This window comes from Xyrauchen texanus, chromosome 1, assembly GCF_025860055.1.
Source record: "Xyrauchen texanus isolate HMW12.3.18 chromosome 1, RBS_HiC_50CHRs, whole genome shotgun sequence".
NCBI lineage: Eukaryota > Metazoa > Chordata > Actinopteri > Cypriniformes > Catostomidae > Xyrauchen > Xyrauchen texanus.
The window spans coordinates 8885775-9029953 of NC_068276.1; the positions used below are offsets into that span (position 1 = coordinate 8885775).

The window sequence follows — 144179 nt, forward strand, 5'->3', positions numbered from 1 at the left end:
TGAAAAAGGAAATACAAACCAACTGGATCACTTCAGACGACATGGTTTCAGAAGACACGGTTTTAACCACTGGTTAACTTTTAATAAATGTTTTTATTTTTTAATGCAGGTTTTTCCTGCATAGAGAATTATGAGGCCTCCGTCAAATTTTGTGTCACCTCCGACTGTTGACAAAACTCAGGCAGGCAGTCACAAGCACAGACAAATCTCAAGTGGTGCTCTAGCACCCGTCCTCTTTCACTAGATAAGAGCCCTTTTTGCAAGTCATTTCTTATTTTTTTATTTATATTTTAGTTTTTATTTAAATTTGGCCCTTGGCATCAATTCTCAATTAAATGTGTGCCCGACATCTGCATTTAAGTTGTAATTCTGCAAGACCACACAAGCCCCTGCCCCTCCACCTTTGACATCCTTTGTCACAGCCTCCACACAGTTAACGCACACAGAACAAGCACCCTGAGGAGCAATATCGAAGCCTACCTGACCAGCCTTCATTTGTGACAGCCTGGTAAGGACATTGTTTTCCACTGCTGTGAAATTAAACCACTATAAAAAAAAATCTCCATAGAGCCAGCAGAACTTCATTAAGATTACAAGCAAGCTAATCAGGCGTTGGCTCAAAATAATGTCGTACAGGGTCGGAAATGCCCCCAAAATTCTATATTTCAATTGCTCCTGTTTGAGTTTTTTATATATATATATATATATATATATATATATATATATATATATATATATATTGATATCATAACAAAGTCAATACTCTGTGGTCACCAGAGGCGCCGGAGCGATCACCTGACTTTTTCCCTGATAACAACAAAAAAAAAATAATCTGTCATTTTTGGTCATACAGAAAAGATTTACATTTATTTGTGTACACTCACAATAACAGCAAAACTTTGTGGTTTTGTAATATAAAGAAATCATAAAGGAAGGGCTTTCTGACGTCTCGGTCTCCGTGAAATTATGTCTGGAGCGCGTCACGAAAATGAATCGAAACTCAGCGTATATTTGCCTCGCAGACATGAGATGTCTATAGAAAAATGTAACTGTCTACTTTTAAATTAACCAATTTAAATTGAAAAACAAATATTCTCAGTGGCCTGGGTAGCTCAGTGGTAAAGATGCTGGCTAACACCCCTTCGAATCCTATGGTGTGCTGAGTAACGCAAGCCAGGTCTACTAAGCAACCAGATTGGCCCGGTTGCTAGGGAGGGTACAGTCACACAGGGTAACCTCCTCATGATGTGTTTCACTCTCTGTGGGGCGTGTGGCAAGTTATGCAGCCTTTCTAACACAAAAAGTGTCTCACAAAAGTTAATTTTGTGTGCGAATACTGGAGTCTACTAAATCCTTTATGTGTTTCATGGCCTTATTTCAGTGACTAACCGTGTATAATCTTGATTTTATAAAAAATGTAAACGTGCATCTCACGTTTGGAGGCTCTTATGTTACAACAATACTGAGAAAGTGATGCAGTTTATTTATTCATTTTGTTCATTGTTCATGCTTGACATGACGACTACAGTCATGTCAACTGTATCTGAGCAAAATGTTGTATTGTTATCTCAAAGCAAGGCATTTGGAACCAAGGTAGCCTTTTTTATCAAAAGTCAAAAAAAACTCTCCAAACAAGTGATCTGAGTGTTTATTGAACCTAAGAACTACTTACATTTGTAAATGCCAAAATAAACCAGAAACATAATTACATAGAATAGGTAACAAGTAATAAGATCCAGCACTGTTTCAGTTGTGCGGACAGTAAATCAAAACCTGTCAATCTAAGCGATCAGTCCAATCAAAGCTGTAAAACAGTGGCACATTGTCCCTTCTCACCATACCCATTCACATACATGAGATCAGAGATGATCTTATTATTATTAAGAGGTTAATCAAGTTTGCCGTTTGTTAACTATAAATGTTGTATTTAATTAATTTAATATTGAACAGGTTAGCTTTTTTAATGAAATATGCTATAAATTGATAATTGCCATTTTCTTGAATCATCTAATTATTAGAACACCTAAAATATGTTGCTTGTAAGTGTTTGCTTCAGCCAGTGGAAGGCATGGTACAAGTGTATGTGTGCACATGATCAGGATGGTACCACCTCTGCCTCATTTTGAGCCAGGAAAAACCCTGTAATGTATAACATTTATGCTGCCTTAATGTGCTTTTTCGCGAAGTGCTGCCCACCATTTACTTGCATTGTATGGACAACATAGCTGAGATATTTTTGTTTGAGTTCTGCAGACGAAAGTCATGCACATCTGGGATGAAATGAGGGTGATTAAATGATGAGAGAATTTAAATTTTTGGGTGAATCACCCTATTGAGTGCATAAGTTTACATACCTTATTTGTCTTATAAGTATATTCATCCCTTTGCAAATAAATACAAATATATGAGATAAAAGATCCTAATTTTTATTACTGCCAAGACAAAATAATAACAATTTACACATTAACCTGTTCAGATTCAGATGTTTACATACACTTGGTTCTTACTATTGTGTATTACCTTCTTGAGCATCAATTAATGTTTTGACCTTTTGTAATAGGTGTGTATTTTAGTTGCTAGGCAGTACTTAAAAAATAAAATAAATTGTTTTATGAGCCATATTTTTAGTTTTAATGATAAACATCTTGCCGATTCTTCAAGGTGGATGCAAACTTTTGTTCTCATCTGTATGCAAATGTTACTCAGGGACATGAACCCCTGAATACTGCAAGAGTAAGGAACGCTCCTTATTTTAGAAGTGGGTGTTAAACGCAATTAAATAAAAACAATTATCCACAATTTGAGTATATAAAGTTTAAAATGTTAAGTATGCAACTTTGAGATTAGTTTTGATATTATAGGGGAAAGCCGGGCTAGTTGTCACTTTTACTCCAGTGATTATTTCAGAATAGGCACATACCATAAAACCTTGGCTATGAAAAAACCTGTCACGTTCCTCTGTTGTCTGCCCTGTGTCATCATCGCTGCTATTTTGTTAAAGAACTACACTTCCCAGTATCCACATGTCATCATCACTGCCATTTTGTTCATTGTTCTCACCTGTGTCCTATTTAGTCATCACTCCCTGTGTATTTAAGCCCTGCTTCTTGTTTTCTCCTTGTCTGTCGTTGCATGTTTTTGATGCTCTGTGCCAGGTCTCCCCTGTTTGCTTGTTTCTGAGTTTTTCTTTATGTTTTTGAATAAACCGCTGCGTCTAGATCCTCATTCTCCGCCTGCTTCGTCACAGAGAAAAACTCAGAAACAAGCAAACAGATGCCTGTTCATTACATACCAATTAACGGACATGTCACCATTTGCCACTTCTGTCACTGCCATTTAAAATACATGTAACAATCATCTGATAAATGTTATGACATGAAATGCCCAAATTGACTTTCAGGAAAAAAGTCCTTTGTTCTGAGAGCACACCTGTCTTTATAATAGCGTTGATCCTTCCTTTAATGCGTGCCTGTGTAGTTTGATGTTGTTTGTTTGACAAAAATTTGATATATATATATACTTTGGAAGATACAATTAACAAAAAAAAAAATATATATATTGATTTAAGAGGATTTAGAACAAAGTGTTTGAAACCAACATTCAAAACCTTTGCTGGAGAAAACACATTTGTGCAAATGGACTTTTAACTCTTTTATTATCTTATAGTATTGAGATCTAGCCTTTGTGACAATTTAATATACCCATGGTACAACTAGCCATGGTCTCTCCTATATATAGTTATCAGTTTTCACAAAAGTTTCCTTTATGTTGTGAATAAGTGTAATGAGCAAATAAATGTGTTTTTTGTTTTTCCTTATCATAAAAGCTGATTTGACCATTTGAAGTCTGCAAATTTTAAACCGGGTTCATTACAGTTTGAAATTCAAGCACTTTTCAAGCATTTTCAAGGTACCTTAATCATCTTTTACAAGCACCTCGAAGCTTTAAATATTATCCAATTCTAAATGTTACCTGAAAAAAAATGCATAGAAAATGCAAAATGCATAGACAGCTAAGACTGGAATCCTAAGTATGATTACAACTAATGTCCAGCATTACATACAGTTGGCAACAAAATGTATCTATAAGGGTGAGTTACCATGGGGGGAAACAAATCCTGGTGACTGTAGTTGCTTATTTATTTACATGTGGAAAATGAAAAGAATATCAAATAGATTTGCTATCTTTAAAGGTGTGTGTGTGTGTGTGTGTGTGTGTGTGTGTGTGTGTGTGTGTGTGTGTGTGTGTGTGTGTTCACATCAACCGAGACAGCTTTTATAATAAAGGCTAAATGAAGACCGCTTTGAAAAATACAAGCTATTCAAGATATGAGATGCATGTGCAATCTCATTTTAAATATGCACATCTGCAGCAGAAATTAATTTAGTGTTATGGGATTGTTTTTCCCCACACATAAGACATGACTGCAATTATCAGACTGATTTGAAAAATATGATGTTATTATGAATATACAGTATGAGTGATTTCAGCTGTTTTAAAATATGTAAGGGATAATTGTACAGCCAGGCTGGGGCACACATTCAACAAGGCCTTACAATGCATATCAAACAGGGATTCTGCAAGTTTAAAATAATTAAGTCATGTTTTCTACTTAACGAGTTCATGGAACAAAAATATTAATTCATAATATTCATAAATATAAATTTGTGATAATCATATTAAAACTGGTAAATGTATCAACATATCAATACATAGCCGATGAATAAACAACATTAACCTTCAAATTATACTAAATTATTAAACGTAAAGCGACATGCAGGGCCGTCCATTTCAAAATCATATTGTAATATTTTAATGTAAGATTAAATTATTGTTATTTAATGTTAATTTTAACAGTAATATTTCTGTTATAAGCAGACAGAACACGGCCCACGCTGGTACGGTGGCGGGGCATGATGTGGGAAATGGCCTCCGTCTGTTTCTTCACCAATGAGAACTGCTGGGCGAAGTCATCAGCGGTGTCGCCGAATAGACAGAACTGGGAGACTGGGGTTGAGAGAGCGTGCTTTGTCTACATCCCGCATCTCGGCCAGGTTCAGCCACAGATGACGCTCCTGGACCACAATGGTGGCCATCGCCTGGCCGAGTGTCCTGTGACCTTCGTGGCCCTGAGGGCGAGGTCGGTCGCAGAGCGCAGTTTCTGCAACACGTCAGGGTCAGGACTACCCAAGTGCAGATTTTGAGTGACTTGGCCTGGTGAACTTGCAGGAGTGCCAAGGCATGCAGGGCGGAAGTGGCCTGTCCAGTGGCACTGTAGGCTTTGACGGTCAGTGAGGATGTCAGTGAGGACCAGGAAATCCCGCCAGTTGCGCCGTTCTCGGGACACAGGTGGATCGCAACAGCTCTGTCCACCTGGGGGACCTCCGAGTACACGTGGGCCTCCCTGCCTTCGATGGTAGTGAGAGCGGATGAGCGAGGGGGTTGGTTGCAGGCAGTGAAAGGTGCCCTCATCATCCAGTTCGGGGGCTCGAGGATGTAAACAGACTGGCCGTGAGGCGAGACGCTCACACCTCAAGCTTGGACAGAAGTCAACGAGCGTGGGGCGGGTGGTTCGTGGGGATCTACCCGGCAATCCCGTGGGAAGAAGGAGCGACACGGGGCAGCTGGAGTGGCGTTCCTCCTTAAGAAGGAAAGCCGCGACCGCAACGTTGCCATGGTGAGGTTCTAGCAGGGAGAACATGAACCAGCCACAAACGCTGTCTCAGTGTGATCACTGCCCATACACACGAGGCAGCACCTGTGACTGGCAGGAGCGGAGAGAAATCATTCTCTCCTTTTATTCCCGTATGTCTGGGGGAGGGACATGCAAATTCTGTCTGCCAATTTCTCATTGGCCTTTTCTCAAGTTCAGAGGTAACCGAGGCCTTCAAAGAAGTCCCCTAGTGTCGCTTCACTCGACACAACGTCGAAGTGAGCGACAGACGGGAAAGTGCAAATATATATTGCCATCTTTTCTTTTCTCTCTTTTTTTTTTACAAAGTTAGATGTATGATTCCCTTGTTGTTGATCGCTTCTCTGCATATATATATATTTTATTTCTCCTCTTCCAGCAAGCTATCATTGAAACAGCACTCCATCATGTTACTACTAATTAAAAAAAAAGTAGTACAGAGAATACAATCATTATTGCAACTGTGCATGCTGAATATTTTTTTTTTTTTTTGCATTAAAATATCCAGTATCACAGATCCAAACATTTAAAACATGGATTTAATACAATACGTAATACATGTCTATGACGTAATAGATGAAATCCACTACCATATCGTGCTACAATCCTCAGCGAGTACTTCTCGGGCAAGACATCACAAACACAACGATGACTGTATAATATTTATTACAAATTCAAGTTCAAGCATATTTCAAAAATTAAAAACCTACCTGTGAAAATCAAGCATTTTCCAAACTTTAAAGACTCTGTACAAACCAGTAGAGCAGGGCATATGCAGGCATATTCCATATGCTCACCTATCTTTAGGATTTTGCATATGCCTCCCTGAAATAAGTGATGATACCTATGGTCGCCAGAACAACGACTCTTTTTGACCTGGAACGGTCTTTTGACCTGGAACTCTCTCTCTCTCTCTCTCTCTCTCTCTCTCTATAAATATATAAATATATATATATATATATATTTTTTTATTTTTTATTTAAAATTTGTGTACAGAGACTCTCACAAAACACGCACTGAGCTGCGGGAGTGCAACTGATGGCACTGGCAAGATAGACAGTCCGTCTAAGCTGAGCTACCAATCAAGATGTTAATTTCAGATGCGATTGGATATTTTTCAATATTTTTTGTGTGGATGGCGCCTTTTTCTCGCGATATCGAATTATTTTAAATTCCTAAGAAAAATTATTTCACTGTACACAGAAAAGCACATAATAGTACACAAATAACCATACATTTTTATGTAGGCAATATATGGTAATACAAGGAAACTTGTTAACACGAACATTACTACACTCATATTTGCTACAATGATTAACAGTTTATTGCGTATTATGAATTAGTTTATTAGTTAGAGTAATAATAAAGTATCAACAATTTTCATAGTAGCCTAAAAAAAGGAACATTAATGACACCTATTAATTTAAATACATATTTAACATCAAGTTACCATACCATGGTTCTTAGTAGTGTACTCTAGTCTACACCATGCCAGCAATAAACATTTTGTAAGTTTATGTGGGACTACAATTACAACAGTCAATTTTTTATGAAATAAACTTGACACATTTTACATCTGTACTCTATATAAAAGTAAATACATTTTAGAGATGGGATGCATGTTTTATTTTTATGGGGGGTATTTGATAAATTCACAGTATGCCTACCTCTTCATACACTACTATACCACTGATACGATCCCTGTATTAAGTTATATAAAAAGACACTCTTCAAGCCCATATTTGATCTAATTCACCCCAATGAGCTTCAATGGCTCATGATCGTGAATAGGCAATTAATTTAATTCCAAAAAGTTAATGGAAGTGGAGCTTAGTTCTCGCGGGAAGACCAGCAGGTGTACATAATCACATCATTAGCTGGGTAACTCCTAGCCAATCGCACGTAAGCCAATGCTTTTTAAGTCCGCTCACAATCTATCACATTGCTGTTTCGGTGTGCTAACACTGCAACTAGACACGCTTCAGCGTCTACAGGCCACATATAACCAGTGCACAGCACTTCTCCGGAAGCCCGCCTTCCCTTTCCAATGACGTCGTCACTTCATCTCAACTTCTGCCAACATCAAACCCATGGGGAGTAAACAACCAGCAAATCTAGATCTTCACCCATATCTCATTCACTCAGGAGATCTCTCTGAATCGCATTGCACGACCCAGCGCGGAAGGATCGCGCACCCCGCAAATCCTGCAAAATCATCGGCTCAGGCAGCAGCCGGCTTCCATCAGAAATAAGCTAAGTCATTTTCATATCCATCAAATGCATTCAGATCTAGTCATGGGTCTAGACCTTCCGTTGCCATGCAACCTTTTCATCACAAAGTTGCAACGCTGCCTGTTCATCATTACGCATACGCATCAATATCAAAAGCCAGTATTTCATGTCAAGGGCGCATTCACTCTCATAGTATGGCAGGCAATCGCGTAATCTCATGAGGGCAAGGTTCATTTACTTGTCATTCACAGTCTGCATGCCCAAGCGTTCCCATCCATCCATCCATCCATCCATCTTCAACCGCTTATGCGAAGTCTGGTCGCGGGCACAGCTGCTCCAGCAGGGGGCCCCAAACTTCCCTATCCCGAGCCACATTAACCAGCTCTGACTGGGGGACCCCGAGGCGTTCCCAGGCCAGTTTAAAGATGTAATCTCTCCACCTAATCCTGGGTCTTCCCCGAGGCCTCCTCCCAGCTGGACGTGCCTCAACTGACTCCTTTCGACGCAAAAAAGGAGCGTTCCCCATCGGAGAATTAAGATAATTATTATATAAAAAGACACTCTTCAAGCCCATATTTGATCTAATTCTGTCTCTAGTGCTTTTGTTGTTGGTAACTCTTGGCATATCATCATGTACAGTCAACGCTTATCATACGGGCTCTCATTACTTCATTCAGTAAGATTCCCCCATTTTGCGGCCGCCTTCGCCCAAATCACGTAACGGGCACGTTCCAATCCAATTCATCATCCCTATGCCCTACTCACTAGGAAGACCAAGCCCACGAGCACAAACCATGCAAATTGCATACCCAACTTAAATGGCTGTATCTACTGGCTCCCCTGGAGTATGGACACAGTTGTAGTATCTTTTGAAAGAAGACACTTTGGGCTTCACTTCTCAAGTTTCAGAATTAATATATGTTGTTATTTTAAAGAAAAAAACTACAATCTCAAAAAAAAAAAAAAAAAAACGAGCCACGTCGCTAGAATTCTAGACATCACACACATTCTCTAACCATGCAAGCTTCCCCCCTAAAGAAACATGACAGGATCAGGTCTATTTTCACGTCGTTCCCTGGTCAGTTTGGGTCTCCTAACGCAATCTCCAGCCCCATCAGGCCACCTCAATTTTGCCATGCTTATCGTTCCTCAAGGCCACTCCACCGTTTTTCCGCCTCCTCACACTATCATTCCATAGACAGCCTCTCCTACCCACCAATCGATGATGGCTGGCGAGAATTTCCGGACGACACGGCCCTATTTCTCGGACATGGCTCCCTCCATAGGATTCAGGGGTTGCCGTTTAGGACCATGGTTCACAGGGGAATGGCCATAATTATACTTTCTTCAATATAGCTTCCTACGCACCAGACGCTCTCTTCGTAAGTAATCCCATTGCTAGATATTTCATATGTATTAAATGTATTTAACAAATGTTCTCGATCTACAATCCCAGTCTCGATGCGGGGGATTGAAAGAAATGACACCGAGACCCAAGCTTCAAATCCTTCCTCGCCATTCGTACAGCACTTCATCATACGGTCCAGCAAACAACCTTCCCCTCTACCCTCCAATGAAATGGTTCTTTACCCTATATGGGGTAAAATATATGTTTGAGTTCAGAAATAGGAAATACATTCCCAGAACCACTGCAGCCTCGTTCCGCGATGACACAGCAAGCCACATCTAAAAAAGAAGTTTAAAATAGGCCTTTCTTATTCCACACCCATCATCACGGCCAGCGTCATATGGGTTCCCTCCAGAAACTCAAACGCATCGTAGTCATGCGACAATTCCACAGTCGTTACTACAATCAATAAAGTCTGGCCCTCCTCGAACCATCATGTCCCCTATGAGACGTCTGACATGACAGAGCATTTCCTGTAACTTCCACAGACCAGTTCGACGGGCACCCTTCGAGGTATACTGGAATCTACAATGAAGATGCTCGGCCACTGCTCTCCCCAATCGTACCTGAAATAGTCAACTTGACCCAAATCATCAAACAAGCTCAACTCCCCATCAGCCATAAGTTCTCATGCATATCTGGTGGTGGTTGGTGGCTCTTCCCCAGCTCATCCTTACCTACACAATGATTCAATTCAAGCATTCGATTCAATTCAAGCTCACCGTTCGCAAGGACAGCACATAACTATGTCCCCACCTCTCCCTCGCCGGGCTTCCATAATCTCAAGCACAGTTCCTTCGCATAGGTATTGCTCAAACCAGCCGCCCTCGCCGGAAGCTGGCACCATAACAAGATGGCTTTCGACAAGGTATGGCACGACAGCATCGCCATTATCATATGGTGTTATGTATGCTGTTCACTCTGGCAAAGATAACCATCAATCAACTTTCCCTCGTCGGAGGGTTTTCATATCAAATGTTTTCTTTCAACGAAGGGATTGCACGCAACGTCACCATAACTGTATGGCTTTACGCATGTTGCTCACCTTTCGGCAAAGATACCTCAAACAACTTTTCCCTCGTCGGAGGTTTTTCATAGCAATGATGTTTTCTTTCAACGAAGGGACCACACGCAACGTCGCCATTATCGTATGGCTCTACACACGTTGCCCCCTTCAGCAAAGATACCTCAAACAACTTTCCCTCGCCGGAGGATTTTCATACCAAATGTCTTTCAACGAAGGGACTGCACGCAACGTCGCCATTATCGTATGGCTCTACACACGTTGTCCCCTTCGGCAAAGATACCTCAAACAACTTTACCTCGCCGGAGGGTTTTCATATCAAATGTTTTCTTTCAATGAAGGTATTGCACGCAACGTCGCCATAATCGTATGGCTTTACGCATGTTGCTCACCTTTCGGCAAAGATACCTCAAACAACTTTTCCCTCGTCGGAGGGTTTTCATATCAATGTTTTTTTCTTTCAACGAAGGGACCGCACGCAACGTCACCATTATCGTATGGCTCTACACACATTGCACCCTTCGGCAAAGATACCTCAAACAACTTTCCCTCACCGGAGGGTTTTCATACCAAATGTCTTTCAACGAAGGGACTGCATGCAACGTCGACACTATTGTATGGCTCTACACATGTTGTCCCCCTCGGCAAAGATGCTTCAAACAACTTTTCCCTTGCCGGAGGGTTTTCATATCAAATGTCGTTTATCTTTCAACAAAGACACTGCACAGCAATGCCGGCCTAAAGCAAAGATTCTGCTCAACCAGGGGCTCTCGACGGAGTGCCCAAAATCACACTCGAGGACAAAGAGGAAATGCACAGGGATGAAATCAATTCTGTGGGTCTGAGGGTATTTTGGGCCCTGGAGAAGTTTTGACATGCCTTGACATTTGTGCTTTTTTTCAGTTGCTTAAAAACATATTAATGGCTAAAGTCTGATTACACTGTATTCAGCACAAACTGGGCTACAATAATATGTGAGCAACATGCATGTTCAGGTTTGTATTTTTGAGAAAATAATGTTTATGCATGGTTTTTGAAAAAACTTAAATTTTAAGTCACTGCAATAAGGTCATATAACACATACTACACATTTGTCCAGAAGACTTTTGAGAACTGGATCTTGTAGCCTACAATTTTTGCTACAAAATGATGTGAAAACCATCCTGATCACTCAGTAATCACTCAGTACAATATAGTAATTTAACTTTTGTAAGACACTTTTAGTGTTGATGGGTAATATGCGAGGAGGCATGAACTATCTTGAATATGGATGTATTTCACACCTGAGGATACAAAGACCCCTCCCCTGGGCCTATCAATGAGGGATAGAGAATGAATGTGAGGAGACTTAATGATCAAAATCAAGTTTTAAATTAAAAGAAGTAATCTGACTATATATTTTATTTACATAAAGACTTTACTTAATTTTAGACCTACACTACCATTTAAAAGAAGTCTCTTCTGCTCACCAAGACTGGATTTATTTGATCAAAAATACAGAAACAACATTGATATTCTGAACTCTTTTTACAATTTAAAAGAACAGTTTTCTATTGAAATATATTGTAAAATGTAATTTGTGATCAAAGCTGAATTTTCTGCATCATTACTGCAGTCTTTAGTGTCACATGATCCTTCAGAAATCATTATAATATGATGATTTTCTAATATGGGCAATTGTAATGAGGAATTTTAAACACTAGATAATATATAATCTAAACATTCATATTATTTTTATATCATATTATAAATCATATTTATATCATATAGCATACAATTAAATGCCTGCTTTAGCCAGAACAACATTTACATGTAACTAAAACTTGCTTATTAGGACATATTTAAAATTTAAATACTCTGAATCCTGGCTGGCAAGTCTGGAAACAGTACCACTAGTAAAGTATTAACATGTTTATATAAAATAGCATGTCAGCTAATGAAAACTATTTGACTTACTCGTCTGAAATTGTATCCTTGGCTGGATCAGAGCAGAGTCCCGCTTTTCTTCGGAGGAAAATGTTAAATCTTCCATACTATCCTGGAGCTTTCTCGTCTGTGTATTGTTGCAAACGTGCAGAAAATTAATGAAAAGTGTTTACAACCTCACAGTCGGTGGGTGTGCACGTCTTCTCATTACATTAGCATATGACTGGCGCGCTCTGCTGGTGGGTGGGATCACATTACAGATAATGAGATGGACCGGTAAAAACTGTACATCGCTTTGTTTCAAACAGATTACATTGCATATTTGTTTTAAATTTGAATTGTTTTATTTAAAAGTAGACATTTTAAGCTTCCTTTAGACATATGTTTCATGTTTGTGTAATAAGTATTCGCGGAGTTTCAGTAAATTTTTGTGACGTGTTTCTGAAATATGCTTGTGAACAAAGAGACTGCTGAAAGCTCACCCTTTTTATTTTCTTTATTTTACAAAAGCACAAGATTTTGTTGTTATTGTGAGTGTACACAAATAAAAGTAGACCCTTTATAGTCTCTAATGATGTCTTACACTTATCTGTATACCCAAAAATGTATTTTAAGTTGTTTCTGCTGTAATGATGAAAATATCCAGCAGGACGCCCCGGCGCATCCGTCGACCCCAGAGGGTTAAACCTGACCTGTCACAGCAATGAGGAACTAATGAATAACTAAATCTAATTTCTTTAGGATTAGAAGATTTTCTTGATTAAATAAATGTTACACCTAAATCAATGGGTCCCATTCACTATTTCATTAGTGTCACACAGAAATCATGATATATATATATATATATATATATATATATATATATATATATATATATATAGATGTGGGTTGGCGCTGTTTTGGTGGTACAAGAGGGATCTACACAATATTAGGCAGGTGGTTTTAATGTTGTGCCTGATGGGTGTATATATGTAGATGAGCATAAAGAACATAAAGATATATATAATGTACATAATGAACAAATATATATTTCTATTTCTATATGATTACTATTACAATTCATGCAAAGATGACAAAATTGAAATGTATTAAACATAAAAAAAAGAAGAATGTGTTATCAATGTCTGTAAAATAATTAAATTAGGCAGATTTGCTTAAGTAAAGCAAAAATAAGTATACCCTTGAATAAATTCAATTAGTGTGCAATATTTTAATACTTAGAAAGTCCTTCAGGGAGTGTGGTGCCATTTGAGCTTCGGATGTGTGAACGGCGAGCTCTGCGCACTTTGCTAGTTTTAATACTTTTTGTGTCATAAACCGGTGAGATTCTATACACCCAGATTCTTAACTGTTCTAAGAAGATAATATGTCAAAGAGTTCAATATCCTCGGGCTCTGGATACATTAAAAGACATGGAGCGCATCTAGGAGAAGCTGGAGGATTTGGAGAAACATAACTGGTGGAATAACGTCCGAATTGTTGGAATTCCTGAGGACGAAGAAGGTTGGGATATGGTGAAATTCCTGGACGGGCTCTTCCTGAGTCTGCTCAACATAACAGTCCATAAACTGGAAATCGAGCGAGCTTACAGGGTTCCGGCTCGGCGATCCGCTGAAGGAGTAAGGCTCCGATCAAATCTGGCCAAATTTCTGAAATCCGATAAGGAACTCATGTTATGTGAGGTGAGAAGTAAAGGAAAGCCTTCTTGGAAGAACCGTAGCATTTTATTGTTCCCAGACTTTGTGAATTCGACAAGAGAGAAACTGATTCAAGTAATGCTAGAACCTCTTACATCAACAGAAGGTCGCTTTTGCACTGATGTTTCTGGCCAAATTGAGAATAGATGCTAAATATGACTGCAAAATATGTCCCCAGCTAGCGATGTCCTTCATAAAGTCAATGGACTGAGTAAGTTACTTTGTGGTACTCAAGTTGCAGCCAAGTGAGCTTGACTCACTGAATATTCCCTTGACCGTCCAAGGAAACTGAGCGCCTTTTTGTTTCTTTTTGTGCTGGTTCCACCTAGTACCAGGAGTTGCTTTGTGTAGTAGCACTCCTTCAGGACAGTGTTGTGGATGAATCTGCATGTTCTTTGTGCTTATGCCTCCTATTGGTTGGAGTTTGTTTTGTGCAGAATTTCTTGCAGGACACTGGAGTGATTGGGTCATTTCTTGCACTCATTTAAGAGCCAAATGGGCCGGCTCACTGAATATTCGTTTGACTGCTCGAGGAAACTGAATGGCTTTTTTTTGTGCTGGTTCCGCTGGCAGTTGGAGCTTGTTTTGTGGAGAAACACAGTTATGTGGATGAATCTACACGTACTTTGTGTTTGTTCCACCTATTGACTGGAGTTTGTTTTATAGACTATATTCTGTTGTGTAATTGTGTCTCACAAAAGTTGTATAGAAAAAAACAGACTTGCGCAATCTGATGGCAAACTTGTCGTGGGAGCTCTTGTAGGCGTACATGGACTGTTTGACTTTAAAGAGATGGACGGCAGTTGGTACTGTCGTGCACGGGGTTAATGCACACGTTTATCTTCTTTCTGTTTGTTTGGTTTGGGGGAACGTTTGGGGTTTGATTGTTGCACTAATGTTGGAATGTGGTCTTTATAATTTTATTTTTGACAAACAATCTATTTTTTCTAATATGTCAAATTTTTATGAGTGGATTGTCTCTCTCTATGTGGAATGTGAATGGGCTGGGACACCCCATAAAGAGAAGGAAGATTATTTCTCTTCTTAAACGTAAGAAATATGATATAGTGTTTCTTCAAGAAACATATCTTTCCCCGCATGAAGCTGAAATATTTGGGAAGATATGGTGGATGTGTTTTCTTTAGTGCTGGCTCAAGTAAGAGCAGGGGAGACATTACACTGATAAGTTAGCATCTACAATTCAAATGTCTCAAACAGATTAAAGATTAGTTAGGAAGAGTCATTATTGTTTTAGCAGAAATTCAGGGGCAAAGGTTGATTTTGGCTAATATTTACGTCCCTAACGCTGGGCTTTTTTAATAAATGTTGGATGTTGCAAGCCGCTGGCACCCCTCATGATATAATATTGGGAGGAGACTTTAATTTATTGATGGACTCAGTCCTTGATCATAGTGAAGCAAATGTGCGTAAGCCCCCTAGTGCAACACTGATGCTTCATAGGATGTGTAAAAATCTTGGCCTTACAGATAATTGGAGACTTTTGAACCCATCTGGTAGGGACTATAAATGTTTTCATCAGTCCATAAGATTTATTCTAGAATAGATTTTTTTTTATATCTAAGTCCCTCATTTCATCTGATGTTGATTGCTCAATCTTAGTCTCAGATCATGCCCTGGTGAGTTTACAGATGTTATCACATACGGAGAAAAATAAATCATATAGTTGTACTTTAATGTATACATTTTGCAAAATCCTGAATTCCAACAACTGTTAAAGGCTGAAATCAATATTTATATGGAGACCAACTGGTCCTCAGCATCCTCTGGGGGTGTGGCTTGGGAGGCACTTAAGGCAGTTCTTTGGTGTCGGGTTATACAGTATGCCTCATTCACCAAGAACTCGTGGAGTTGGAAGGGAATATTAAAAGTGTCGAGGCAGAGCTGAAGTGCCTAATGTCGTCTGATGGCCTCAGAGAATTTACCTGATTTAAATACAGATAGAGTACTATTTTGTCACTGTAGGAGAAGTTTTGGCTATTCAGGCCAAGACAGTCATACTCTGAGTCAGGGACAAAGCAGGGAAGCTTTTGGCTAGATATATAAAGCAGAGGGAGTCTTTTTCTACCATTCCAGTGAAATTTGCTGGTGGTAAAATATTTACCTCAGCCATTGATATTAATAATGCTTTTAAATACTTCTATCTTGACCTCTATAGTTCCCCGTCTTCATCTACTGATGAAGATATTAGAAACTTTAGAACCATTAGAATCCCCTAATCTGATGACTAAAAAATTATCTTGATTCTGAGAGAACCTTGGAGGTGCTAGGTGAAGTAATTAAGGCCTTGACTATAGGCAAGGCTCTGGGGCCAGATGACTTGGGCGCTGAATTCTTTTTTATCTTATTCTGAAGAACTGGCTCCACTTTTGCTAAAAATGTATACAGAATCATTATAGATTGGAAAGTTTCCACCAACCATGACACAATCCTGGATCAGTCTGATTCTTAAAAAGGATCCAAGCGAGTGTAAGAGTTACTGTCCAAGTTCCCTGATCTAGCTACATGTAAAAATTTTGTCAAAAACTTTGGCTAACTGATTAAGTTATGACCTCTCTTATACATATAGATCAGGTGGGGTTTATTCGGGGCCGCTTCTGATAACATTAGGCATTTTAACAATATCATGTGTGCTGTGGCGAATGATCAGTCTCCAGTCGATATGGTAGAATGGGATCATCTTTTTAAGATTTTGGAAATATACAGGTTCAGGAATACTTTTATTGGATGGATTAAGTTTACTTTATAGACACCCGGTAGCGGCGGTACAAACAAATTGATTAATTTCAGATTATTTTACCCTGGATAGGGGCACCCAGGTTGCCATCTTTCTCCATTATTGTTCTGTCTTGCCCTGGAACCATTAGCAGCATAAGAAGGGAAAATTATTTTCCAGTGGTGGCGGGAGGTATGGTGCATAAGCTTTTGCTTAACGCTGATGGCATTTTATTATTCGTCTCTGACCCCATTAGGTCATGTCTTGCCTCCACAGAATTATTCATTCATTCAGTTCTCAGGATACAGAGTCAGTTGGTCTAAATCCGAAGCTTTGGCTATGTCAGCACACTGCCCAGTAACGTCTTTTCAGCCAGGTGCCTTCCTGTGGCCCAAACAGGGCATTAAGTATTTGGGCATTTTATTCCCAGCAAATTTGTCTGATTTAGTTAGCGTTAATTTTGACCCCTTAATGAAAAATGTTCCAAGTTATGTGGGCAGGTGGGCTTCATTATATTTATCTATGATTTGGATGGTTAATGTTATTAAAATAAATTGTATTCCAAAATTTAACTACCTGCTACAATCTCTCCCTGTAGATGTCCCCTTCTCTTATTTCAAGCAATTTGATAGTATAGCGAAGTCCTTCATTTGGAATGGTAAGCATACTAGATTAAAGTTAAATAGGCCTATTGAAAAATGTGGGCTGGGTCTGCCCAAGATTTTGTTTTATTACTATGCATTTGGTCTCAGACATTTGGCTCATTGGTCATTTCCACCTGAGAGTCCCTTCCTGGTTTTGAAAAGAACAGGAAGTTATTGCCCCTATTTTGCCATTGCAAAGCCTTTCTATCAAACTAATCGAAGTTAAGTTACACCCCCTTTATCTCACATTTGCACTCTGTATGGACAAAAGTGTCCAGTGTTTTTAATTCGGACATTTGTTTAAATGTTGCCTCGAGCATATGGCTGAAACCCAAATTATGTATTAATAAGTTCCCTTTCTGCTGGTCAGAGTGGATTGTGAGGGGGGTTACTACACTTTGTGACCGAGTTGTATGTGTGACATATAGGGCACACACATTTAAAATGTATTTTTGGTGATGTGGTGGTCATCAATATGGGGGATAAACACATAAAAAATTGGGTTCTGACCAGTGTTATGATTGGCAGACAGTTTATTTTAAGGGGATGGAAGCCGGCTGGAGCGCCATCATTTCGGAGTGGTGTGCGGAGGGTGGCAGCTTTCGAGGAGCTGTCATGTAGAAGACTGGGGTTTTGGGATTTGTTTGATAGTAAATGGGGCAGTTATTTAGCCTTTTGGGGGGACTCTTGGTGACAGGCTGTGGAGAGATAAGTATAGTTTTAATTATGTATGATTATTTTCTTTTATTGTGTGTATTATTATATGTGACCACAGGGGTGTTCGTTGGGAGTCAGGGTGGGGTTGGTGACTGGGGTTGGGTAAAAGTGGGGGTTAAATGTTGATTCAATGTATATATGTTGTGTTTTTCTTTGTTATATATCTACAAATCAATAAAATAATGTAAATTGAGAGAAAGTCCTTCATAACTTTTAAATACTGCTCTTCCCCTTCTTGACATCATGTATACAAGTTCATGACATATTGTCAAGTCTGTCCTCTTCTACTCCTGGAGGATGATGACCTCCTTGAGAATTCTGATGTTTAATGGGGATTGATACTCAACTTGCACACCACAGGTGCTCAAATAGGGTTGAGGTTGGGTGACATACTATCTTGTTTATCCATAGGAAAGCAGTAGTGGCTTTGGAAAAATGTTTACGGCCAAAAGAAAAGTGCCCGACAGCCCAGGGTGGGGAGAAAGTGTTGCACCTTCTCTTTTAAAATTTCACTGAACAACTGTAAATTCACAATGCCATTGAGGAAGTAAAATTCCCCCACACCTTCAGCACTCATAAATTCCCATATAAGAACTTTACCACCACAGTACATCACTGTGGGTACCATGCACTTCCCACTGTACTCCTGTGAGACACCACACGTTTTTGAGTTCATCAGATCCAAATGAGATGTAATGAGACCAGCTTATAGATTCTCAGACATCTGCACCTTTATCAGTATGGGCCTTGGCAAAGTCTAAACAAGCTTTTTGTTATGCTTCAGCAGCAGTACCTTCATGCGTGGATGACAACCATGCATTTCACTTCTTTGCAGAGTGTCTCTTACTGTATGAGATGAAACAGTCACTCCAGTTTGGCTTCCCACAGCTTTTGCCTGTTCTGAGGCATGTGCTAGGTGATTCTTAGCAAAAAACATCACTAATCATGAGGTGAAAGCTTATATCAACAGTCTGAACATTTCAGGAATCTTGTCACAAGTCCATCCTTTTTTGAATTTCTGTACTCAATAACAGTGACTTGCTAATACTCTTGTCCTCTTTTGTGCAATGAAATCATTTTCTTCATTTACTTGACAATTCTCTCCCATGTGGTACATTTGTTGTCAGCATTAAGTCTGAGAGTGATTTAATGGGATATTTGAGTGTGATAGTTCAAAAGAATAATCTGCTGATCAGTTTTCCTCAACGTTGTTCATTCAACGTACTATGGTACACATTATAAAATCATTGTAAACAGTAATGCTGTTATGTGATAATTTATAGTGTTTCTATATTAATGTCTTTGGCCTCTTGCTAAGGTAGCATCTTTCTCTACACATTTGCATCTGGTGCAGTTTTGCTGAAAGCTCTTATATGGAGATGGTTTGGGTGTGTTTTATACAAATTACTTACTTTGGGCAAGCGCTCCTTCATTTAGAATAATCTGGATTTATTATCGTTAGAATGAGAGTAAGGACAAATTCATGTGCGTTAGCACTTGTTGTGAATCTGGCAGAACTTTTCTTGTGCATATATGTAAACAAAATCCAAGCAATTATTAGTGAATGAGACCCAATATTATTACAATGTGAAACCAAGCAGCTAGAAGTGGGAACTACAAAGTGATATGTGCATGTTTTTTAAAAGCAGAAATACATGTGGGAGCACCGCATAAAGAGTAAGGTGGCTAAAGTAGGGGCCCATGAGACAGATCATCTAAAATGTAATTTATTAAACAGGAATTTGCTACCAAGATCTTACTCTTAGGGTAGGAAAGACCCTAACAAGTAATTTCATTTATTTTAAATAAAACTTAAATTATGAATTTGCTTTAAATGTGGCCAAGGGTCAGAAGATCTATGCCATTTCTCATGATGGGCATACAGGTGTGTTTTTTTCCATGTCAGTCAAAACTGTTTTAAGAATGGTCTCCATTGGCACTATCAACATCATCCTCTCCTTCCTCCTGCTCACCCTCTTCTTCCTCATCCTCTCTTCCTCCACTCTTGATCTGCACAAATAAAAAATTAAAAGTTAAATTGCATGACATTCGATACATCTATGACATTATTCTCACTCTTCCAATTACCTCCTCCTCCTCCTCTAGCAGATCTCCCTCTTCCTCATAGTCGTTTATTTCCAGACTCTCACGATCCTTTCCGCTAGAGTTCTGTGGTGACACTTCCCCTGCTTTCACACTCTTTACATCTGTGCAATTAATAAGAGACATAGTAGCATAGAGTGAGTTTGTGATTAAGAATACGGAGTGTGAGAACTGGTACTTAAAATCTAAAGTGTATAATTTCTACTTCAATTGTTGCCCCAAACAGTAATGCAAAATGCCAGTTTTTAAACAGGTTGTTGGAGTGTATGTATGGGTTAACTAGCATGTTGCAAGAGAGAGAGAGAGGGAGAGAGAGAGAGAGAGAGAGAGAGAGAGATAAAGATCAACAGGTCATTTATCTATTTCTGACCAAACTTTCCTTCTTTCTACCTGCCCTCTCCCACACTCTTAAGGGTGTTTTACATGGAACATGGTATCAGGGCTGATACAATATCTGAAAATTCACAGCTCTCTGTGGCAATTACCAATAACAGTCAATTTAACTTTTAGTCTTAATTCTTTAAAATAAAGCTGCTAGCTAATAAAAACTAAACTACTCTTTCAAACCAGTAAGTACTACTTACTGCCAATCACTTTTGCCAATCACTTTTGGATACAGACATCACCTGTCAATCACCATGAAAATGCGCATGGACACACATTTTCAAAATTATGAGAATAAAGTTAAAAGATTTAAGTAGAAATATTTTGATAATAGATAATATATATTGATGGATACATATATATATATATATATATATATATATATATATATATATATATATATATATATATATATATATATATATGTAGGCAATAGGTCTGATGTAATATATTGTTTCATGGGTCGTTGTTCATTTCCTGTGGTGCTTAATGTGTGTGCAGAATTTGACAAAAAAAGTTTGAAATGGGGAGCTCTCACAAAAAAAGTAAAAAACTTTCCTGAACAGTGCTAAAGTTCTTCCTTATCCATCCATCCATTGTCAACCGCTTATCCTGTGTACAGGGTCGCGGGGAAGTTCTTCCTTATTATAGTTTTTAATGAAAAAAACAAGTTACTATGGTCTTCCAATGCTAGTGTCTTTTTTAGCAATATTAAGCAGTTTCTTTATAATGGCAACAACATTTAACGTAAATTATACACACACACCTTAAAGTAATTTGAAAATAAAATATATTTTCCATCACATAAGTTGGGGTTTTGTAAAATCTATGTTATTTCATTAAGTTTGCATTCAGTCAGACCATGTTGCTTTTATTAATAACTTCTTGTATTGTATTATTTTCTCTTTACAGGTACAGAAAACAAGGAAATTACCGGATAGAGGGGAAAGGCAATGTTGCACAATGACCACGACAAGCTCCTGATAGATAGAAGGAGAAAATAAGCATCAACCTCTGGGCCTCATTTCCCAATCACTATTAATCTTAGCGGTTAAGAGTGATTTCCAAGAGTGATTTTACGAACTTTCGTTAATTTATTTGTGCGTTTCCCAAAGCTGCACTTAACATGAATGTGCAAGGTCATGCTTAAGTGTGACTTAAGAGACTGTCCAACGTGAAGTGCTGAAATGTGACCATGTAGCATTGCTTATCATTGTAACATAAAGGTGTATTCTGGATTCAATACAAGTTAAGCTCAATCGACAGCATTTGAGTCATAAAGTTGATTATCACAAAATGTATTTAGATCCCTCCTATTCTTTAAAAAAAAAAAAAAAAAAAGGGATAAACTACATAAAACAGGAACTACAAGCCTGTTTTGACTGCACTGATTGGAGTGTTTCACCCACTTGTCTAAAAGCCTGTTCTAACCAGCTGGCCCCCATCTTCACACAGATCTTCAACACATCACTGGAGCACTGTAAAGTTTCCAGCTGCTTCAAACATTCTGGACCCTTTAAATCCAAGATTGCAGGACTTAATGACTACAGATCTGTCACCATGACATCTGTGGTCATGAAGTCATTTGAGAGACTGGTGTTGGACCACCTGTTGGATATCACTGGACCCTTTAACAGGGCGGTCAATATGGGACTGCATTCAGTGGTAGAATGTAACTAAGTACATTTACGCAGTTGTCCTTTGTCTTTGAAGACTTTAGTGTACACCTTTGTATGAAATCTTCATTTTTTTTATTTATTTATTTTTTGGCAATTTAAAGCATTGTATAGCCATCTGTGGCAGGGCAGAGGGCGGGGCCGGGTCGTGATCCTACACACCCGGTCCCGTATTAAGCTAATCAAGCCTCTGAGGAATAAAGGTCGACTGCAGAGGATCGTGCGGGAGAGAGAGATTGTTTACGGACATGTCCGTCATGTGTGTGTTTGTGTCTTCTTTTAAGTTTATCATTAAACCATTATTTATATCGTCAGGCCGGTTCTCGCCTCCTCCTTTCCATTGATCACTTTACACCATCATTCCTCAAAACAATGATTGACTGATGAGTTTCTAGAGAAAGCCGTTTCTTTTTTTGCAATTTTTAACCTAATATTGTGGCAAACTCAAAAACAAACACAATGTTAAGCTTCATTTAATGAACCAAATAGCTTTCAACTGTGTTTGATATAATGGCAAGTGATTTTCTAGTACCAAATTAGCAATTTAGCATGATTACTCAAGGATAAGGTGTTGGAGTGATGGCTGCTGAATATGGGGCCTGTCTAGGTTTGATCAAAAATTACTTTGAAATAGTGATGGTGCTGTTTTTTTTACACCAGTGTAGGGGGTGAACAGGTCAGGTTTGGGGAATGTACAATTAATATTACTGATCGAAATCAATGATTAATCATACAGTGTGACCCGAACACCCATACATGTAAAAACGCCCCAAAAAGGGCTTATATAGTCCAAGAGTCTGCTTCAAATATATATAGATAATTAAACACAACGAATTATGATTAATTATGAATATACATCATATGCAGACAGGCTATATTAATTTTAATAACACCTCAATGGAATTGACCCGTGAGGCTACACGCAACCAGTCAGTTCGTCCACTGAACCACTTTATTTGGTACTTTTGATCAATTCTCCAGAGGGGTTATTCCTAGTTATAAGCTCACTCATCAAAAGCACGTTAACTTACTTTGATAATATCAGCTCGTAGCTTAAAATCGCACATTAAAGAGGCTTTGTTTTGTAACCAATGCACACAGACAATTATGCGTATAATTGAGTTTAATACAAGGCACTATGATATATCACTTACAATTGACAAACATACATATAACACAGAATAAGCATAAAATAAACGAAATAAATGCAGTAAGGGAAAGTGAAGAATTATTGGAGGTATGGCAAAACTTATTACAACAATTAACCCTTTAAGAGCCAGCAACTGGAATTACACACTTTAACGCGTTGGAATTTCAGGTGAAATCATACTTGCACACTAGACCTTTTGTGTTGCTTGAGCGAGACTGCGTGTCCTCGTGGCGTTCTTGAGACAGAGGACTTCGGTGCGGTGTTTCCAGAGCGTGGAGTTGAATAGTTGACGAGTGTTCCGGGAGTTGCAGAAGATCGGAGAAGAAGTGAGAGAGTGTGAGATGGCTTGAAGAGATCCAGGGAAGTCCAAGGAGGTCCAGAAGTGACGTTGGGAGTTGGAAAGACAAGGCCGTAGCCTGGCACGACGCTTGGGAGTCCTTGAGGGCTTCCTAGTTCAGCATCATTCAGCAAGAGGGCAGGAAGCAAGAGAGAAAGAGGAAGAAGATCGAGCGCTCAAGAAGAGCTCAAAGATAAGAGAGAGAAGGTCCGTTGTTGGTGCAATTTATGCCCTTAGAAAATGTGTCCCACCTCTCATTGGCTCGACCAATAAGAAGAGTGGAAGTTTCAGGCGGAATTTGGTTTATTGCCCCTTTGTTCGGTCACGGCTCATTTGCATACTTCATGATTTGGTCAGACCTTTGCTTTGAACAACTCAAAAGATGGTAAAAACCTAACAGAACACAGTTCTAAGGTTATCTTATATGTATATTCCGTTAGGACACATCGTAAGGTTTAATTTGATACCAAGAAAAATGTGTTTGGTATCACTTAAAAGGAATATACACCCTTGGGCTATTAAATATGAAACCTCAGGGTTTAAAACTACACACATGTTAAACCATTCTACTAGTTTTGATCTAACACCAAAATACACAGCACACAGGGATTAAAACATATTTCATTACAAACTAAGCCCTTTTAGGCTTTATAAGAAAGACACACACATTTTTACGTTCAAAGTTTCACATGGTAAACGCACGTGGTGAGCGAGCTAGTCACATGGGCAAGGGGGTTTTGCAGGCACGAGGATTTTCTGTCAATGGCTGGATTGTCTCTCTGACAACAGTTCCTTGTACTAACGCAGACCATTTCCGTGATCTTACAGAGGTCCTTTTGTCTCCAAAATAGCCGAGTCCATGATTCTCCATTCATTGATTCCTCCAGACGCTACAGTCCCCCTTTTTCGTCAGGTGATGTCCCTGTTGGAGACATCATCGGACGACAATCATCACAATGGCGGATGGCAGGTGAATCATGAGGTTGTTGTAGTAGGTGGTTATTCAGACGAAGGGCTCAATTCGATGAGGTTCAAAGTGGTCTCTGTTGTGGTCCCCTCTTTCCGGGGGTTCCGTCGGAAACCGACGGACATGGCTTCCGTGAGCTTGGCTGTGGATGTTTGCATCTCGTTGAGCCTCCTGTACAGGATGAAGGCCAGGCCTAGTGTCAGGAGGTGGCTGATTCCCATAGAGATACACAGCGCAGTGTCCGCTGCGGTCCAGGCTCGGACAACAGGTGAGGTGGTCAAGATGGGCATTCGAGACAAGGCTTGGAGGGCTGTGTCGATAGGAGCAATGTCAATTAACTGGGAGCCCTCTCTTTCGATCCATAGTTCCAGTTCTGGATCTAGGGTGAGGTTTTGATTCTGGTAGAAAGATGGGATTTCCAGTTCTGTTTCGTACTCTTCACCTGGGAGATGGTATAGTGCCAGGTCATCGAGGTGGAGGATGGCACATTTCGGGACTTGAATCCACATGCTCTGGTTGGGCAAGGTGAGACGGGTGGTGGTGTCATGCTGGTCGTAGGTGAGTGTAGCTGCGCGCACAGGAGTATTAACGAGCCACCTGTTGCCTACGATCTCGGCTTGTGTCTCGCTGACTTGAGTGCGAGGCTTGGCATCGGCGGGGCAGTGGGTATCGCTGCCCAGGTGTTGCAGCCTGCAGATTCCGTCAGTGTTGTCTCTGAGGAAGGGTTTGCTGGGGCAGAGGTAGTGAATGTCTTTGGTCAACGTGCACATATGCAGATTTGGGGCCAGGTACAGCCGTGGGTCGCTGTCGTGGTAGGCCACCATGTCTGGGGTGTGGATCTTTATGTGTGTGTTACTTTTCCAAAACCCGATGTTGACAATGTCCTTGAGTCGGTAGATTTGGCTTGACTCTATGATGGGTTGGTTCAGGAGAAAACCCACTTCCCTCTGCTCGGGGTCAACGTAGAGTGGGATGGCGCTACCCAGAGAGTAGGCAAGGTGTAGTTGTAATGGGTCAGTCGTTGTGGTGATGGCGGAAGCCAGCACGGTTTGTACAAGGCTTAAGGGTATCAAGTTAGTTTGCATTGGCCCCTCCCCGCTTTTCCCTGTCAGCCATATGTCGTTTTATTTGATTACGGTGGACCCATTTGAGAACCGGCTCTTTCTGTCTCCGGTTTAGTTGGATTCGCACGCCACTGGGGAGAGTTTGTCAATGATCTCATGGGGTCCCGTCCAGTGGGGCAGTAATTTCTTTGACAGCCGATGGGAGGCTGTGCGGGATGGCTGAATGAAGCTATAATACCAGACCCTGTCGCCCACGTCCAGTTCTTGGTGCGACGCTTTCTGATCATAGTATGCTTTCTGTCCTTCGGCACTCTTTTGAAGCTGTTGTTGTGCAAAAGCAAATGTTGCTTTCAGGTGCCGGTGTAGCTCGTCGAGGTACTGGTGAGTGGTGCAGGCTGTGACGAGGCTGGAGTCTCCTGGCTGATACAGCAGATGCAGTGGCAGTGTCATCTGCCGCCCAGTCATTAGTTCGAAGGGAGACACGTGAGTCGAGTTCTGTGGGGTGGCTCTGAGAGCCATTAGCACCAGCGGGAGTTTTACAACCCAGTCCTTCTGATTGGCAGACACATACTTCTTCAACATACTGACCACGGTTCGGTTCGATCGTTCCACTTGGCCAGATGAGATTGGATGATGACTGACGTGTAGTTGAACTTGGACTCCCAGGAGTTTCCAGATCTGTTGCATAATCTCAGCTGTAAAGTCAGTGCCTCTGTCTGAGTTGACTCTCAGGGGCAGTCCGAACCTGGAGAAGATGTGGTTCATCAGGAGGTATGCCGTGGTCTGGGCAGTGTCGTTGGGTGCTGGAAGACACTCTACCCACTTTGTGAACTGGCACACGACTGTGAGGAAGTATTTGTTGCCCCTCGTCGACCTGGGCAGAGGTCCTACCCAGTCGATTTGGAGGTCTGACCATGGGAATGTGACTCTCCTGCGTTGCAGTGGAGCTCTGTGGTTTGGGTTTGCCGGTTGAAACTGGCAGCAAACCAGGCATTCTCTGACATATTCTGTCACATGTTCCTGCATGCGGGCCAGTATGCCACTTGTTTCAGTGTCTCATAAGTGGCTCTGGCGCCGTGGTGCCCGGCACATGGTGTGTCGTGGGCATAACTTAGCATGACCCCCCTTAGGCTCTGTGGCACCACGAGCCTTGGTGCTGTGATGTCATCAGGTGCATACCACAAAATGTTGTTTATCACACGCAGCATGTGCTTTATGTCATGCAGTCGTCTGAGGCATGGGTCGTCAGTGAGGTCAGACGGCGCTAGAGGGTGGTTGGTGGGGTCAGAGGTGGTTCAGGAAAGTCTTTATGGATGTGTCAGAGTCTTGCATGTCTGCTATGTCGTTGTTTGACATCTGCGGAGTCAGCGTTAGAGGCTGTGAGGGTGGCACTGTTGCAGGGAAAGTTCGTTTGCTTCGGGTTATCACTGCAACGTTCACGGTGGGTGGGAGGGTTGGAGGTGACCATAGAGTACCGCGCAGTGCGCCAGTCTTGGCAAGTGCATCGGTTTGGTCGTTCAAGTCTTTGTCAAGGCCTGGTTGCCTTGAGTGTCCTTTCACCTTCTTCCAGTAGACAATCATGTTGTGATTTCTTGTGATGTCATCACATTCTTGGAACAGGTGTTGGTGTTTGATAGGCTTGTTGTTCGAAGTTTTAAAGCCATTTTGTTTCCAGTTTGGAAGGTGGCATGTGAAACTGAGTCTGGCGTAGTTTGAGTCTGTGCAGATCAGGAGTTCTTTGATGTTATGGGTCGATGCGATTTGCAGAGTTATGAGAATGGCTGCAACCTCCGCATACTGTGATGACTGCGGGCCCAGCTTGAAGTGTTGTGGTGGGCACGGCAGGTCATTTACCCATAATAACCTGCTCCTGCTTGATGAATGCCCTCTTGGTTGTAGGAACATCCATCGACGTAGGCTGTGGGCATACCTTGGCAGGCATTTTCTTCAAAGTACCTGTGACAGGTCAGTTGTTGTTGTTGGGGTTCTTCCACATCCATTGTTGCAGCTGGTGTGTTATCAGAGCAGTTCTGGCAGGCAGCCAGGCCGTTGCCTAGCGTCGACTTGTGATTCTGAGCATATCGTGCCTCAACATTGCGCCCCTGGAGGGCCATTAACCACGTGGCTATGCGTGAATTGGTGACCACGCCATCTCGGATACGCTGGCTGTTGAGAAACATGACAGGCTGGTGGCAAGTCTCTATGATAACCTTTTGGGCTCCAATGTAGTTGGAGAATCTCTGGATGGCCCATACAGTGCAGAGCAGAGCTTTTTCACAGTCTGAGAATTTACTCTCGGGTGGAAGAAGTGTCTTGCTGGCATATGCGATTACTCTCTTGTCTTGGTCATGCCGTTGGTACAGGCCAGCACTGAGACAGTGGCTGGAGAATCCAGCTTCTAAGTAGAACTCTTTTTGTGGGTCCGGGTAAGCCAGGCACGGAATGGTGCAGAGGTGTCGTTTTAGCTCGTCCATGGCCTGTTTTTGGACCTCTGTCCATACAAATGGGCAGTCTTTTTTCAGGAGGGCAGTTAGAGGTTTTGCAATGTCTGAGTAGCTCTCGATGAACTGCCATGAGTAATTGCACACCCCTAGGAAACTTCGCAGCTCTGAGATGTTGGAGGGTGGCTTGATGTTTTGAAGGGCTTGAATACGGCTGGACTGTGGTTCGATGCCCTGTGATCCTATGAGTAGGCCCACGTAGTTGACCTTGGTTTGGCACCACTGTCCTTTGTGGAGGGCGATCTTGGCGCCAGCAGTGGACAATTGGTTCAAAACATAGTCTATTTCTTTCATGTGGTCAGCCACTGTTGTGCTCTTCATGAGAACATCATCTACGTAGATAAGATTGCCTCTTGTTCTGGCATCTGGGCATGCTTTGTTCAGGAAGATGTTGAACTCAGCAGGTGAGTTGGCATAGCCGAACGGACACCTTGTGAAAGTGAATTGTCTGTTGCCGAATGTGAAAGCTAGCTTGTGCTGATCTTCGGGATGCACTGGTATGGTCCAGAATCCAGAGGCCACATCAAGTGTAGAGAAGATGGTGGCTCCTCTGATTCTGGGTATTTCCTGCTCCAGCTGAGTCATGGGCCATCGTGACAGTGGCACTTGTTGATTCAGTTTCCTGTAGTCAATGGTGGGTCGCCACTTGCCGTTTGGTTTGAGGACGGGCCAGATGGGGGCAGAATAGGTGCTGTTGCATGGACGGATGACACCTTTTTCAAGCATGGAGTCGATGATCTCTTGCACCGGTTCGTGTGACGCGATGGGGATCTTGTTCTGCCTGACAAACGTGGGAGGAGCATTAGGGTGCGTTGGGGTGCGCACGGTGTGGAGCTTGGTGAGACCACAATCTAAAGAGTCTTTGGCAAATGATGCTTTGAATTTGTAAAGGACTCGTCTGAGTTCTTGTCGATCTGCATCGTTGTTAATTGCGTCAGCGTCTTTTAGAATTTGCTGAACCTGAGACTCAAATCCTGGGTATGGCTCCTCTGTCGGTGTGTCGTCTGTCGTGTTGGTAGGCAGAGGTGCGGCAGTGTCGTCAATCTCGCAGGTAGGCTGTTTGGAGACTGTGTATACTGCAAGGTGTTGGTCCTTTGTCAGTTCTGTTCTGCATACCTGGTCTTTGTCCACTGGCATGACTGAAGTTATGGAGATGATTTTGAAGGGGGTTGTGAAGACGGTGTTGTCTGTGTGCCCTTCGGGTATCATTGAAGCTGGGATGGGTCCAATGATTGGTAATGTTAGTTCAAAGTCATGAAAGTCGTGGCTCACTAGCCATCCTGCCCGGTAGGCTTTTGGAATTGTGATGTCCATTGCCATGCAGTTGTTGAAGAGGATGTAAACAGCACGGGATGACACTTCAGTGAGGGGCGTGGCTTCCAGCGTGAGTCCAAGTTCAACGCATTCGGGTGAAGTTTGAAAGAAACCCAGCATGTGGTTTATGGTTTGACCACAGCGCATGTTGAGCCGAACAGCGACCCCTTTGGTGTATGCTGGTACTACAGTTTCCTGTTCGTTGACCAAGGTGCAGACCTCTGGAATGGTCTGGCCTGACCGGAGGTTAGCAGTGTTGGTTGGAATCACAGGAGGCTGTAAAGTCAGTGGGGCCCATAAGACCTCATTAATAATGTCTACATGAGCGTTGAGGCAAATCAGAATGTCTGCTCCAATGTAGACATCATGGGGCAGGTCTGGAAGGACCAAGAAGTAGTGAGTCAGACACCGGTAGTTCCACTTCAAGTTCAAGGCACAGATCCTTTTGGCAGTCACCATTGTTGATGGGCATGAGTTCAAAGGAAAACGGGTGCGCTTGCTGGCAGATGGAAGGTCCGGTGTGTCTTCAATGAGAGCATTGTATAGGGAGAGGCTGATGGCTGAGTTGTCTGCCCATAGTGCTAGTATGATGTCAGTGGCAGTTACACCATTCAAGTGCAGGTCAGCTGTAACCTTGGGGCAGAAGGAGTCAAAGTCTTGGGTGAGTTGAAATGTGCAGAGTAGCGAACTTGAATGTCGCTCGGGTGCTGATGCTGTTTCACTGTGGCTGGCTGTGAGAGTTCCCGTGACCTTTGTGACCTGACAGTCTGGTTCAGGTGATCGGGGTGGCTGAAGGGGGAGAGGTTCTCGCACTTGAGCCCACATCTTCAGCTGTCTGAAGTCCAGCAGGGGCTCGAAGCAGTCTAGTAGATCTTTTCCGATAAGGAGGGGATATGTGTTCATTGGTGAGATGTACACAGGGTGTACCACACTCATTGGGCCAATGGTCAAGTGAATGGGAGCTATCTGTTCAAGCCGGACGTCATTTTGGCTGTATGACTGTACATTTAGCACCCAATTTAGAGATTTTAGAGTTCGATTTTGCCTCTTAGCTTCAAATTTGAGTCTTTCAAAAAGTTCAGCTGATATCAAAGTGAGGTCTGCTCCAGTGTCTACCAGGGCTTCGAGTCTCACCTCATGTTCCACAGTGATGGCGAGATAGAGTTTTCGTGCTACTCCCTTTTCGATCAGATTCCATCAGAAAGGAGTTTTGGTGTTGGGGCTTGTGTGGTTATCGATAGGCAGTTAGGCTCGGTCTCTTGTGGTTCGTTGTGGAGACCCACAACCAAAAAAGCACTTTCTGGTATCTTAGGGGCTTGGTCACTGGTGTGACGGATTGGGTTGTCCGCTGCAGGATGTGTGGTTGTCAACTGCAGTGAGTGGGTGTCGCTGTCACTTGGTGATGTGATAGCTGGTTCGGTAGTCTGTGTCTGGAGAGCGGTGGTCTGGGTGCTTGGTTCAGTAGGAGGGCAGTCAGGAAGGGTGTTGGGCTCATGCCTTACGCTTAGGCATGAGGAGTCTGATCTGTCCTTTTTGTCTTTCTTTTGAAGTGTTCTCTGAAGGAGCTCTTTCAGAATGTTCAGGATCTCTGCGGTCGCTGCCGTGGCCTCACTGTTTTTCTGTGGGGTAGGCTCGGACTTGAACTTGCCTGATGCATGCCGCGAGGTGTTCCGCTGCGGGCTGTCTGGGCTTGACGTTCTCGTCGACGGGGTTCGGTTCTGTCTGGGCCGTCGGTTGGCTTCCCATGTGGCTCCACCCTTTTGGTTGTGGGGTGGCCGTGGGCCGTCGTAGAATCTTTCAGAGCGCCCGCTTTGGTGCTTAGGACGGGCACCATCACGGTTGTGCTGCCCTCTTCTGTCATGGAACGGTCTTGACTCGTGGTAAAAAGGTCTGTTACTGTGGTGCTGGTGGGCGCCCTCTGGGGCCAGCTCTGAGCGCTGATCAGTGACAGGGCAAATGGTTGGATTTTTTACAGTCTTTTCAGAAGCAATCTTCTGTTTGGTGAAAGCTTTATGGGCTAAGTCTCGCAGCTGTTGGGTAGTCATGCTACGAGGGCAGGCCAGGACCCCTAAGTGATGGCTCACCGTGGGATGCAGGTTTCGGAGAAACAGAGTTTTGAAGTTGAAATCTTCTTCCATACCAGGTTCGTTCCGTGCTCCGAAGTAGGCTCGTCGGATGCGGCCGTAGTAGGCCTGTGGAGTTTCCAGTCGGGCCTGTTTGAGGTCCATAGCGGCGATGAGTCCTTGTTCTGACTCTGGGGCGGAGAATTCTCTGATGAAGGCCTGCCATAGCTGTAGGTAGTCTGATTTGATAGTCTCTGGTTGTCAATCCAGGAAGCTGCGCACATCGCGGCTAGACGTAATTCTCAGCAGGTACACTCTGTCCCGCATGGTCACGTTGGGAACAGTGTGCAAGTGAAAGTGCACGTCGTGGCCTCCTGCGGGATTTCGGTTGAAAGTAGGGATGTTTCTGGCCAGCTTGTCAAGTTCTTTGGGAGCCATGCCATGGTTAGTGACCAGGCTTTGGTGTGCGGGCTCCCACCATTTTGTTGCTGACGGGGGTTCTTGGAGGCTGGCTGGTGACATGTTGAACAGTGGGCTTTCACCCCCCTTGTCAGCTCTGAGTTCTTGGCTGAAAAGATTGGGCCCACTGGTCAGGGGAAACTCTGTGGTGTGCGTTTCCCTTTTCTGTTCACTTTGCAGTTTATAAGAATGTTTCAGTTCATTGTGAACAGTGTCAAGTTCATATTGGAGCTGGTCTCTGTGCTGAATAAGTTCATGGATTTCAGCTCGGGCCATGTTCAGATGCTTTTCACAGGCTCTGGCTTTAGCATCTCTGTCTTTTAATGCAGTCTCTGCTCTTGTAAGGAGAGACTCGGCTTGTTGCAACTTGTCATCGAAGTTCTTCTCTGGCTTTTCTCTCCGACTGTTCTCTTTGGTCTGTGTCTCGGAGAAGTTTTTCCAGGGCATTTTGAAGTCTTTCTACTTCCTTTTCCTGTTCTGGGTCCGTTTCATCCTCTTCCTTTCGCTGTTCCTTGGTTTCGAGGCGTAGCTGATCTAGATGACTCTGAGTTTTTGCTTGGTTCCTACGGGCCTCCTCAGCTTGGAGTTTTAGTGCTGCGGCCTCCTGCTCCAGGTCGAGGTTGCTTTTCTCATTTATCCGTGCCTGGGCGACGAGATTGTGGGCAAGACTTCCGATGATCTTGGTCCATTCTTTGTGGTTGTAGCTCTGTGTTGGGTCGTGGGCCATTAGGCTGTCCAATTCGGCGTCCAGTTGCTCTCGACCTAGGGGCTGTAGGTCCCTGGCATCCTTGGGTAGGACGGTGTCCGTCATTGCGCTCAACCAGGCCTCAAGTTGATCCCAGTGGGCTGCGGGACTGGACGAATGGAACATACTGGCTTACTGTAGGCGAGAGAAAAGAACAGCACACACAAAGAGGCCAATGCAAGTACGCGTAGGGTTAGCGAGCTACAATGAGGTGGCTATTATAAGCCGTAATTTTGACTAACTGGGGTTGACAGTTAGACAGTTAGTGGGCCGAATTTCGCGGGTCAGTGCAGGTCTAAATAAAGACTTTGACAAGGCGGCAGCCCACAAGGGTTATCTGAGGATGCGGGCTTTCTATTTGTCTCTTTATTCAGTTTTCCTTGATGGCTCTTGTAGGCTCTGTCTTACTGTGAACTGGAAGTACACACTACGACAGAACAGAACAGCAGAATAAAATAGAACACAATTAATGTTAGGAATAGATAGGCAGGAGAAAAAGGGCCTAAGTCTACCACCACTGCTAGGGTTTATGATAGGACCAACAGGGTGGGGCGCTATCGAGGTATAAACCCTAGGAAGATGGTGTGGCTTAGGGGAGAGAAAGAAAAGAAATGGGTCAAATGCTTAAATGACCAGGGGAATGTCTAGTATTATGTGGCCTATACTGGTGGATGGATTTTACCTTCTTTTAGTTTGCCTGGGGTGAATCGATGTCACTCTGCTGGGGACCAGCGCGTGGTCAATCTTTCCAACGGTCCCGAACACTGGGCAGCAGTGTCCCCGGGCCCTCTGCTACTATCACGGTGTGCCCTCTCAAACAACTTGACTTTAAACACAACCGGCAACACCAAGGTGTCAACTGTCAGACGGCACAACAAGATTTGGATTTTCCCTAGAACCCTCGTGAGAGTGGCCCCTCTTTAGGCCCTGGTTTAGGTAATTATTCCAAACTTGCCGTGTGTGTCGACTGACGGGGTTGACTCTCTTTGGAGTGCCAAATTGCTGATGTCGTTGCATGCCGCACCAATGAAAAGAGACAGAAGAGTCCGAGATTCACATACAGCCAGCGTCGGTAACGCCGGTCGGACAAACCAGCTTGCTGGGAACCAACCAGAGGTGACGGTCGAATCACCACAGCACACTAGGGAATTCTACATACAAATACAGAACAGGATTCAGCAAGTGAAAGTCTTAAAGTGAATCAAGGCTTTCTTGTTTAAACCAAATTGAGTAATTATGTGTGTAGAAATAACAGGCAAAGTTTTACCAATTGATGATAAATCAAGAAGTTTGAGAATGATGTTAATTATCAAACATTTTGACCACAAGAAAAGACAGAAGTAAACAAGGCAGGGTTAACAGACAAACTTAATTTAAATTGAATTCAACTTGTTAAACTCAATTGAAATAAGCTTGTAAAGAGATGTCAAGTAGCAAGATAGTAAGGATACAGTCGTAATAAAGTATCAAAGAGGGAGGGGAAAAAAAAAAAAAAATTTTGTTTTGAATTTTTTTTTTGTTTATATCAATAATAATTAATAATAATTAATCATATTAATTATTAATTATTGACATGAGAGACTTAATTCAGATTTACATTTGAAATTTGTTTGTTTCAAACCAAATTTGAATAAGTGTAAGAAAAGCTAGAGATCAGAATTGTGTCCGACGATAATCAGATTGCTGTAAGATATCAGTGATGGTATCTGAAATAAACCAACTGGACTGAGACTTAACTTTAAATTTTAATTCAAGTTTTGTTTGAAACCAATTAAATGTAACAGTCGGAGGTAGAGGAATTGTTTAACATCCAATAATATTAGCACATGCAAAGCTTGAAAATGCCAATATGTATTGACAGTTAAACTGCCCTGTAAATCTTCACAGGGTGAAAGGGTTTTGAGAAAAGAGATGACCTACAATGAATGTCCACACGATGGCGTACTTGTGCTCGCAGCACAATGACGTCATGGGGTGGGAGTAATTTGAGAACTAAATTGACTAAATATATATGACCTGTCTGCTAATGTCCACACGATGGCGTACTCGCGCACGCGCAAGATGACGTCATGGGGTGGGAGTAACTTGAGAACTAATCAAGCTTTTACAGGCTGCCCTCTATTGTTTGTTAGCAAAATAACACCCTATATTTCGGTGTGACTCAAATCTGGGCGTGTGTTACGCTGTGATTTTCTGCAAAATCACACTTATTCAATTGAGACCTCGGCAGGTCTTTTCTTTCTTTCTTTCTGGTGCTATGCTTTACATAAATGGCGTGGCAGATTCTTTTTTCCTGCACTAGAGTAAATGTGGACAACAGGAATTGTACGTCTGTCCTTCGACTCCCATACACATTAGGAATATAGCACTTATTCAAAATGTATTAGGTTTCCGATTGATTAGCTACGTCAACGTAAACCAGGAGTTATTTTTATAACGTTTATAATCTTCAGGCCTTACTTAAGATGAGAAAAGGAGCATCGCTTCACCCAATCTTCTATCGCCCAGACAGAAGAGCATCGTTCTGAACAGGGCTGGTTTGTAATATTAAAATATTAATATTATTAAAATATTAATATTATTTATTAAAATAATAAAATTGTCTTTACAGAAGCAATTTTAATATTATGAACTGCGGTTTACTTTATCATTCAACAGTGGTAACAACTGTTTAGACGTCATTTAGCAACTTGTTAATCGTGCTGAACTGGGGACGGGCTTTTGTGCCTTTCAGTTCAGTGCCGCATGCTAAAATTAACAACAAAAGTACACAAAATTGACAATGCATTCGTTCACAAAACAAAGCTTAAAATGTGCCCGCATAATCTCCACCATTAATATGTAGGGTGTGAACAGGTCAGGTTTGGGGAATGTACAATTAATATTACTGATCGAAATCAATGATTAATCATACAGTGTGACCCAAACACCCATACATGTAAAAACGCCCCAAAAAGGGCTTATATAGTCCAAGAGTCTGCTTCAAATATATATAGATAATTAAACACAACGAATTATGATTAATTAGGAATATACATCATATGCAGACAGGCTATATTAATTTTAATAACACCTCAATGGAATTGACCCGTGAGGCTACCATGAACCAGTCAGTTCGATCCACCGAACCACTTTATTTGGTACTTTTGATCAATTCTCCAGAGGGGTTATTCCTAGTTATAAGCTCACTCATCAAAAGCACGTTAACTTTGATAATATCAGCTCGTAGCTTAAAATCGCACATTAAAGAGGCTTTGTTTTGTAACCAACGCACACAGACAATTACGCGTATAATTGAGTTTAATACAAGGCACTATGATATATCACTTACAATTGACAAACATACATATAACACAGAATAAGCATAAAATAAACGAAATAAATGCAGTAAGGGAAAGTGAAGAATTATTGGAGGTATGGCAAAACTTATTACAACAATTAACCCTTTAAGAGCCAGCAACTGGAATTACACACTTTAACGCGTTGGAATTTCAGGTGAAATCATACTTGCACACTAAACCTTTTGTGTTGCTTGAGTGAGACTGCGTGTCCTCGTGGCGTTCTTGAGACAGAGGACTTCGGTGTGGTGTTTCCAGAGCGTGGAGTTGAATAGTTGACGAGTGTTCCGGGGAGTTGCAGAAGATCGGGAGAAGAAGTGAGAGAGTGTGAAATGGCTTGAAGAGATCCAGGGGAAGTCCAAGGGAGGTCCAGAAGTGAAGTTGGGAGTTGGAAAGACAAGGCCGTAGCCTGGCGCACGCTTGGGAGTCCTTGAGGGCTTCCTAGTTCAGCATCATTCAGCAAGAGGGCAGGAAGTAAGAGAGAGAGAGGAAGAAGATCGGAGCGTTTGAAGAAGAGCTCGAAGATAAGAGAGAGAAGGTCCGTTGTTGGTGCAATTTATGCCCTTAGAAAACGTGTCCCACCTCTCATTGGCTCGACCAATAAGAAGAGTGGAAGTTTCAGGCGGGAATTTGGTTTATTGCCCCTTTGTTCGGTCACGGCTCATTTGCATACTTCATGATTTGGTCAGACCTTTGCTTTGAACAACTCAAAAGATGGTAAAAACCTAACAGAACACAGTTCTAAGGTTGTTATATGTATATTCCGTTAGGACACATCGTAAGGTTTAATTTGATACCAAGAAAAATGTGTTTGGTATCACTTAAAAGGAATATACACCCTTGGGCTATTAAATATGAAACCTCAGGGTTTAAAACTACACACATGTTAAACCATTCTACTAGATTTGATCTAACACCAAAATACACAGCACACAGGGATTAAAACATATTTCATTAAAACTAAGCCCTTTTAGGCTTTATAAGAAAGACACACACATTTTTACGTTCAAAGTTTCACATGGTAAAGCACGTGGTGAGCGGCTAGTCACATGGGCAAGGGGTTTTTTGCAGGCACGAGGATTTTCTGTCAATGGCTGGATTGTCTCTCTGACAACAGTTCCTTGTACTAACGCAGACCATTTCCGTGATCTTACAGAGGTCCTTTTGTCTCCAAAATAGCCGAGTCCATGATTCTCCATTCATTGATTCCTCCAGACGCTACACCAGTAATGTCCTGACTATACTTTGTGATCATTTGAAGGCCACTTTGGTGAACTTAAGTACCAATTTCCTTCAGAAACAGCAAAAAATTAACATTATTCCTAACTTTTGGTCGCCAGTGTATAAAATAAATAAAAAGATTATGTCATGACTCCTTTAATGCCATAGAAATAGTTGCTTTGCCTTTTAACAAACAACATATTCATGTTGTTAAGGCCTTCTACGTTTTACATTTTAAACTGATATGTTTTCTTTTTTTACATTTTAAACTTTAAAATGTTTACATTTTAAAATCCATACTAATTAAGTTTAATTAAATATTTCACTTATATTCTGAATTCTTAATAGGCCTATGTACTTTATTTAAAGATTCCTAATTTAAAGATTACTTAATTTCAACAATGTGAGTTGTAAAATTGTCTTTCATGTATACAAAAGGCCTAATTGCTATTTGTAGAATTGTTGTATATTTTCATGCTTTATGTATTACACATTAAAATCTTTGTAAAATTGAAAAGTATGCTTTTTGAACAATTGCTGTTTGTGTATTGTCGTAAATACATTTTCTTCATGCATACTCATTCAAGTGAGTTAATTTATAAATATTATAATGAGATGGTTGAATATATCAGTAAAAAATGTACTATTTATGTATTAAATAGTGCATTATTTTTATACACAATCTCTGCACAATTTTGTATCCTTTCTGCTTTTTTCTGCATTAACAGTGATCCTGAGATGAACCAATGGCCTTTCCCTATGTTTGACAGTGGCAGAATAAACACTAATGTTACTGTAACAAGTTTACCAACATGCTTTTTTATAATTATTATTTATACTAGATTTGTATATGTGATATTATCCAGTCTAAAAAAAATTATAAAAAATAAAAATGGATGTTGGTAAACTTGTCAGCAAGTTATTTGAATTAAAATGGTCCATATATACAAAAAAAAAACAACAACAAAAAACACAGAAGACCTGCAATCAGGGCCTGATTACATCTATTTATGTGGCTTTGACTTGCTTACTAAAGGGGCCTAAAGACAAAAATTTTTTAATGCAAGACCTACAATCATGTTATTCATTTAAACTGCATAATGACTTTACAGAGGATTTTCTGTTACAGCATAGATTTCTGTAAAGCTGCTTTGAAATGATACATCTTGTGAAAAGCACTATACAAATAAAAATGACTTGATTTGACATAACTTGCATTTAATATAATCTTGATATAGCCAATATTAAAATTTCCAATCTTTTAAAATGACAATTAGCCTAGTCAAATATCGGCGAGCAGCTTACAGGTGGTATTCATGCTTCAGGCATTAATTACAGGTCAAGATGTTTTTAAGATGGACATTTTTGTTTTTAAATCATGAATGACTAAGAAGCATGAATCTGATAAAACCTAGGCATATGTTCTATTTATCAATTCACAGAGTTGGGGAAAATACATTTTATTTTATTTATACATTTTTTTAAATAATTTTTTACAATAACTCAAAGCTTGTGTTTTAAATTCACAATTACAGACAAGTAGTCACAAATGTGTAAAATGACATTCACATAAATACAACTACAGACACAAACTTGTTTAACACATTCACTTTTGTACTTTGAGATGGCTGAAAGATAACAACGATAATTCACAACTTGCTGACAGGACGCTGCAAGAGTGTTTGTAGCCTGCTTAGCATTGCTTATTCTTATTCTCATATGTGCATCTTTTTATCCTTTGTCATTTTAAAGATTTTCGGGGTTTTCCATTTTTATACTGTTCATCTGTGTGTAGCCTATTTTACCTGTTGCTGCTGGCGCCTAGCTCAAGTCTGTGTTTGTAGCCTGCTAGCATTTTTAGCATCACTTATACATCTGCATTTTTCAGCACACATCAGGTTTTCCCCCACAATATTCTCATATCGCGATATGAGAATATTGTGGGGGAAAACCTGATGTGTGCTGAAAAATTCAACCGTGTATTTTCCACGTTTCTATTTTTATCACAATTAAACTAAGTACATTTACGCAGTTGTCCTTTGTCTTTGAAGACTTTAGTGTACACCTTTGTATAAAATCTTCAGTTTTTTGGGTTTTTTGGCAATTTAAAGCATTGTATCATTCCTCAAAACAATGATTGACTTGATGAGTTTCTAGAGAAAGCTGTTTCTTTTTTTTGCCATTTTTAACCTAATATTGACCTTAAAGACATGTCAGTCTATTGCATAATGTCGCAAACTCAAAAACAAACACAATGTTAAGCTTCATTTAATGAACCAAATAGCTTTCAACTGTGTTTGATATAATGGCAAGTGATTTTCTAGAACCAAATTAGCAATTTAGCATGATTACTCAAGGATAAGGTGTTGGAGTGATGGCTGCTGAAGATGGGGCCTGTCTAGGTTTGATCAAAAATGACTTTACATTTACATTTACATTTATGCATTTGGCAGACGCTTTTATCCAAAGCGACTTACAGTGCACTTATTACAGGGACAATCCCCCGGAGCAACCTGGACTTAAGTGCCTTGCTCAAGGGCCCAACAGTGGCATCTTGGTGGTGCTGGGGCTTGAACCCCTGACCTTCTGGTCAGTAACCCTGAGCCTCAACCACTGAGCCACCACTGCCCACTTTCAAATAGTGATGTGCTGTTCTCTTACGAGAGGTTCTCTCGTATTGCGTAAGCTAGCTTACGCTACGGGAAAGATTCATCTTTGAGATATTGAAGCCAAAAAATTATCCTTAATTTTGTATCCATTGTCAACGCAGTGCGGCAGCTGCAGACCTTGAGCGGGCTAGCTAGCGAGCTCATTGGTTGCTCTGCGGCAACTGCTGCAGCCTATAGACGAGCTTGGGCTAACTCACGATCCAATGAGAGGCGCCCAGGCTCACTGCATCAAAGCCCGCCAAAAAGGGCGTGACTAGAGTGCATATAAGCGTAGTTCGTAGGCTGGAACCCTGATTTTCATCTCTTCAGCGAAGCTCTTCGCGATCTCTGAACTGAAAGCCGCGTCGCCTTCGAGGGGCATCTAGCAAGCGTGGACAGCGCCGAAGAAGCCGGCCGTCTTCGCCACCTTCAGCCATCCTGCGAGCTACGCCATCCGGCGACGTATCCTTTTTAGAGCAAGCTAAGTTCCTCAGCTGAACTTCACAAAAGAGTATCGAGCGCCTTTTTAAAGATGCCTCGCGACTTCCTGCGGCTCATGCCGCTCCTCTCAGCGCCGAGATCGACACATCATCTGGCGCCTCTGCCTGGGACTGGGGCATGCAGAGCTCACCTGCTGACGGCGGATGCGACCTCTGCGAGGAGCTTCGATGTCGACCCTGCGGGCTTGACTCGAAGTATGCAAAACCGAGCTGCAGCGCCGCCTTCTGTTTCGCCGGCCGAAGAAGCGCCACTCCCAAAGGCTGCCGGAACCGGTTTTAGAAGCTGACTGTCTCGCCGAGCCCCTCCCTCGAAAGCATCGCGTTCACCCTCCCCGCCTCGGACGCCGCAGTTGCCGCCAAGCGGCCGCACTGCTGCCACCTCGAGAGCGCAGGCGGAGGACAAAGGCTGCTGTTCCATCATGGCTTCGACAGCGAGGAGTGGTCACAAGCCTCCTCAACGCCCAGGAATCCAGCAGGACCCGCGCCGGAGTCGAGGGGAACTGATACGCCTCCTCACACAGGCCGCCGACCGCCTCGGGCTCGAAGTGGTCACCGCCCCTGAGCAGGCTCCCAACAGACTCGACGGCTGTTTTCTTCAAAGCCGCCACCGCAGGCGCCAGCGTCCGGCCGCCCCTTCCTGCCGGAACTCCACACCGAGCTCTCTAAATCGTGGAACGCGCCTCTCTCGGCTAGGACTCGATCCCACGTCTCCACCGCTCTCGCTTCAGTGGACGGCGCCGCTGAGAAGGGCTACACTTCCATCCCCCCGGTCGAGGATTCGGTAGCAGCACACCTTTGCCCGCCCTCCGCAAGATGGCGGTCTAAACCAGTGCTCCCGTCTAAGGCCTGCAAAACTACTTCCGCCTGTGTTGGCCGCACCCATTCCGCCGCCGGCCTTGCCGCATCTGCTCTGCATTCCATGGCCGTCTTGCAGATCCTCCAAGCGGACCTTCTTCGGGAGTGGGATGAGAGAGGCAGGCACCCAGAGGCTGTTACAGATCTAAGGAGCGCGACGGACCTCGCCCTTCGCGCCACCAAAGCTGCAGCCCAAGCTATAGGGAAGTGCATGGCCTCGCTGACTGTAACCGAGAGACACCTGTGGCTAACGCTAGCCGACATGGGAGAAACTGAGCGCTCCATGTTCCTCAACGCCGCTTCTCCGTCCGGTCTCTTCGGTTCTGCGGTAAGTGGCATTGTTGACCGCTTTTGAAGTCCAGAAAGCCACCCAAGCCATGAATCTCTTCCTGCCTCGCCGCGCTAGCTCCTCTGCAGGCCGCCCACGTAACCAGCCTCCTGCACGAAAGCATCTTCACAGCGCCCAGCTCAACAAAGCCAGACTTCCCAGCGCTGTCTGAGCCGACAGATCAGCGCCAGACAGCCGCCGAGACCACCGCCTCAGCGGCCTCGGCCTAAGATTGCGCTGAAACCTGAACAACCGAAGTCCTCCTAGCTTTGTTGAACAAACGACGGCTCAGTCCCGCCACGCCGGACCACCGGCAAAGCTTCGCCCCTGTCAGTCCCCTTCTCTCAGGCTACTGCAGTGGTGAATTTAGCAGCCAACAAGCCGGTGACACTGCCCGCTTGCTCAGACTCAAACGCCGCTTTCACGGCGACTCAAATAAATCTTGTAAAGAGCAAACATGTCTTATGTGTAGAAAATGTGCCCACAACCCTGTGTTCGCCCCTACACACAAGCATAACACATTCCGCGTCCCTATCAGAGCACGCCTCATAAAGCGGTTATGAACCGCCGAAGCGCCAGAGTCAATGAAGGCGCTCACAAATGCGCTGGCGCTGCTCATTCTCTGGCCGCTCTGTCACACCGACCAGCCCTATGTGTAGAAAACGTGCCCACAATCCAGTGTTCACTTCTGCACACAAGCACTGCATGTCTCGTGTCCCCACCAGAGCACGCTCACATAAAGCGGTTACTGAACCGCCGAGCGCTAGAGTCAATAAATGCGCTCACCGAATACGCGGCGCACCCATTCTCTGCCCGCTCTGTTACACGGCCAGCAAACATTCCTCTGTGTGTAAGTCCCGTGCCCATGACTATGCTTGCGCATCACGTAACAGATGTGACTCTTTCCCCATTCATTCCAATCGGAAGTCACTCACAAAACAGCCTGTTCATGCTGTCTCGCGAGCAATCATGCATAAACACACTAAACGCGCCACACATTTTGTTCAGCTCTGTGTGCGGCAATCAGAGCTGAATTGGCCATTCACCCTCTAGCGCTACGCTTCAAAGCGTGGGAAGCTATTCCAGGGATATCCAAGTGGGTGTTAAGCACAATACAACAGGGCTATTTGCTACAGTTCGATCGCCGCCCTCCTCGCTTCAGAGCGTGGCTCGAAACCACTGTGAACACGGAAGCAGCGTGCATGCTTCGCTCAGAAATAGCAAGCCTTCTGTGCAAAAGGGCCATAGAGAAAGTGCCACCCTCTCTGAGCGAAGTCGGGCTTTACAGCCGTTATTTTCTTGTTCCCAAGAAAGACGGCGGCCTCAGACCCATATTAGATCTCAGGGTTTTGAACAAGGTGCTTGCAAAAGACCGCTCAAAATGCTTACAATCAGGAAACTCCTCGCAGATGTGCGCCAGGGGACTGGTTTATTTCTCTCGATCTGAAAGATGCATACATTCAGATTCAGATAAATCCCCGTCACAGGCCATTCTTGAGATTCGCCTCGACGGCCAGGTTTATCAATACACCGTCCTCCGCTCGGCCTGTCCTTAGCACCTCGTACTTTCACGGCGTGCATGGATGCGGCGCCGCACTCCCTGCGGAGTCAGGGTTTGCGAATTCTGAACTATTTGGACGACTGGCTGATTATGGCTCAGTCACATATGGAGCTTCTGTCTCACAGAGCAGTTCTCCTAAGCCATCTGAACAGTTTGGGTCTTGCAGTCAATTGGACCAAGAGCTCACTACAGCCCAGTCAGACAATTTCCTTCCTTGGGATAGAACTAGACTCGTGGCAATGACGGCTCGCTTATCTACACAGCGCCGTGTTCAGCTTGACTAGCCGCGATCTTTTCAGATGAACAGCCTCACGCTCTGAAGAAATTCCAGAGAGTGCTAGGTTACATGGCCTCAGCCGCAGCAGTACTTCAGCTGGGTTCACTGCACATGCTCGCTTCAGCATTGGCTAAGCACCCGCTGCCTCGCCGGGCTTGGGCCACAGGTCGCCAGCCCATCAAGGTGACTCAGACCTGTATTTCAGCTCTGCAGCCTTGACAGTGGCCGAGTGGTATTAGCGAGGAGTGACAATGGGAGCTGTATCTCGCCGAAAGTCATCTCGACAGATGCGCCCAACACGGGTTGGGGCGCGGTCCGCGAGGGCTCTCCGGTTTTCGCCTATGGTCAGTTCAGGAAAAGCTCCTTCACATAAATTGTCTGGAAATGATAGCGGTCGAGTACGCCGCGGCGCTTTCTCCCGGTCATTCAGGGTCACCACGCCCTGGTCCGCTCGACAACAGATCTATGGTATCCTACCTAAACCGCCAGGGCGTGTCAGATCCAGGAACCTTTTCCATCTGACGGAACGCATACTGAGTTGGTCCCAGTGCCACCTGCTCCGCTGAGGGCGACGCGACGCGCCAGGACACCTGAACGACGGCCCGACAGACTGTCCAGAGACAATATTCCCCAGAGGAATGGTCCCTGCATGCTCAAACAGTCCAGACGCTATGGCACCTATTCGGCAGAGCAGAGATAGACCTCTTTGTGTCAGAAGAGAACTCTCACTGCCCGATATTTTTCTCGAAAGCGAGGACGCCGCTGGCCCAGGACTGGCCCAGGCGCACGCTTTACGCCTTCCCCCGCCTCGCTATTGCCACAGGTAATGCAGAGGATCAGGGAAACGGCCACCAGTGCTCCTCATAGCCCCGCTGGGAGAATCAGACATGGTTCCCGGAGCTTACGCAGCTGTCACTGACAGCGCCGTGGCCCATCCCAGTGAGAGCAGATCTCCTCTCTCAAGCTCAGCGGCACAATCTGGCAACCCCACCCAGAGCGCTGGGCGCTGCATGCGAGTGATCAACGACCACCCGCCGCCTGCCAGAAGGAGTAATAAATACCATTATACACGCTAGAGCCCCTTCCACAAGAAGACTCTATGCGCCAAAATGGTCTGTGTTCTCAAAATGGTGCACCGACAGAGACCTGGACCCGCGGACATGTGGGGTGTCGCCGCTGCTCAGATTTCTACAAGAGCTGCTGGATAAGGGCAGATCCCCATCCACGCCAAAGTGTAGGTGGCAGCCGCTGCGGCGCTCGCTGAACCCCTGCACGCCAGTCATGGGGAAAAACGAGCTGGTCATCCGCTTCCTTAGGGGAGCTAGAAGGAAGAACCCCCGCGCTCTCATCGGTTCCTATCTGGGATCTTTCTATAGTTCTCAAACTATGAAAGCCCCCTTTCGAACCACTTCAATCCATGGATTTGAAATACCTTTCACTCAAAACCGCTTTTCTGACTGCCCTGTCATCAGTCAAACGTGTGGGAGACCTTCACGCTGTCTGTCAGCGCCAGCGTGTCTTGAGTTTGGACCAAGTGACTCCAAGGTCATTTTAAAACCTAGACACGGCTATGTTCCCAAGGTGATCGGTACTCCTTTCAGAGCACAGGTCATTTCCTATCGGCGCTACCAGCATCCGATAGTGAACGCGACGCCAATCTCCTTTGCCCAGTCAGAGCACTGAGATTGTATACACGCGTGCTCGCCGCCAGACGCTCTGAGCAGCTTTTGCTTCGCTCGAGGGCGCACTCAAAGGTCTCGCCACTAAACAGACACTATCTAGATGGATAGTGGACGCTATTGCTGCTGCATACGCATCAAAGATCTGCCATGCCCGCTGGGCATTAGGGCTCACTCCACTAGAGGCATGGCATCCTCGTGGGCATGGTCCAGCTGGATTCCCATTCACGTATATATGTGTGGCAGCTGGATGGACTTCCTCCACATTTGTCAGATTTTACAATATGGAAGTGCCCGCTCTGCAGGCAAAACTACTAGCGGTTTAATACGCTACAGCTCCCCTGGTGAGCTGCACTGATGGGACATATTCCACACAGACCGCACCGCCGCTCTGTCGCTCCCTTCCCACTATGTGCTTATATATTACACAAACACTGACCCGAATTCTTGCCGGACAAATCTTATTTCCCCACTCATAAGGGCTCCCCGGTTCCCCTTAATTCCCTGGGGCTCATACAGTGGATGCTTGAGCCAGACGGCGCTGACAATGGGTTCCCAGAAGCGCAGCTAGCTTACGCAATACAAGAGAACCTCTCAGAAGAGAACGTGATCGGTTACCTAACGTAACCCTCGGCTCTCTCTAGATGAGGGAACGAGTATTGCGTAGTCGACGCGTTCGCGCTACCTAGCCTACTTTTCGCTTCAGTCAATGAAAACCAGGGTTCCAGCCTACGTAACCACGCTTATATGCACTCTAGTCACGCTCTTTTGGCGGGCTTTGATGCAGTGAGCGCCGGACGCTTCTCATTGGATGCGAAGTTCGCCCAAGCTCGCTCTATAGGCTGCAGCAGTTGCCGCAGAGCAACCAATGAGCTCGCTAGCTAGCCCGCCAAGATCTGCAGCCGTCGCGACTGCGCTGACAATGGATACAAAATTAAGGATAATTTTTTGGCTTCAATATCTCAGAAAGGATTAATCTTTCCCGTAGCGTAAGCTAGTTTACGCAATACTCGTTCCCTCATCTAGAGAGAACCGAGGTTACGTTAGGTAACCGATACGTTTTTTTACACCAGTAATGTCTTGACTATACTTTGTGGTCATTTGAAGGCCACTTTGGTGAACTTAAGTACCAATTCCCTTCATAAACAGCAAAAAATTAACATTATTCCTAACTTTTGGCCGCCAGTGTAATGCCATAGAAATAGTTGCTTTGCCTTTTAACAAACAACATATTCATGTTGTTAAGGCTTTCTACATTTTACATTTTAAACTTTAAAATGTTTACATTTTAAAATCCATACTAATTACATTTAATTAAATACTTCACTTATATTCTGAATTCATAATAGGCCTATGTACTTTATTTAAAGATTACTAAATTTAAAGATTACTTAAAGATTATTTTCCACGTGCATCCGCTTTCTATTTTTATCACGATTAAACTGTGTGCATTTTACAGCGTGCATCCATTTTTCTCCTCTGTGTTACACATATTATTGCATCGATCTCAAAACACCACTTATCAAGAACAACCAACAACAATAAACAATTGTGTGAGGGATTCACATTGATCTCAAATCCTAACCGCTCAGGAACAACCAACAACAACAAACAATTGCGGTAAGTCATGGCATCCACTGAAGTTATTTCTTCCTGCATTGCATGTCACATGTTTACAACAGCCTCTTCCATCAGCAGTGAGATTGGGTGAGAGGGATTCACATGTGATAAATGTAAGGAATTAGTCAGGCTGACAGAAAAGGTTAATGAGTTAGAGGCACGCATCTGAATGCTAGTGGAGGTCAGTGAGAAAGAGAAGCCAGTAGATACTTTTTCGGATGTGGGCAGTACAGAGAGCAACACACACACACACATTGGTTCTGGCTGTAGAGGCGTTTGGGTGACGTCTTGGTGGCATACTCACTCAGCACAGCAACACCACTCTCCTGTTCCTGTTAGGGTTTCCAATCGATTCTCCCCACTCAGTGATACACCCACTGAGAATCATGTTTAAAGAGCCCTTGTTATTGGTGATTCTATTGTAAGGAACTTGGAAATTGAGACTCCAGCCACTATTGTTAAATGCATTTCGAGTCCCAGAGCGTCTGAAATCAAATCAAATTTACAAGTGCTAGCTATTGCTAAACATAGACTTTCTAAAATTGTTATTCAGGTCGGTTATTCCAGCTCCATTCCTGCTTCATGTTGGACTCCACTGCTACGTGTCGCTGTGTAATGATGACTAATAGCAGCAGGTGCCAGACACTTCAGTCTATTACAATGGACATAAGAGGATGAACTGATGCCAATTTAGGATAGACCTCACCAAAATTACCGGCCAGGTTGAACTGCGATGCACCTAACTGATCTTTGCCTGCTTAAACTCGGTCTAATGATGGACTACACTCTTGAAATGGAATACATACATTATCAATTTATTGCCAACAAAACCCTTCATCAGCCAACTAACAAGGACAATTACATCTATGTGAACTTCTGCAGTTAATCCAGGATGGACTTCAATTACATTAGTCATTAATCTTACAGTTCATACAAAATCTTTGTTTAAACACTGACCCTTACTTAGTTACTTACTTAACACATACTTAGTTTAATAATTTTAAACCATAACTTGCACTACACATAAGTAATATTATATTCAGGCATTATATTTATGATGTTATCAGAGGGGAACTGGCCCCCACAGTGAGTCTGGTTTCTCCCAAGGTTATTTTTCTCCATTAACCACATCTTATGGAGTTTTGTGTTCCTTGCCACAGTCGCCTTTGGCTTGCTCACTGGGGTTATAAATACAATTATTATTTAATTACTTATTTTTAAACACAATTCACAATCATATTTTATCAAACTACACAATGATGATATTATAGATATTACAGTTTTATCTTCTGTTAATGCCTGATCTTTTGTACACTGCAAAAAATGATTTTCTTGACAAGTATTTTTGTCTTGTATTCTGTCAAATTATCTAAACTTTCTTAAACACGTTTATTACTTGTCAAGCAAAATGGGATAAGATATTAAGTCTTGTTTTAAGATAAATCTGACTAAATTTAGTGAACTTTAGACTCAAAACAAGAAAAAAATCTGCCAATGTGGTAAGCAAAATAAACTTAATTTAAAAGGAAAACAAGTTTATTTTGCTTATCCCATTGGCAGATTTTTTTTCTTGTTTTGAGTCTAAAGTTCACTAAATTTAGTTAGATTTATCTTAAAACAAGACTTAATATCTTATCCCATTTTGCTTGACAAGTAAATAAATCGTGTTTTAAGAAAGTTTAGATAATTTGACAGGAATACAAGACAAAAATACTTGTCTAGAAAATCATTTTTTGCAGTGTAAAACTGCTTTGAAATGATGTGTGTCGTGAAAGTCGCTATACAAATAAAAATGACTTCACTTGACTTTAATTCATTTTTGCAGTACAACCACAAATAGGCACTTACAACCTCTCAAATCTTTTATTCGTTTATGTCAGACAAAGGATGCCACCGTGTGGATTATGTTAACTGGGGATGTGAATAATTTCACTCGCCTTTTCAGCAGATTTGTTCAATGTGAATTGCCAAGGAGCAAAGAAAGATGTTTTTCACATTATAAAAAAAATGCTGGTATCATTATTAACACACTTTGTTTCATTGATGTCTGTTCTAATGAATTTGACACAGTTTAAGAGTGATTTTAAAGTTTCACAGGGTAACATCTGGTTTCCCATGTTTAATGTGGGATATTGGTTTGAACAGGAACTAGTGATTACAATTGTCAGAGCATTAAATCGCAAGTGGAATTATTTTATTTGCAATATTAAATCATCATAGGCTGATATATGTCAGTAATATACTTTCAATTGCCTTTATTTCTTTATAATGAATAATGACTTGTTTAACCTGAAAATCAATAAAGTGACAGATCTAATAGAGCTGGAATGCTAGTCCAGTGGTTAGGCTTACTGGCAGTACATTCAGCTACCAGACTTCAGACATTTTCAGTTTTGCAGCAGATTTTGATGTATTTTTAACAGATATAATGAAAACAAGTTTGTAAAACACACATACAGACAATTTATATATATTTTTTTAAAATAAATAAATAAAAATTGTATCTGAATCTGACAGCCAGCAATTATAGTATAATCTATCGAAAGATTTTGCCAAACAAACAGGATTACGTTTCTGAAGAAATGTGTCATGCTTTCTTGAGTTTATTCTCACCCATTGGTCAATTTGGCATTTGTACTTGCTCTCTACAAAAAAAAAAAAAACATGCTTTTTTAAATAAATCAATCAAAATTTTAACTGACAGTCAGCAATTATAGTACAATCGATAAAATTTTCTGAGAATGATTGAATTACTGAGAAAACAAAATATGAACTATGCTTTCCATACATAGTTAAGACGCTTTTTAAAATTGTCAAACCAATTTAAGATTCAAAATATTAAGATTTTGCCAAACAAACAAGATTAAGTTTCTGAAGAAATTTATCATGCTTTCTTGAGTTTATTCTCACCCATTGGTCAATTTGGCATTTGTACTTGCTCTCTACCAAAATTTTTTTACAAACCTTTGAAAAGTAAAGGATGCTGTTATAACAATGTAAATAAAAATACAGATGTTCACAGGGGATTTGAACCCAGGTCGATATACATGGTTAGTGTACACGCAACTACTAGACCTATGGAACGACTGAAAAAAGAATAAACATTTTATCAAGATATTATTTTTAATAAATAAAATTTTTTTAAATATAAAGTCATTAAAAATCACTTAACCTGTGTCAAATTCTTTAGAACAGACATCAATGAAACAAAGTGGGTTAATAATGTTACCAAAAAAAAATTATAATGTGCAAAATGTCTTTTCTTTGCTCCTTGGCAATTCACATTGAACTAATCTGCTGAAATGGCAAGTGAAATTATTACATCCCCAGTTAATACAATCCACACTGGTGGCATTCATTGGCTAAGCATCAACCAATAAAACTACTTAATTGCCCCTCCCCCACCCCTCCAATCACTGGTCTTGCTCTCTTGCATCCGGATTTTACAAGTGCACAAGTGAGTTTTGCTACAGGCTTTATCACAAACGCAGTTGCAAAAGTCAAGGCATGAAGATGCAGTGCCAGATTTGAGAGGTTGTAATTGCCGATTTGTGGTTCTACTGCAAAAATGATTTGAAGTACAAAAGTTAATGTGTAATACAAGTTTATGTCTGTAGTTTTTTATGTGAATGTTATTTTACACATTTGTGACTACTTGTCTGCAATTGTGAATTCAAAACACAAGCTTTGAATTATTGTCTTTGAGTGCAGATGGCAACATTCAACTTAAAATTTTTATTTTTCAAGTTTTCACAAGTGTAAGTGTATTTAAGTGTGTTTAAACTTATGAGTACAAATATTTATATACAAGTTCTCCAATTCAAATATGCAAGCTCTCGAGTTTTGCTACTGATACATGAAACACACGTATATGTGTTATCCGTGTTGTCTGATGTAGTTGTTAGTAGTGCTCTCTAGTGACACATTCTGAGCACTATAGAAATAGCCAGAGCACGCAAACCATGCAAATGTGCATGACTCCAGCAGGCTTCCGATATTTGTGCTCCAAAGACAGGAGAATGCAGAGTGGGATCACTCACGCTTCTCAAAATCTCGGCGAAGACCACAGATCTTATTTGAATTTTTTTTTTTTTTTTGCTTTAAAATATGTAGAGGAAGTCAAACATCTCAAAGAGTTAGACAGCCCAACATTCTAACAGCTACAACAGTCATGAACCAATATAAAGTGTTTTTAAACTAAACATCATCCCCCTTTTAAAATTCTGTTCGAATGATGTTAGAGATCAGTAAACACACCGGCCACGTTTGTCTCCAGACATTTACAGTATACTCTGTAAACAGTATATTCTTTATGGAGATGACTTTATCATCAAAAAGAGGCATTACAATATAGTTATTTAATATAAAGTATAAAAAAATGTTTATTGATTTTCCAGAAAACAAATACTATATCTTAATATATATTGTTATTATGACAAAATTATTCATATTGTGATATATAAGATTTTGTAAGATGGATATCACCTAGGTGCAATAATACTAACAACATTTTCTCAGTTATTGGCAGACAATATATGCGTCTTTATTAGCAATCACTTACATGTATAACCTCCAATATTTATAGTAATTGCCTCATTCAGTGATACGTTTCAGGGATACTTTGTTTGCTTCATTACTTAGCCCCTGCTAGCAGATATTATAACCACACTATTATGGGACCAAAAACATCTCTCCATATATGTAGTTGTGTGTTCTGACTTGTTTTTAAGCAACATAAAATTATTAAAACCAAAATAATAATAATAATAATAAAAAAGTCATTATGTTATGGTTGTTTTAGAAAAAAAACTGAGGGCTCTTAAAACCTAAATGTTTTATAATTTTTTTCTGTATTTTTCTGTGTCTGCTGAGTGCTGACATTTGTTGTCACAAATTAAGAGTTTGAGACTGCACATTCTTGTGGTGCCATCAGTCAGTCAGCATGTCATGACAGATTTATCAGTCACATACATAGTTCAGGTAATTGTTTCAAAGAAAATGTGTCTAGAACTAAGTGCTGTTTTATTCCCTGTGTGGCAAGTACCTGATTTTTTGCTGTGGTCTTTCTCCATGCGCTCCAGACTCTCCAGTAAATAGTCCACTTTGCATTTAATCTGAGTGAGTTCCTTCTTAATGGTCTGCAGATCATCAGCTCTTACTAAACACACAAACAACACGACTAGTCATTAAAAAAAAGGCCTCTTGGGGCTTATAGATTTTATGAAATGGTGGACACAGCAATGTGTAATAAAAGACACTAATGTTCAATAAATAATGCTATCTATGCTAATTAAATTAAATAAAGCTTGGTCTTCAACTGATTCTTCTACCAAGTAATATTGGTTCATTCGCCTAACAGTTGATGGGGTTGCAGATATGCAGTCTACACTCGCTAAGTGCCAAATAAAAGCAAAAATTATTTTGGCAAGTGAATAAAACAAATGATGACCGACATTTAATTTTATGGCCAAAACCAAAAATTGTAGACACACCGGGCCGGAAACCAAAGCAACTAAATATTTTTACATTAGACAGTTTTGAAGAATTAAACAAACTAATTTGTATAATATTTTTTGTGTAAAGTGATTGTACTTGTTCTTCCTTCAGGTAGCACTACTTCCATAACATCTAGGCTCCAACAACTTTTAAACTATTGGATATTATTCTTTAAAAACTGCACAACTCTATACATGTATAGATATTTTATCTGTCTCTGACCCTAAACCGATTGTATCACTTTAGAAAACATGGATTAAACTACTCAAGTTGTGTGGATTACCTTTTGCTGCCTTTACGTTTTGCATTTGGGTATGCAATGGCCCTAGCTATGAAATGCCATTTTTTATGGCATTTTCAGCATTCAATTTCAATGGTTGAAATTTTAACGCATCCCTAAATAAACCTACTAGTCAGCTAGTCGGTAACATATACATATATATATTAAAGTAAGATCAGAGCGGTGTATTTTTAGATTCATTCAAGAGCAAACATTTTGAAACATGAAAAGCAGCCCTGTTTTTTTAACAAGGACTGATTTTATGGTTGGAAAATGTTTACTTTTGGTTACGCTTTATGATTAAAGAGTCGCTCATCACAAAATGACGCTCATTTTTTGAGTCCAGATATTTTATTCTATTCAAACATTTGTTAAAGTAATACATTCTGGGTTATAATACACATTAGGCTCAATCAATAGCAATTTGATTTGTCCCTCCTTCCTGATTAAAATTTTTTATTGATTCATATAGATAATAAAGAAAAGAAAAAAAGACTATTACCCCTCCCCAAACCCACCCTGACCCTCAACAACATCCCTGTGGTCAAACATGATTATACACTCACACACACACAAAACATAAAAAAATAAATAATAATAATTACACACATTCAAATCTAATCTTCTCTCTCAACTGCCCCTTCCCGAGAGCCCTCCAAAAACGGCAAATAGCTGTCTCATTTCACATGAACAACATTTTAGTGCCCAATACATCACACATAAAACTCTGAACCTTCAACCAAAATTCGTGGATCTTAACACACCACCAAAAAACATGTGTTGTGTCTCCATCTTCTAATTGTCATTGCCAGCAGGTGGGTGTGTTTTAAACCAAGCCTATACAATCTAGAGGGAGTCCAATAGAATCTATGTAAAATCTTGAATTGCTTAAGGCGCACCCTTGAATCTCTAAATGCAGACATGATGTTTTTTTAGAATAGCCCCTCCTCAAATACCAAGTTTAAATCTTTATCCAATAATCTCTTGACAGAAGTTAAAGCAAAAGAAGTAATCACCACTCCCAGAGTATCTGCCACTTTAGGGGGTGTATGCTACTCCCAAAATACTACAGAGCAAGTGGCACAGCTGTAAATACCTAAAGAACTAGGATCTGGAATCCCAAATTGTTGAACCAATTTTCAAAGGATCTCAACACTCCACTCTTATATACCCGAGTCACCGAGTGTATTAACCTATGCAACCTATACAACTTGCTGAAATGCAATCTGGGACATTTACCATTCCAAATGAAGGACTACGCTATGCTATCAAATTGCTTGAAATAAGAGAGGGGGATATCTATAGGGAGAGACTGCAGCAGGTAGTTTTGAAATAAAATTCATTTTGATAACATTAACCTTCCCAATCATACATAAATGTAATGAAACCCACCTGCTCACATCACCAGAAAACCTTTTTTTATTAAAGGTTCAAAATGAACTGTTTGGGCCACTGGAAAGTGCCAGGCTGAAAAGCTGTTACTGGGCAGTATGCTGTCAGAGCCAAAGCTTTGGATTTAGACCAATTAACTTTGTATCCCGAGAACTTATAAAAAGGAATTAAAAAATCAGGAGAGGTAAGGCATAGATCTAGTAGGGTCAGAGATGAATAATAAAATCATGTGCGTAAAGCAAAAGCTTCCTGTCACCAACCCTGAAAAATCATCCTCCTTTCTTACTGCAGCTGCTAATGGTTCAAGGGCAAGACAGAAAAATAATGGGGAAAACCTGCCAGGTGCCCCTATCCAGAGTAAAATAATCTGAAATTAATCCATTCTGTACCGCCGCTACCGGATGTTTATAAAGTAACTTAATCCAACCAATAAAGGTATTCCCGAACCCATACATTTCCAAAATCTTAAAAAGATGATCCCATTCTACCATATCAAATTCCTTTTCGGTGTCAAGTGAGATGGCACCGACCGCAGTCTGATCATTCGTCACTGACCACATGATATTGATGAAATACCTAATGTTATCAGAAGAGCTATGGCCCAGAATAAACCCCACCTGATCTATATGTATAAGAGATGTCATAACTTGTTCGGTTAGCCAGTAGTTTTTACAATATTTTAATGTCTAGCTGGATCAGGGAAATTGGACGGTAACTCTTACACTCACTTGAATCTTTGTTCTTTTTAAGAATCAGACTGATCCGGGCTTTGTGCCATGGTTGTCGGAAGCATTCCATTCTTTAATGATTCCGTACAATCTTTTAGCAAAAGTGGAGCCAAATATGTAGCATAATATCTAAAAAATTCAGCAGCAAAGCCATCTAGCCCCTAGGGCTGGGCGATAGGGCCAAAATTTTTATCACGATAATCTGTTTCATATTTTTCGATATCGATATTTATCACAATATACATTTACACATTGCACTTTCTTTTTATTTCAAAGTTGATGGAAGAAAAGAAGAAAAAATGTATTCTAAACAGTCAAAATAGTCTCTACAAAACTGCACAGGGGGTCCAGAGACGGCCAAAGCAGTGGGGTCTGCGGGATCTTTTAACAATTTTACCGTCTTTTACCATTTATCAATTGAAAAAGAATGTTAAAAGATCATCTGTTTGTTCTGAAGCATAGTGACATCAGTCCAGTATTTGTTGGAATATTTTTACATTAAAATTAAATATTTTTTATATTTATTTTCAGATTCAGATACCCAAGAATGGGGGCATAGAAGCCCTTGTGACTGTGGAATGATGCTGAATGTGGGTTCAGGGGTGTCCCGGGAACAAATGTAGAAAACCTTTTTTTTTTTTTTTATTTAAAAAAGATTTGTATATTTTCATTAAAGTGAGAGACTAGGCTACCAACTAGTAATTTTAGTCTTTCCTTATCCATTCCAGACATCTAATAAATTTTCACAAAATTAGAACAGAAATTTGTTTATTATTAAAGTGCTTTGAAACCACGTTAACTCATGTCTACACACCACGTAAGGCACTTCATGTCTACACACATGCAGGGAAAAGATGCAACATGTGCAGAGCAGGACAGGGCAGAAATTATGCATGTTTGGTGCTAGAGAACAATATTCAAGATTACAGCGCAGAAAGATCAGAGCTGTTGTCCAAATCACTGTTGTTCTGTCACTAGAGACGATGAGAGGGAGCAACAGCGGTTCGGATGGAATCAATCCGGTGTCCGAAGTAACCTAATTGTTAGCAAGGCAGCTAGCATTAGCAAGTTCATCCAGTCTGACCCTACGTTACCACTGGCGCATTGTGAGCGAAGCTGAGAGCGTTTTAAATTCATTCCTATGAAAGCCGAGCGGCATGCTCGCAAGGTGGATCGTAGGATTGGCAGTGGTGCGGAGCAAGATCTCTCCTAGCGTTGTGAGCACCTTTGCACAGATTTTGTCCAACCCAGTGGAAACGCAGCCTGAGAAAACTGAACTGCTTGTGTTTTAGCGACACGCAGTAAATATCGAAAATTCCTCAAAAGCTAATCGTCGATATCGTGGATTTTATTTATCGTGATAAATATCGATATTGTTTTATCAGCCCTACTAGCACCAGAGGCAAGGCCTCACCATTTTCCTCCAAGGTTATCTCAGAATCAAGAGAATGTATTTGCTCAGCCATCAGTTAAGGAAGTTCTAATGGTTCCACAAAGTTTCTAATATCCTCATCAGTAGACGAAGACGTGGAACTATAGAGAACAAGATCAAATTCTTTAAAAGCATTATTAATATCAATGGCTGATACCAACAGCAGATTTCACAAAGGGAATAGTAGAAAAAGACTCTCTCTGTTTTATATATCTAATTTTCCTGCCTTGTCCCCGACTCAAAGTATCTAAAATCTACCCAAAAATCTACCTTTCGTGACAAAATGGTATTATATCTGTATTTCAATCAGGTCAATTTTCTGAGGCCATCAGACGACATTTGCCGCTTCAGCTGTGCCTTGGCACTTTTAATATTCCCTTTCAACTCCACGAGTTCTTGTGCTTTGGGATTTTTGGTGAATGAGACACACTATATGATCCGGACCCTAACAACTGCCTTAAGTGCCTCCCAAGCCACACCCACAGAGGATACTGAGGACCAGTTGGTCTCCATATAAACATTGATTTCAGGATTTTCCAAAAGTGGAAACTATGTAATTTCCTTTTCTCCATATGTGGCAACACCTCTTAACTCACCAGGGTGTGATCTCAAACTAAAATGTTTCCAACTGAGCAATCAACAACAGATGAAATTAAGGACTTAGATATAAAAAAAAATCTATTCTAGAATAAATCTTTTGGACTGATGAAAAAACATTATAGGCCCAACCAGATGGGTTCAAAAGTCTCCAAATATCTGTAATACCAAGATTTGTACACATCCTGTTGCTTTAGGGGGCTTACACACTTTTGCTTCACTATGATCAAGGATTGAGTCCATCAAAAGATTAAAATCTCCTCCCAATATTATATCATGAGGGGTGCCAGCAGCTTGCAACATTCCTTCAAGATCTATTAAAGCCCTTATCATCAACGTTAGGTGCGTAAATATTAGCCAAAATCAGACTTTGTCCATAAATTTCAGCTAAAACAATAATGACTCTTCCTAATTTATCTTTAATCTGTTTTAGACATTTTAATTGTAGATGCTTACTTATCAGTGTAATGACTCCCCTTCTCTTACTTGAGCAAGCACAAAAAAAAATATGTCCACCCCATATCTTCCCAAATTTTTCAGCTTCCTGCAGGGAAAGATGTATTTCTTGAAGAAACACTATATCATATTTCTTATGCTTAAGAAGAGATATCACCTTCCTTCTTTTAATGGGGAGTCCCAACCCATTCACATTCCACGTGGAGAGAGACAATCCACTCATATTAACATGACATTTTTACATATTAGAAAAAAATACATGTGTCAAAAATAAAATGATTAAGACCCCATTCCAACATTTGAGCAACAATCAAACCCCAAACTCCCCCCCGAACCAAACAAACAGAAAAAAGAAAAACATGCGCATTAACCCCACACACGACAGTGCCAACAGGCATCAATCCCTCTAAACTCAAACAGTCCATGTACACCTATGAGAGCCACCTCGACAAATTTGCCATGGGATTACTCAAGTCTGGTGTGTCTATACAAATTTTGTGAGACAGAATTACGCAACAAAAGATAATCTATAAAACAAACTCCAGCCAATAGGCAGAATAAACACAAACAATGTGTAGATTCATCCACATAACTGTCCCGAAGGTGTGTTCCTCCAAAAAATTTACTCCAGCTGTTAGGTGGAACCAACAAATAAAAAATGGTGCTCAGTTTCCTCGGAAAGTCAAACGAATGTTCAGTGAGCCGGCCCATTCGGCTACAACACGAGTGCAACAAATGACCTAATCACTCCAATGACTCCAATGGCATAAGTACAAAGAACATGCAGATTCATCCAAACAACTGTCCCGAAGGAGAGTTAATCCACAAAACAAACTCCAGCCGCTATGCGGAACCAGCACAAAAATAAATGAAAAAGGCGTTCAGTTTCCTTCGACAGTCAAGTGAATGTTCAGTGAGTCGGTCCACTCGGCTGCAACTTGAGTATCACAGAATAACTTAATCCATTGACTATATGAAGGACATTGCTTGCTGGGTACATGTGAATATTTCACGGCCATCCTGCTATCCAGCAATTCTCAATTTGTCCAGTAACATCAGTGCAAAAGCGACCTTCCATTGATGTAAGAGTTTCTTGCATTCCTTGAATTTATCACGTTTCTCTCTTGATGAATTCACAAAGTCTGGGAACAAGAAAATGCTATGGTTCTTCCAAGAAAGCCTTCCTTTACTCCTCGCCTCACTTAACAAGATCTTTATTGGATGATCTCAGAAATTTGGTAGGGGCTCCCTCAGCGGACTGCCGAGCCGAAACCCTGTGAGCTCGCTCAATCTCCAGCTTATGGCCTGTTATGTCGAGCAGACCTGGAAAGAGCCTGTCCAGGAATTTCACCATAACCCGATCTTCTTCGTCCTCAGGAATTCCAACAATTCGGACGTTATTCCATTGGTTACGGTTCTCTAAGTCCTCCATCTTCTCCCAGACATGCTCTAAATACCTTGGTTGCTAGCTGATTAGCAGCCAATTCCCTCTACGATGACTCCAGATAATCGTTTACATACATTACATTTTTTAAAAACCCATGTCCCAATTGTAACCATTCAATTTGACAATGATACAATGATGATAATCTTGGATATTTGAGAAAATCTACATATTTTAAATAAACTGTATCACTCTGAACTGAATTAGAAATGGCTAAGGAGACAACTTAAAATGCCAAAATGTATTTGCAGATATGTCAAATTTAATTTAACAAAGTACCAATCAACTAGATATTGAATGCTATAGGCATACTGAAAAATCAGGCCATGACTGGAAAAAAGCCATTACATTTATGTGTGTGTAAATTGTACCGCCATCAAATACACGTGACCTCCTTCAACTATAACCCCAAATTCTATCAGTCTGGACAGTTAAGGGCAAAACTCTGAACTGTTTAAGGCTGGAACTTAATGTATGCAAAATATAAGTGCTATAGAATTTACACAGTTTTAACTTTGTGTAAATAAGAGAATTAATCCATGTGCCTTAGTTAGCTCAATTTTAGTTCCAACTCTGACTCAACATTTTTCAATTCATTGCATTTGTCATTGTATCTCCTCAGAGTATTAGATTTTGTAATCATTTGAGCCATGAGTTGGTTTTTGGCCTGCTCAGCTAGTTGATCTACATCATTCTGAAGGCTGGCGCACATCTCTGTCAACACCTCCCTTTTCTTTTTCAGTTCTTCCAGCTCATCTTCCAAAGCTTTTCTCCTAAGTCCACGCATGGCACCCTCTCTCTTCCTCCTCTCTTCATCAAGGTAAATCTTGTATCTGGTCCTGTCTGAGGCCACAGAAGCCAGTAGTTCACAGTGGTCACAGACAAGCCTCTGGGCCTCAACAGTTTCTTATTTTATGTTGCAAGTATCTACCTCCCTGTTCATACTAATGGAAAGGAGATGCTCCATGTCTAACAGGCACACACATTCCTAAGAATAGAAATAAATAAATGATTTGACCACAAAAAGAAAAACTGAAAAGATGTTACTGATGTGTTTGGTTATTGCGAATTTGCTCTTATAATTTCAAAAATAGCTTTTTAAAGCACCATCTAAAAGCAATAAGATTCACTGATGAAGCACAAAGACATCTTATATCTTGATTATGTATTCTAGATTTGCAATAAAATCACGGAATAATATATGCAGTAATCAATAAAAAGAGCACAGTAATACTTATATATATATAAAACCTGTATCTTCATCCTTAATTCATCCAAATACAAAAAGTACAACTATACTTACTTTGCAAATAGTGCAGCAGATCCTCAGTCTTTGAATGTCCCATGAACTGTGATCCAAGATACTGGACACAACCAGCCTCCCAAAATTGAACATGGACATCTAGTTGTTTATTTTTTTGTTGACTGGTTGAAACTCTCATTAAACATCAACATAAATTGTCCTGCATTGTTAATCGCAGAAATCTGTTTATTTTTTTAAATAAGTCCATATTTTAAAATGTAGCTGGTTTTGTCCTTTCCACAGATGAAAGATTTGGCTATTTGCAAATCAGGAAACATTTCCTGGAACAACTAAGAAACACCTTCATTTGATGCATATGAGTGGTGCTGCATCTCTGCCTGCAGCACTGCATTCGAACCAAATGCTGCTCAAAGGTCGATCGATTTTCCTTCGGTAGTGGATCCGCTGGAAGCAGTGATCACTACAGCAGCAGTTGTGGTGGTAGTAGTAGTTGCTGAAGAGGTTACTTTGTCGGTCACAGCAAAGTCAGATAGTTCATTGCTGTCTGCCTTTTACCACCTATTTATGGCCATCGGACTGCACATGAGATTTAACGGTTCCATGTTGACCACAAACGGGCTGCAACCATGTCCTAAATTCTTTGTCTTCCAGCCTCTTTTGTTGGAATTTGCTCTTACCCATTTCTTTTGACTTCACAAAATGTATGTTCTCTGTTCTAACTCCTCCAGGTCCCAGCCCGCCGCTGTCCAAACACCCGGTGTTACTGCAATTTTGCACCGGCCGGAGGCAATTACCAAACTGGTTACGCGTTATCACACCAATGAACATATTTTTACGACAGCAAATTGAAGTTATTAATTATGAAGTTTATATAAAAAATACATTTGTAATAATATTTTTTCAAAACTATCTACATTTTTAATGTGTGTAGGAATAACATTTAATGCTTTTTAATGCCATTTATGGCCTTAAGTTTCACAAAATCCATTTAATGACTGTAGAGTATGAACGGAGAATCATGAACTCATTAATTCTAAATACAGGGCACACATTGTGTGCTAAGGGTCCTAAAGGAAACCCCCACACTGTTTCTCCCCATCTAAATCACCGGGGAGCGCCAGCAAGTCTGGAGTAGAATGCGCTATTGACGTTTTTACGACCCAGAGAGACACTCCAGAGACCCTCGTGACTTCGCCTTCTGAACCCGTACCATGTGAGAAAGGAATGTTCAGAGAAGTGCTGACCCTCACTTCATTCTCTTACTGAGAAAGAGAAATGAACCCTGTTAATCCTATATATATATTCTATATATCCATGTGATAAATATTGACATGTATCTAATGTGCCATCTCACATTTTCCCTTAAATGTGCTTGATCTATGTTTTCTTGCAAACTAATGGGTTAATGTTTCAGAATTTGCATACTATGGTTAACCGAAATCATATGTGTGGCATATTTGGTCTCTATAACTTGGTATTTTGAAGATCGAAATGACTGTGTACATGATATGTCGATAACAACAACATATTAGTATTACAAGTATATTTCCTAGTTTTCTTTCTTGCACATGCAATGAGAAATGTGAGAACAAAGAGCAATAAACCAAATTCCCGCCTGGAACCCAAACCCTTCTCATTGGTCGAGCCAATGAGAGGTGGGACATGTTTTCTAAGGGTATAAAACTACTGCGCCCACTTCCTTCTCTCTCTTACCTCTTAGCCCTCTCTTATCTCTTCACTCTTTTTGCTCCTCTTGCTTCCTGCCTCTCCTGTTTTCTGGTCCTCTGAGCCTTGTGCTCTCTCACTCTCTCGCTGAATGATGCCAAACTAGAAGGCCCCAAGGACTCCCAAGCGTGTGCCAGGCTACGGCCTTGTCTTTCCATTCACCAAGATCCTCTGACTCCCACTGGTTCTCTCTCTCATCAAGACAACATCATCAAAGATCAACTCAAGCCATCAACAAATTGCATCAGGACAGTTTAATTCAAATGGGACATGCAAGTATCAAACTTAGTCTCATTATTTGATACATTAAGTATCCTTAACCCCTTTCTAAAAAGGCGTGTCAGAACTAATATGATGGTTTGCTCAGGCTGTTGATCTGCTGAACTTCAAACAATGCTATAACTTCTTGCCTTCCTGTATTCTGCTTCAGCCCTCTTTCCCTTGGTAAACTGTATGAATGTATGTATATGTATGTTAGAGTAGTTTAAATGTTTAGTCTAGTTAATAAAGTCTTGTTCATGTCACATGTAAAGTTGTCTGTGTCTCAAGCTCATATCTAAAGTCACTAATCATAGATTTTGACTACTTGCTCTTAATACGTAGTAAGAAAGACATTTCCCATGCCCCGGAAATGTACCTTTCTATTAATTAATTAATTAATAACCAATATTGAGTGTTCACGGGATGAACCGAGTATTTGGTTGTAATGTTAATGTAGCTACATCAAGTTAACCCGATTAACTGATCCAAATATTCATTATCGATTATAACAAGTTATGATTGATTATTAATATTATGTAGAGCTGATTCGCTACCTAATGGTGGAGAATGATGCGGGCATGATTAAACAAAGGTTATGAGCTTGAACCACTGTCAACCTAAAAGTGTGCATTGAATAATTCCGGTCAGAATAGGACATGACATGCGAAACGGCATTTGCTTCACTAGTTGCTGGCTTGTTTGGATGCGGATAAAGTGATGGCTTGAATTGACATCTCTACTGTAATTGAAAGAGTCTTAACACATTTAAGCATATTTTCAAAAGGTATCAGTGTACGAGTAATATGATTTTAGCGAAGAAACCCTAATTTCAGTATTAAAGTGTAAGTCTGTTTTGATGAAGGAATCTCAGCTCAGCGGCATGTAAACTGTACCAGAATTGATTGCTTAACCTGTTTCTGATGAAGAAATCTCAGTACAGTGTTATATAAATGTAGATTTGGGCGATGCTCCCCTTTTCACAGTATAAAGGCCTTACAAATTATAGTTAGATTGATGTCCTTCATCTAAACTATCTGTGCATCTGAAAGGCTTAGCTTCCTGGTGATCAAAACTGTGTTTCACTCACTGCATGGGTTCCCATGACAACGACTTGTCACAGGAAGTGCTCACTCCAGATAGCACATGTGTTTCCTTCCGACGGCATTTTGTAAACAAACCAGCCTAGGTGGCTAAGCTAACCCAACTTAGCAGCCCCTTAGCTTAGGCTAAGCTAACTAATAGCTTCAACAGTTAGCTGCTAGCATAATTTACATGAAGCCTTTATCTACAGCTTGTGTGCATGCAGAGTGAAGTGATCTAAACCATTTTCCTTTTACCCCATTTCTGGTTTCTGAATTCTCACTTTCTCTTTCCTTAACTTTAATTCTTCTCATCTAACTTCACCTGCACCTTTCAGGTGCATCCCTTACTGAACGCTGTTCAGCTAAATTTGCAGTTACTTTGTTAATTAAATCTAAAACTTAATTACATGTAAACTGTTTAGATAGAGAATAATTTTTATAGTTATTGGGAACTTTCAATGGCACGTTGACTAAACTTTATAGAGGGACAAACACATTGTGTGGTCTTGAACACATAACACCTGTGACCAACTATAGAATGATGCCCAAAGCAAATCTAATTGTTGATCATAAGTGCTATTGATTATTCCCAATACAAGGTTATTCTGCTATTTTAATCACTTCTTCAAGTCTTTTTATTATTTTTACTAATAATAGAAGTCAGCTATTCATTTTCCCATTTAACCCTCTTGGTCTAGTGTAGTTTATTTCCCCATAAAACTGCAAAAGTAACTAGACATACTTTTCTTCTCGATTTTGTGTTTATTTGCAACAAGTTGCTTAAATTTTATGAGCCAGCTACACTAGTAATCTAGACGATTTCTATGGCATAATTTTGAGCACCACTAATAGACACAATCTAATAGGAAAGCTCTTTTCTTCCTCTTTCTTTCTCCTCTTCATGTGTTCAAAGATCAAGCCTGTTGTATGCTATCAGTAAGTGCTGATAAATAATTTGACCCAAAGAAACATCTTAAGTCATTTATTAAATCTAGGCTTACGCTCTTTTAGCAAAGCCACTCAGATCCACATAAATCTGAGCATCCTGCTATTTGCAGCTAAGATAGTAATAATCAGGAACACATTTCAATTGTTAACCACACCTAGCAAAACCTAGCTGTACATTATACACGTTGCTGTCTCACTTTGCCTTTAGCTCCAAATTCTGTTTGATCTTGCATTAGTCTCTTGCCCTTACTCTCACCAGAAGTGTGCCAAAATGTTGCAGATGCTTAGCCTAACTGCCCAGATGGCAGGCCAAAAGGACTGGCTAGGTGTTTTGAGGAACACCCTTTTATCCATGGCTGCTGACGACCTTCAGCAACAGAACAAAAAGCAACTGGAAAACGAGGGAAAAGAACTAATGACAGACGACTCAAACCAGAGGTATGAGCACAAATATCTGACTGAGGTTATCGTCCTGGCCCACAACCTCACATTTTTGAAACAGGAGGTAAACAACCTCCAACGCCAGATCACTGAGTCCCAAACGGAGCTGACACATGCTAAAAACCGCATAGACCAGCTAGAGATGGAGGCTCAGGACAGACACAAGGACCCTGGCAGAAGGGAGTCACAGGAGGTAATCCACAGACTTCAAACGGCTCTGACAGCTGCTAAACAACAAGAGCAGTTGGAAAAGACAGCCAGAGAGCACCTGGAAAAGGTACTTTTTCACAAAGATTCACTGTTAAAAACAGCAAATTCTGAACTCTTGGACAAAGATGCCAGAATCATGGCCTGTGAAGGTCAACTGAATGTGTCCAGAGCTGAAGTTAAAGTGCTGACTCAGCAGCTGGACAACACCAAAGATGAACTTGACATGGTCCAACGAGAACTGAGACACTCTTACCTGCTGCAAAAGGAACCACAGCAGGAGAGACATCTCACTCCCCCACTTGCAATCGGCAGAGAAACCTTCCCCAGCCAAGCACATATTTACAAAGGGGGGAGACAAACCCCTCTGCTTAACACGTCATCGGACAGTTTCCTTAAAGCTTCTGCAGCCGCGGAAGGAAAAGGATTGATTCAGACGAATCTTGAAACGACACGTGTAGCGACACTCAAAGACCTCAACCGAATGGCCAGACATATCTCTGCATTTACACCAGAGCTTGCAGGAGACCACGACGTCCACGCTTACCTGCGAGACATTGACTTTCACCTGCAGTCTTTGATGAGTGTGAACCATCAAGATAGACTCCATCTGATCTGGATCACGTCCAGCCCAGAGTTGCGGCGCTTTCTGGCTCGACAGCCAGAAAACATCCAGTCTAACTACCAGCAGCTGAAACAAGCCATCATAAGGGAATTCTCAGAGTCTAAAAGCGGACTGATCGCTGCCCTAGACACCAAACAGGGTCGGCATGAAACTCCCTATGTTTACTACCACAGACTCAGACGAGCTTACTCGGAGCTCACGAACAAACCTGGGATGGAGGAGGACACCAGCTTCAAGAGCCTTTTCCTCCGAAACCTCCATCCTATGGTAAGTCACCATTTAGGCATTATGGCCTGCCCCCACACAATGCCTATCCAACAACTGCGTGACCTGACACAGAAGGCCTTTAACAAACACAAGGCCTCCTCAAAAAGAGTTTGTAAGACCCCAGTGATTCTGAACTGCAAAATCCAGAATCCAAAGCTGGTACCAGAAGGCACCCAGCATTGCCACAATGCAAGAGCCTTCAACGAAACGCTACTAGCCAGCAGAGGGCAGAACCATCACCATGGCCATAGATCTAGACACAAGACCAACCGCTGGGAGAAGCCATGGAAAAGAACATCCTCACCCAGCAAACACCACAGGACGTCCCACAGCAGTCTACAACAACATCCTCCTGTACACCTTTCAAACAGGTGCCAAACAGAGGCTGCACAAAGACAGCTAGAAAAGCCTGTTTCTGAGTTACAAGAGCTGCTAGCACTAGCAAAAGAGCTCCTGGAACAGAACTCCCCTGAGGAGTACTGGGAAGAACAAACCTCTGACTCTTGCCCAACACCACTCAGGCAAGCTCAAGTCAGCACTGCTGCCAGAGCAGAGTAACACTGCAGACTTCAGACACCTGGTGACTGGGTGCAGAACCAAGGGCGAACGGCCACCTGCTGCCCTTTTGCTACCAGTACTAGGTCAGTCTGAAACTCTCTCCACACTACACAATGCCCATAACCACTCCCTGCAGCCACAAAACAAGCACCTGCCTCAAACGAACTGACTTCATAATGACAGGTGACACACTGTCAAGGCACCTGCTGCCTCTGCACCTGCTGCAGAGACCTGGATGTGGCTACTGTCTACATCACCCACCGTGGAACAACCACCTGCTACAAAACCCTCATGATTCACCTGCCATCCGCCATCGTGATGATTGTCGATCCGATGATGTCTCCAACAGGGACATCACCTGACGAAAAGGGGACTGTAGAGTATGAACGGAGAATCATGAACTCATTAATTCTAAATACAGGGCACACATTGTGTGCTAAGGGTCCTAAAGGAAACCCCACACTGTTTCTCCCCATCTAAATCACCGGGAGCGCCAGCGAGTCTGGAGTAGAATGCGCTATTGACGTTTTTACGACCCAGAGAGACACTCCAGAGACCCTCGTGACTTAGCCTTCTGAACCCGTACCATGTGAGAAAGGAATGTTCAGAGAAGTGCTGACCCTCACTTCATTCTCTTACTGAGAAAGAGAAATGAACCATGTTAATCCTATATATATATTCTATATATCCATGTGATAAATATTGACATGTATCTAATGTGCCATCTCACATTTTCCCTTAAATGTGCTTGATCTATGTTTTCTTGCAAACTAATGGGTTAATGTTTCAGACTTTGCATACTATGGTTAACCGAAATCATATGTGTGGCATATTTGGTCTCTATAACTTGGTATTTTGAAGATCGAAATGACTGTGTACATGATATGTCGATAACAACAACATATTAGTATTACAAGTATATTTCCTAGTTTTCTTTCTTGCACATGCAATGAGAAATGTGAGAACAAAGAGCAATAAACCAAATTCCGCCTGGAACCCAAACCCTTCTCATTGGTCGAGCCAATGAGAGGTGGGACATGTTTTCTAAGGGTATAAAACTACTGCGCCCACTTCCTTCTCTCTCTTACCTCTTAGCCCTCTCTTATCTCTTCACTCTTTTTGCTCCTCTTGTTTCCTGCCTCTCCTGTTTTCTGGTCCTCTGAGCCTTGTGCTCTCTCACTCTCTCGCTGAATGATGCCAAACTAGAAGGCCCCAAGGACTCCCAAGCATGTGCCAGGCTACGGCCTTGTCTTTCCATTCACCAAGATCCTCTGACTCCCACTGGTTCTCTCTCTCATCAAGACAACATCATCAAAGATCAACTCAAGCCATCAACAAATTGCATCAGGACAGTTTAATTCAAATGGGACATGCAAGTATCAAACTTAGTCTCATTATTTGATACATTAAGTATCCTTAACCCCTTTCTAAAAAGGGCGTGTCAGAACTAATATGATGGTTTGCTCAGGCTGTTGATCTGCTGAACTTCAAACAATGCTATAACTTCTTGCCTTCCTGTATTCTGCTTCAGCCCTCTTTCCCTTGGTAAACTGTATGAATGTGTGTATATGTATGTTAGAGTAGTTTAAATGTTTAGTCTAGTTAATAAAGTCTTGTTACGTGTCACATGTAAAGTTGTCTGTGTCTCAAGCTCATATCTAAAGTCACTAATCATAGATTTTGACTACTTGCTCTTAATACGTAGTAAGAAAGACATTTCCCATGCCCCGGAAATTTACCTTTCTATTAATTAATTAATTAATAACCAATATTGAGTGTTCACGGGATGAACCGAGTATTTGGTTGTAATGTTAATGTAGCTACATCAAGTTAACCCGATTAACTGATCCAAATATTCATTATCGATTATAACAAGTTATGATTGATTATTAATATTATGTAGAGCTGATTCGCTACATGACTTTTAATGCTTTTCAATGCCCCGCGGAAATCCTGTATAACAATTAAGCGATCTGCATTGGTAGGATTGTCTGCTGCTGTAATCAATCACATGGGAGATCGACCCCCATTTCCCTTCTCTCTCCTAAACAAAAACTCTTCGAATCTGCACAAATCACAAAAGTGGACAATTTTGGTTTCAAAAAATAATATTTTGCTGAAAGGTGAGGAGTTTGCATCCCTGATATATAAATATATATATATAGACCAAGATGGCGGCGCGAATGCATTGCGACGCTCAGTGTCTCTCCAGATTCTGCAAATTAGTGGTAATATGCTTGATAATCTCAAGTATTCTCTTTAAAAACAGTTTAGCGTACATATCGTACAACCGACAGGAACTTTTGGTCATCGGTTCCAGCAATTCTGACATCGTTATTAGCGTATTTCCAGAGATCGCTAAACCATCAGGCCCTCCGAACATCCCCACACCGACTGAAGGGCTCTTCAGACGGACACGCAAACAATGCCGTAGGGGATCACCCGGAGGAATTCGAGCGAGGCTAAAGATAACTCCACATTGACTCGCTCTTCCAAGCCTTTTCCTCTCCAATGTTCGCTCGCTGGTGAATAAAATGGATGAACTGCGGTTGCGGAACACCACACACAGATTGATTAGGGACTGCAACTTCATGATTTTCACAGAAGCTTGGCTTAACAGCAGAATACCCAACAGCGCTATCGAGCTAGCTGGACGCTGCCTCCTCCGTGCGGACAGAACAGCTGATGACTGCGGTAAGACCAGAGCTGGGGGTTTGTGCATTTATGTCAACAAAACGTGGTGCACGGACACCACCATCGCCGAGAGTCACTGCTCAGCTAACCTTGAGTATCTCATGGTTAAATGTAGACCTTTCTATTTGCCCAGAGAGTTTACATCAACTGTAGTAACAGCAGCCTACATACCACCGGATGCTAATGCTAAGATTGCCATGAAAGAACTGCATTCTGCTATCAGCAAACAACAAACTCTGCATCCCGAGGCAGCCTACATTGTCGTGGGTGACTTCAACCACTCAAATTTAAAGACTGTACTGCCTAAATTCCATCAAAATATATCATGCCCCACAAGAGGAGGAAAGATTTTAGACCAAGTCTACACAAATATAGCTGATGCATACAAAGCTGCTCCCCTCCCCCATCTAGGACACTCAGATCACCTCTCTTTGTTTCTACCGCCCAAGTATTTAGCACTCATCAAACGTGTGAAACCAACAGCAAGGACAGTCAAAGTGTGGCCAGAAGGAGCTGACTCGGCACTTCAGCAGCGTTTTGGAAACACTGACTGGAGAGTGTTCGCAACTCAGGCCACCCACGACTCCCACACGGACATTGATTCATATGCCTCCTCCGTTCTGGACTGTATCAACACAAACATCAACAGTGTCACCACCCTCAAACGGATTACCACTTTCCCTAATCAGAAGCCATGGATGAACAGTGAGGTAAGACTCCTGCTGAAGGCACGAGACATTGCATTCAGATCAGGTGATTCTCAAGCCTATAGCTCATCCAGGGCTAACCTGAATAGGGGCATCAAAAAGGCCAAACACAACCACAAGCTAAGGATTGAGGATCACTTCAAGAACAACTCTGACCCCCGACGCATGTGGCAAGGCGTCCAGGCCATCACAGACTACAAAGCTACTAACTCCACCCCCCCTGTCACTGACACCTCCTTGCCTGATGAGCTGAACCACTTCTATGGCCGCTTCGATAGGGACAACAAGGAAGTGGCCATCAAGGCTGTGGTCTCTGCAGTTCACCAGGCCCTCACACTCTCCTCAACCGATGTGTGTATGGCACTGAGCAGGATTAATGCACGCAAGGCTGCTGGTCCTGATGGTATCCCTGGACGCGTACTCCGGGCCTGTGCTGTGCAGCTGACTGAGGTTTGGACCGACATATTTAATCTGTCACTAGACCAAGCAGCTGTCCCCTCGTGCTTTAAAACCACCTCCATCGTGCCGGTGCCAAAACACTCCAATGCAACAAGCCTTAATGACTACCGTCCAGTTGCACTCACCCCCATCATTATGAAGTGCTTCGAGAGGCTGGTCCTGGCCCATCTCAAGACCTGCTTATCACCCTTACTGGACCCCTTCCAATTCGCCTACCGTCAGAACAGGAGCACAGAGGATGCCAATTCTATGGCACTTCACTCTGCCCTGTCCCACCTTGACAATAGCAACACCTATGTGAGAATGCTGTTCATTGACTTAAGTTCAGCATTCAACACCATCATCCCCTCCAAACTCATCACCAAACTCAGTGAACTATGCATCAATTCCTCCCTCTGTAACTGGATTCTGGACTTCCTAACCAACAGACCTCAGTCTGTTAGGTTAGCTAACCACACCTCCTCAACCATCACCCGGCGTACCACAGGGATGTGTGCTGAGCCCTCGCCTTTACTCCCTCGTCACCTACGACTGCACACCTGTACATGGCTCTAACACCATTGTCAAGTTTGCGGACGACACTACGGTGATTGGTCTCATCAGTAACAACGATGAGACGGCCTACAGGGAGGAGGTCCAGCACCTATCATCGTGGTGCACTGACAACAACCTGGCTCTCAACACCAAGAAGACCAAAGAGCTCATTGTGGACTTCAGGAAGTCTAAAGCTGGCACACACACACACCCATTTCTATCACCGGTTCCTCGCTCCCCTCCATCGAGGCCATCCAGGGTAAGCGATGCTTGCGTAAGGCGCACAGCATTATCAAAGATTGTTCCCACCCCAACCACAGACTGTTCATCCCACTCCCCTCCGGGAGGCGCTTCAGGTCTCTCCACACCCGTACCAGCAGGTTCAGAGGAAGCTTCTTTCCTGCAGCTGTCACCCTACTGAACTCTAGCTCTGCATCCCGGTGACAATTGACTACCCCCCAATGACACTACGCTACCCCACCCATTCTGTTCTATTATTTATTTAAATGTACATACTGTAATTACACCTATACATAGCCATATTCTACTACTCTTCATCCTGTACATACACTTACACTTATTCTTACTGCTCTTATAATGTTACCACACTGCACATAGCTGTACATACTGTACATATCTATCTATATGGTTCATACAGATTATCCATATTTACTGTTTTCTTACTATATATTCTGCTAATACACTGCATATATCTATATTATTCTACTACTATTTCAAATGTCACTGCTACTACATTGCACATATCTGTACATGTTGTTCATACACTGCTCATATTAAATAGCCATATATATTCTGCTCTATAACACTGCAATATATTTCTGTACCTGCCTATGCACCACCTGTCTATACTTGACATTTTACTTATACTTTTTTGCACTTCTGGTTGGACGCAAACTGCATTTCGTTGTCTTTGTACTTGTACTCTGCACAATGACAATAAAGTTGATCTAATCTAATCTAATAAAGTCTCTTCGGCCTATTGATCAGTTGAATATATGTGACCCGTCACGGAAACCAGTGACACAAGTCGGCAGCACAACTTGTGAGCAAAATGAGAAACAAGTGTTTTTTTCCAAAATTGGTGATTTCCGCTTTTTTGCAGAATCTGTTAGTTGAGATCATGAAGAAGCCTCTCCATGTTTGAGATAACAGTATTGGTATATTTAAAAGCGTACATTTTGAGGTTGAAATCGGCTTGTTTTTCGGAGATTCTAGCATGCAGTAGGGGCGTATCATTGTCTGTGTGTATTTCCGTACTGAATAGCCGCGGCGCTTTGCCCCGCCCCCAACAGCGTGGCTACTTATTATGCAGCGCTCTAGCCGGCTCTATCTGATATCAAAATTCAATGAAGATGGACGCCGCAAAGAATGTCGCAGAGCGAGCTGAACCGTGGCCGTTACAACGAAAATGTTTTGAAGTACTTCTTCGACAAGCCGGATGCTTATGAACAAGCGTTCACTGATTCTGAAGACGATCTGAGCGACGATGAAAGTGGAATGTCACTTTATCAACCAACCACCTGAATTTAGTTTTACATTCTTGTATGAAAAGCACTCAGTGTACATAAGAGTTGCCTATACAGTTTTATCGGTAGATGCTAAGAGACATTTATTTATTACCTGTTTGCAAACTTTTTTTTTCTTTGATGGCACATTTTCCTGACCTTTTTGCTCCCCCTGTGCTTTACAGGGGGAGCTTCACAGGGTTATGGCTTATCTAAATGAGATGTAAATGAGCCCTATTGTCACTCCCAGCAGCAGAGAGGTGAGAACTGCACAATCTTTTGAGGCCGTTTTCTACCCTTTTAGCTTTTTTGAGTGCCCACCTTCAAATGGCCACAACTTCTCCAAATATTGTCAGATTTCCATGTGTTACAAATCGTTGGAAAGCTTGGAGACTACACTTTCAGAATATGTAAATAACTCAAAATGCCCCAAAACCGACTTGTGTCCCTACTTTCCGTGATCGGTCACATATTTACTAGCAATTGTTATCATCAAAAGGTAATCAAAGCATTTTTAAGTTTGCATTTATTCAGGTTATGCTATAATTAGAAATGTTACAGGTCATTTGTTTATTTGTCCTCGGAGGTGTGACTGAGGGTCTGATTTCCATCAGGAATACAAAAAAAAGTGCTTTCTCATTTATTCCGGCTCCCAGAGAACAAATATACATGTGAAATGTAACTATTTCATTGATTATTGATCATAGTTTTATTATGATTATATATATATATATATATATATATATATATATATATATATATATATATATATCATACACATATATACACATATATACACACACATACGCAACCGTTCAAAAGTGTAGGGTCACTTATGCATTATTTTATTTATTTTTCACATTTTAGAATAATAGTAAAGTCATCACAACAATAGAATAATAGAAAAGGATATTGGACACTTTGAAGAAATGTGCTCTTGGCATTTTCTCAAACAACTTGTGGTATCAACCTGGGATGCTTTTTAAACAGTATTGAAGGAGTTCCCATCTATATGCTAGGCACTTAGTGGCTGCTTTTCATAATTAATCGGTCCTAGTCATCCATTTAAAAAAATAAATACAATTTTATACAATTTTAATTTTGTAATTAAAACCCTTTAAGGTACTACTCAACCATTTGGTAGACCACACTTTAAGTCACTATATTTAATTGAAAAATGCATCAAGCTTAACTCAACCTGAATGAGCCATCTCTACCGTTTGGTGTAGTTGTGCAATGCTAAAAAAATCCACTAGATGACACTGTGTCTATGAGCAGCATGCCTTTTCAGTGTTCCTTCAAACAGCACATGACGCGGCGAAAATGTACTCATCCTTTGATGAGGCATATCGGCGGGACTTTTAAAGGTAAGACTATTTTGTTGACATATTATCGTTTCGGAGGAGTTGTTAAACAGAATTATGTAACTTAATTAAACAAAAATAAGTCTTATAAGGGTCAAATAATTTTTTCAAAACATGCTCAACCAAACGGTTGAGTTGTCATTTTATGGTAGAGAAGTTAGCTAATGTTGGTAAAATTAGCTAATGTTGGTAAAATGAGCTATTGAAAAATATTTGATCAATATAATTTTTTCAACATTTCTGTACTGTATATGGTAAATATCAAGAATAAATTTGAAGAATTAATACCAATTCTGGTGTTACTATTAATTTCATAATTTAAAATGGACTCTGTTTGTGTATTACTATATGACTAGCATTGTAAGAGTACATGGATTGTAAAACAAATTGTTTTCTTTATGTTTTAGACATAATAGATGGACGTTAAATCATTTTACGGTTCAAGACCACGCACTTTTCTGGCCCTTGTGCCAGAAAATCCTGAGGACTCAGATGCGGATCTGAGTGATGATGACCCCGTAGATGATCCAGATTATCTGCCCACACCAGCAGAAGAGAGTGGGGACACTTCTTTTGATTCATTGGATGAGGAGGAGGTTGCCTCAACAAGTTCATCCTCTAAACCACCGTCCAAAAAGAAGAGGAGAATGGGGAAAAACTCCCTGAAAACTGTTTCTTTGGCAGAGCTACAGGACACACCTGAACCATCACCCCCAGATGGAAAGGAAGGCAGAAGAAGATTGTGAAGGCATGAAGACATTGAGACATTCCAGGTTCCAGACTCAAGTTTTAACCTCCCTGATGCTGTAAAGACACCCTTTCAGTATTTTAAAATGCTCTTCACAGATGAGATGATTACACATATCTCTGAGCAAACCAATCTCTACACTGCCCAGGAGCTGGGAGATCCAATCAGCACTAGTCCTGAAGAGATTGAAAAATTCCTGGCAATGCTTCTCTTCATGGGTGTTTTCAGTTTCCCAGCCATCGATGACTACTGGTGCATTGAGTCACGAGTCAGTGTGATAGTCGATATTATGCCAAGGAGAAGATTCAAGCTGTTACGCCGGTACCTTCATTTTAATGATAATCAGCAGTGCAATGGCAGTCCAGACAGGTTCTACAAAATCCGCCCCCTTTTTGACATGCTTCGTCAGCAGTGTCTTCTGATCTCATCCACTTACCAGCACAGTGTGGATGAGGTCATGGTGGCATATAAAGGCACAAGGGCTGGCTCTCTCCGCCAGTATATTGCCAACAAATGAAATGGCCAATGAAATGAATGGCCAAAGGCAAAATAAGTGCTGTTGCACCGCTGCTGTTGCACCCCTGACCAAAACCATTAGTGCAGTTGCACAACAGGTCAAAACCCATTTGTGCTGTTGCACAACCACCAAAACCAATTTGTGCTGTTGCATGACTACCAAAAATATTTGTTGTATTTGTTTAAATAGTCTTTAAAACTCGACAAAAAAGACCTGTAAGGTATGGCGGAGGATCAGTGGCTTAGCAGATTCACGAACAAACAAGAACTTACTGTTAAAAACTCCCCTAATTACTGAAATAGCGCCAACCAGTCTCCACAAGCACAATAAATGTATTGACAAAGAGACAATGAACTATTGACAGAGAACCGCATGTGACATCCGCATGCTCACCACGTGCTTATCGTGTGGACAGGAAGGGGGAAACTTTGAACGTAAAAATGTGTGTGTGTGTGTTTTTCAGTTAAACACAGAACTGCATATTGCTAATGAAATACGTGTAATCCCTGTATGTTGTGTATTTCTGAGGTATATCAAACTCGTTAGAACTGTTTCGTTGTGTGTTTTAAACTCTGAGGCCTCATATTTAATAGCCTCAGAGTGTATATTCCCTTTTTAAGTGTACTAAACACACGTTTCTTGGTATCAAATTAAACCTTATGATTTGTCCGAGCTGAATTCGAATATAAGATCTCTGTAGAATGATATTACGCGATGTTTTACTTTCTTTTGAGTCATTCAGCCCAAAATTTCTTACTGTCATAAACATGCAAATGAGCCTTGACAAAGGAACTCTCTCATGCCCAGAGTAAGGGAGACTTTTACGACCTCCAAAGGAATGTTCAGAGAAGTGCTGACCCTCACTTCATTCTCTTACTGAGAAAGAGAAATGAACCCTGTTAATCCTATATATATATTCTATATATCCATGTGATAAATTCATTGACATGTATCTAATGTTCCATCTCATAATTCTCCTAAATGTTGTTTGATCTGTGTTTTCTTTCAAACTCTAATGGGTTAATGTTTCAGACTTTGCATACTATGGTTAACCGAAATCATATGTGTGGCATATTTGGTCTCTATAACTTGGTATTTTGAAGATCGAAATGACTGTGTACATGATATGTCGATAACAACAACATATTAGTATTACAAGTATATTTCCTAGTTTCTTTCTTGCTCATGCAATGAGAAATGTGAGAACAAAGAGCAATAAACCAAATTCCCGCCTGGAACCCAAACCCTTCTCATTGGTCGAGCCAATGAAAGGTGGGACATGTTTTCTAAGGTTATAAATGCTTTTAGTCCTCTTATCTCTTCGCTCTCTTATGCTCCTCTTGCTTCCTGCCTCTCTTGCCCTCTGAGCCTTGTGCTCTCTCACTCTCTTGCTGAATGATGCCAAACTAGAAGGCCCCAAGGACTCCCAAGCGTGCGCCAGGCTATGGCCTTGTCTCTGACTCCCACTGGTTCTCTCTCTCATCAAGACAACATCATCAAAGATCAACTTAAGCCATCAACAAATTGCATCAGGACAGTTTAATTCAAATGGGACATGCAAGTATCAAACTTAGTCTCATTATTTGATACATTAAGTATCCTTAACCCCTTTCTAAAAAGGGCGTGTCAGAACTAATATGATGGTTTGCTCAGGCTGTTGATCTGCTGAACTTCAAACAATGCTATAACTTCTTGCCTTCCTGTATTCTGCTTCAACCCTCTTTCCCTTGGTAAACTGTATGCATGTATGTATATGTATGTTAGAGTAGTTTAAATGTTTAGTCTAGTTAATAAAGTCTTGTTCATGTCACATGTAAAGTTGTCTGTGTCTCAAGCTCATATCTAAAATTTTGACTACTTGCTCTTAATACGTAGTAAGAAAGACATTTCCCATGCCCCGGAAATGTACCTTTCTATTAATTAATTAATTAATAACCAATATTGAGTGTTCACGGGATGAACCGAGCATTTGGTTGTAATGTTAATGTAGCTACATCAAGTTAACCCGATTAACTGATCCAAATATTCATAATCGATTATAACAAGTTATGATTGATTATTAATATTTCATAGAGCTGATTCGCTACAGACCTTACTGCAAGAAATTGCACTTAATATTACTTGTTCTGAATGTTGTTCTTTTATTATGAACAGACGTCTCAACCGTTTGGTAGAGGACTGTATCTAAAATACTGAAGGGTCTAATTTAAAAAAAATATTGATTGTTGTTATTGTTATCATAATTGAATAAAAAATGCAACAAAATAATTTTTCCTTTGCTTTTTTCATGGTGCGTACCTTAAATTATTATGTTGACACAATTATATTTGTATTTAATTTATAATATAAATTAAAATTATATTTTAATTTATATTTAAAAATATAAATTATATTTTTGTCAACAAAACAAATTTCAAACATTTAAGCATATGCCTTCAGATCAAAAGGTTTTTAATATCATGAGAAACATTTCAGGCAAGTGACCCCAAACTTTTGAATGGTAGTTTGTATGTGTATATATATATATATATATATGTATTAATTCTAGTTTATATGTATTCATGTGTGTGTGTTCTTACTGGTGCGTGAAGCCCGTTGGCTGCTCTTGGAGGAAAAGCTGCTCTTGGTCCTGCGGCTGCCTCCACTCACACGTGCACGTTTGGACGGAATAACGGCCCTTGAAAGGGGGGGCGGAGGCACCCGTGATGGGTACGAGTACATCCTGAAAGCACAAACATGCTCAGATTAAAATATACAATCCCAGAATCGTATTGTCCCTCAAATCAGTGTTCAAAAAGAACTTAAATGCCTTTATCGATAAAAAAACAAGTCTTATCAGTGTAAACTTTTGAATAAAGAAAAATGTAAAGAGCTCACCTGTCATAGTAATCTCTCTGAAAGTCATAGTCCATATCAAATGAAGAACTGTATGAGAAACAAGCAAAAAATTAGCAAAAACTAACAGAATTAACAAATCAATGTGTACTACATATAAATGAATGAATAATTGGCAAGACAAACCTGTACATATCTCCTGCAGACCGCTTGATTGGCATCGACCGATGTGGCTTTGGCTCACCTGCCAGATTAATGTCTAAAAAAACAGAAATTATGAAAACTTTAAGAAATTACAATTATGGAGTTGTGACATAGTGGTGATCACTGTGGCGCCACATGTACATGTCACATGTAAGCAAATGCTTAAAAGCCTTTCAGTACACTGGTATAGGGACAATCACACTGGAGAAAGTTGGGGTCCATGTCATGTCGGAATTATTATATTCACAAAATCCAAAATGAAGAAGTACTTAATTTCTAGACAACATTCTGAGTTGAGGCAATTTGTCGATTCAAGAATCATGGCAGAAGCTAGTTCGCCCTTCAAATAAAGTCAGAAATATCGTAATTTCAAGTTCCAAGCACATGAATGACTGTGCAAAGTCATATCTACTAGTGAATTTTTTTTTTATTGAAACATTAGCTTCAGGGGAACAATAAAACAAATATAGCTGCAAGCGGTGATGACGGGCAAGCATAACTGCTCCATTTCCACCCGGTGGTTTTTCTGAAAACAATGCAAAGTAGACACATGCATTTGGCATTATTCTAAATAATTTTGAAGCAATTTGGGTAAATATAAGAGGACTATTTTAAAGAGGATTGTTGCCAGGTGGTGGTGCTATGATCATGACCCAAAATAGTAATCTCAATTTTGATCTAAAGCACACATTGCACACGAACTATATGACACTTCCTGTTTCCCATTTATCGCCATTAATTGAATACCTCGCCATAGCAACACCATTTGATATATCAAAATCTGTTCGCAATTTAGCATCGTCAATGTATTGATATAGTGCCTAAATGTGGTGACAGTCTCATGAATCACCTAGGAGTTTTAAAAGTTCAGAGACTGAAATATTAAACAAAACAAAAAAATGGCCGACTTCCTGTTGGATGGAACTAATGACTATTATTATGAAAGTTGTCCAGCTTGATGAGAACTATATATGTACCAATTTTTGTGACTGTAGGTGAAAATGGGGGTGCTACAGAGGCCATCTTACATACCCATTTTAAAGGGGGCGCTACATTTGTCATTATTCTAAACAATTTTGAAGCAATTTGGGTAAATATAAATTTAAAGAGGATTGTTGACTATTTTATATAAAATAATTGACTATTTTAAAGAGGATTTGTAAATATTTGTATGAACATAAAAAGATTCAACAACAAAGACATAAAATGAAAAAGTTTCACAGATATGTGACTAACAGAAATGGAATAATGTGCCCCTGAACAAAAATCAAAAGTAACAGTCAGTATCTGGTGTGGCCACCAGCTGTATTAAGTACTTCAGTGCATCTCCTCATGGACTGCACCAGATTTGCCAGTTCTTGCTGTGAGATGTTACCCCACTCATCCAACAAGGCATTTGCAATTTGCCAGACATTTCTGGGGGGAATGGCCCTAGCCCTCAGCCTCTGATCCAACAGGTCTATGGGATTGAGATCCGGGCTCTTCGCTGGACATGGCAGAACACTCTAACGCACAGCATTGAGATTGCCTGCAATGACAACAAGCTCAGTCCGATGATGCTGTGACACACTGCCCCAGACCATGATGGACCCTTCACTCTTCCAAATCGATCCCACTCCAGATTGCGGGCCTTGGTTTAACGCTAATTCCTTCGACAATGTGAGACAAAACCATGACTTTGGTTCGCTGGACCAGTCCTGTCTGGTCCAGCGAAGGTGGGTTTGTGCCCATAGGCGAAATTGTTGCCGGTGATGTCTGGTAAGGACCTGCCTTACAACAGGCCTATAAGCCCTCATTTCAGCCTCTCTCTCAGCCTATTACGTTCACACTGATGCAGGGACCCTGGACATCTTTCTTTCTGTGTTTTTCAGAGTCAGTAGAAAGGTCTCTATAGTGTCCTATGTTTTTGTAACTGTGACATTAATTGCCTACCGTCTGTAAGCTTTTAGTGTCTTAACGACTGTTCCACAGGTGCATGTTTATTAATTGTTTATGGTTCATGGTCAACAAGGTTTAAACCCTTTACAATAATTTTTTACAAAATTATCTTTAAAATACTATGTCCTGAAAAAGGGCTGTTTCTTTTTTTTGCTGAGTTTATGTACCATGTTTGGGGCCTGTAGGTGAAAATGGGGGTGCTAGTCTTTTTTTTAAGGGGGTGCTACATTATAGCACCAAATAAATGCCTTGCATTTATGAGGCTCTCTACACTAAGCTCACCACATCAACACACTTTAACCTAATAATATATACAGATTAATGTTGGTACAGGTGAAAAAAAAACATGCAACTAACCGGAAGAGAGATAGAACAAAGCTTCAGAGCTGACCATGCTGCCTTTCGTTAGAGAAGCACTAAATAGTTTGCAGGGTAGATAACAAACACAACGTCCTCTTTTTGAAAACTATTTATCAATCAAATACTTTTGGATTGGAACACCAGTCTGCCACAAGGCAGAGGCACACATGTGCTCAATAATGGAGAATTGATCTTAATATTAGCAATAGCATTCTCTTGAGGCCCACCCTCAATAAGGAATGCGCATAGACTCTGGCAGACACAATAATTATTAAAAAAACACATTAAATCCATCTTATTAGTCACTTATAATTACGATGCATGCAACTTTTTTAATTTAGTAATTGAGAAAGATACATGCATTTAAAAATGCACTTGTTACACTGGACCAATTAAAATTAACTAGTGAATGTAAAAATGTGCTTAGAAATTATTAAAAGAATGAAATGGTGACCATTTATAAGACCTGTACATACTGATAATAGCCTACTGATTAAATTCTAATCTAAAATCTTAATGTAGCCTATCATTCATTTTACCCAAGAAATTAACTGCCTTTGTCATTCTAAAGAAAAGAATAGCAACATGGCTTAAAGTTTGTTGGTAAAACCAGAATATTAGGGTGTATTGACTAATTGAAAAATTTGTCATGAGCCTGTTTGTTTATATATTAAAACTAATCTAATTTGGTGAATCTTTGGCTGCCTTTAAAAAATTGCATGTCCACAAATATTAAAACAGCAAATTATGTTTTATTTGTGTACAGGGGACATTTAAAATATAATAAAGCTGCCCCCCTACAAGCACCCTGGCCCCTCCAGTGAAAATGGTCTAGAACTAACCCATTGTGTAGATCCCATGAATCAATGGTCCGAGGTTAGTTACGTTGATATCATTAACTACTTTGAGTTAAGACTAACAACAGCACAATTTAACCTGAAATACATTTTTACTCCAAATAAACATAAATGTTTATTCTCCATCTGGATTGCTCGTTTTGGTTGTTTTTTACATTGCGTCTTGAGACCAGAAACAGAAAACAGGCAATTAGAATCATAATCGCGCCACCCAGTGGTTGATCAGAAAAACTGTGGCTATATAGAAGGGCAGTTTTATTTCATTTGTTTGAAGGTTCATTCCGGGTTCAATACAAGTTAAGCTCAGTCAATAGCATTTGTGCCATAATGCAGATTACCACAAATAATTATTTTGAAATGTATAACCATCACACAAGACTGCAAAATCAAGGAGGTCTCATTTGTTTATTTGATTACTCAGGCTGTCAAATTAACAACATATAAACATGAAGTGTAGTAAACGGGCCTCATTTATAAAGGTGTTCATAAAATTATCTTAAATGTGATTGTACAACAATTTCCTAAATTTTCCTATGAACAATTTATAAAACATCAGTATGCATGAAAACATGAACGAGTGCTTATGGTATATTCTTTATTTTAAGAGACTTATTCATCATTTAAAGTCAATTATGAAATCATATTAATGTGCCTACATTTCTGTAATCTTTCATCTATATATTCATGTTATCAAGGTACTTGATTGTAGTCAACTGCATATTAAATACAACCCCTGGCAAAACATTATGTAATCATGACATTAGGATTCACCCAGATTTCTTACATCATAGCAAATATACAAATCAAAGATATGACACAAAACAATTTTTGTTTAAAGTTAAATTAAATAAAATCATTTTAATTAATGCCATACTTTTTTCCAGATCAAGTAGAAGAAGAAATTATGGAATCACTCAGAGTTGAGGAAAACATTATTTAATCACCTTGTAATTTGCATTTCTAAAACAAATACTGGCACAAGTCTAAAAATTAGTCTGCTGTTAAAAGAGTGCTTACAGACATTAACGAGCTGTTGGACTTGGCTTATTGAAAGGAAACATAGCTCCAACAAGAAAGTTGTCAATTGAAACAATGGGAAGAATTATAAAACTCCTTCCTTTCCAGAAGTAAATCCAATACAAAGTGTGGCAAAAGAAGTTGGTTGTTCCCAGTCAGCTGTGTCTAATATTTGGTGCAAGTATAAACAAAATGGGAAGGTTAAAAAAAGAAAACATATTGGTAGACCAAGGAAGTTGTCAAAGCGTCAGAATAGAAAACTCAAAGCAATATGCCTTGAAAATAGATGCACACCAAAACAAATGGGCAGAAACAGTGTTTGTGACAGAAAGTTAAGAAAGCAGCTGAATGAAATGGGATTTACATATAGAAAAGCCAAACGAAAACCAGCACTAACACCTAACGAAAAGATATTGGGTTGCATGTCAGGTAAAGGACTAGGGGAGATGGCAATCATTACCTCAACAGTCAGTACATGTGAACATTGAAATTTGGGACACTTTTCTCATTCGACTGATAGAAAATATGTTTGGTGATGAAGTCATTTTTCAGGATGATAATGCATTTTGCCACAGAGCAGAGTGTTAAGACTTTTTTTCTGGAAAGGCATATCAACTCAATGACATGACCAGCAAACAGTCTGGATCTCAATCCGATTTAAAATTTATGGTGGAAATTGAAAATATTGGTCCATGACATGTCTCCATCCTGTAAAGCTAATCTGTCAACAGCTATTATTATTTATTTTATATTTATAATTTTTTCCTCAACATTGAGTGATTCCATAATGATCTGGGAAAAAAATGCCATTCATTAAAATAATGTAATTTAATTTCTTTGAGGGATGTTTCACAAAGCCAGAATGTTCCCTTTACAAAAAGCTTCACTGTGATGCTGCGCTGCTAAGCGCTATGGGGAACAATCCTAGTTGTGACCGAGCTGAATAATGTGTGTAACACGTCAATGTACATTGACTGGAATTTATAGCCTCGGCTGATGTAATCATTAGATGCACCTGCGGCCAGGCTATAAATGGATACGTCACCAGGTGTCGTCAGAAACTCTTTTTTCAGAGCGATTCTGTTTCTGTGTTTTTTACCAACCCTGTCAAAACTTTCTTTCCTCTGTTAGGAGTTAGAATTGGTTAGGCAGTGTGCAGTGAACGTTTTCTCTTTTCTCTTCTGTTTAGAAAATATTATATATATTTCTAAAAAAAGAAAAGAAAAAAAAGAGAGAATGACTGAAAGCCGCAAACACTGCATCAGTTTTTGCTCTGTTTGTTTGGGGGTAAGAGTACGCTGCTCTCGCGTTGCAGCAGGGTGGGTGCGAGCACTGCGATTTGCTTTAACAGGCAAAGTGCTTCGCGCTCGCCTCGCTTGCTTCCGGGAGTCAGCACTCACGAAAAAAAAAAAAAAAGATAGTTCGTGGGGCTCTTGCATGGATTTGGCTGAGGAGCAAGAGACGGGTTGATCCCTTTCTCTCGCTCTCTCTCCAAACCCAGCTGGTCCTTCACATGATCTCGAAGTGCGTCTTCTTCGGATCATGAGGAGGATCGCAATTCTCTTCCCGCCTCCGAGCTTTCCGTCAGCGATAAAAAAATCTCGATGTTGTTACTCGTGCGGTTGCCAAATTGGACTGGCCACGTGAAAAAGAGACCCCAAACCCTCCAAATTAGGGGATAGATTTTATCTTCCAGTCTAAGAAAGGGAACGCCTAATGAGTCCCTTCCCGTCTTTGATAACCTCCATGAAGAGCTTTTTTGCTCATGGAGGAACCCCTAAAATAAAAAAATAAAAATAAAAAATATATATATTTTCTTCCCGTGTTCACATACCCTCGACGTCATTATATTCGACTATCGTGGGTGCTGAGGCACGGGGATATTCAGTGATGCCGCCGGTCGGAGAGACACTTGCGGGCTATCACTCGCCGGGCTCAGCATCGTCACTTAAGAAGCCCTCTCTCCCCTCAAAGCATTGTAGGACAACCTCCACTTTAGTGGGAAGGGCTTATCAAGCAGCAGGTCAGGCTGATGCTGCTCTGCACACTATGCTGTTTTACAGGCATACCTGGCCGACCTCCTGGACGACCTGAGTGTGGGTGCTGCGCTTGATGAGCAAGCCTCAGACCCGCCTAGGTCCTGTCTGAAGGGAGGCTCAAAAGCAAAGCGTGGTGAGTCGTGCTCCTCCTCCCAGGGATTGGGGACAGTCTCGCCGCCCTCGCCAGCCCTGAAGCAAGACCTCAGGACTATAATTTCTAGTAAGAGAAAACCCTGACGGTCTTGCGCCTAGATTAGAGGGTATCTCCCCTCGGGACGGGGCGCGTGCTTCACTTCACCCCTCCCGGTACCCCCTCGAAGCCCCTCCATTCCCGCCATCTCTTGGTGTTTCGGGTTGCAGAGGCTTCCGTCAAAATTGGGTGTTTTCGCTGTTCCTGCATTTTTTTCAGGACGCGAAACACTCGACAACCCCTCAACAGGAAGTGTTAAAATATAATACCCATCTCATAGATCCTGGCAGCGTGGAAACTTCTGCCAGATATATTCTTTTCTGTGGGTTTTATAAGGGCGTCAGAATTTAATTAACTAGCCCGAATTGTGAAACCTTTCATGTCTGGCCCCTAAGGGTACCAAATGAGGTTCACAGGGTTTTCTCTTGAGGTTATCGAGACCATTTCAAGTGCTAGGGCTCCCTCCACTTGGAACTGATCTGGGTAGATTTTACAGGGCAGAAGAGGACCTTTTCGCCTATGTTGATAGCGCAACGTCTCCTCTACTTCTCCCCGAGTCGCCCAGGGGCTGATCGTAGTAATGCATACATAGCACAAATGCACCTGCATGCGTTTGCTTCTACTAAAGTTCATATTACAGAACGAGCTAACTGCCAGTTTGCTTCAGTCCTGGATTTTCTGTAGAAAGAACTGTCACTTGCCTCGCCACTGCCAGGTTCTATGTGGCCACCGCAGTTTGCCACGGCTTGGTGGGCGGGGTGCCCTCAAAGAGGCATCCTCATTATTGCCCGGGCCTACGAGGCGAGCGGTCCAGCTTCGCCAGTAGGTTTTGGGGCGCACTCTACCAGAAGGCTCTCCTCCTCTAAAACCTTGGCTAGAGGTCTCCCTCTGCAGCAAGTTTGTGATTAGATTTTTATAGTTCGGATGTTCTGCCACTCCGGGCTCTTATGCCCTTGAGTCAACATCTCAGCCCATGCCTTAACAAGTTTGTGATGCGGCAGGTTGTCCTCTCCGCACACATTCATTGGACTTTTTTGTTTGGATGTTCTGCACTCTTATGCCCTTGAGTCAACATCTCAGCCCATGCCTTAACAAGTTTGTGATGCGGCAGGTTGTCCTCTCCGCACACATTCATCGAACTTTATGGGTTAGATGCTTTGCTACTCCGGACTCTTATGTCCTTGAGTCGACATCTCAGCCCATGCCTAAACAAGTTTGTGATGCGGCAGGCTGGTCCTCTCCGCACACATTCCTCAAAATTTTATGGTTTAGATGTTTATGCTACTCCGGGCTCTTATGCCCTTGAGTCGACATCTCAAGCTCATGTCTGAGACCTCTCGCGTTTTTGTGAGTACACTGCACAACCGTAGGGGTCCGGACAGCCCCAAGTGCGGCGCCGTGGGTATTGCGTTCCCCATATCGCTTAGCAGCGCAGCATCATAGTGAAGCTTTTTGTAAAGGGAACGTCTCGGGTTACATGTGAAACCCATGTTCCCTGAAAAAAGCGGAACGAGATGCTGCGCTTCTTTGCCGCACTGGGACGTCCCAGGAATGCTCTTCAAAAATAAGTATCTGACGACACCTGGTGACGTATCCATTTATAGCCTGGCCGCAGGTGCATCTAATGATTACATCAGCCGAGGCTATAAATTCCGGTAAATGTTCATTGACGTGTTACACACATTATTCAGCTCGGTCACAACTAGGATTGTTCCCCATAGCGCTTAGCAGCGCAGCATCTCGTTCCGCTTTTTTCAGGGAACATGGGTTACACATGTAACCCAAGACGTTCAGCTATTAAACAAAAATTGTTTCATGTCATATCTGTTATTTGATTATTTGCTACGAGGTAAGAAAGCTGGGTGAACAGACCTAAGAGACTTATGACTAAGAGTGGTGATTCCATAATTTTTGCCAGGGGTTTAATTAAATGAAATTAAATGGGACCCAAAGTGATTTGTGGTGTAATTGCATGGGGTCCGTTGAATCATTTAAAATGTATTTGAAAATAGCAGTTGTTGTTGTGTGTGTGTGTGTGAGAGAGAGAGAGAAAGAGAGAGAGAGAGAGGAAAAAAAGAGAGAGAAATACACACACACACACAGAGAGATAAGTTGTATCTGTGTACAAGTCGCACTGATTAAGGTTGAATGCGGTAGGCATTAGGACCCGGGAGCAGCTGTCAAACTTCCATGGATATGGGGGTGTCCTTGAGACTGGTTTGAGATATGATGTGGGTCCAGTTTTAAAAAAAGGTTGAGAACCACTGGTCTAAACAATGTTTAGTAGAGATACGGGAACAGATGTCTTTGCCACTTTGTTATTGCTCTTTAAACTAACCACATTTCTCACAACTCTAGCCAGAACAACATGAACTCTTAGAATCATGCAAACACCGTGAAATTACATGAATAAAAACTATTTAAACCACAAAATAAAAACCATTTAATTATATAACTATTCATTATGATGCATAGCAGACTATGAGTATTCTATCTGTCATCTACTACAAAAAGCACACCATGCGATACTCATAAAATGTGGTGTTTTCAGCATATGAGTGGCTCCAAATATCACTTGCAATGCGCAGTGAACACTGTGCATCATGCAAACACAGTGAAATTACATGAATAAAAAAAATGTAAACCACAAAATAAAAACCATATAATTATAGTTTAATTATGGTATATCCTTTAATGTTTTTCTCTAGCACAGAACATGCTTCACTAATGCCCTTTCGTGCTGCAGACGCAATTATTATAACGACAGGAGATCGTAGTGTAAAAATACAGTGAGCGGCAATATAGATGGATACCTGCATATTTCACTAAAACACATTTAGACTGGTGCAAATAATGGTATATGCTATTTATACCCCAGTGAAAATAGTGGCAGATATTATTTGCACCCCAATCCTGGTGCAAATAATGGTAGATACTAATTCCACCCTGGTGAAAATGGTGTCAGATACTATTTGCACCCATTTTGAAATACTATCATACAGTATGGTCTTCAGTGCAGTGCGTTTATTGTGTTTATTTAGAGTCCCACAGGCACACAACATTAACCTCTACCCCTAAACATAACCTTAAACTTACCTTATAAAATAGAAAGTCATACACATCTGGGATGGCATGAGGGTGAGTAAATGAGTAGAGAAGTTTCATTTTTGGGTAAACTATACTCATGCAGTATATGGGCATCACTGCAGCAAGTTTATTGTGTTTATTTAGAGTCCCACACACACCATACACCAGTGGTCACCAATTAGCGGACTGGACCCGCGGTCTGGACCCCAGAATAGTTCCATCCGGACAGCGAGACATCATGACATCAGATGCCCCATCTCATCGTTTCTACACTTCAGTTTAGCAGCACAACAAAACAACAGAGCTATGTACACTGCACACGGTCCGGGCCATAGCACTGATCTGTCAGCGCTATATCCTTTAATGTTTTTCTCTAGCACAGAACACGCTTCATTAATGCCCTTTCTTGCTGCAGACACAATTATTATAATGACAGGAGATCGTAGTGTAAAAATACAGTGAGCGGCAATATAGATGGATACCTGCATATTTCACTAAAACACACTGCCCACTTTTGCTTCAATGAATATGAAACAATCTTTATGGGTCTGACAAGACTCAGACAGTTCAGCCAAGCAAGGTTTGTGACAGGACAATTTATATTGGTTCCAGAGAGCCTTTAGACAAAAAATGATCTTTTCCCATCTAAAGTTAACTTTATTAACATGTTTTTTGTTTAAATTAATCGGAATTAGTCAGAATTAGCGTCATCTCTGGCATGGATGGTAAGAAAGACAACCAAAACTTTTAAATGACTTTCTCTGCTTATGATGAAAAACATTTCCATTATTTGATAGTGAGTCCATTTATACTTAACTATAGCAAATAGTATGCACTATTCTGATGTACATTGTTTTCATACTAAATAGTTTTAGATCTTCAAACAAGATATAACCTAATCAAAGGCAACCCGAGTAAACACAAAATACAGTTTTCAAATATATATACACTGGGGGCCAAACGTTTGGAATAATGTACAGATTTTGCTCTTATGGAAAGAAATTGTTACTTTTATTCATCAAAGTGGCATTCAACTGATCAATGTATAGTCAGGACATTAATAGCGTGAAAAATGACAATTACAATTTGAAAAAAATTCAGAACTTCAACTACTTTAAAGAGTTCTCATTAAAAACGGGCAGCAATGACAGCTTACCAGATTCTTAGCATTCTAGCTATCAGTTTGTCCAGATACTAAGGTGACATTTCACCACACGCTTCCTGTAGCACTTGGCATAGACAGGACTGTCTTGTCAGGTACTTCTCTCGCACCGTCTAGCTGATCCCACAAATGCTCAATGGGGTTAAGATCCATAACACTCTTTTCCAATTATCTGTTGTCTAATGTCTGCGTTTCTTTGCCCACTCTAACCTTTTCTTTTTGTTTTTTCTGTTTCAAAAGTGGCTTTTTCTTTGCAATTCTTCACATAAGGCCTGCACCCCTAAATCTTCTCTTTATTGTTGTACATGAAACTGGTGTTGAGCAGGTAGAATTCAATGAAGCTGTCAGCTGAGGACATGTGAGGCATCTATTTCTCAAACTAGAGACTCTGATGTACTTATACTCTTGTTTAGTTGAATCTAGGCCTTCCACAGCTCTTTCTGTCCTTGTTAGAGCCAGAAGTCCTTTGTCTTTGAAGACTGTAGTTTGTATGAATTCAAAAATTTTTTGGCAGTTTCAAGCATTGTATAGCCTTCATTCCTCAAAACAATGATTGTTTGATGAGTTTCTAGAGAAAGCAGTTATATTTTGCCATTTTTTTTAACTAATTTTGACCTTAAGACATGCCAGTCTATTGCATACTGTGGAAACTCAAAAAAAAACCACAAAGATAATGTTAAGCTTCTTTTAACAAACCAAATAGTTTTCAACTGTGTTTGATATAAAGGCTAATTATTTTCTAGTAACAAATTAGCAATTTAGCATGATTACTCAAAGATAAGGTGTTGAAGTAATAGCTGCTAGAAATGGGGCCTGTCTAGATTGATCAAATAGGACTTTTTCAAATAGAGATGGTGCTGTTTTTTACATCAGTATTGTCCTGACAATACTTTGTGATTATTTGAATACAACTTTGTTGAACTAAAGTACAAATTTCCTTCCAAAACAGAAAAATCTGTACATTATTCTAAACTTTTGGTCGCCAGTATATATATATTTATATATTTTTTAAGCAAAAAAGTTATCCAACACCTAAATCACCCATGTGAAAACTGCCCACTTAAACTTAATAGCAGCTTGTGCCACCTTTAGCAGCAACAACTGCAACCAAACACTTCCAATAACTGGAGATCAGTCTTTTGCAAAGCTCTGGTGGAATTTTGGCCCACTCTTCTTTGCAGAACTGATTGAATCATCCACATTGGAGGGATTTGAGCATGAACTGCCCATTTAACGTCCTGCCACAGCATCTCAATCAAGTTCAACTTTGACTAGTCCACTACAAAACGTCTAGGTTACGTATGTAACCTCCGTTCCCCGATGGAGGGAACGAGACGTTGTGTCAGAGAAGCGACACTAGGGGTCTCTCTTGAGCGCCGATATCCACCTCTGATCTATGAAAAAAGGCCAATGAGAAGTTGGCAGCCGGTATTTGCATATCCCGCCCCCGGACATATGGGTATTTAAGTGGCGCAAATACGGGAGTCCATTCAGGATTTTTCTGAGGAGCCAGAAATGGTCCGGCCACAACAGTGGCTCAGCTCAGCGACGTGGCGGGGAAGACACAACGTCTCGTTCCCTCCATCGGGGAATGGAGGTTACATACGTAACCTAGACGTTCCCATTCTGTCGCTCTCTCCACGTTGTGTCAGAGAAGCGACACTAGGGGTCTACTTATAAAAGTGCCATGCGCTGAGCCGTGTACGTGAACTACTTCAACACCTTACAGGAGCGAGCAGGTATTCCTACATGCAAAGGCAACCAACTGTATCAGACTGCACATACCCTTCCCCAATGCCCCATTAAAGCCATCAGAGTCCTTCTGATTACCCTGGAGGGGGGTTCGTGACCGAGTTCTACGGGCTCGGACCTGAGAAAACAGAGGACGATACTGACTCAACTTGGAGATTGTAAAACCTCGAGAAAGTGTTAGGTGTTGCCCACTCTGCTGCTCTGCAGATGTCTGCTAGGGAGGTGCCACTGGCCAGTGCCCATGATGACGCAACACCCCTGGTGGAGTGAGCTCGGACCCGCGGGGGGGGCACGGCCTGGGTGTGATAAGCCAATGAAATGGCGTCGACAACCCAGTGGGCAAGCCTCTGTTTGGAGACAGCGTTCCCTTTCCGCTGTCCCCCGAAGCAGACAAAGAGCTGCTCAGAGCATCTAGTGCTCTGCGTGCAGTCCAGATAGATACGCAAAGCACGTACTGGACACAGCAACGAAAGGGTTGGGGGTCTGCCTCCTCCCGGGGCAGCGCTTGCAGGTTCACTACCTGATCTCTGAAGGGTGTGGTAGGAACCTTGGGCACATAGTCCGGTCGCGGTCTTAGGATCACGTATGTGTCTGCCGGACCGAACTCCAGGCAAGTGTCACTAACAGAGAACGCTTGCAGGTCCCTGACCCTCTTGATGGAGGCGAGCGCGATCAGCAGGGCAGTCTTGAGAGAGAGGGCCCTGAGTCCAGCTGAATCTAGAGGCTCGAAGAGGGGTCTCTGGAGGCCCGTGAGGACGATCGAGAGATCCCAGGAGGGGAACAGGTTAGGCTGGGAGGGAATTAGCCTCCGGGCACCTTTGAGGAACCTGACAATTGAGTTGTGCTTACCAACAGACTTGCCGTCTATCGTGTCGTGGTGAGCCGCGATGGCGGCAACATACACCTTGAGGGTGGAGGGGGACAGCCTCCTCTCCAGCCTCTCCTGTAGAAACACGAGCACTGACCTAACCGCGCACTTCTGTGGGTCTTCAGCGTGGGAAGAACACCAGTTTGCGAACAGACGCCACTTTAGGGTGTAAAGATGCCTGGTAGAGGGGGCTCTGGTTTGGTTGATAGTATCTATGACGGTCGGTGGTAGGCCGGCTAGATCTTCCGCATCTCCTCCAGGGGCCAGACGTGGAGGTTCCAGAGGTCTGGGTGCGGGTGCCAGAGCGTCCCTGAGAAAGAAGGTCCTTACTCAGGGGAATTCGCCAGGGAGGGGCTGTCACGAGGAGCGTGAGGTCCGAGAACCAAGTCCGGGTGGGAATGTAGGGGGCCGCCAGAATGACTTGCTCTTCGTCCTCCCTGACCTTGCATAGCACCTGTGCAAGAAGGCTCACTGGGGGAAATGCATACTTGCGCAGCCCCGCGGGCCAGCTGTGTGCCAAAGCATCTGCCCCGAGGGGAGCCTCTGTCCGGGCATACCAGAGCGGGCAGTGGGAGGTTTCTTGGGAGGCAAACAGGTCTACCTGGGCCTTGCCGAACCTGTCCCAGATCAGCTGGACCGACTGGGGGTGGAGCCTCCACTCTCCGCCGGGCAAGCTTTGTCTTGACAGCGCGTCCACTATCACATTGAGGTTGCCGGGGATGTGAGTGGCGCGCAGTGACTTGAGTCGCTGCTGACTCCAAAGGAGGAGACGACGGGCGAGCTGTGACATGTGGAGGGAGCGTACTCCGCCTTGGCGATTTATGTAGGCTACCACTGTGGTGCTGTCTGTCCTGACTAGGACGTGTTTTTCTCGAATTAACGGGAAAAGCTTCCTCAGGACAAAGAAAACAGCCAGCAGCTCTAGGCAGTTGATGTGCCAACGCAGCGGGGCCCCGTTCCAACGGCCTGCAGCTGCGTGCCCGTTGCACACGGCGCCCCAACCCAATTTGGAGGCGTCGGTTGTGAACAGAACGCGTCGGGACACCTGCTGCAAGGGTACCCCTGCCCGTAAAAATCAGAGGTCTGTCCAGGGTTTGAGGGTTTGGCGGCAGGCGGTGGTAACTTTCACATTGTGCGTGCATTGCCGCGGCGCCATGCTCGTCTCGGGACTGTCTGTCTGGAGCCAGTGCTGAAGTGGTCTCATATGCATCAACCCCAGTGGCGCGGCTGCTGCGGAGGATGCCATATGCCCCAGGAGCTGTTGGAATCGTTTTAGAGGGACCACGGTACCTGGCTTGAGGGAAGCGAGGCATTTCAGCACCGACTGAGCACGCTCGTTGGAGAGACATGCTGTCATTGAGACTGAGTCTAACTCCAAACCAAGAAAAGAGATGCTCTGGACTGGGGTGAGCTTGCTCTTTTCCCAGTTGACCTGAAGCCCCAAACGGCTGAGGTGCCTGAGCACCTGGTCTCTGTGCGCACATAGTAACTCTCGTGAGGGGGCCAGGATGAGCCAGTCGTCGAGGTAATTGAGTATGCATATGCCGGCTTCTCGGAGCGGGGCAAGAGCTGCCTCTGCGACTTTCGAAGACGCGAGGGGACAGAGACAGGCCGAAGGGGAGGACTTTGTAGATACGCCTGGCCGTCGAACGCGAACCGTAGAAAGGGTCGATGTCGAGGGCGAATCGAGACGTGGAAGTACGCGTCCATCAGGTCTACCGCTGCGAACCTATCTAGATGCCGGACACCAGATAGAGTTTGTTTCTGGGTGAGCATTTGTTTCGGTTGGAGGGACAGGCTCTATCACGTCCTTGATTAGAAGGGAGGCGATTTCATCGCGCAGGGAATGGGCATGTTCGCCGTGTACTGCGGGAAAAATTAACACCCACAAAGGGGGGCGGAGGCCTGGCAAAATGAATTACGTAACTGAGTCGAATGGTCCGGTGCAGCCAACGTGACGGGCTGGGCAGTGAAAGCCACGCCTCTAAACTCCGTGCTAGGGGCACCAAAGGGACGAGTATTTTGGACGTACCCGGCGGGGCTTCGCAGCGGTGCGGAACAGGTAATGCGGCGTCGGGAGGCAGTGAAGCGGCCCGAGGCTCCGGTGCTGAGAATAGACTCAAAGCACTTACCTTGCTCCGCGCACCCGGCAAGGGGCGAGTTCGTGACTGAGGAGGAGGTCTGATGTTGGCGTCCTCTGGACTCGTCTGAACCAGCCGGCCGGGAAACAGTCGTGGGGCTGAAGGCGGGGACGCCGCGTCCAGGAAGCCGGGACTGTTGAGGCCTGAAAGCAGGACTGTTGATGCCTGAAAGCAGAGTGCCGTTAGAAAGGCATTTGCGGGCCATGTGACCCAGAGACAAAGGAAATAGCTCTTTTATTGAGAATTTCGGCAAATTAAAAAACACAAAATTCTCCTCCCGGCCCTCCACCGGGGGACGGAGCGGTCTTACCATCTCCGAAGCTAACGTCTTGGACTCTGGGTTGGCTGTGTTTTAGGAGTGCCTGGGAGCCTTCCGGGTCCTCAAGGGGGTCCGTGAGACAGGGGGTGTGCGCTTCCCGCAGTTGGCTCGATGCTGGGGCTGAGAGCTGGGCCCGGGTTGAGGCGGAGCAGAAGGTTTCCTGGCTGCGGGAGGACACCCTCGGCAAGCAGACGGGGCTTGAGCTGTAGCGGCAGGTTTGCGGCGAGGCATGATGTGAGAGATGCCTCCGTCTGTTTCTTCACCATGGAGAACTGCTGGGCAAAGTCATCGACGGTGTCGCCGAAGAGGCCAAACTAGGAGACAGGAGCGTTGAGGAAGCGAGTCTTGTCTGCTTTACGCATCTCAACCATGTTCAGCCATTGTTGATGCTCCTGGACCACAAGCGTGGCCATCGCCTGCCCGAGCGCCTGCGCTGTGACCTTCGTCGCTCTCAGGGCGAGGTCGGTCACTGAGCGCAGTTCCTGCAGCGTGTCGGGATCAGGACCACCCCCGTGCATGTTTCTTAGTGCCTTGGCTTGATGGACCTGCAGGAGAGCCATGGCATGCAGGGCGGAAGCGGCGTGTCCGGTGGTGCTGTAGGCCTTTGCGGTCAGCAAGGATGTTGCTCTACAGGGCCGGGAAGGGAGTACAGGGCGGCCCCGCCAGGTGGTAGGGCTTCCGGGGCACAAGTGGAGCACAACTGCCCTATCCACCTGGGGAATCGCTGTGTACCCGTGGTGCACTCCGCCGTCGAGGGTGGCGAGGGCGGATGAGCAGGTGGCTGTGTGACGAGTGGAGAGGGGTGCTCTCCACGAAGACGTCAGCTCATCATGCACTTCCGGGAAGAACGGGACTGGGGTGGGACGAGGCTGTGAGCGGCGTCCAGACCCCAGAAACCAGTCGTCCAGCCGTGATGGCTGTGGAGAGGATGGAGGGTTCCAATCCAAGCTCACGCTAGTGGCTGCCCAGGAAAGCATGTCAGTCATCTGTGCGTCGGCCTTAGCCTGGGCGTGCAGGCCCGAAAGCGGCAGCCCAGGGGAGTCCTCAGCATCAGATACCGTGCCCTCCGATGCCGCGGCGAGCTCATCTGCTTCGGTGTCAGGAGGGTAGGCGGACTGGCTGTAAGGCGAGTCGCCGTTGCCTCGAGCACGGATGGGAGTCAACGAGCGTGCCGGGGTGCGGGTGGTCCGAGGGGGCGTACCCGGCGGAGCTGAACCCGCTGCCATCCACAAATCGCCTCCATCGCCAACCGCATCGTCCTCAATCCCGTGGGAAGAAGGAGCAACGCGGGGAGGCGGCTTACGGTTGTAAGTGAGCTGCGACCGCAAAGTTGTCATGGTCATGTTCTCGCAGTGAGAACATGAACCATACACAAACGCAGCCTCGGTGTGATCGCTACCCAGACACACGAGACAACGCCTGTGGCCGTCTGAAGTGGAGAGCACTCTACCGCATCCAGGAACAACACAGGGGCGGAAAGGCATCTTTATAAAGACGCGTCCTTAAAAGGACGTTCAATGCCGCTGTGTTTTGCTCTTTTTGAGGAAATTACTCTTTTAAATAAAATCACTCTTTTATGAAAAAAACTGTTGAAGCGCCCAGGGGCAGGAATGCACAGCCGTGCAAACAGGAGAAAGCCGCTGTTGTGCGCCGTCGAATCCAACAGCATGCAGCAGAGGAATGACAGGAACTCGGTGTGTAACACGCAGCAACTGCAGACACGACCATCAGCTCCGGAAAAAATTTCTGAATGAACTCCCGTAATTGCGCCGCTTAAATACCCATATGTCTGGGGGCGGGATATGCAAATACCGGCTGCCAACTTCTCATTGGCCTTTTTTCATAGATCAGAGGTGGATATCGGTGCTCAAGAGAGACCCCTAGTGTCGCTTCTCTGACACAACGTGGAGAGAGTGACAGAAGGGGAACTATAATTTTGCTTCTTTTGAGCAGAGGTGGACTTACACTTAGGATCATTGTTTTGCTGCATAAAACAGTTGCACTTGAGCTACAACTCATGGAGTGATGACCGGATATTCACCTTTAGGATTTTCTGGTAGAGAGCAAAATTTAGAATTTGTGTGAAACTCTAGGCCCTAGGTTTCTGCAGTAATGCCACGTGATAAGATGACCCGGATTGAGGCGAGTTGACGCCACCATGAGGACCTAGAGCGCATTGGAGATTGGGCATGCCAAATTGGGGAGAAAATACAGAATTCTTTTTTTATTGCTAGCCACCCTGGCCCTGAAGCAGCAAAGCATCCCCACAATACCACCACCATGCTTGGCCGTATGATGTTCTTTTTGTGGAATTCTGTGTTTGATTTATGCCAGACGAAATGGGACCCCTGTCTTCCAAACAGTTTCATTTTCGACTCAGTTTCGAGAACATTCTCCTAAAAGGTTTAAGTATCATCAAGGTGTGTTTTGGCAAAATCCAGACGAGCCTTAATGCCTCTGGGTTAGCAGTGGTTTTCGCCTCATCACTCTTCCATAGGTGGCATTTATGCCCAGTGACTTTCTGATAGTGAAGTCATGAACAGTGACCTTTATTGATACGAGAAAGTCCTAGTGTATTTCTGGGTGAGACCTTTAGTTCTATTTAGGTGTTGATGTGATTGAACAGCACTGGCAGTTATCAGGCCTGGGTGTGTCTAGTCCAGCTGAACCCTATTATGAATGTTGTTTCATAGATTTGGGGATTTAGTAACAAAGGGGGCAAATTTTGTTTTGGTATTGGGTAACTTTTTTGCTTTAATAAATAACATTATAATTTAAAAACTGCATTTTGTTTTTACCCAGATTTCCTTTGTTTTATGTTAGATTTTGTTTTCATTTTTCAAAAAATTTAGTATGAGATATACACAAAAACAGAAAAAATCAGGATAGGGGCAAATAATTTTTCACATCACTGTGTGTGTGTGTGTGTGTGTATATATATATATATGTATACACACACTGTATAAATAAACAGTAGAAGATCCCCCAAAATCCACTACTTTGGTTGTCTTCAGCCCACAATTTGAAACATAAATTTTTTTTTTATGTTTCATAATTCTTTCTTATTGTACTTTAACTTATTTTACTTTTAAGTATTGCTGCCAATTTGGACATTTATAATAACCATTCCACAAAATGTGAATTTATTATACATCATCAATAGCTACATATAGCAATAGCATGGCTACGAAACAAGTTGTTGTCTTAAATAATTTTTTGGACCTTTGGTGGGATGGAAATGTAGAGACCGGTCCTCTTTGAACTTTAATTGAATACCCCTTCCCTACACCAACCCCTACCCCTAAACCTAACCTTCCCTGCTTATTACAATAAAGGATCTATTTTGCATCATACTAGCTACTGATATGTATTGTTTTTGCTAAGAAATTCATTGCTATGAAAAAGTAAATGTAAAGGGGCCATAAAGCAAGAATAAGAAATCAGCCAATAAAGGCTTGATAAATACTTTATAATGCCAAACAAATCACTTACATGTGTAATTACTAGTCATGAATTACTGTCTAATTTTTGATCACTAAACTAAAGTTTTACCCATATTGTTTCAATTGACATGTACAGTATTTAATCACTGCAGTTGAATGGATTACTTTTATGCTGAATTTGTGATTTCTGGAGATTCAGAGTTCTTGCCACCATCCAGCCTTGCTTCAACTGTGGTTTGTCCTTCTCTGACTTGGTGCAGTATGCACCGATTTTAAGATCAGAGTTAGAGTTTCTTCACGACAAAGATCCAATTGAGAATGTACAGACATTATTTTATGGTTGCCGAGAAGGAATGTGGGCTGCGGCCCATACTGGACTTAAGGCTTTTGAAACAGACACACAAAATCTCCATTCAAGATCATTACTTGTAGGCAGATTTTGTCTTCTGTTCGACTGGTTCGTGTCAGTAGACCTGTAAAATGTGTCAGAACATTCATTCTTGAGATTAGAGGGGACAGCGTACCAGCTCATGTTTCTGCCCTCTGGTTTGTAACTAGCTCCTCACACAATTAAAAGTCGGCTAAATTAAATTTGGTAAATCAATAATTTACAGCAACTTCCTAACACAAATGTGACAGGTACAACATATGTAGCAGAGATAGGTGTAGTGCAGGGGATGGGTGGAGTATGATTATTGCAGGTATCAGGTGCAGGATATGAGTCTCGCAAATGTATCAAGCTTCGTTTTGGCTCTCGCTGATCTTGCGGCATGATGGGAAAATGTACTTCCTCATGGCTTTTTTGTGTGTGTTTTCAAAATGCTTTAGTGTGTTTTTTCTAGTCACGTTTCATGAGCACAATATGCAGTTACATTTTAAGCACTTTTAGGCATGTTAAGAGAACGCATAGCAGTATCTGCTCTTCTCCTCATCATGAGTTGTGAAATACAGACTTTAAACAACAACATTGTGAAAAAACAAAAAGGTATAATTTAATAAAACATTATAATAAGCAGCACCATCACTATATGTCATTTTTGCTCAAATATAGACAGTGCCCATTTCCAGCAGCCATCACTCCAACTCCTTATCCTGGAATAATCATACTAAATTGATAATTTGGTACTAGAAAATAACTTCAAACATAGCTGAAAGCTATTTTGTTCGTTAAATGAATCTTAACATTGTCTTTGTGTTTGTTTTTGAGTTACCACAGTATGGAATAGTATGCATGTTTTAAGGTCAATATTAGGTTTAAAAAAAAAAACAAAAAAAAATGGCAAACAAGAAACTTGTTTTCTCAAGAAACTTGTCAGCCAATATTCTTTTGGAGGAATGAAGGCTATACAATGCTTGAAACTGAAGATTTCATACAAAAGTGTACACTACAGTCTTCAAAGACAAAGAATTTCTGGCTCTAACAAGGACAGAAAGAGCTGTGGAAGGCCCAGATACAACTAAACAAGAGTATAAATGAGGGAAAAATTGCAAAGAAAAAGCCACTTTTGAAACAGAAAAAACTAAAAGAAAAGGTTAGAGTGGGCAAAGAAACACAGACATCAGACAACAGATAATTGGAAAAGAGTGTTATGGATCTTAACCCCATTGAGCTTTTGTGGGATCAGCTAGACTGTAAGAATTGTTAGAAGGGCCCGACAAGACAGTCACATCTATGGCAAATGCTACAGGAAGTGTGGGGTGAAATGTCACATGAGTATCTGGACAAACTGACAGCTTGAATGCAAGGATCTGCAAAGCTGTCATTGCTGCATGTGGAGGATTTCTTAAAGACATTTTTGAAGTAGTTTAAATATATATATATATATATATATATATAATAGTAATTTTTCACATTATTATTGTCCTGACTATACATTGTGATCAGTTGAATGCCACTTTGGTGAATAAAAGTACAAATTTATTTCCATAAGAGCAAAATCTATACATTATTCCAAATGTTTATATATATATATATATATATATATATATATATATATATACATTTAGAATATATATATATATATATATATATATATATATATATATATATATATATGTTTTTTACATCAGTAATACATTATATATGTATTTATATATTATAAATACATTTCTCCACCTTCAGAGAACAACAGAGTGTTTAATCATTACATTCAAGGTATTATTAATCAGGTAGATAGCTATCTCTTTTTGTTACTGTAAATAAGTGAAATAATACAGAACTATTGGCTGACTGAAAAAACAGCTGCCTTTACCCATTTTGTGTGTGTTGCATGTCTTTGATAAAATGTCATTCTCTTGCACATTTGTACTAGTGCTGAATAAAAATACAGTGAACTTCAAATGTACAACATACATTCTGTACCTAATTGTTTACATGATCAGTCTAACCTCATATGAATTACATGTGTAGACCACTGATGATTTGTTAGTGTCTTATTTATTATTGTTGATTTTTATACCTTCATGATAATACAAATCTGGGCTCCATCTAATGTGCATTTGCATTGTACCCCTTACTAAAATCAGACAGCAGTATTCCATTATAGTTTCTTTTGTCTTGCATGTAATGCATGCGTGAAAGAAATTATTTTTTGTTGTTGTTCCTAACATTTTAAGTATTAACAATCACACACACACTCACACATGCACACGCACGCAATAATAATAATACAGAGGCCTATAAATTATTTTTGTCATTTTCTGTAGCTATTATTAATCAGGTATTATTATATTAATTTCCTTTATAAGACACTCAAGTTGTACATATACCAAACAAATCAAAATAATTAAATGGTAATGTATGAGCATATTGACCTGTTTCGTGTGATATCACTGCATGACCATGCTAGGGTCATAGAGAGGATGTCTTCAAAAATAATGACATAAATAGGTTTAATTTATCACTTAATGTCATAAAAGTCCAGTAAACATAAAAAGCTAAATCAATATTTGGTTGGACCACCTTTGCCTTTAAAACAGCACCAGTTCTCATAGGTACACCTGGACCTGTTTTTTCTTTGTTGTTGACAGATAGGATGTTCCAAGCTTCTTGGAAAAAACCTCTGAGGATCTGAAAAAAATAATTTTTTGAAGTTGCTCTACATAAAGATGGCCTAGGCTATAAGAAGATTGCCAAGACCCTGACACTGAGCTGCAGCACGGTGGCCAAGACCATACAGCAGTTTAACAGTACAGGTTCCACTCAGAACAGGCCTCGCCATGGTCGACCAAAGAAGTTGAGTGCACGTGCTCAGCGTCACATCCAGAGGTTGTCTTTGGGAAATAGACGTATGAGTGCTGCCAGCATTGCTGCAGAGGTTGAAGGGGTGGGGGGGGGGGTCAGCCTGTCAGTGCTCAGAACATATGACGCACACTGCATCAAATTGGTCTGCATGGCTGTCGTCCCAGAAGGAAGCCTCTTCTAAAGATGATGCACAAGAAAGCCCGCAAACAGTTTGCTGAAGACAAGCAGACTAAGGACATGGATTACTGGAACCATGTCCTGTGGTCTGATGAGACCAAGAAAAACTTATTTGGTTCAGATGGTGTCAAGCGTGTGTGGCAGAAACCAGGTGAGGAGTACAAAGACAAGTGTGTCTTGCTTACAGTCAAGCATGGTGTTGGGAGTGTCATGGTCTGGGGCTGCATGAGTGCTGCCGGCACTGGGGAACTACAGTTCATTGAGGGAACAATGAATGCCAACATGTACTGTGACATACTGAAGCAGAGCATGATCCCCTCCCTTCAGAGACTGGGCCGCAGGGCAGTATTCCAGCATGATAACGACCGCAAACACACCTCCAAGATGACCACTGCCTTGCTAAAGAAGCTGAGGGTGAAGGTGATGGACTGCCCAAGCATGTCTCCAGACCTAAAACCTATTGAGCATCTGTGTGGCATCCTCAAACGGAAGGTGGAGAAGCACAAGGTTTCTAACATCCACCAGCTCCGTGATGTCATTGGAGGAGTGGTAGAGGACTCCAGTGGCAACCTGTGAAGCTCTGGTGAACTCCATGCCCAAGAGGGTTAAAGCAGTGCTAGAAAATAATGGTGGCCACACAAAATATTGACACATTGGGCCCAATTTGGACATTTTCACTTAGGGGTGTACTCACTTTTGTTGCCAGAGGTTTAGACATTAATGGCTGTGTGTTGAGTTATTTTGAGGGGACAGCAAATTTACACTGTTATACAAGCTGTACACTCACTAATTTACATTGTCTTTTCATGTGACAACATTGAAGAAATGACACTTTGCTACAATCAAATATTTACAAAAATGTGAGGGGTGTACTCACTTTTGTGAGATACTGTACATCCAAAATGAATCAAAAGTGTTCTTCAAAATAGTCATCCTTTGCCTAGAATTTGCAGACATGTATTCTTGAACAACTTCAGGTATCACCCTGGGATGCTTTTTAAACAGTATTGAAGGAGTTCCCATCTATGTTGGGCACTTATTGGCTGCGTTTCTTTATTATTTGGTCCGAGTCATAAATTTCAATTCATAATTTTTGTTTATTAAATGTACGTTTTATAATGAAATAAATTAATATGGTTGCACAATTATATTTGTGTCAACAAAACTAATTTCAAACATTTAAGCATACACCTTCAGATCAAAATATTTTTAAGATCATGAAAAACATTTCCGTCAAGTGTTTCAAAAGTTTTGACCAGTAGAGTGTGTGTGTGTGTGTGTTTTTTATATATATATATATATATATCTCGTCACTGTCCAATGAAAAACACAAATCTCCACTTTTGGCAATATTTACTTTTTACCATAGACAGAATGCACCTGAATTTCTCAACCCGTATATTGAATAATAAAAACTTGAATATCACAACCTGAATTTTTTTTTTTAGGTGAACTCACAAAATATTTTCAAATATTTAAAAGAGCAACATTTTTAGACAACATAAAAACTTTTTTCAAGATCATGAATTCTGGAGTCTTTTTAAAATTCAAGTTCTGGTGATATAAAAATGACACCATAGTTAGCACATTATAAAGTTACTCATGCTTTAAGCGATAAGAAAATACAGTCCATGGACTTGATTCATTGGATTGTATTGGTTAATTTTGTTTCCTTGGTTTAATTGTTGTAGCCTAGTTTTGATTTATTTTTTTAACAATGTTTGTAGTTTGGCTGGCCATTCCTCTCGTGGTCTTAGGCCTCATTTTAATTTTTCAGTCTGTATGTTTAATACTTGGAGTGCTTAATACTTATCTTTTCGTTAATGCTCATTTATTGATGTGAACTGACACATTTGGTGTTATTAGGTTTTATGAGGTGATTTGAAATTTGAGTGAATTTTGTTTTGTGTAATTGAGTATTTACTCTCTTCATCTTTTGTACTTGGGATTTGTGTGGCCAGCATTAACCTCAGCTTTGATTTATACAGCCTAAGTTTTTTCTTTGTGCGGGTGGTACCTTATTTCTTTTTTATACACTCACCTAAAGGATTATAAGGAACACCATACTAATACTGTGTTTGACCCCCTTTCGCCTTCAGAACTGCCTTAATTCTTACGTGGCATTGATTCAACAAGGTGCTGAAAGCATTCTTTAGAAATGTTGGCCCATATTGATAGGATAGCATCTTGCAGTTGATGGAGATTTGTGGGATGCACATCCAGGGCACGAAGCTCCCGTTCCACCACATCCCAAAGATGCTCTATTGGGTTGAGATCTGGTGACTGTGGGGGCCATTTTAGTACAGTGAACTCATTGTCATTATCAAGAAACCAATTTGAAATGATTCGAGCTTTGTGACATGGTGCATTATCCTGCTGGAAGTAGCCATCAGAGGATGGGTACATGGTGGCCATAAAGGGATGGACATGGTCAGAAACAATGCTCAGGTAGGCTGTAGCATTTAAACGATGCCCAATTGGCACTAAGGGGCCTAAAGTGTGCCAAGAAACCATCCCCCACACCATTACACCACCACCACCAGCCTGCACAGTGGTAACAAGGCATGATGGATCCATGTTCTCATTCTGTTTACGCCAAATTCTGACTCTACCATCTGAATGTCTCAACAGAAATCGAGACTCAGACCAGGCAACATTTTTCCAGTCTTCAACTGTCCAATTTTGGTGAGCTCTTGCAAATTGTAGCCTCTTTTTCTTATTTGTAGTGGAGATGATTGGTACCCGGTGGGGTCTTCTGCTGTTGTAGCCCATCCGCCTCAAGGTTGTGCGTGTTGTGGCTTCACAAATGCTTTGCTGCATACCTCGGTTGTAACGAGTGGTTATTTCAGGCAAAGTTGCTCTTCTATCAGCTTGAATCAGTCGGCCCATTCTCCTCTGACATCTAGCATCAACAAGGCATTTTCGCCCACAGGACTGCCGCATACTGGATGTTTTTCCCTTTTCACACCATTCTTTGTAAACCCTAGAAATGGTTGTGCGTGAAAATCCCAGTAACTGAGCAGATTGTGATATCCTCAGACCGGTCCGTCTGGCACCAACAACCATGCCACGCTCAAAATTGCTTAAATCACCTTTCTTTCCCATTCTGACATTCAGTTTGGAGTTCAGGAGATTGTCTTGACCAGGACCACACCCCTAAATGCATTGAAGCAACTGCCATGTGATTGGTTGATTAGATAATTGCATTAATGAGAAATTGAACAGGTGTTCCTAATAATCCTTTAGGTGAGTGTATATATTTATGCTTTTCTGTTCAATTAATTCAGATTTCTGTGTAATCCAACCAGATTGCCACAATCCATGCCAGCCTAGTATCCATTCATTTGTTTGAACACGCTTACCGGGAGTTGGCGTGTAAAATGCGTGCCCACCTCTGTTCTTCTTTCCCTTGGGACACACAGGAATTCAAAAGAAAGAAAGATATATAAAGAGCCTTCCTCTACTGGTAACTATAATATGCTTGGATATACATTTGGATTCAGTAGCATTCAGAATCTTTGCTGAGGCTGAACGGCACTTGTGTGTTGAACTACCTCAACGTTTGGCAGCTCTTTGCACAATCAGAGGGCAAAGAGCATGCTTGTGCCCAGTTGGCAGGTTTTAGTCTTCAGAATGAAACTCGATTCAGTGACCATGTTGACCAACGCTCAAATTAAATTAGTTCTCCAGGGTTCTCCAAGAAATTCCATGAGGAGGGATCTGCTGTTGCAAGCTTGAGGCACGATCTGGCATCCCCAGATGGAATTTGTAAAGACTTGGTGTCTAGCTTCAAAAAGGCTCATCTGACACTTACTTTATAGCAGCACAGCTGTAATTACCTGCAACCATTCTTGTACATGGACAAAAAAGCACGATTATGAGTGTGATATTGCTTTTCTGTTGTAAAGCTTATGGCTCACCCTTGGTGGTTTGTTTTATGCAAACAAATTAATTTGCTACCTACCATGAATCAATAAATGACATAGATCATGTAAAAGTGATGCAGATTTATTCCCTTATGCTTATTAACCTACACAACAGAAAATAGCCTTTCTTATTTAGGATTTTTTTCTAGTGTGGCTTCTTTCACATTTTGTCATATAGAATGCCCAAGTCGAACATGGGATCTTTCCAGTTGCAGTAGAAGGCTGCATAAATGGTACTGAACCTAAAGCTACAGATTGTCCTGTCCAAAGCGCCAAAGGCTGAGTCAGTGTTGCTGTGTCGGGCTAGATGGGTCACTCAAAACAAACAGATGAATATATAAATCACCATCGAGATTGTGTTTACAGTTTGTGAAAATTAACCTACGAGTGGCTTACTTATAGTTGTCTCTGCATTTTCAGCAGGAAAATGAGAAAGTATTTTAACACTGAAAGTTACACACTTTAGCTTTAAATTGTAATTGTGAATATTGATAGAACTTGACTCCACAATTTCGTTTGTGTGCATTTTGTGTAAACTTTGATGAAGGATATCGACAAAGCTTGCTAAAAAATACTACTGAATTAGCATGTTTGAGGCCATTTTTTCCTAGTCATATGACAATTCTAATCCTCTCTCTACTATTTATATCAATAAAAGTGGATGAAAGCCAAACAAAGTGAAATATCTTTAAAATAAAATGAAAGACCAATTGTGAAAAAATGTACTTGATACTCATAACCTGAATTAATGAAACATCTGATGCAACCTGGTCAGACGAACTAGGTCCACCAAAAATGGCAATGCCCCAGATTTTTTTAAATGTGGGGCATTAAAATGCTTTGTAGTGAATTCTCTTTTTTTTTGTAATTAACATTTTTTATTGATTCGAAGATATATAACAAAGAAAAACACAACATATATACATTGAATCGACATTTATATTTCACCCCCAGCATTACTCCTCCCCAATCACCAACCCTACCCCTCAATGAACACTCCTTTGGTCTCTCTCACTCACACACACACACACACACACACACACACACACACACACACACACACACACACACACACACACACACACACACACACACACACACACACGTTGTGTTTCCATGTTTTATGGGGACTTTCCATAGACATAATGGTTTTTATACTGTACAAACTTTATATTCTATCCCATAAACCTAACCCTACCCCTAAACCTAAACCTCACAGAAAACTTTCTGCATTTTTACATTTTCAAAAAACATAATTTAGTATGATTTATAAGCTGTTTTCCTCATGGGGACCGACAAAATGTCCCCACAAGGTCAAAAATTTCGGGTTTTACTATCCTTATGGGGACATTTGGTCCCCACAAAGTGATAAATACATGCTCACACACACACACACACACACACACACACACACACACACACACACACACAAATATAATAATCATAGATGGTTAAAACTAACCTTCTCTCTCCACAGCCCCTCTCTGAGAATCCCCCAAAAATGCTAAATGATTGCCACATTTTCTATTAAACAAATCCCAAAAACCCCAGCCTTCTAACTTAACACCTCCTCGAAAGCTGCCACCCTCACCAACTCCGCACACCACTCCGGAAATGAGGGCGCTCCATCAGACTTCCACCCCCTTAAAATATTCTGCCTACCAATCATCACACTGGTGAGAACCCAATTTTTTTTTTGCGTTTATCACCATTGCCCAGAGTCAGGGGCAAAATTACATTTGTGTGCCAAAAATAAAACTCTGAACCTTCAACCAAAATTCTTGGATCTTAACACACCACCAAAAAAACATGGGTTGTGTCTCCACCCTCTGATTGGGATCGCCAGCAGGTGGGTGTGTCTTTAAGACCAAGCATATACAATCTAGAGGGGGTCCAATAGAACCTATGTAAAATCTTGAATTGCATAAGGCGCACCATTGCATACATTGCATACCAGATGCAGACATTTTTTAGAATCCTAGCCCCACACTCCCTCCTCCAATACCAAGTTTAAATCTTTCTTCATTAATTTCCTGAGAATTTAAAGCTCCGTCCCCCCAGACTCTGAATTAGTAGGGAGTAATACACTGATGCCTCATGACTATTTCCAAAAGCAGCAAATCACATCTCCCAGTGTCTGCCGCTTTAGGGGGGTGTAAACTGCGAACTGAGAATCGCAAAATGTTTTCAAAGGATCAACAATTTGCTCTCATATAGGTCTCTGTGTGTAGTAACCCCTTTCACAATCCACTCTGACCAGCAGAAAGGGGAATTATTAATCCATAATTTGGGGTTCAGCCATATGCTCAAGGCAACATTTAAATAATAGTCTGAATCAAACACTCACACACAGAGCGCAATGGTCCGCCACAACCCTGTGGCGGACCAACGACTGGCTGACGACCTGAATGTTTTTTACTGCAGATTTGAAAGGCCCGATTTCACACCCCACATGCACTCGGACCTTCATTTCACACAACCATTAACACCTCCGGCAACCCCCCTCCTCCCCCCTCCTGCTACACTACCTGCACTCAAGATCTGTGATTCTGACAACAAGCCAGAATTTGACAACATTTTTACATCTAGCTGGATCAGGGAAATTGGATGGTAACTCTTACACTCACTTGGATCATTGTCCTTTTTAAGAATTGGACTGATCCAGGCTTGTGTCAAGGTTGGAGGAAGCTTTCCATTTTTTAACGATTCTGTATAAACTTCTAACAAAAGTGGAGCCAGTTCTGTAGTACATGATTTAAAAAAAATTATTTAATAATTTCCTCACCAAGCTCCTCCAAAGTTATCTCAGAATCAAGACAATGTTTTTGCTCATTTGTTAATTTAGGAAGTTCTAATTGATACACAAAGTTTCTAATGTCTTCATCAGTAGACGAAGATGTGGAGCTATAGAGATCAAGATAGTATTCTTTAAAAGCATTATTAATATCAATGGCTAAATATTTCACCACCAGCAGATTTCACTGAGGGAATGGTAGAAAAAGACTCTCTCTGCTTTATATATCTAGCCAAAAGCTTCCCTGCTTTGTCCCCTGACTCATAGTATGACTGTCTTGCCATGAATAGCCAAAACACCACCTTCTGCAACAAAATAGTATTATATCTATATATCTAATGTTTTAATCGGGTCAATGCTCTGAGGCCATCAGACGACATTCGGCGCTTCAACTCTGCCGCTGCATTTTTAATATTCCTTTCCAACTCCACAGGTTCTCCTGCTTTGGATTTTTGATAAATGAGGCATACATATGATCCGACCCCTAAGAAACACCTTAAGTGCCTCCCAAGTCTCACACACCAAGGATAATGAGGACCAGTTGGTCTCCATATAGTCATTCATTTCAGCTTTTAGCATTTGTTGGAATTCAGGATTTTGCATTATACATTAAAGTGGCAACTATATGATTTTTTTTTTCTCCGTATGTAGCAACACCTCTAAACTCACCAGGGCGTGATATTCTAGAATAAATCTTATGGACTGATTAAAAAATGTATAGTCCCTACCAAATGGGTTCAATAGTCTCCAAATATTTGTACATATCCTGTGAAGCATCACTGTTGCTCTAGGGGGCTTACACACTTTTGCTTCACTATGATCAAGGACTGAGTCTATAAAAAGATTAAAGTCTCCTCCCAATATTATATCATGAGGGGTGCCAGTGGTTTGCAACATCCCTTCAAGATCTATAAAAAAGCCCTGATCAACCTTTGCCACTGAAATTCTTCTAAAACAATAATGACTCTTAATAATTTATATTTAATCTGTTTGAGGTATTTGAACTGTAGCTTTCTTATCAGTGTAATCGCTCCCCTGTTCTTACTTGAGACAGCACTAAAGAATGCATGTCCACCCCATATCTTCCAGCTTCCTGCAGGGAAAGATGCATTTCTTGAAGAAACACTATATCATGTTTCTTATGTTTAAGAACAGAAATAATCTTACTTCTTTTTTATGGGGTGCCCCAACCCATTCACATTTTATGCAGAGAGAGACAATCCGCTCATATTAACATTTGACATTTTGACGTATTATAAAAAATAGATTGAAAAATCTATATATAACAACCACATCTAAATCTAAAAAAAAATCTAAATATAACAACCACATTCCAACATTAGTGCAACAATCAAACCCTGAACCTCCCCCGAACCAAACAAACAGAAAAAAGAAAAATGTGTGCATTAACCCCATGCACGACATTGCTAAATGTTGTCCATCCCTCTAAACTCAAATAGTCCATGTACGACTACGAGAGCCCCAGAGACAACTTTGCCATCAGATTGCTCATGTCCGGAGCTTCTTTACAAATTTTGTGAAACAGAACAACAGAAAATAATCTATAAAATGAACTCCAGACAATAGGAGGCATTAGTACAAAAAATGTGCAGATTCATCCACAAACTGTCCTGAAGGGGTGTTATTCCACAAAACAAACTCCAACCGCTAGGCAGAACCAGCACAAAATAGGTGCTCTGTTTCCTCTGACAATCAAGTGAATGTTCAGTGAGTCAGTCCCACTCGGCTGCAACATGAGAACCACAAATAGCTTAGTCATTGACTTTATGAAGGACATTGCTTGCTGTGGGCATGTAAATATTTTGCGGCCATCCTTAGAATCTATTCCCAATTTGGCCAGGAACATCAGTGCACAAGCGACCTTCCATTGATGTAAGAGTTTCTTGCATTCCTTGAATCAATCACGTTTCTCTCATCGAATTCGCAAAGTATGGGAACAAGAAAATGCGGTGGTTCTTCCAAGAAAGACTTCCTTTACTCCTCGCCTCATGTAACACGAGATCATTATCGGATGATCACAGAAATGTGGCCAGAATTGATTGTGGTCTGCCTCTCTCCGCAGATCTCCGAGCCAGAACTCCGTAAGCTCATTCGATTTCCATCTTATGGCCTGTTATGTCGAGCAGACTTGGGAAAAGCCTGTCTAGGAATTTCACCATATATCAGCCTTCTTTGTCATCAGGAATTCCAACAATTCTGATGTTGTTTTGCCAGTTACGATTCTCCAAGTCTTCCAACTTTTCCCAGACACAATCCTAAGTCTGCCTTAGGACAGGTCCGAAGCTTGCATGGCGCCATGCGACTCCCCGTGAATTTCTCTTTTTAATTGTTCATAACATTTGATAGGCGTACATTTTATAATATTCTTTTCTGTGCCTGTGCAGTGACCTCCAGCTGTCCGCTTTCTGTATTCACCGTCTTAAACAGAGATGCCCAAACCAGAGCCTGTGATGCCCTTTAATTTGGCCCGCTTTGCCATATATAACAAGAGGGAAAGATATTGAACAGAAAAAAAAATTGCTATTGAGGCAGCTCTTAACTGAATTTGATAAGATAGCAGAGGGAAGTCACGTGACGCCATGTGAGGATCGGAAGTGTGAATGGCGAGATCTGCACACTTTGCTAGTTTTAATACTTTTAATGATATAAATTGGTGAGATTCAATACACTCTGTTCAATAATTGTTCTAGGATCTAAATTAATTCAAAATCCTCTGGCTCTGGAGACATTAAAAGACACTTTCATGCTCAAGCTTATTCCCCCAAGCAGGCCACAGGCCCGGGAGTCGGCTTAGTTGGGGAGGTGCGGGAAATGCAGCGAGAGATGCTGAACATGTCGGCAATGCTGATGAAGGTCGTTGCTGACATGGAGGAGCTTCCTGTGATACGACAATCAATCACTGCCATGGGGGTGAAGTTCTCTGATATGGTTACAAGAGGGGATGTCGAGAAACAGATTGATTGCCTGAAGTCATAGGAGAGTGAAATATCTGCTAATCCGCTAGTGACCAAGGTGGATTTGAAGCATGTCTGGGAGACGTCGGAGGACATGGAGAACCGTAGCCGGCAGAATAACATCTGTTTTCCTGAAGAAGAATAGGGACAGGATATGGTGAAGTTCCTGGATGGGCTCTTTCCGAATATGCTCGATATAGCAGGCCATAAGCTGGAAATCAACAGGGTTCCTGCTCAGAAATCCGCGGAGGGAGACAGACCCCAATCCATTCTGGCCAAATATCTGAGATCATGTTTCATGAGATGAGGAGTAGAGGAAGTCTTTTTTGGAAGAACCACAGCATTTTCTTGTTTCCAGACTTTGCTAATTCGACAGGAGAGAAACATCATCAATTTAAGGAATGCAAGAAACTTTTACATCAATGGAAAGTCGCTTTTGCACTGATATTCCGACCAAATTGAAAATAGATGCTAAGGATGGCCGCAAAACATTCACATGCCCACAGCAAGTGATGTCCTTCATAAAGTCAATGGAGTAAGACATCATGTTATACTCATGTTGCAAGGCTGAGTGGGTCAGCTCACTGAACATTCGTTTGAATGTTTGAGGAATCTGCACGCTCTATTTGTACTGGTTCTGCCTATTGGCTGAAATTTATTTTATAGAGAAACACACCTTCAGGACAGTTTTATGGATGAATCTACATGCTTTTTGTTCTTATTCTGCCTGTTGGCTGTTTGTTATAGATTATCTATAAACAGTTGGCACTGTCATGCGCTGGGTTAATGTGCATGTTTTTCTTTTTTTCAGTTTTTTGTTCTGGGGGATCTTTGGGTTTTGATTGTTGTGCTAATGTTGGAATGTGGTCTTTATATTCTTGTTTTTGACTAACTATTTATTTTTCTTCTATGTCAAAATATCAAATGTTAAATGAGTGGATTGTCTCTCTCCAAGTGGAAGGTAAATGGGTTGGAGCACCCCATAAAAAGGAAGGTGATATCTCTCATCTAAAGCGCAATAAATATTATATAGTGTTTCTTCAAGAAATGCACCTTTCTCTGCAGGAAGCTAAAAACTTTGGGAAGAAATGGGGTGGGCATTTTCTTTAATGCTGGCTCGAGAAAGAGCAGGGGTCATTACACTGATAAGTAAATATCTACAATTCAAATGTCTCAAACAGATTAAAGATAAATTAGGAAAAGTCATTTTTGAGGGCCTGGATAGCTCAGCAAGTACCCCAGATGATATTTTATTATTTGTCTCCTACCCTACTAAATCTATGCCTTGCCTCCACAGAATTATTCATTCCTTTTCCAAGTTCTCAGGATACAGAGTGAATTGGTCTAAATCGGAAGCTTTGGCTTTGACAGCATACTGCCCGGTAACGGCTTTTCAGCCGGGTGCCTTCCAGTGGCCTAAACAGGGCATTAAGTATTTGGGTATTTTATTCCCAGCAAACGTGTGTGATTTAAGAGTTCATTTTGACCCTTTAATAAAAAGGTTTAAACGATGTGGGCAGGTGGGCTTTGTTACATTTATCTAAGACTAGGAAGGTTAATGTTTCTAAAATGAATTGTATTCCAAAATTCAACTACCTGCTCCAATCTCTCCGTATAGATGTCCCCTCCTCATCCATCCATCTTCAACCGCTTATCCGAAGTCGGGTCGCGGGGGCAGCTGCTCCAGCAGGGGGCCCCAAACTTCCCTATCCCGAGCCACATTAACCAGCTCTGACTGGGCGACCCCGAGGCGTTCCCAGGCCAGTGTGGAGATGTAATCTCTCCACCTAGTCCTGGGTCTTCCCGAGGCCTCCTCCCAGCTGGGCGTGCCTGAAACACCTCCCTAGGGAGGCGGCCAGGGGCATCCTTACCAGATGCCCAAACCACCTCAACTGACTCCTTTCAACGCAAAGGAGCAGCGGCTCTACTCCGAGCTCCTCACGGATGACTGAGCTCCTCACCCTATCTCTAAGGGAGAAGCCCGCCACCCTTCTGAGGAAGCCCATTTCGGCCGCTTGTACTCGCGACCTAGTTCTTTCGGTCATGACCCAACCTTCATGACCATAGGTGAGGGTAGGAACGAAAATTGACCGGTAGATCGAGAGCTTTGCCTTCGGCTCAGCTCTCTTTTCGTGACAACGGTGCGATAGAGCGAGTGCAATACCGCCCCTGCTGCCCCGATTCTCCGGCCAACCTCCCACTCCATTGTCCCCTCACTCGTGAACAAGACCCCGAGGTACTTGAACTCCTTCACTTGGGGCAAAACCTCATTCCCTACCTGGAGTACGCACTCCATCGGTTTCCTGCTGAGAACCATGGCCTCAGATTTAGAGGTGCTAAGGTGCTAAGTTCCTCTCCGGGAACCAGCACCTTATCGTGGTGGAGAGGTTTGTGTGCCCTTATGATCCTGAGGGTTGTGTTGTCTGGAGCCATGTGCTCCTGGTAGGGTCTCCCAAGGCAAAGTGGTCTCAGGTGAGGGGCCAGACTAAGAATGGTTCAAAAATGACTCATGGAAAAAACGGCAAGAGGAGGAGTTACCCTGCCCGGAGGAAGCCCGGGGCCCCTGTCTGGAGCCAGGCCCAGATGGAGGGCTCGTCGGCGAGCGCCTGGTGGCCGGGTTTGTCACGGAGCCCGGCCGGGCACAGCCCGAAGAAGCAACGTGGAACCCCCCTCTACATCCCTTGGGCCCACCACCCATTGGAGGAACCGCAGGAGTCGGGTGCGCTGCCATATGGGCGGCAGTGAAGGCCGTGGGCCTCGACGGACCAGACCCAGGCAGCAAAGGCTTGCTCTGGGGACGTGGAATGTCACCTCACTGGGGGAAGGAGCCGGAACTAGTGAGGGAGGTGGAGCATTACCAGTTGGATCTGGTGGGGCTTACATCGACGCACAGTTTTGGCTCTGGATCCGTACTCCTGGATAGGGGATGGACTCTATTCTTCTCTGGAGTTTCCCAGGGTGTGAGGCGACGGTGGGTGTGGGGATACTCACGAGTCCCCGGCTGAGCCACTACGTTGGAGTTTACCCTGGTGGATGAGAGGGTCGCCTCCCTACGCCTCACGGGTTGTGGGGAAAACTCTGACTGTTGTCTGTGCATATGCACCGAACAGCAGTTCAGAGTATTCGGCCTTCTTGGAGACCCTGAATGGAGTCCTGAATAGGGCCCCAGTAGGGGACTCCATAGTGATGCTGGGTGACTTCAACGCACACGTGGGAAATGACAGGGACACCTGGAAAGGCGTGATTGGGAGGAACGGCCTCCCTGATCTGAACTCAAGTGGATGTTTGTTATTAGATTTCTGTGCTAGTCATGGATTATCTATAACAAACACCATGTTCGAACATAAGGATGCTCATAAGTGTGCGTGGTACCAGAGCACCCTAGGCCGAAGGTCGATGATCGATTTTGTAATCGTGTCGTCGGATCTGAGGCCATATGTTTTGGACACTCGGGTAAAGAGAGGGGCAGAGCTGTCAACCGATCACCATCTGGTGGTGAGTTGGGTCAGGGGTGGGGAAAGACTCTGGACAGACCTGGGAAGCCCAAGCGAGTAGTGCTGGGTGAACTGGGAACGTTTGGAGGAGGTCCCTGTCCGTGAGATCTTCAACTCACACCTCCGGCGGAGCTTTTCAGGCATCCCTGCGGAGGTTGGGGACATTGAACCGGAGTGGGCAATGTTCAAAGCTTCCATTGCCGAAGCCGCGGTGGAGAGCTGCGGCCTCAAGGTTTTAGGTGCCGCAAGGGGTGGTAACCCTCGAACACCGTGGTGGACACTGGTGGTCAGGGAAGCCGTCCGACTGAAGAAAGAGGCCTTCCGGGATTTGTTGTCCCGGAGGTCTCCGGAGGCAGTTGCAAGGTACCGAAGGGCCCGAAGTGCTGCGGCCTCGGCCGTGAGGGAGGCAAAGCAGTGGGTGTGGGAAAAGTTCGGAGAAGCCATGGAGAAGGACTTTCGGTCCGCACCAAAGTGCTTCTGGAAAACCGTCCGCCACCTTAGGAGGGGAAACGGGGAACCATTCAAGCTGTATACAGCAAAGATGGGACGCTGTTGACCTCAACCGAGGAGGTTATTGGGCGGTGGAAGGAACACTTTGAAGAACTCCTAAATCCCAACACGCCCTCTATGGTAGAGGCAGAGCCGGAGGATGATGGGGGATCAGATTCTATTTCCCTGGGGAGGTCACTGAGGTAGTCAAACAACTCCGCAGTGGCAAAGCCCCGGAATTGATGAGATCCGACCAGAAATGCTGAAAGCTCTGGATGTGGAGGGGTGTCATGGATGACACGCCTCTTCAACATTAGCGTGGAAATCTGGGACAGTACCTAAGGAGTGGCAGAACGGGGTGGTGGTTCCCTCTTCAAAAAGGGGATCAGAGAGTGTGTGCTAACTACAGGGGTATCACACTTCTCAGCCTCCCTGGTAAAGTTTACTCCAAGGTGCTGGAGAGGAGGGTTCGGCCGATTGTTGAACCTCAGATTGAAGAGGAACAATGCGGTTTTCGGTCCTGGTCGTGGAACGACGGACCAGATCTTTACTCTGCAAGGATCCTGGAGGGGGCCTGGGAGTATGCCCATCCGGTCTACATGTGTTTTGTGGATCTGGAGAAGGCGTATGACCGGGTCCCCCGGAGAGACTGTGGGAGGTGCTGCGGGAGTACGGGGTGGGGGGTCCCTTCTTAGGGCGATCCAATCCCTGTACGTCCAAAGCGAGGGCTGTGTCCGGGTCCTCGGCACAAAGTCGAGTTCATTCCATGTGGGGGTTGGTCTCCGCCAAGGCTGCGCTTTGTCACCAATCCTGTTTGTGATATTCATGGACAGGATATCGAGGCGTAGTCGGGGTGGGGAAGGTGTGCGGTTCGGTGGGCTGGGGATCTCATCGCTGCTTTTTGCAGATGATGTTGTCTTCATGTCATCATCGGTCCGTGACCTTCAGCTCTCACTGGATCGCTTGGCAGTCGAGTGTGAAGCAGCTGGGATGAGGATTAGCACCTCTAAATCCCCTCCTCATATTTCAAGCAATTAGAAGTCCTTCATTTGGAACAGTAAACATCCCAGATTACATTTCACTAAGTTAAATAGGCCAGTTAACAAAGGTGGGCTAGGCTTACCCCAGATTTTGTTTTATTATTATGCATTCGGTCTCAGACATTTGGCTCATTGGTCGCTTCCACCTGAGAGAGCCCTTCCCTGGTTTTGTACTGAACAGGAAGTTCTTGCACATATTTCGCCATTGCAAAGCCATACTAACCAGAGAAGTTAAGTTACACCCCGTTATCTTGCATGTGCAAAGGTATGGACAAAAGTGTCCAGAGGGTTTAATTTGGACATTTAAATGTTGCTTCGAGCATATGGCTGAACCCAAAATTATGTATTAAGAAGTCCCCTTTCTGCTGGACAGAGGGGATTGTGAGGGAGGCTAATACGCTCGGTGACCTATATGAGAGTGGAGGTTAGAAAGCCTTTGAAAATATGGTTCAACATTTTGGGATTAACAGATCTCAATTCTTCAGGTACTTACAGTTGTGCCATCTACTCTGTACCACCTTTGGGAGTTGTACGCAGCCCCCTAGAGCGGCAGATACCCTTGAGGTGGTGCTTGCAGCTTTTAGAAAAGTCATGAAGCATCAGCATATTAGTCTTTATTGATCCAGAGTCTTGGGGATGGGGTGTTAACAACTCTTAAGAGGTTATGGGAAACATTTAAGATATACCTACCTGCTGGTGATGCCAGGATTCAGGAGTTTTGGTTGAGAGTCCAGAATTCCCAGACTTTGTGTGTTGGGTGATGGGGCGGTTATTGATATAAACAAAATCATATATAAAAAGGTGGGTCCTCACCAGCGTGATAATTCTGAGAGGATGGAAATCAGTGGGCCCTCCCTCTTTTTATGAATGGTGCACCGAATTGGGCATGGTAGCTTCATTTGAAGGGATGTAGTACAGACAGATTGGCAGTTCAGAGGCATATGACAAGACATGGGGCAGGTATATGGCCTTTTTAGAGGGTGCCCAGTGACAGGCCGTGGAGAGAGACAATTTGTTTGGGTAAATATTTGTTGAATTTTTAAATTTTTATATTATATTATATTATATTATATTATATATATATATATATATATATATATATATATATATATATATATATATATATGTAATGCTCAGGGGAGGGACATATCATTTTATATAATTTGATTGTGTATGTTCTGTTTTTTAATCAATAAAATGTTAATATCAACAACATCAAAAAAGAAGATAGCAAAGAACGTTTTAAGTTATGAAATCACAAAGTAGGGGAACCATGGCAACTTCTATATTTTAATATAATACAGCTTGATATAATGCAACATTTATTTTCACCCACAGACCTCAAACAAGTTTGATATTTGGCTCTTTGTCAGAAAATGTTTGGGCACTTCTGATATAAATGTTGTTTAATGTGTAGCTAATATGAAGTGTTTATTCTATTTAAAAAAAAAAAAAAAAAAAGAAAGAAAAAAAGCTCTGAACAAATATTGAAATTCAGTCAATTGAAATAAGTATTCTACATAAATTAAAGGGATAGTTCACCCAAAAATGTTCGTAATTGTCGTATGTCGTAATTTACTCACCCTCATGTTAATATCTCAGCTGTTGTTTTTGTTGGTCCTTACAATGTAAGTGAATGGTGACCAGAACTTAGAAGGTACAAAAATGACAAAGGGAAAAATAAAAGTAATCCATATGACTCCAGTGGTTAATCCATTTTTTGAAGCAATATAATTGATGTGGGTGAGAAACGGATACATTTTTTGAGTCCTTTTTTTACTATCAATCTACACTTTCAACAACAGTAGGTGGCTGAATGTGAAAGTCACTTCAACAAAAGTATGGATTTACAGTTAAAAAGAACTTAAATATTGATCTGTTTCTCACCCAATCTATCATATCTCTTCAGAAGATCTGGATTTAACCACTTGATTCTTATGGATTACTTTTTACTGCCTTTTGGGCCTTCGATGTTCTGGTCACCATTCACTTGCATTGTAATGTTCAACAAAGCTGAAATATTAATTTAAAAATCTTTGTTTGTGTTCTGCAGAATAATGAAAGTCATAAACATCTAGGATGGCATGAGGGTGAGTAAATGATGAGAACATTTTCATTTTTGGGTGAACTCTCTCTTAAACTACTTACTCTATTACAATTGGCTTTAAAAAAAAAAAAAAATTGAAAAATATTAACTAAAATCAATTCCAGGGGGGGAAATATTGCCCCTTTATAAATTTCTGACACTGACAAAGGCTAAATTGAATGACAAAGTCTAAATTGAATGGAGCAAAACGTGGCTGGCAGGACGTCTTACCAAGCACCTGTCCAACGATCATTCTCCCATCCTCTCCCGCAACCGCTGATCTGGCGTTCCTCTCAATAGCATACTGGACAAAAGCGAAGCCCTTGTGCACGGAGCAGCCCACTATCTTGCCGTACTTACTGAAGATAGCCTCCACGTCTGCCTTAGTCACAAGCATGGTGTTGAGGTTTCCGATGAAGACCCTGGAGTTCAGGGAACGGGGATCTGTCTTGTTGGTCACGTTGCTGGCCATCAGGCTGCTGGTGGTGGGGGAATGACTGGGTGACAAGTGGAAAAGAAAAGAGATTGTTCATGTTTTCTACAAACTAATCTCTGATTTCTCACTTTTTTTCTTTCAATGTCAAAGAGATTGTTTCAAACTTTTAAACCAAAGAATAGATGTAAGAATAGAATTCTCCCTTCAAAGAATAGAAGGGAGAATTCTGCTTTGGAAATATGGTATTAATGTACAAAGAAATCCACTCATCTGAACTCTGGTTCTAATTATTACAGATAATAATCTCAGGAATATGACATATGCCAGACAAAAATATTTAAAATAAAATACATTTTGCTTTTGGACATTAACCGAGTATTGTGAACACTACCACAGAAATTATTTATTTGAATAGGATATTTGTAGGGAGATGAACACTGAGATTCTGAGAATACAAGGTTTGTAACAACTATATGTGGCATCAACATAATAAAATTAGCATAATAATTTACAACAAATCCAAGAGAAACAAAGTCATATTAGGTGTTTTCCTCTCATTATAAAGTGCTTGGATATCTTTAAGAGTCTTAGATATACCTTTCAGAAGGTATTAACTAGAAAGGAGTGTTTTGGTTTATGTAGCTTGTCTACCATATATGGAATAGGGGTTGGAGCTTAAATCTGTGTACTAGAGCTTGGTGGGTGACTAGGTGTTGAGCAAAAGGAGATGTATTATCTCTGTTTAACTGCTGATATTATAATTACACTTGCAAAGTGAAAAAGCACAAAAGTGAAACCAATGGTCTGCTGCACTTTGGTGGGAAAAAAGGGACCGGGGTGTCATTTGTATACATGGTTTTGACTTAGAAAATAATTTTGTATGTATACATTTCTATTCTACTGAAAGGAAAAATGTACTAGTTGCACTGGACAGTAAAATTAAAGAGGATAACATACAATATGCAAATTGATATCTGCTTTTACAAAAATGTAAGGCAATTTGTGCTTGCAAAACTTGGTGGGCCTGATTTTTTGTGGGTTTGAAAGCTAAGTGTTAGGCATCACGTGTTTAAGATGGACTGAGCAGTGTTTTAACAATGTGCTACAACACCAATTTTCTTTCATTTTCATGGGACGTGTGGCTACATGACTGGCACATGAATGTGTACATTGAGATTTTTGTATGCTGAGGGGGATGGGGTATTGTCAGAACTCACTCCATTTTGTCTGTAACTCAGGCTGAGTCGTCTGTCTGCCTGATTCTGTTGGAGAGAAGAGGGTTGTTATTGGACACTGTTGAGATGATGCTCAGCAGTGCTTTGTGGGTGAAGGTTGTCCTGCATGGGTGGATGATGTAACCCACCACACTTTAAAGGACATCACAACAATCTTATCACTTCCCCAAAGTCAAACAAGTGGCCATGTTCAGATGTGTCCCAACGTCGCCAACCAGTGGTAAAGTATACAAAACTTCCTGTTTGTTTGAAAGCAAAAAATTATGATATCCCAATGCAACTCAAGTGAGCTCATAAATCACTTTTAAGAGTTACTGAAGACAAATTTTTTGGTCTGGGAATCACAATATTTAAATTCAAAGACATTTGTTGATTTTCAACGATTTTAGGTTACATGTCTTGGAAGTCGAGACTGGAATGCATTACTTACAAATGCTACCCTTCACAATATTTATACCATTATCAATGGAAACATATAAATTCTTCATGCTACACCCCCCAACCAACCAATGGTCAAGCCAAATCAACATCCTTGTATTGTTTTTCATAATCAAATATTTAATGATTGTAAGATGTTCTTTAGAGTGGTTTTGCTTTTTGTAATATCTCAATGATAATCTGAAATGATGGAACACTGGAAATCAATGCATTTAAATGTTACATTTATGTTGCATCACAACAGAATAGATGGATAGATGCTAGAATTTATGTAAACTAACATTTTTATTGTTTGCTCAGTTGAATTGTTGACACTATGGAATAGGACAGTATGACAAATTGCTTAGACTGCGCACTTCTATCCTGGTTCATCTCAATAAAACTCAAATTTCAGGGACAAATTTCCCCCCCAAAGTGATAATTCAACAATTATATTTTGCATAAAACTATTGTTTGTATGACTTTTAATATAATTTCCCCAACATTTTCCCCTAAAACAAAATAAATAAAGTCTAAATTTCACAAACTAGTGTACAAGCAATCGACAAATCAAGTTTTCATCTGTTCTTTTGGTCTATTCTCCTATTTCTTAAGGAGAAATTGTATGTGCACCAAGCAAAGGCAAACTTGAATTTGCCCTCTACAGAACACCAAATAGAAGTAGACCCAAGACCTAGGATTCTGCAAAAAAAAACTTCCAGATTGATGTGTCTAAATAGCTGCCTTAACTATGGCGAAAAAACCTGAAATGAACATCTAAGGTGTGTTTGTTTCGGTTATCAAAACAGGGATGAAAATGATTTTACAGCCTATTTGGTGCACTGGTCTAAAGTCTACATGAGACTTATTATGATGAAGACAACTAATCTGGTGTGAAATGTAGACCTGATACAGGTGTGACTAAAGGGCTACCTCTAAATGTGTGGCATTACCAATAGTCTCTGTTGTTTAGACCATTTAGTCTAAAAATGGGACAAACTGATTTTGGATGGTGTTTGTTGTTGATATGCAAGTAGTTGTCAATATTACATGTACACATTCATTGCAAAGTTTTTAGAACTGATCAGGTCATGTTATTGGGTGGATCCTTCACACCTATGTAATACAAATAAAATAAACATGTTACAGCACCATATGATTCTGCTTTAGGTCTCAAACATCAAAATAAAATTAAAGCATTTAACTTTCTAAACATAATACTTCCCATCTTGAATTCACATAAAAATAAAAAAAATGAAATCTGTTGAACTTGTTTGTGCATGCAGGAAACAAACAAAATAAATATTATCAAGAGTTTGAGACAACTATTGTGGCTGACAGAGCTTCTTCATGGGCTGAACTCTTGGAATAGAGACAGATATGACGTAATGTTGCAAAGAAACAGCATGAGGCAGGAGAACATGTAAGCAAAGGGAGATGCTGTCTGTGCCCCTTCGGACTTATTTTAAACATGCATTAATGCAACCCGCTCAATTCAACATTCTTGATGTAGTTTTTAATGGAAAGTTTGACCTTTTACATGATTTAGCATAGATGTTGGATGCAAATATATAAAGCCATTTCAACTGATCCTTACATTATTCTGAATTATTTCACAAGTCCATTAAAAGTGCCCACATTCAATTCAAACCCTGCAAAAACATAGCCTGAAAATTCAAACGTTGACACAATTCCCATTGGTATGATTCAGAACTCAACGACCCACAAAAATATGCGCAAAAATAACGCATAAGTAATTTCATAATAAAAAAAAAAAAAAAAAAAAAGTCTACAGAGGAGAGTGAAAAATCGTCAACTAGTCTTCAGAAAAATATGGCATTTTAAAAATTGGTTAAAACCATAAGGTTTATTCTAATCCTTGACATAAAAAACGATCCCATCTTGAGAACACAACAACCGGTCAATTTGAGACATTTTCTCCACATTTACTTCAAAAACCAAACAAACCAGCTGCTCTAGCGGTAGTCTTGCAAAAATGGGGTGGGGGAAAAAAAACAACTTCTGCTTTGGAAAAATAAAACAAAAATTGTGCCGTCCTATTAAAGCATGTTTTGTTTTTTTTGTTTGTTTTTTTTTCACTTCTCTACACGGCATCACAAAATGTACGCCACAAAAGCCAAGCAGAAAATGACTAGAAAAATGCATTAAAAAAATGTCTCCAAAGATAGTTCAAAGTCAGTATAAAAAATAAAAAGTGACAAAAATCTCTCGAATCAAAATACTCACCGGGAGTTTAAGACTAAAAATGATTAAAATTCGGTGCTGTACTGATATTGTGGATACAATCCGTACCAGCTCGTGCAGCAGACAGCGCGAAACGAGTGCATGAAATGGCGTCGCGAGAACGCGCACGGAAAGTAGGTGCCGCCCCGTTCAACATATCATTTAATCTCATTGGATACAAAACAACGCGTTGGAGCATTCTCTGTCGTTGATTGGTGGATGTACGTGTCATTTTCTTGACGAGTTTCCTTTTAAAGAAAGAGCGACCAAAGCCCTTCTGATTTGTAGCCTTCAAGGTTAGCGTAACGCGGCAGTTCCATAGACATTTTATAGCGTTACACTGACGAGGAGACAAGAGGCCGTTCTTTTTTAATGGATGTCTACAACGCTGAATAAACCGCTTTTGTAGGAAACAGCTAATAATTTAATTTATTAACGATCTGTCCTCTAATCTTTTGCATGTTTTACACTAAACTATACTTTTTGAGTGGACTATTTGTGCAGTTTACTATGATAAAATTGTTGTTTTATAAGAGAAGTCAGACGATACAGTCATAAGGTATCTTTATGGCTCTCTCCATTCATTTGTATAGCATCAGCAAACATTAAAAATGCAAGTTGCCCTTTACAGCTGTTATGCTCTCTACAAGGTAGAACCGCGAAGGTTGGGGCTTTTCCACTCGACTCAGTTTGACTCTGCTTGCTTTTTTGGGGTTTTCCACTGTGGATAGAACCTGGTACCTAATACTTTTTTTAGTACCACCTCGGTCGAAGTTCAAAGTGAGCCGAGCCGATAAATGTGACGTCAAAATTCTGCAGATCACTGATTGGTCAGGGAGAATTGTCACTATCAGCGTCACTGGATTTCCAAAACGCAACATCAACCCACTAGTTTTAAAGTTAGCAACACCGATAACAGTATCATATGTTCATGTGACTTTCGAATTGTGAAAAAAGAAATGCCTGTGCACAAAACCACGCCATGTTCAATAAACGAGGTGCAGACTTGTTAGCGATTAAGCGTGAACCGAAAAAGTCTCTCAGGAAGTGTCTCAGCTGTTGGCCGACAACTGCTACCAATGGACCTACCAACAGTGTAGGGAAAAGTAAAAAAAAACAAAAAAACTTAAAAGTGACTACAGAACCATCAAGGAAATGTAGATGTGGTTTGACCAAATGGACGCTATCTAAACCGCTGAGCAATGGGAGGGAGAGTGCCCTGGACTCATCCACAATGTAGGATGGTACATTTTGTTACATTAACTCTATACTCTGCTTGAAAGCTTCACTTTATTTAGTTGACCAGCTACTGAAAGCTTACTTCTAAAACAACTAGGCCATTTTAACTATAACACTTGTGTAAAATCACCATGCTACAACTGCTTTATGCAGCACAATGAGCTAGTAGCTAACAGCTAGCTCTCGTGTTATTGTTTATTTTTTTGTGTTGTGTTTAAGATGATGTCATGGCAGTACAGGTGGCGCAACTGTGACGCTATGCCTATAATCCCACCCACGTTGAGATGGAACTAAACTGCAGTGGACATGCAAGCTCAAAAACATAATGCGAGTAGATTTGAGGCGAGGCGAGTCGAACAGTAACGTGCAGTGGAAAAGTGCCATAAAGTCAGTCTTGCAAGATTCTTACAGGGCGTTGATTTGAAATTGCACAGCAACAAGGTCGAGGAGCTCGTAAAATATTAGTTTAAATAGTCTGTTTTGATGAATAGTCATTCTTGATGACCAATTCAAGCTCTAAAATTAAATATTTAAAGGGGTCATGACATGGGTTTTTTTTATTGTATTATTATGTTCCCTTAGGTGCAATTATAGTATTAATATATTTTTTTTTAAGAAAAACTTTTAAAATCTAGTGATTTATGACCTTTTCCCACCCTGTTTCTCATTCTCTGATTCAAACAGTCTGTTTTGGGGGCGTTTTCCATTTAAGACTTCAGTGTTAACGCCCACTGTTATGATTGGCTAACGTCAGTGCCTATGTATCAATTATTGACGCCCCCAGCCAGAACAATATGCAAGTAAACTAAGTAAAAACACTGTGATTATTCATAATGAATGAAACTGCGCTTTAAAAAGTAGTTTAAAGTTTAAAATAGATTACTTACAGTTTGCGTCGTCGTTGTTCCCAGAATAGTCGGCACGGACTTATCTTTGAGCAACAGTTTTCTGGCAAAGCCAGCATCATATTGAGATTTGTTCTCAAAACAGTCATCCTTAAAATGTACAGAACGAACGCTTAAGTTAACACTGCCGTGACTGGGACGTCACTGCATCCATAAACTGCAAATAAACTGCATCCATTTTTCCCTGACGTCTGGATCTTTCGGCAGCTTATTCAGAGGTTTTGTTTGACCACAGCCAGGAACAGCACATCTGTGTGGCATCGTAATTTTCCTGTGCACAAGTAGTCTCTGTCAGAGCTCGCTGTCCATCGACTGAACACTTGTGAGGCGACGGCGATACTGAAATGAGCGTAGTTGTCTTGCGCTTAAAGCGTAGTTATCTTGTGCTGGAGGCGGTCATATGCAAACGCTGTTACGTCACTTCTAACCGACACGTCACTTCTAACCATGAATCCAGAACGAGCTGTATTTTGAGCTTGATTAAATAAATGATTCGTTTAGAATGGGGAGGACGTCTTAAAATATTAAACTTGCAGGACGTTTTAATGATACAAAGACCTCTTATATACCAAAAGATCAAGGCAAATTTGGTTTCTCATGTCATGACCCCTTTAACAAATGTGATAACTTCAGTTCTACACCTGGCACTGTCTGTCATGAGATATTGTTGGTCAGTGGATAAGTACATCAATGAGTTCTTTAGGCAAGCATCTGACTAAATAGTTTAGTGGTGTCTAATTCACCCTTTGTGTTAGAAGCTACTGGTTCTAATCCACCTATAATGAACTTTAAATTTTAATAAGCAAAGATTCCCTTATTCAGCCTATTCACCCTTTTCCACGGTCTGCTCTTCCGAATTTTGTCATCTAACTTCCTGTTTGTATTGTAACTACTGAGAAGTGTCGATCAAAATGGATTACATGTGGGAGCACATAAAGTATTTTTCCCCAAGAGTTGATGGTGTGAGTCTACAGCACTCATATGGTGTAATTTTTATATCACCAGAACTTGAAAAAGCCTCCGAATTCATGATCTTCAAAAAAGATTGGGTGTAATTTGATGTTATTGAACATTTTTGCTGTTAATTTTAAATATTTGAAAATATTTTGTGTGAATTCACTTCAAATAAATTCAGGTTGTGAAATTCAAGTTTTTATTATTCAAGTGGTGGACACCAGAGCAAACGAACATTGGTGTAATCTCTCTGTCGGACAAGGGCGAGGCTAACCCCTTTTTAGGGGTGCTTCAGCACCCCTAAAAAGGAGCTCAGCACCCCTAAAACTTGGATTAAGAAATTTTGTTATTCTAAAATTTTTGTTCGTCTTTGACAAGGTTAAATAATGTCCAAAACATACTCCGTAGTTTGTGGTTTAAAATGTATGTGTTAAGGATGAAAATGAAAACACCCCCGCTTAGCAAATGGTGTCATCCTCTTCTTTTACTTCTCCTCTCTACCTGCACCGCTCAGCACGACCGCCATCCAGTGCGAAACACACACAGAGTGAGGACCCGTTATGTGAATCAACTAAGTTGCTCCAAAGCTGTGTCTCACGGTCAGGGTATATTCTGGCAAACCGTTTGCCAATCACGTCTAGCAATCGGCAAAGCAAAATGTGGCACACGCCATTTACCAACAAGCGATGGGTAACTCGCAAAGCACGATGTTTCTTCCCATTTTCCCAGCACAATACCATAGAACGGCATAAGGAGGGGTGAGAAGTAAGAGGTGGGGCACCAGTTAAAACATTTCAAAGTTAAAGTTCACGCAAACAGGTATTAATAGACAAGTTTTAGTCAATAAATATTGATTGTTTATAGCTAAATCCAGTGTTAAAGTAGAACACAAACAATCTGCTGGCTATATTTGGAACATTATAAATCCAAAAAGCTCTGATAAACTATATGATATTTCCATATCTATAAGTAAACCGCGTAATTTAAATGCAGTGGGTGCACTTCTAACTTCGACTTAGTCGGTACCATGAGTTTATCAGCATATGAAAACGTTATAAAGAGCATGTATGAAGATGGACACACAGATATGGAAATATCATATAGTTTATCAGAGCTTGGTATGCAGAGGGGAATTCAGAGCTGAAATTTAAATTACGCGGTTTACTTTATGAACTGCACTAACGTTACATATTTCCGGTAAAATCTCATTCGGATTTATTTAAACACACACATTAACATACTTCAGAAAGGGTCTTGGGATCCCAGACAAATCAAAGTTTGGTCTGCTCATGCGATCCCAGTGATACCAGCCTTTGCAACTGACACATTCAATCAAATATTCAACTTAAAAATATATAGCCTAATAAAATGACATTTACAACAAACCTGTATTATTAAAACTATATCAACTGTAATGTTCAAAACAAAGTGAAAAATAAAAGTGTCTCCTTTATCTGGTTTACAGGGATATTTAGAGCATAAGTCATCTTGTTTGGAAAATAATCAAGGTTATACATTAGGCTATTTGTTTATCACTCATGGCCCATTAAGATAATACAAATATTTAAAGTAGCCTACATTGTTTTCATGCTTGTGTGCAATTTAAGAAAAATAGGCTAACACAATAAATTCAATACCCAGATTAGGAGTGCTTCTGCAAAATTCTAAAAACTCATCATCTTCTCTCAGTTATTTTGACAGCTCCAGGTAATCGCAGCGCCGGGTGTAGCTACTTAAGCCCCCTGAACGAATACGTGGAAGTGACCGTACACTCTGGATGTATAATGTTCCAAATATAGCCAGCAGATTGTTTGTGTTCTACTTTAACACTGGATTTAGCTATAAACAATCAATATTTATTGACTAAAACTTGTCTATTAATACCTGTTTGCGTGAACTTTAACTTTGAAATGTTTTAACTGGTGCCCCACCTCTTACTTCTCACCCCTCTTTATGCCGTTCTATGGTATCGTGCTGGGAAAACGGGAAGGAACATCGTGCTTTGCGAGTTACCCATCGCTTGTTGGTAAATGGCGTGTGCCACATTTTGCTTTGCCGATTGCTAGACGTGATTGGCAAACGGTTTGCCAGAATATACCCTGACCTCTCACACTTCTTTCCTTTTACCTAGAGTTGTTCCGATTCCGAAACCATATTGGTGAGTACTGGAGTCAGTATCCTGAATCACCATGGTACACCTATAATAAGTGTTTATTTTCAGACTATTTTAGTCCAGCGGGTCGCTGCCGCTGTGGAGTAGCACAGGACCTGGGTGACTCGTCCATAGTCATAAACGGGAGAGAAGTAGCGCCGGTTACAATGTTCTTCCACAAGACGCATGCAGTTCTGTTTATTAACTGCTAGAGCGTGAAACAAAAACAGCAGCGCGACAAATAAACTGCGTACCTGTGTAGTGCGTACGTGTGTCTCTGTTGTTAAATTTTATCGTTAATTTGATACTCATTTTAACAATCGGGAGTCATGTAAACATGACATCACGTGCGTCTTTTCTGGTCAGTCGTCATGGACCAGACCCTGGCGTTTGGACCAGAGTGAAAACAAACATCACTGTATACCACCAGTATGTGTGAAAACACTCACTGTGGCTTTTTAAATGAATTGTTATTCATTCCTAGATTTATATCTGTTATTTTTCAGTTGTGGCTGACTATCAAACTAGACGATAAAAGAAAGTTTAATGTTTTTCTTTTGCTGTATTTATTCATTCCTCACACACAGAGGATTTAACCTGAACCAGGCTTAACTCCTGAACTCCTAGCATTACTCTCTCTCTCTCTCTCTCTCTCTCTCTCTCTCTCTCTCTCTCTCTCTCTCTCTCTCTCTCTCTCTCTGTGTGCGTGTGTGTGTGTGTGTGTGGCCTGCCAGTGAGCAATGGACATACGACAGTTCTTTAAAAGAAAAAATACAGATTCAGGTGAGAGACTAGGGACAGTCCATAATGACCTCTGTCTTGTTTTTTTTTGTTTTTTTGTTCTTCTGAAAAGTGTTAAGCTAAAGTAACAGATAATGCAAACCAGCTATCTGTTGTTGTATCAAATTACTTATCTAGGCAATGGTCCCCTGCTTTTATTTTTGTTATTTATTTCAAACCCACAATGGAGAATACAGCTTCTCTTGTGAAAGGAATTTGTGATTTAAAAAAGTTTCTAAGCCCAATAATATTAATAAAGACATTTAAAATGGGTGCCTTTTGATCATATCCTTAGAATCTGTAAATGGTCTCCATAACATTTTTGTGATGTGACAAACTGACCTCAACTCTCCTGCCTACAATATATTTGTGTATGATTGTCAGTGCCAAGGGAAAAGTGAGGGAGATGGAGAAGGAGAAAGGGAAAGGGAGAGCATGCAGGAAGAACCAGGTGAGGAAACAACAACAATAAATTGACATATAGTGAATAGTGGCAAGCAAAACAGTAACTACTCATACTCCTATACTAACTTATTGGCATTAAGTAGTACATTTACTTTTTGTAACATTATTTTACACCACATTTTTTCATAATAAAGGAGGAGGAAAACAACAGGGAGAGTCCATAAGGGATGAGAGGGAATTGTCTAGTGAAAGAAATGAAGAGACAGAGTGTAAGGCGGGGTGCCAATGTGTTTGCATTCAAAGGCAAATAGCAAATGCTTCCTGAGGCACCACACCCCACCGAGCGAAGACTGAAAAATCACACCTCATTGTCGCCCTTCCACATCTGTCCCATTCTCTCCCCTCTCCTCCTCCTCATCCATTCCCTTTAAGCCCAGAATCACCCCAAACTCACCTAAGATCTGTATGTACCATATCTGATGTATACAAATAATGTAACTTTTGTAACATGTTTGGTATCATTTAAAATGTCTCAGTGCGTCTGGTATAGTGTTTTGTCCCCAGCTTTATAAAACTTAATGACAACAAAGTTATAAGGTCTATGCCAAATACTGAATAATTCTGGAGGCCTATCCCCTCCTTGAAGGTTTAACACCAGGAAGCCAAGAACCCTTTCACCCCCAAATTCTCATTGAACAAAGGATAATACCATTTGGTACACAATGTGTATTCTGTCTGGATATTTAAGGAAGGCTGGCCCAGAGCTCAAGGTTCTCTGTAGTCAGATGATCCCACACCTCAATGTGTGTAACTGTAATAATAGGAATCTGCATTCAGATTTCCCATGCTTTGCAATTACATGTACTTTTCTCAACTGCCAGGTATGTTCTTTGACTTGCTTCTTTAACTTGTGTTTTAAATCCTACCTGGCAAATAAATTGTTACTTTTTGATTTATTCTGTATTCCTCTGAAATCATTTATATCAATACTGGGTCTTTAAAATAGGAGAAACAGCTCTGGAGGAACCGAGCAGGAGAATCCCATTTTAAGAATCATTTCTATCATAACTGAAGCTTTAATGTAGGAGGAAGCCACTTAAAGACTATCAGTTTGAATCTCATTAGAAACTGATCAAAAGGTAAATGAATAGAAGAGGATTCAGAGTAATCAATAACTTAAATGATTAAAATAAAAGAATAATCAGAAAGAATTTAGAGCTTTAATCTAAATCAGAGGTCAACTTAAAATTGGAGTCAGATTAATATAAAATTGAGTCAGATTAATATAAAATTGAGTCAGATTAATATAAAATTGAGTCAAATAAAATTAATAACGGGATGAATTTGTAAAGTGCAAATTATTAACAATAATTGCTTTACTTCAGTGCTCAGAAAAGACAGAACAACGCAGAGACCTTCAAGGGGCAAATCTATGTATTTTTAGCAGTTTTGCCTGCCATTTTACAAGTGGTGACCTGCCTCCGTGATCTCCAACGAGCAGTGACGTCTTTTCAGCGCAACAACCTGTTTGGTACAGAGGATGAGTTTTGAGCTTCTTCTACTTCTCTGTCTACATCAGCTCTGGTAAGTCTATTCTTTTTGCCTATTAGAAGTTTTGAGGAAAGCACAGACACATCCCATATAGACACATTTATAGAACGGGTCGGAATACCCACTGTTAGACCGGAGACCGAAAAAATCCGGTGGGGCTAAAGATATTAGTCAAAAACATGGATCAGGAACATGATAGAGGCAGAGCAGATGAGGAGGTAATGGAAGCTCTGGCCATAAAATTCAAAGAACTCCTTTTTCGTTTACGCGAGAAAGGACTAAATTTAAAATGGAGTAATGATGAAATCTTATCATGGTACTCTACGGAGGGTCGGAGACTAGAATCTAAATCTAAATACCGAAAAACCCCGTCGCTATTGTTTACTTGCTTCGCCGTAACGACATCGACACCATGGCGAAAAAGGAGCAAATTATAGTAAACATTAAAGATATAGAGAAATCGCGTTCGGAAGAATTAAAAAGTTGAGGGCTCAAGTCGACACATTTGTGTATAAAAAGCAAAGCTGGGCAAGACGGGTAGATGCGTTGGAAGCACAGATCAATGATCTCCAACAAAAACTTCGATCAGGTCGAAATTATGCATCCGCCTTAGAAGACTGTTGTGATAACGCAGGCTTCCCAATATCAGCTATAAAAGAAGCAGCCATAAATTCACCATTTAATGCGGAAAGAAAACAGGATAGTGACGACGATGATGCGGTAACATTAGCTTACGCAAAACACACAAGAGAGGCTCGTAACCGAGCCCATGGGGATAGTCCCTCTCAGTGGACAAAAGAACGCAGCCCAGTTATGACGCGGCAAAAAGCTAGCGATGTTCCGAAAAAATCTGTTCAAGTCGCAGTCCTTAAGACAATAACAAATGCGGAAGATGACATCACAACTATCAGTCGTCCTTTAACGTGTGAGGAATGCAGCTCACACAAAGAAATAGTTGGCATGATGCCAAGAAGAGGTCCATTCCAGCCTTACTGGGACACCTTAATGTTACAGGCCAATGTGTACAATCTAGAGATCAGAGACGTATGGCAAATTGCTCTCTTAACTATTCGAACGAACTCAGACCAAAACTGAATGAGGAAATGAAAGCGGGACGTATTATAAATAGACGCGATCGTGAAACCAACACAGAAGTGTACTGAAAGACTAAAACAAACACTGCTAGATCTGAGAGGACCCAGCCATGCAGAATGGAGTAAAATTGTTAACATTAAACAATCAAATAAAGAACCATTTGAAAGTTATGCAGAAGCGTTTGTGGGAATCGTACAAAGAATACTCCGGCCTAGAAACCGCAGATAGGGATCATGAAGTTTTACTTCAGTTCCTAAAAAATAATGCAGGGCCCGCTGTTCAACAAGCTCTTTTGAGTGGTGCTGACCCAGCTGAAAACACGTACAGGGCAGTGGTAGACTGGGCATCTAAAATCGAAAATAGACACAATCAGTCTAAATCGCGTCATGTTGCAGCAACCCAGTGGGTGACAGAGGGCAAGGGTGCTGAAAAAGCGAAAACATTTAATTACACCCAACATCGATCGCGATTATTGCAGAAGAAAAGGTCATAACATACGGGACTGTTATCAGTTAAAAGCTGAGTCGCGAAAGAAAGGAGCACCCTCCAAAACCGACACTGAAATTCTCAAGCGTTTAGATACCTTGAGTGCATAAAACAACACAAGTGCTCCCCGACAAATGGAGGAACAACAACAGGGACAAAAACAACAAAACACCGAATTCCAAGCTGAACTCGAATTATTACTGTCGAAATATAACATACAATAGGGATGCGTGGCCTCCAATGAAATAGGGAGTATTATCAACAGCGGCAACCGTATCAAATTAAGGGCTAACATTGGAGGCCGGTTAGCCAACATACTTATCGATACCGGCACTGCATGCTCCTACACAAACATTCCTTTACCTCTAACAAATGAAAACATACAAATTAGAGGCATAGGCGACACACTAATGATCGCGACCAAAAACAACCAGTTCAACTCGACTTAGGCATGATAATGGTAGAAGAGCCTTTTGGTATTTACCAGACAGCAGTGAGGGAACCGTGTTGGGAATGGACATCATGAAAAAACATGGCTTTTTGTTAGCTGCCTTGAAAAACAAATCGAACTGCTGAACAAATAAAGCCATGAAAACATTTTTTCACGAGACAAGGAAAGCATTATGTCCGTTTCCAGAACGGACCCCATGCAACTGCTAATGGATAAATATAGCAATGTTTGGGCCAATCACGAACACGCCCGTGGCCTCATTGATTTTGAAGTATGCATTGAGGGGAGCCACCTCCCCACAAGAGCAATACCACATTAAGCCAGAGGCGGAGGCTGCTGTTAGTGAGAGAGTCCAACAGCTTGAAAAAAGAGGTGTAGTTAGACAGTGCAGTTCATCTGCCAACTCTCGGGTCTTCCAGTACCAAAATCAAGCGGAAAATGGCAACTTTGTATAGACTATCAGCGTCTAAATCAAGTCCTGCCTAAAGCGACTGCAATAGTGGCAAATCCTTCTACCCTATTATCACAAATTTCAACAAAAGCCTCTTGGTTTACAATCTTAGACATCAAGAATGGCTTCTGGTCTATCAAGGTTAAGCGTGGCGACCAGTGGAAATTAGCCTTTACTGTAAATCAAACTTGGTATACTTGGGAAAGGATGCCAAAAGGCCCTCACAACAGCCCTGCAATCTTCCACACAACTGTGGAAGATACACTCGACCCCTACTGGGTGCAGACAGAGTAGCTGACTATGTGGTTGACAACATCATTGCCACACACATAAACAGAAACCCCAGCGAACGCGAGCAAAACAACAACATTGCTGATAAATTAGCCAAAATCACAGCCACGAAAGGAGATGAGTGGCAACCAGACATACTACCTGCCCCTGCTGTGAGTGCGGCCCAAATCACCCGCATCGACCTGAAACAATATCAGAAAGATTTGTGGTCAGCTTGGGGAGATTGCACCGCACTTACAGCAGGATCAGTTAGTCACTGTCGCAGAAGACATAATACTCAGAGATGGGAAATATGTGGTTCCAAAAGTTCTTAAAAACCCATAATCAAACTGTACCATGAATATGCCCATATATCTGCTGTTAAAACACAGCAATTGATACAAACACCATTTTGGTGGTCAGGAATGACTTCTGATGTCGAGCAGGTGGTGTAGTACATGCATAGTTTGTGAAACAGTGAATCAGGGCAAACCGGAAGCCCTAATCTCACGCAGGTCAGACCCATCCAAGGGACCCTGGGAATCCTTACAGTTGGATTTCATTGGTACACTCCCCAGTGCCAAAGGGGATATCGTTATTGCCTGGTGATCATTGATATATTCTGTAAGTGTTTGGAAGCAATTATCACCACTAATAACACTGCAAACACTGTGGCACGGGTGATGGCCAACCAAATCATTCCACTTGGGGTTAGCCCATCTAAATAGAGTCTGATCAAGGAACCCATTTCACTGGGCAAGTAATGAAAAATGTGTGTGCAAAATTCTAACCCTTACAAACCTGACAGACCACAGAGATCATAGATCATAGATGATCAAACATGTGAATAGCATCCTTAAAAAATGCTAAGCAGAAAACACATCACCAAAAAGATGAACTGCAGCTTAAGGTGCTACACACTTCAAAACTACACTAAAATATCACCAAAGATGCTCAGTCTAATTTGATCTCTGAAATTAAATTTGCATTAGACATTACAATGGTATATGTTTTTGTAAAGCAAAATGCTTATTTCCCTGATGACACAGACCATGCAGTATGAGACTAAACGCTGTCCGTAACAGTTTGGCTTTGACCATCAGAGGAAAATAAAGAAAGAACCACATGTCTAAATGCAAATTAATTAAAGGTTCAACATTAACTGTTTTCTCTGTCTATTTCAGGTTACAATCTCGTGAGGGACAGATGCAAAAGGTTTCTGATCCCCTGCTTCAAGACAGGACAACAATTTGGCATGATGGAGATGGGTGTGGAAATACTCAAAGAGGCCTTTCACACCTCACAGCACTACACAAACAAAAATAGCTATATGGCCTCCCGGTTTAGCCCCGGAACCACAATTTTGCAACACCAAATTGTTCTAGAACAGATTCCACCCATCTCCTAAACATAGAACACACACTTTTATCACTACACATCATGGAACAAAATAATGGCCTAGATTCTGAAAGTACTAATCCACTGAAGATCTGGCCTGCCTCTCACATACACATAGCTCTCACATATAGGACATTACAAACCTGTTTCCATAAAACAGGCACTATTTACAACTTCCCAACAACTTATTTGAAATACTGTAATATGCATGGGACATTTGCATGGCTACAGTCACACATCGATGATTTAATTACAAATTGCAAACAAACTTGCCACCCAAATTTCTAAATTTCTGCCTGCATCAAATTAAATAAAAAATTGTGCAGACACTTCAATCAATCCACAACTCACTTTGAATATAGACATGTATCATCGATTTTGACTTAGCCAGCAAATCAATCACATTGGATAATTTTGAATTAGCACTGTGATTATTATATATATATCTATACCTGTGATTCTACACTCATAGAATAATTATTATTACTATATGCAAAATGGCGCATACCACTGGAGAAGATACTAGTTATACTGACTCTGTGGTATGTTTCCTGTAATTTATTCAGACCAAATATCCATGGCAATAATGAATATTGGTGATGAATGTACTGGTTGCCATGGGTTTTTGTCACCTTTCCTTTAATCCATCCAGACCAAGTATTTCCAAATTCCACTACTGTACACGCTATTGGTGGAATAGTGAATGATCAGATCATCAAATGGGATCACATTATTGGGTATATGACCTTGAAGGGTACTGAGAAACAATATACCAGTCGCACTTGCTGTCATGAAACTCACCATTATGTTGTTTGTACATGTAACACCTTATAACCTTTTCTCCTAACGACACTAAACTCATAAATGTACAGTCTTTATATGGTCATTTAAGATGCTGTTCAGGTGCTTATGCATTACCAGTGAGAACTCCTTCACCTAATTGAGGTTGGCCCAGAAGACCACCACTGGAGGTGGCAGAGTTCTTCTAAGAGTCAGATCATCATCAAAGGGAAGGTACCACCAGAAGCTCCATGATGGAATGACATGTCCACTGAACAAGCCAAAAAAGCCTTGATGGATTCGATGAACTGAACACATGTGCTAACCTCAAACAGACACACAGGGACAAACCCAATTATCCACCTGCTACATGTATCTGGTGGGACTAGGTATTCTGCAGATGCATACAAAGCGACAAAATGGACTTGGCACCTTGAACGCCTAATAGTGACCACGCAGAAACTATTGAGTTTCCCACTTGGCCAGAGAGCGGACTGTAAGGCGAGGTGCCAATGTGTTTGCATTCAAAGGCAAATAGCAAATGCTTCCTGAGGCACCACACCCCACTGAGCGAAGACTGAAAAATCACACCTCATTGTCGCCCTTCCACATCTGTCCCATTCTCTCCCCTCTCCTCCTCCTCATCCATTCCCTTTAAGCCCAGAATCACCCCAAACTCACCTAAGATCTGTATGTACCATATCTGATGTATACAAATAATGTAACTTTTGTAACATGTTTGGTATCATTTAAAATGTCTCGAGTGCGTCTGGTATAGTGTTTTGTCCCCAGCTTTATAAAACTTAATGACAACAAAGTTATAAGGTCTATGCCAAATACTGAATAATTCTGGAGGCCTATCCCCCTCCTTGAAGGTTTAACACCAGGAAGCCAAGAACCCTTTCACCCCCAAATTCTCATTGAACAAAGGATAATACCATTTGGTACACAATGTGTATTCTGTCTGGATATTTAAGGAAGGCTGGCCCAGAGCTCAAGGTTCTCTGTAGTCAGATGATCCCACACCTCAATGTGTGTAACTGTAATAATAGGAATCTGCATTCAGATTTCCCATGCTTTACAATTACATGTACTTTTCTCAACTGCCAGGTATGTTCTTTGACTTGCTTCTTTAACTTGTGTTTTAAATCCTACCTGGCAAATAAATTGTTACTTTTTGATTTATTCTGTATTCCTCTGAAATCATTTATATCAATACTGGGTCTTTAAAATAGGAGAAACCGCTCTGGAGGAACCGAGCAGGAGAATCCCATTTTAAGAATCATTTCTATCATAACTGAAGCTTTAATGTAGGAGGAAGCCACTTAAAGACTATCAGTTTGAATCTCATTAGAAACTGATCAAAAGGTAAATGAATAGAAGAGGATTCAGAGTAATCAATAACTTAAATGATTAAAATAAAAGAATAATCAGAAAGAATTTAGAGCTTTAATCTAAATCAGAGGTCAACTTAAAATTGGAGTCAGATTAATATAAAATTGGAGTCAGATTAATATAAAATTGGAGTCAGATTAATATAAAATTGGAGTCAAATAAAATTAATAACGGGATGAATTTGTAAAGTGCAAATTATTAACAATAATTGCTTTACTTCAGTGCTCAGAAAAGACAGAACAACGCAGAGACCTTCAAGGGGCAAATCTATGTATTTTTAGCAGTTTTGCCTGCCTTTTTACACAGAGGGAATAGAGACCACCAAGTCAAAGCAGCAGAGACAGAAGAGAGCTGTTCAGACTTAGGGGATAAGGACACTGGTCCTAAACAGTTAAAGCTGTCTCAATACCCTCATACTCAGTTTGGCACACAAAAAAGAGCCTTTCAAGAACCATTTTTTGTAAATAATTTACAGAAGATGAATTACATTTTGTTGTACAAGTACCTGTTACTTTGTTCAATGACAATAAAGTTGAATCTAATCTAACCAATCTGATGACTGTTGATACAAAAGGAAACCAGCTGAGTGAAGAAGGTTTTGTGTTTGTTACAGGGGGCTGTCTGTGTGAACTCTCACAATTAAGCTGGTGCTCTGAAAAGGTCAAAAAAGAAATCTGGATTCTGGAGTTAATTGAACCAATGTTAAAATGATAAAGTTATTTTTCAATAGACATATTTTTTGTTTTTGTGTGAAAAGAGGGTGGGTGGTGGCAGTGTGGCTCATTGGGTGCTCAGCACCAGTGACGTGCGGTGATGTCTTAAAGAGGCTAGGCACTGAGTTATGAAAGCCAGATTACCTGATTTATTGTTTAAGCTAATAATACGTAATAACAGTGAACATTACACACAAGCGCGGCATATCAAGATATGTACAAATCAGGATGTATATTGTGTACTCTCTCTCTCTCTCTCTCTCTCTCTCTCTCTCTCTCTCTCTCTCACGCACACACACACACACACACACAAGTGCGTAAACAGTGAACGTTATGCATTTATCAGATCCTTCAAAACCTCTCGGTTTTCCTTTACCTTTTCATTGTGGTAGGTTATATTCAGCTTCCTTTGCTCGTCAAGTGCACGGTCGATCCGAGATTTTCCAAAGGTTTTCAGTGTAATTTGACACTGGATGTGAGCTGACGACTTTTCATGCTTGGTTAAAGCTGCGGGCAGGTTGTTCAAATCACAATATCCCGCTGAAGTCCAAACAGTCTGACTGGTTGAAAAAAGCAGGCAGGGATAGCAGTACAGCCGCTGATTGTTAGCGCAGCCACATAGCCAATCTTTTCTTACATACCAATCAGTTTGAAATGATCGGATACTTTTTGGGCCCTTTTGCTGTACTAGTCCATCTAAGGCTGGCGTAGACCTCCCTCTTGCAATTAACTCCTATTTGGAATTATAATCGAGCTTGGAAAAATTTCTTAATTCCGTGATTACGGCTGGTGCTGTCATTTTGAATTTTGCGGGGATTAGGCATTTACGCTAGCTGTGGTGTAATGACGTTAGCTACGCAAATGTCCAGGAATATCTTGATTTTAATTGGTCCATGTCTGATACGTAACGGAGATGATTATGGGCATAACATATTTACGTCAAAAGGCACAGCAGATTTGTGCTTTTTGCCGTACATGTTAAAGAATACAGGATCGAAGTGCGCATGCGCAACATGGGTTTTCCGCTTGTCGTCTGCAATGAATGGACCGTAAAAGCACTGCTTATTCTACCATTTGTTTTTAGTTGATTATGCGTAACTGCTACATTTGTCATCATAACGTCTAAACAATTGGAATAACACACATATTGCATGTATAAATCACAAGAATAAAAAGTAAAAATCCAAATACAAGTTTATTATTTAATAAACATTTTATTTTTGAATTTTGGCAGGGTAGGCAGTGCCTAGTTTGCCTACCCAGACCGCACGTCAGTGCTCAGCACCACTAAAGCTCTGACCCTAGAATCGCCCCTGCTGTCGGACAATCACAAAGTGATGGAAACAGCTAAATAATGTAATTTTAAACAACTGTGACAACAACACTGTGAAAACACACAAAAAAATTTTATTTAGGGATACTTATTATAATGTTTCATTAATGTGTAAACTTAATTAGTAAATTGGATCTTTCACCTAGCAAGCTTAATCAAGTACCTTATTTCATAATGATATGGTCAAATTACATTTACCAGTGGAAACGAATAATCATACTTCCTCTTTTTAACTGCAAGTCTGCAAAAAAAAATGTATAAAAATAATAATACATTTGTAATTGTGAAGTATTAAATAATGAATCTATAAATAAAAATATATATTTCTATAAATTTGAGGTTGTGAGATAAAAAGGTTGTGAGATAAAAAAAATGGTTGAACATTGAAATAACTAATATATATATATATAATTCAAATTCATTAACGCTAGTATATATATATATATATATATATATATATATATATATATATATATATATATATATATATATATATATATATATATATATATATACAGTATATACATACATACATACTTATATACATACATACATACATACATAAATATATATATACATGTATATCTCTGCGGTGTCCTCCTCTTTGGAGGGTCACCCCTCAATATGGACTTTATATGGCCACCAGTTGAACAATTTGGTTCCTTTTGGGGACGGCCGTGGATACTGTGAGGCACGGAAGTAACGTAACCACTCTTCTCTTAATATCTGGGTACCGTGGCCCTTTGGGGCATGCAGCGAAATTATAAGAAAAGGTAAACAGGGATTCTCCGCCCAGCCCTCCACCGGGCGAAAGAGTACCAGCTCCTGTGCAGCGGGTTTCCTGCCGTCTAAGGGGAGCTTTGAAGCCTTTCTTGGTTTCTTGGTGACCGGCTGTGAGACGGGTGGCGTCTGATCTCCACGCCGAGACCGGCCTACTGGGGTGGACTGTGGTGGAGCTAGTGTTGCTGCTGCAGGGGGACACCCTTGGCGATGAGCAGACAGGGTGCGGGATCTTCAGTTGCACCGGGGCAGAATGTGTTGTATGGTCCTGTCTGCTTTTTGATTGATGAGGATTGTATGGTATATAACCTTGAAAAACAGATGTATTTCTTCAAAAACAAAACATGTATTTCTTCAAAAACAAAATGTGTTTCTGTTAATCAATAGTATTCTGATGTGAGTCCTTGGTGTGTTTCTTTTTTGCTGACACGTATCTTTTCAAAGAAACTTTTAATCAGTTATTATATGAATGGTGTCTTGTTCTAATAAGCTGAATGCATGATATCTTTGCAGCTGGTGTTTTCTTTCAAATAATAATGTGTATGAGCAAACAAGGCTGCCTCATTGTGGGAATGCACTGAAAATGTAGGACAAAGATAAAAAGTATTTGATGGGGACATGGCTGTTTACGCAGATGTTTCTAGGAGTTGATGTACTCTGTCCATGAACTGTAACATGAGGACAAGATATGAGAGGCAAGGATATATGTTTCTTTTTAATAGATGGGCGAGGGAAAGAAACAAGGCAGTGACCTTGTTAGTCAGAGATGGTGGGTAACAAGATAACAAAGAGGTATATACCTGAGAACTTAGGATAATGAGTCAGAACGGACAGTCTCATGTTTGTTGGTGTTCAATAAACTACAACTTTAGCATCTGGAACTCAAGACTCAGAGAGTTTTCTTACAACTTAGAGAGATTCATCGCGATTTTCCAAGACATATTCCTGGCGACCACAAGGGACGGCAGTGAGGTCAAAGGGGTCGAAAGGTCACCGACAGGACAGCTTGCACGAGTTACACAAGATCACCTGCGCCACAAAATCAAGGTAAGCGTTTTGCTTAAGGTGATCTTGTGTGATCTGTGATAGCAAGTCCCAGTAAGTGACTTCCCTGAGACTTTTGCCGGTCCGGACATAGAATAATTTGGACTAATTGGCTAAAATAGAGGCGAGTTCCAGATTTCAAAAATTGTGGGTGGGATTGTTTAAGAAATTTATTTAAAGAAGGTAGACAAAGCCTGGGGGTGAGTCGAGAAGCGACGGCGCGTGAAAATTCCCGGTTAGGTGCATTTATTCAAGGTTTTTGAGTGGCTGAAAATCCAGTACAGGTGAAAATCCTAACACGGGTGGAGAAGTGAAAATTCGCGTAAAATTCCTCCAGGTGTTAGATTAAGTTATTTATTGCAGTGTTTGTTGGAACCTGGACTGTGCAGAAAATGGGGAATTGTTGAACTATGTGCATGTTTGAGATAATGAGCAATGTGCATGACTAACTATGTTGTTGTTGCATGTGTGCTTACGGTAGCCTACTAATTGCGCTGTTTTTGTGCTTATTCAAATGCATGATTACAGTGTTGATGATGTATTGTGTGCAGAGGCAGAATAATACAGAGAATCAGGTGCAATGAGGAGATACTAAATGATAGCAAAAGTGTACAAATGAATTGAAAAAGTGAATTGAATAAAACAATTGTTGGAAAAGTATAAAGACGCAAAAGGCACCTGCTTCTCTAATATCTCCTTGCCTTGCTCTCACTCACTGGTCAGCTGAACGGACAGCTCTGTGAGTGAGGGGAAGGGGAGATTCAGAAAAGAAAAAATAGAATAATTGGGAAAAAGATAAATAAAAGGCTAAATGTTTTCCATTGCAGTGAACAAGACTAGAGAAAAATGCAGAGACAAGCGAGTTTTGTAAAGTTTGGAGATCAATGCAGATCTGAAGAATGGCAGAGAGAATTGGAGAAAACACTGATAGAGTCAAAGGGGATCAGTAATCATTTTTGGAAAGAATCAGAGTATATAGATTATACAGGGCAGAGGAGGAAGTTAACTAAAAAAAGAAAAAAAAAAGGAACTGGTGAAGGGTCTGATTAAAGTAGTAAACTTAGCGGAGACCTTACAAGAATGGCCGTTTGTTGACTGGAAAGAAATTGCAGCAGGTAACATTTCTCTCTCATACAGTACGCTAGAGACTGAGTGCTGTGAAGAGCTGTAGGGAGGGGCTGCTAGAGCAAGAAAAAGGAGCTGTAAAGGGAGGGCTTTGAGCACGCACAGAGAAACAGAACAATACTTTTTTTACTTGTCTCAGTTTTCCTCCTGAAACAGAAATCATAATGTGGGAATAAGCTGTTACTGAATTTGAGAGGAGACTAACTGAGAGGAGAAAAGAAATCGAATTAAAAAGATTAATAATAGAAACACAGGGAATTAGTGATCATTTCTGGAGTTATGAACAAATTAAATACAGTCAAAAATGTTAAGGTGATTTTTAATAGGGAGAGTAAAGGAGAATTAGCACCAATGTAGAAATTAAACCAATGATAAAAAATATATTTGTATGTCTGTGTAAATGTAAGTGTGTGTGTGTGTGTGTGTGTGTGTGTGTGTGTGTGTGTGTGTGTGTGTGTGTGTGTGTGTGTGTATGTATATATATATATATATATATATATATATATATATATATATATATATATATATATGTATGTGTAAGGATAAATATAATACAGTATAAACAAATAAATAGCTTTAAAACAAAAATGTGCATGAAATCAAAAAGTTAACTCCTAGCGGACTGGACAATGTTTATTCTTGGGCTGTTCTTTTCATGCCATGAAGGAAGCCTGATGTAAGATTAACTAAACTGAGAGGGAGCAGCTGTTGAATGGACATGTGTCAGATCATAGTGATGAGTAAGAATATTTAGATTATAAAAAAGTGATCACTTTAAAGCGATTGAATTGCATTTGGGAAATCACATTATCTGGACAAACAATAAAGCTTTGAGTGTAGTGTATTGCGTTAAACTAAAGTCAAAAAAGTAATTGGATTTTAAACAAAGGTTGTGTTTAAGATAAGTGTTGTTATATTAAAGCAAATGGCAAAAGAGGGCCAATGATATGATAAAATAAGAAAATTATATTTTGTATCTTATGCAGTTAAACCTTAAATGTGAAAACTTCACATTCGTGTGTCCGTTTTATGTTCTGTTTGGTCCAGTTTTTGAGAGAATACTATTTTAACATTCTTAAATTAAACACTAGAAAGTTGTTTTTGAATTTTCTATGATTTTAAAACTGTCTGGAGAACAATTTAAATGTGAGTACAGCGTTATCGGTGTATACTTGATCAACCAACAAAAGATAGGCAGAGATATTTTATTTTTGATGAAGGCATTGAGGATGGCTTTGAGGGGAAACGGGCCTCTCTTGATGTCTTCAGACAGACAGAAAGGGGCCCCGACTTTAGAAAAATATAGATAGCAGATAGATAGATATTTTATTTTTATTGAGGGGGCAGGTGAAGCCCATGGAGAAAGGTTAAGATTAAATTGAACATCATAACTTCCTCAAATATGAATGTTAATAACTTCATATTCATGTGTCTATTCTGTGTTTCTTTTGTCATCATTATGTGTATGTTGTTTCACGAATTTATTCTGGAACTAGTTTCTCACCATTGCAGATGGCTGAGAAAGATGATTTTTTATAAGTAACTAATGCTGCAGGAGGAAATCCGGAGACAAAGAAGACTGAAAATGATGTGATTGATCTGATTGTTCCTCCTGCGCTCATTACTGCTGGTAATCATTACTGATTTGCCATTTATAATGTGGATTCAAATTTCTCTGGAAAAGTGGATTTCAGTCTAATAAGATCACTTTATGATTTTCCAGAATGCCATCAATGGGGTTCAATGCCCATGTCTAAATTAATGCCATCAATGGGGTTCAATACCAGTGTCTAAATTGTTCTGAGGGTCTAAATTTAAATCCAGCAGCTAACCACTGATTTATTGATTTGAAGAGTAAATATTACAAACATATGGAAAAGTTATAGAGTTACCAATTGGATTGGTTACTCTCCTAAATTTTCCAGAGAGTACCCTCATAATAAAGAAATAAAAATATTAAAAAAAGGAGGTTGCTACAAAGTGTTGATTGAGTGTATATTTCTATTACTACTATTACCATTTGCCATAGTTAATACATGAAAGTATCATTTTAGAGGTATAATAGTGATAACTGTTAAAAGATGATGAAACATTTGGATAAAAACAAAATAATGTAAGAGTCATTAGAAATTAAATGTACGTAGTGTATCTTACTGAGCAATTATTTCAAAACACAAGAAAAGAGATATGTTTTTAGATATGTTTGTCTTTAACACTTTATTCTGTTTAAACTTTTACTTTTCTGTTAGTTTAAAAACTTGATTTATATTATTTTGTTAGATAGAATGGAAGTTCCTTCACCTGAGAAAGTGTAAGAAATGGAGAAAGTAGTAATAATAAATGTAAAATGTAAAATGTAAAGCTCTGCATGAACAGAAGGCTAAAAATAAGTTGAATTGATTATATAGAGAATGTCAAAAAAGACATTGTGTTCTGTTTTATTAAAGATTAGAAGGTTCTATGTATGTTGTTTGAATGGACAGAAGAAAGTAAGGAGAGTAGTTTTTTGTTTTTAAATGGTGTGAGATGAGAAAGTTTGAAAGCAGTTAATATAATCAGTTATTATAAATATCACTATTTTTACTGTTGAATAATAAATTAAATATATCATTGTGAGATTCTAAAATGAAAGAAGAAATAGCTGTAAAACAGTGTGAGGGAGTGGAATACACCCCCCCACCCCCCTTCTCACTCTCAGTCTAAAATTGATTTGTCTGCTTGAAACAGAAACACAAGAGCAGATTTTGAAGAAATATCCATAAGTTGTTTTATTTTATTTTATTTTGATTTGATTTTTATATGTAAAATGATGTGCATTGACAATAATGTTAGATAGAGTGATATGAAGGAGTTCAAACAGCTCTCCTCATCTATGATTAAAGATTTTATATATTCAGAGGGCAATCTAAAGTTAAAGGTTTATACTGAAGACAACAGATTAAGTTGAAAATTCATCTGAAAGAATAAATGTAGGCTCAAAAACTATCTAGAGACTATTATTGAATTAAGGTGATGTTTTAAATTTAGCTTCCTAGAAGCTTGACAGGGCTTTGTTCTGATCTTAGTCATTGATACATGGTCTTTTGTGACATTTGCTAAATTAGCAGAAATAAAACCTAAATGGAAATTAAGGATCTATAAATGAGTTCAATTTTAGCATATTTTACTTTTACTTTGGACAATTTTAATAGATTGATTAATTTTTAATAATGCTTTTTTGAATTTAACCATGTTTTGAATTGTCTCCATATTTAAGCATTTGTAGATGTTCCATTGGCTGTGTCGGTTCTCTGGTGATACTCCCTGAAAAAGAAAATATCTGTTTACTCATACCAAATTATTAAGGATTGAGGACTGAGCAGTATCAAGACCAGTGGCAAGAGGTGACGACCCAATGACGGGTAAGACCTGACAATGGCGTCACCGCCCAAGAAGGTTTGAAAGGGTTTTAAGGAAGTGGATGAATGCTCTTAGATGAGAAGCATCA

At 41.1% G+C, this 144179-nt stretch overlaps 1 protein-coding gene across 4 annotated transcripts; it reads right to left on the reverse strand.

Annotated features, from left to right (window-relative positions):
- Positions 1-19237: 19237 nt before the first annotated feature.
- Positions 19238-121503, reverse strand: hnrnpc (heterogeneous nuclear ribonucleoprotein C). Of its 4 annotated transcripts, none has more exons than XM_052136992.1 (9): positions 121389-121503; positions 118707-118751; positions 117414-117550; positions 77638-77710; positions 77494-77541; positions 77196-77338; positions 51909-52022; positions 20163-20281; positions 19242-20084 (listed from the first exon to the last, which is right to left on the reverse strand). In XM_052136992.1, exons 2-9 carry the CDS (start codon positions 118709-118711, stop codon positions 19992-19994), a joined length of 732 nt encoding a protein of 243 aa, XP_051992952.1. In that variant the 5' UTR covers positions 118712-118751; positions 121389-121503; the 3' UTR covers positions 19242-19991. The 4 variants fall into 4 exon arrangements, with proteins under 4 accessions (XP_051992949.1, XP_051992952.1, XP_051992945.1 ...); XM_052136977.1 differs by having other exon boundaries at positions 19250-20084; positions 117285-117550; XM_052136989.1 differs by lacking the exon at positions 51909-52022 and having other exon boundaries at positions 19238-20084; positions 117285-117550.
- Positions 121504-144179: the final 22676 nt, after the last annotated feature.

Excerpts from the sequence above, each read along its gene's own strand:
- hnrnpc (XM_052136977.1), bottom strand. Across the intron at positions 77,711-117,284 it reads GATCGTTGGACAGGTGCTTG|ACATTAATCTGGCAGGTGAG; the intron begins GTAAGACGTCCT and ends CTGTTTTTTTAG. Across the intron at positions 77,542-77,637 it reads TCTGCAGGAGATATGTACAG|TTCTTCATTTGATATGGACT; the intron begins GTTTGTCTTGCC and ends TTTCTCATACAG.